General features: G+C 38.9%; 4 protein-coding genes and 1 non-coding gene across 12 annotated transcripts; 1 reads left to right on the forward strand and 4 right to left on the reverse strand.

The window, feature by feature from the left end:
* Positions 1–31855: 31855 nt before the first annotated feature.
* colec11 (collectin sub-family member 11) lies at positions 31856–34675 on the reverse strand. Of its 2 annotated transcripts, none has more exons than XM_068339223.1 (7): positions 34571–34675; positions 33961–34122; positions 33801–33872; positions 33327–33398; positions 33183–33236; positions 32965–33060; positions 31856–32775 (listed from the first exon to the last, which is right to left on the reverse strand). In XM_068339223.1, exons 2-7 carry the CDS (start codon positions 34091–34093, stop codon positions 32384–32386), a joined length of 819 nt encoding a protein of 272 aa, XP_068195324.1. In that variant the 5' UTR covers positions 34094–34122; positions 34571–34675; the 3' UTR covers positions 31856–32383. The 2 variants fall into 2 exon arrangements, with proteins under 2 accessions (XP_068195324.1, XP_068195323.1); XM_068339222.1 differs by having other exon boundaries at positions 31856–32793.
* A 1956-nt stretch (positions 34676–36631) lies between these two features.
* On the forward strand, positions 36632–67649 carry myo6b (myosin VIb). 2 transcript variants are annotated; one of them, XM_068339487.1, is made up of 33 exons: positions 36632–36766; positions 39502–39648; positions 41141–41210; positions 41370–41443; positions 41872–42001; positions 42370–42475; positions 42733–42788; positions 42879–42976; positions 43070–43234; positions 43897–43977; positions 45624–45804; positions 46245–46389; positions 48051–48208; positions 48511–48602; positions 49077–49149; positions 50288–50415; positions 51239–51334; positions 51827–51997; positions 52818–52856; positions 53005–53098; positions 53290–53420; positions 53565–53642; positions 53765–53894; positions 56582–56672; positions 57693–57843; positions 59054–59265; positions 59387–59465; positions 61818–61978; positions 62112–62165; positions 64243–64346; positions 65276–65410; positions 66120–66338; positions 66546–67649. In XM_068339487.1, exons 2-33 carry the CDS (start codon positions 39532–39534, stop codon positions 66743–66745), a joined length of 3819 nt encoding a protein of 1272 aa, XP_068195588.1. In that variant the 5' UTR covers positions 36632–36766; positions 39502–39531; the 3' UTR covers positions 66746–67649. The 2 variants fall into 2 exon arrangements, with proteins under 2 accessions (XP_068195588.1, XP_068195589.1); XM_068339488.1 differs by lacking the exon at positions 62112–62165.
* A 487-nt stretch (positions 67650–68136) lies between these two features.
* Positions 68137–89799, reverse strand: impg1b (interphotoreceptor matrix proteoglycan 1b). Of its 6 annotated transcripts, XM_068339129.1 has the most exons (19): positions 89408–89799; positions 85672–85887; positions 84588–84754; positions 84411–84439; positions 84256–84290; positions 84110–84156; positions 83888–84037; positions 83027–83085; positions 82566–82765; positions 82350–82487; positions 82077–82250; positions 80029–80660; positions 79546–79674; positions 75402–75621; positions 74758–74968; positions 70066–70251; positions 69762–69945; positions 69217–69300; positions 68137–68637 (listed from the first exon to the last, which is right to left on the reverse strand). In XM_068339129.1, exons 1-19 carry the CDS (start codon positions 89481–89483, stop codon positions 68554–68556), a joined length of 3021 nt encoding a protein of 1006 aa, XP_068195230.1. In that variant the 5' UTR covers positions 89484–89799; the 3' UTR covers positions 68137–68553. The 6 variants fall into 6 exon arrangements, with proteins under 6 accessions (XP_068195230.1, XP_068195232.1, XP_068195229.1 ...); XM_068339131.1 differs by having other exon boundaries at positions 82077–82487; positions 85672–85856; XM_068339128.1 differs by having other exon boundaries at positions 79546–79635; positions 82077–82487.
* A 2842-nt stretch (positions 89800–92641) lies between these two features.
* On the reverse strand, positions 92642–92713 carry trnaa-ugc (transfer RNA alanine (anticodon UGC)). Its single transcript has one exon. It is a non-coding gene; the product is annotated as a tRNA-Ala (tRNA).
* A 10329-nt stretch (positions 92714–103042) lies between these two features.
* Positions 103043–104242, reverse strand: htr1b (5-hydroxytryptamine (serotonin) receptor 1B). Its single transcript, XM_068338737.1, has one exon. The coding sequence runs from the start codon at positions 104240–104242 to the stop codon at positions 103109–103111; it is 1134 nt and encodes a 377-aa protein (XP_068194838.1). The 3' UTR covers positions 103043–103108.
* Between the last annotated feature and the right edge of the window lie 10624 nt (positions 104243–114866).

Genomic DNA, 114866 nt, shown 5'->3' on the forward strand with positions numbered 1-114866 from the left:
TGAACATTGAGGCCCGTTTGCGTGTCTACCATCAGCAGCTTCATTTCTGGTGCTCCACCACCGTTAAGACCTCTAAGACAGCCTTGTTTGTTTGTTTCCCTCACTGTAATCCTCACTTGAAGTTTGATGTGCGGCACGATGTTACCCGGTGGCCTTTGGGAGTTGGAGCATTGTGGCATGCAGTGGGAAATAAGCATGAGGGAGGCACAGGAGATTTACGCTCCCTGCACCTGATCATTACCATTCTAAATTTATATTGATTGTTGAAGCTTAAGAGCTAAATTTAAGTTATTCCCATGATGCGGTCTTTGCGTTGAATCTGCGGTGATGGGCTGCTGGTAATCCAGAGAAACCACAATGTGTGTACACTGTGATTGGCTGTACATATGATAGTACACATTATACAGCACCAGGGAGCATTTATGTAAACCTAACCACCCCTTGCACTGCACTTGGATTTCTCTTTACATCCATGGGGAAGAGGCGGTCCAGAGGGAGTGGGCAGCGGGTGGGTAGTTCCTTAAGAACTTCCCAGCTTTTCATATCCTTGTAATGTTGAGTGTTTGCAATGTCTCCTCCTGCAGGCAGCTTTCATTACACATATGCATATGTGCTTGCCCTTGACATTATCATCAGCAGATTTGTGTGAAGGGCCCCAAGGTAAGGCTGAAATACTGCTGAGGCTTCTGAGAGTGGCCTGCTTTAGAGAGAGCGTCTCAGGGCTAAATACGCACCCAGAAAGCTAGACAGAAGAAGGGAAAAGCTCAGTAACTGAACCTAGCAGAGCACCCCTCAGGGGACAGCAGTAATTAAACAGTGATTAAATTAAGGGGCAATGCGGGCAAAACGTAGACTGATTGACACTCTTCTGGCTCCTATCTCCTCGTCTCTCTGCGGGTTCAGTAGTGTCGTGAAGCGTTGCTCTCTACTGACCTCCAATTACTCAACCACTCTGAATTCTTCGAGGTCCAATTTTTGAAAAACTGTTTTCTTAACTGCGTTAAGAACATGGATCATTGCACATTTGTTTCAGTTGCGTGGATGGAGCATGAAAGTTAACGGGGGGGGGGGGGTAAACACTTAAATGCGTAGAGCTTGTGTGTTTCTAACTCTATCAATATTTGCTTCAGATAAACTCGCAAACTACAATTGTTCTAGCGCTGTGCCAGGAGTGCTATCAGTCTTTACTACAGATAGACCCACAAAAGTACAATTACATGCAGCTGTCAGTGATTTAGAAACTACACTCAAACTGAATCCAAAATGGGTTTCTCCCTTTTTTTTCGTACCTATAGCCTGCTTTAGAAATGTCTTATCAAATAGTCTCCTGGGGATTGAAAAAACTATAAATTACCTTTGGCGACTCCTTAAACCCAAAGCAAACAGGCAGACAGAAGAGCTGAGCAACAGCAATAAAACTAGCTTTAACAAAACAATCAGAAAAACCAAGACACTGAAATTGCCTCCCTTCACATCTAGGATTCTCCACACATTCCTGGCTTACCCTGTGTGCCACAGTGACCCAGCTCCTTGGGTCCTCGTATGGATTTTTTTAAAACCAGATCTTGTGCTTATGAAAATACTGAGGGTCCTTAAACAATCTGTTAAGTCTCCTGACAGCAAAGAAGGTCCTCTTAGTGTGTAATACAAATTCAAATCGGTGTATGGAGATGGATTGTAGGGCAGACAAAGAACAGGGCCCCACTTTAGGGGATGAGTTCAAGATGACAGGTATTGATTAAGTGCTCAATGAGCACACGTCTTTGAAAGGCCAGCCACCACATAACTCATGAAAGAATCATATAGCTCATACACAAGACGCTCAGCAAACATAAAGACATGCAGTGTGGGTGTGAGCATACTCCAGCGTGTCATATCCCAGGCCAAACAGTTGACAGTCTGCTTGGATCCGTGGTTAAAAGTCATTAAATATTACATAAACCTTTTGTTTTGCATTTTAAAATCATATTTGTGCCTTTATATTTTGTTAACACTTAAGGAAAGCAGAATCACCAGGAAGTGGACAGATGTCTATTTGTGGAAGTAGTTTTGCCTAAAAATACAGAAAAGCGTGCCAGAATCCATTATTCTTTGGTCTGACTGGCACCTCCCCTTTGCTCCTGACACTGGTATTAGATGGGAAAGAGGAAGCATGTTCTCAAAGATAACATGTGAATTTAATTTCTTGGTGTAACAGGAGAACTGGAATATTTAGCCTTCCAGAGCATAAATTGTGCAGCCGATTGTTGTCAAAGTTTGTGATGATGCCGCGCAAAGACAGCCATAATCCGTGTGCTGCGAGCCTGACCCACCTCATCATTCTTGACATTTAGCATTTCGTCGTTTCTCTTCTTCTCCCTTCTTCACGGTAAACAAATGCTTTAACCCTGATTTGTATCAGCAGAGCCAGAAGACATGAATGCCGCAAAGTCTTGAAAACTTCTGAGGGGGGGTTCAGTGAGCGTGGAAAATAAAGGGGCGACAGGAAGTAAAGAGGTAAAGACAGGTTAGAGGAAAGCAGAGAAAGAGAGGGAGGGAGCAGAGCTGAAGCGAGAGCAGTCTAGCCAGACTGCCACCTAACAGGGGGTATCTGAGACTAATCTCCAGGGATAGCTGTCAAGTCTCAGCAGATAGTGTCGTGAAGGAAAGTAAGCAATAAATGTTTCGTTAAGCAAATACAAATATGCAACCTCCTGGCTATCCTTCGTCTGCATTGGCATGTTTGCACACAAATTTACAGTCTGGATGTCTAGAAGCTTAATGTTATTCACAGAGGGACGTGTGGTTCGCCCGCTTTACATAGTTGACTTGTTAAATTTGGTAAATCTGAGATGCGCTCAAACAAACTGTAATTGTTCAATGAGCAGTGAGTCTTTCAGATTGAAAACCGAGGTATTAAGTATGCATGGTTTCTTTTTGGCCAATATGGATAGAACTATCTGCTGTTTAAAGGTGGATCATATGAATTATCAAACGATATGGAAACATCTTTGGTGAAATCACATATGTCAGAAAGGAGCACTTTATAGACCCATCACCCAAATATTTTCAATATACAATCTGAGATCTATGAATAGCATTGACAAAAGGCACATTTGACTTGATTACCTCCTGACATTTCCCTCCGTGAATGAAGGCAGCAGTAGATAAGGCAATCACAGCACTGACACAGTGTAAATATATAAATGTGCTCATTTATCCTGGCCTCCAGATAAAGACATAAGGGCACATAAACGCATGAATGGACAACGCCTCCCGGCAGCCAGCAGGTCCCTGCCTGACTGCCTGTCTGTCTGTTGGGGCTGACAGTACAGCAGCGTGCCCTTCATTATCACCGGGTAATGTTCATCACAACACCCATGGCTTTTCTCCATAAAAACCCCAAGTCTCACTCACAATAAGAAATAGGGGAGATAAGGTGCGGGAGACCATTTCTCTTGACATTCACGACAGCAAACTCATCAGTCATGCTGTCAATGCACTGGTCTGGGCTAGTCTGGGATTTATGAGAAATAATGATGGGTCGAAAATAGCCAGCAAGGGCCTCGCTTTTACCTTCAGTAGGAGAGTGTTGTGTATCGAGGCACGCTCTGCATAAAACCCAATTTCTTTTGTCAGTGACCCTTGCACTGATTTCTTATCCAATCTCACCATGTTTGGGAGGATCTGCCGAGCCTCTTTGAGTTTGCACTGACATTTCCGCTTCGCTTTACAGAAGAATATGCTGGCAATAAGTCTATTTAAAGAAGATCACATCACCGTGACGTGACAGATAGGCACTATTGCCTTTCATTCACAGATTATAGTAAGAGTCGTGGCCTCTGTGGTGTTAATTGTTGTGTAATTCATCTTGAGAAAACTAAAGGACTCTGACAAGAGAACCTTATCTCAAACCAGTTTTGTCCTGGATCATGTCTGAAAAAGAAAAAAACAATAAAACAGTAATAGAAAGTGTCAAACACTCATATTTTCTTGTCAGACTGGTGACAGGCAATGACAGATGCTCCCAGTGTAATTCTCTTTGTAAACATTCTGAGACACATTGACGCTGTGATGCACCCTTGGCTCTATGAACCTGGTGCAAATCATTGATTCAAAGTCATTTGAAAGTGGATTCTAATACATGTCTAAATCATATAACATAACTGCACAACTATAGATTGTAGTCAAAGGACTTTTAAATGCAGCCCACTGGGAGCACACTACAGGGATGTCCTGAAGCACCAATCATTAACCAATTCCAGATTATCAGGTTTATTAATTACTATTCTTAATATATCTAATGAGATTGCCAGGAGATATAGCCTAACAACCTAAAAGATGAAAATGAAATGCTTGACATACATTAAATATATTAATGAAATTCTTGATTGGCTCACTTTTTACTTGAAAGTTGGTGAACCAAAAATAAGCCACACCTGCTATAATTGCTCAAAGTGCAACATTGCTTCTAAGTGTTGTGAAATTATCGGACGGGAGAGTTTTGGGCCAATTTTGATTCAAGTGGATGAATGAGACCTCTCGAAGCTCGAGGGTACTTGGATCTGTGTGGAAATTAAGCCATGAGAATTGTAGCTGAGGGGATGATGGAATGACAGCAACATTAGCCCCTTGGCACCTCTGATGTATCACACTATGACTCTTTACAATAGATGGACAGGGAGAGCAAATTAAATCTTCCTAAGAGTAGCTGTGCATGCAAAGTCAGGTTGGTTTGAACTGCAAGAGAGCAGGACATGAAGGGTGGTGTCTTTAGTGGAATAAAATGAAGTAGCGATGAAGTGTTGTGGTAAATGGGCCTACTCCAACTTCATACAAAAAGCGCTATCCTATTTACCACTTTGAAACAAGCTACTTCACAATGCTTTCTGCCCTAATCTCGAAACACGTTCACTAAACATGCTCAGTTCTTTGCTTTTAATTTGAAATTATTCATTCAATTCATTATATTATTCATAAGAGCAGACAGCAAAGATTTACACAGTGAAAACACAGTGAAAACACTCATAGCGCCCAGAGCAGTGAGCTTCAGTCGTGGCGATCTGGATGATGTTCTCATCTGTGTTTTTTTTTTCCTGTCCAGGTTTAGTGACACCACATTGCTGTGGCACAAAGACTAACCTTAATGTAGACAAAGCCAAGTCGGCAAATCTTTGCACAAGCAACATGCATGGACGCACACACTTTTAACAGTAGGAGGTACACAGAGGGAGCAAGGCATTTTTCAATGCATTTAGATGAGACCTTTAACAAAGGTCCCTAATGCAGATATCAATGAACCAGGGGACTGGGCTATCGGAGCGAAATTGGCTGACGGAGGGATGTCACCTCTGCATGAAAAATGATGGATCCCATTTGTAAACTTCTCCATCCCACTGCCCCTCTTCTCCCCTCCCCCTCACTCTATCGCCCTCTCCACCGCTGGTTATTAAACAAGGAGGAAAGCCTGTGACTTTGCCGGAAAATAACAAGTGGTGTGGTAAAATTGGCACTTTACTGGCCATTTCATCGGACTGTCAGGGAGCCCACAGAGGATCTGTGAGATTTTAGCGATGACAGGATAGATTAACATCATGGACTTTGGTTTCCAACCAGCTATCGCTTTCCCTACTGTTCTCCATGGACATCAACAAAATGAAACCAATATCTTTAAATCCACAACATACAAGTTAAGCGGCAAGATCTTTGTTGGATTGGAACATTTACTCTCCCTGTCCACTAACTGTGGTTGTGCTTGATTTAGGAGGTAAAGGCAAATACCAAAAGAGACTGCTATGTGCACCATTGGTATCCTGAAGTGGAATATTTGTCTTCAAATATAAAACTTCTCACTTTCTGAAAATGTAAAGCTAAGGTATGAATGCAAAAAACTGAGCTAAATAATGCAACCCAAGCATTATGTATTTGCAGCACTTGCAGAAATTATGTACAGCATATAAAACAAGATAATCAACACAATGTGCACACTTTGCATTTCTAATGAAATAATAATATATTGCTAATCATCCCAGGATGAACTAGTGCATTTTAAAAAGTGTGTGTTGAGTCAAAGGTGTGGAGGTTAATACAGGCAAAGAGGCATCGCTGCTGGAAAACATAAACTTCCCTGTGGAATGTGATGGCCGGCTTAAACGCTGACTTTGTGGTTTGGAGGAGTGACTTTGGGAATGGTTGCGGTCTGCCATTGTTCAAAGCTGTGCTTTTAGGGTAAAGGGTAAATTTGCTTAAGTTAATCACATAATGAAGCCTATTAAACACGGGTGAAGTCAGGTGAAGTGGGAGCTGCCACTGAGTCCCCAACAAATGAGGCTCCGTTGACGGATGTGCCTCCAATAATCGTAGGCTAAGTATTTGTTTCAACACTTCTACAGTACATTTTAACACATGCATAGTTTACAGGTTTATTCCTATTTTTGGAGTGAATTAAATGATAATTAAAGACATTCTAGATTCAGGATAGCCATGATCAGCAAGGCATACAAAATGTGTTTGCAGGTAACAATGTATTTAATTTGCTCAACAGTAAAAATATCAGAAATTGTGAAAAAGCCCAGTGCAATTTCCAGCCTCAGATTGCTTATTTGTTCAACTAACAGTATAAATCCCAATGTATATCTTTTTAAGGGGTTATACAAGGCACAGACAGTAGCAAAGCCTTACATTTTGGCAGGAAGGTGTTTGCCTGAGCAATCCCTTCAGGTCCCTCAATCCCTTTATTTTTAAACCTATTTTAAACAAAATGTCATTCCAATAATGTTATGCTGACAGCTGATTAAACCACACTATGCCTCACATTTTCTAAATAATAATAGCATCCTTTTTTTTTTTTTTTGGTTGTTGCCAAAACTAAATATATATTTTAAACCAACGTATGATCTGACAACAAGTTGTTGTTGTTTTTTGGTCTTTATGGCTCTATGGTAGAGTGGGTGTGTAGTTATCTGAAGGCCAATGGCTCCATCCCTAGTCCTTGCCCACATATCTGCCTACACCTGCAGTCTACTGTACATGTTAAAGTGACCACAACCCAGACTGCAGTTGGTCCCCTTTGATAGAATTTTTTGATGCATGAGTGGTTTTTGTGGATCCCTTCAGCACAAATTAGACTTGCTTGAGTGTGTCTTACATAACTGCACCTCCACAAGCAAAGAAGGCCTGGGGTCAAAGATTGCAAAACACACTGAATAAGACAAATGGTGGTGAAACCATTTTTTGCTGTTACACAGGAGTCATATGAGATCAATAAGGATGGAATTTCACTCTATTCTAAACATTTCTAGACCGCAAGCAATTTCAAGGGTTAAAGAGTAATGAGCTTGCATCATATCCAGGATGTACGCCGCCTCTCACCTGTAGCAGGTTGGGATTTGCCCCAGCAGATCTGTGACCCACAAGACCAGTAAGCCACTATAGACAAGGTGATAGTGGTTGTCTTGTCTAGGAAATGGATGGATTGCTAGATGGATAGATGGATGGATGGAAGGAAATCTTAATGACTCCTTGTTTAAATATTAGGATTACTTTACTTTACCTGTTGATCTGTAATACATGAGTGTGGTGGTACAGAACCGTTGTAGTACTATTATAAATGAAAAGCTGTATCATACACGACACAGAGCATTAAGGAAGTGTGGAGAGAGCAGTATATTGAAACATGAATATATTGAGAGATATATGGACACTAATGAAAGAATATTTCATCACCACAGAGGGTTTATAAAAGGCTCACCACGATCCACTAATCTGGATGCAGAAGATTTGCCTGGAGTAAGATGGACAGGCAAAATTAAGGCAGGCACATTTTACCAGATCATATTGCAATGATTTGTTAATAAAACGCAAAGCGACAGGCTGGATGTGAGACGGCAACGAAAGCACAGTCGTGATTTAGACTTAATCCGTCATTATCCTGCCTTTGAAGTGACCTCGCTGTGCGTGTTCTCACTGTGACCGAGGAGCACTCACAGCTTCTTCATTAGCCAGGATGAAATAGAGCCGCGGCCTTCTCTGATGTCCTGTCCAGTCCATGCAGACACACACACACACACACACACACACACACACACACACACACACACACACACACACACACACACACACACACACACAAACACACACACACACACACACACACACACACACACACACACACACACACACAACACTGACATGCTCACATCACATATATCCTTATCACTGTCTATGCTGAGGCATGGGAAAACATTATGGTTTTTAATCAATTATGGCTCTCACCTTTGGGGAAGCACATTCATTACATACGGTAGGAACAGCTAAGGGACAATATTCCGATTGCGTGCTGAGATTGAAATGAAAAAAATTGTATGGTTAGAGGGTAGACAAAGACTGTAATTTCACACAGGAGAACATCCTCGGCTGGATTTACATATGTGCACACAGAGGGCTTGTACTGCATTTGATTTCACAGATATAATTTATATGTGGCCAGTGATTTATCATCCTTAGATCACTGAGTAGAAATCAGGCACTGATCTCTTAAAGAGGTCCAGACATGCTGCCAGTAAATGATAGGTGTTATAAAAGTTTATAATGGCAATGAAATGGAACAAATCAATCAAAAAGGCACAAGTTGTGGTCATGCAAAATGATGTCCAATCAGATGTCGTTATCTGGAGGTGAACGTCAGTAGGACATGCATGGAAATGCAGCAGTCTTTGTTAAAAACAGAGTGCTCATGTACTTTAATCACATAAGGCAAGTAGCATGAAGGCATTATTAAGGAAAGACGTTCAAGCGGTTAACAGACTTCAAAGCAGTATTGCAGATGTGCTGGTAATTAAGTTTTGTGCACATGTACTGAATGGCACAAAAGTAACAGTAGGGAATAAGCAGATGGGTTGAAGAAATGCAGTTGGGATTTAAAATATGCCCCAGCAGCATTAGCATAGATAAACAGAGGAAAACTGATCCTGAAATAATCACTGTCTTGTAAAGAAATAAACAAACGTCTGGAATGATATGTTAGGTGAAAAATCACAAAATGAGGTCAGTTGTGATTATTACTTGCATAGTGAAGGATCTCATTTTCATCATTGGCTTAATTCAATGAATGAAGTCAAATTTGGACTTAATCCATTCTGTGGAGAATGCAAAGTTAAATGAGGGGCTTGTTAATGGACCAGCTTTTTTATTAGGTTAATTGTCTCCAATCACTTTTTGTTTTTAGATATCTATCAGAAACATAAGGATGGATAAAGGATAAAATGTCTAATTTCTTTGCCATAATTGTTGCTTGCTGAAATAGGACTGATTATGTTGTTGATTGCAAATATTTTTTTTAAAGAAATCTAACCCCCTATAAATGAAATACAAATAGCAGCTACATTGAGCTTTCAACAGGTACCACTAATTTATTGTAGTTATTAACAAAGTAAATGTAGTTTGTAGAATATATTCAGACAAATAAAATATTTATTTTATATTTGAATGTATGAATCAAATCAAGGAAATAAATGATGCATGTATAGTAAATCAATGTACACTAGTGCTTTCCTAACCCACAGATGGGTTCTCTTAAAGAGAGAACCCATCTGTGTATTTAGCATTCAGTCTGTTGGAGCCAACTCCCATGCAATAAAAGGTGTGAATGTGTTTAGCGCCACAACATGCATGCTTGGAAGTAAAAGTCCTTTCCCAAGGCAATGGTTTGTCAATCCAGACATGGGGGGCGCCGAGTACTGAAGTGTGAGCCGGGTACACAGACCAGCAATGGGGCCATCTGCCCTGGGAATGCATGGCTGCAGTTTGGGGTGAGGAGTGGACTGTGGTGGTGTACTGATAGTGCTTAAGGAGGCAGTAGAGTTGAAATGGAAGTGCAAATTTGAACGTGTATGTGTGTGCACAATGAAAGGAGGAGGGAATAGAGCAGGGACCAGTTGCACCATCTGCAAATAGTGCAGCTAGATGAATTGCACAAGTAAAATTTGCAACTACCACTACTACTTGCACTACTGCCACTACTTCTACTACTACTACTACAACTTCTTCTTCTTCTTTTCCTTTCTGCTTTTCCCTTCAGGGGTCGCCACAGCGAATCAGTTGCCTCCATCTAACCCTTTCTTCTGCATCCTCTACTCTCACACCATCTACCTACCTAGTACAATTTCCTCCGGGATTATTAAAGTATCTATCTATCTACCTTCATGTCCTCTTTCACTATATCCATTAACCTCCTCTTTGGTCTTCGTCTAAGCCTCCTGCCAGGCATAATAATAATAATAATAATAATAATAATAATAATAGTAATAATAATAATAATAATAATAATAATAATAATAATAATAATAATAATAATAATAATAATGATAATAATAATAATAAGTTGTGTGGCACTGGCATCGCGCTCGGAGTTTGTCCTGCCTCGCGCCCTAGGACAGCTGTGACAGGCTCCAGCTCAACATGACCCGCTACGGCGGATAGAGCGGTTCAGAAGATGAATGAATGAATGAATAATAATAATAATAATAGTAATAATAATTTAATAACAAAGCTTCACAAGAGCAGAAAAACATTTAAATCAGCAATAAGATGTGCATAAGGTGTTTTTTTTTTAAATCAGACACATGAAAACATCAAGGAGAAATGCATGTTTGAATAAAATTTCTCTTTAATAGTAAATAGGAAGCTGAAATATTAGTAAATGAGCCAATTTTACCTTTTAAGAGCATTTTACTACAGAAAAAAGCACACTGGGGATATTATAATAAAGATTCCATTCAATTATTCATTGCATTTGTCCATAAGGCATTAAATATTCACAAAACACATTGCTATTCTCTTTTATTCAAGCATGACATCAGGAAGGTCAGTTGAGAGGACAGCAGTAAGTCTCGGCTCCCACTGTCATCCCTGCTTCATAACCATCTGGATATGACTCCAAACACTGCAGTCAGCAATCTGGGTCCAGTGATATCATCTAGCATTCTCCATTTATTTTTATTTTTAGACCATTTCCTCATTACTGGTCCCACTGCTCCCTCTCTCCCTCTCCCTCTTACCTTATCACACTGAGAGCTTTTAGCTGTGCTTCCAGTCATTAGTTTCCTGGTTGCTCTGATCTTTTATGGCGCTACCTTGGTCCATCTTGGTTGCAAAGAGGTACAAATACAAGTGAACCTAACCCATGCAGTAGTCTAAAATAGCTTATTAACAATACAAAGAAACTGACAAATTACATGGATCTTTGTAGACATTGTGCCCATGAGGAAAGCACTGAACTTCAGTTTGTTATAATCATAAATTCTATAAGTTTTTTTTCAGATGGAAGTTTTTATATTAGAAATTGTTTTAGATGCTGAGAGAATTTTTTTAGCTGAGCATTAGATAACAGTAAGGATAACCTTTGACATGTTGGACATAGAACAACATCTCTATATATTGGTTTATTTTTCTGAAATGTCCAAATTGTCAGGACACAAATTATCTTATAATTCCTTTCATTATGGCCAAACATGGATTTGTGAGGACATAGTGACTTTTACCACCAAATAGCAATCATTTTATCTTTCAGTCAAATGGATGATTGTGCTAAATGAAAATCTCCAGACATTCCTGAGATACAGCTTTAATAAGAATGAGATGACATACGTACAGCTGAACAGATCGATGGATAGAAACATAATGAAAGGAAATATGTAGGACAGTATATTTATTATGCGTCACCTTTAGTGAAATTAGTCATTATGACCACCTCCAGATAACTTGGTGAGGCAGCCCGGCTACACTATAGCTTCAAGCCTCCTTACAGACTCTAACAGCTGATTTACCATCACACTGAGAACAAGTGTTCAGCTGCTTACTGGAGCGTTTGAGCAGGCCGGAGTGTCTGGCGACCGAGACTACTGACGTATTATTGAAAGATGGCCGGGCTCAAACCTTCCTCCATGGGAGACTTCCAAGACAAACAACTACTGCATACACTGAGGTGATGCTCGCATCAATATAAGTCAATTATTCACATATTTGTGCTCACGAAAATCTGCTCCCCTGTGTTTTATAAGTGCGAGACCGACATGCATTTTTCAGGACGGGAATGGAGAAACCTGAGCTATTATCCCATGTTTGATCCTCCAGTTGTGGGGGACTATCTTTACGTACTGACAGCATGATATAGAACTGCGATTAAGTAGGTCAAGGGTTCTTATTGTCTGCATTAGTCATTAGCTTTTATGGTATAATACATACTGCATGCCAATTCTATATTTGAAGCAAAATGCAGAGAAGCCTGTTTTATTCATTTGTAAATTTCTTGCCGACACAAAAGTGAGGTCAAGCCTTAAACTTTTCTGCACACCAAATGCACTTGAGCCGAACACATAACCATAGAAAACTATTTTGTGTGGGCGCTGCAGTTATAGTACATGCTGGAAAGGAAGAGAGGCAATTGTACGGTAGTTATACAAGCAGCTGCGTCTAGTGGCTTTGGCAGTGCTTGAGGGAGATGTAGTTTATTATTCCTTATTTAATCTGCCTCCCTGGACTTTTTTCTTGAAGTGCTTCTCATGAAGTATAAAGTAAAGCAACTCTGGACTGTGTTTAATATGAGGTGCTTTGGCTTGCTCCAATACATACCATACCACATGCCTCACTTTCTCCATCCACCTCCCTCATGTCACAGAAATATTAAAGTTGCGCCCTGAGGTCAACGACAACAGCCCTCGTTCTACCATCACTGCGCCCTTGTGTGCTTCCTAGCCACCAGTAAGAGAGGAGGTGATTCATTCTTTTGATCCACTCCAATATCATTAAGTTATTAGTTGATTTCAGTGGATTTAATCAGCATAGTAATTCCTCTCCATGGGAAGATAAGTCTCTCTCAAGAGCAGTTACACTGTCCACTATGCCTGCTGATTAGACGCAAGACCCCAAAATAATTCATCAGAAAAGTGCAAAAAATAATTTATCAAAAGTGCTTCTCACAAAACCCGCTAAGGACCTTTGCTTCTTAATAATTAAACTCCGCAATTAGGCATCTTACCATGCACTCAGTGTGAGGCTCCATGTAATATTCATAACCATACATAATTATGCAATATATTCACTGAAATAAGAGGCCATATATTCACAGTGGGGCTGTCAGGAGCCAGGAGATTTTATTTGGTTTATAACACTGTTTCATCTTATACATGAGCAGCTGGCTTCTGGAGACGGAGGAGAATGAGGATGTCTGGTCCTGAGCAGTCTGATACTGTATTCTATGGTTGTGGCTCTGAGAGAAAAGAGAGAGAGAGGGAAGAGGAATGCAGAGAGAAGCTCTGAGTAGTGATGCTCTCACCATGGAAACCACTAATATGAAAGTATATCTGGTGGACACAACAAAGACGCACCTTAGTGGTGTCATTCCTTGACCATACTCATCTGAACGCAGAGAAAGAAAGAAGAGGCATTAAATTAAAATGAATTTAAAAAGGGGTGCTGTCTCGGAATGCATTGCATGATAAATTATACATAATGCTCAATCCAGCATGTCACAGAACTATATGGGAGAGAAAAATCATCCTGAAGCCCTTTATGGTGCCTGAAGCAAATAAGCAATAGCGGCAGTCTGCAGTGGACACGTTGTGGACAAGGTTGCCTTTCATCTTGAAATGCGGTTCAAAGCTATGGGGTATGCACAGAACAAACTGGCAATCAAAGCTAATGTGTAACTGGGCTGTGGTGCACTTCACAGAGCATGTCGTCTTGAGTGAGGAGATCACACACAGATGTCTTTCACTTCACAATAGCAGATTTTCCACACACGGTCTTTGGAACATAGTAGTTTTTTTTACTATATAAATGTAAAAAAAAGAGAAGAAAATTGACAAAAGAGTGAAACATTGCTGTCAAAACGCTCAGCGTTCCGAAGGCCTGTAAGTGTTGAATGTGAAGAAAAACATATATTATCATCCGACTTTACTGTAGTTAACAAAAGCTCTTGTTCTCCCTCAGAGGAAGCGAACCCCAAGGATATGATTCACTCTTTGTCTGAATAATATCATTGTATGTACAATATGGATTAAGATCCATAGAATGTGTGATTACTTTAGTATGTGATGCTTTGTTCAGGGATTTCAGACATTTTTAATATCCACACTAGGCGAAGTGTTCACATGTTGCTATGTTTTGTTAGAATTACAAGGAACATGCCGTATCCCCACATGATGACAAGCCATCCTATGCTTTATACCGAGCTCTGCTACTGTCTTTGGTATGTTTTATGTATGTGACAATTGTTAAACATCTCCAAGATATATTTAATTATAGTATATAGTATGCATAGTGTATTGCATTCTGAACAAATGTCATACAAGTCTAAACAGTGACTGATGCTGTTTGAAGGTTCTGTTAAAATCATAGAATAAAAAGATTTTTCTTGTGTACAAACAGAACAAAATAAACATGTTTTTCTGTCCTGTCATATCATACCGCAAAACAATGACCTTTAGGAAAATGACATAACATTACTGTCTGTACAAAACAGATGTGATTAACATAAATAAGACTTAAAGTCAAATAGGCGTAAAGGTCGTCACTCAGGACTAGTCCCAGGTCTGTACAGTGATTTACAACAAGTTAATTTGACTGTGTGAAGTAATTTATCTGTGACAGAATGAGCAGAGCGACTCTCTGCATGTCGTGCGCTCATACAGGCGACAATATGCCATGACTGCACACATCTCATATCTCCCCAATCAGTCAAGATGCTTTACAACTTCTGTCAGAGGCCATAACAGTTCTCATAAATTACAAGGCCATTGTACATGGTGCCAATAACTTTTGAAGGAGAATCTCAGTCAAACTGAACCCAGCAGTATCTCCTGCTTTAATACAGGGGAGTTAAGATGCCATTCGCAAGGTGTATGAGGGAAGCAGGAAAGATACGATGACTGTTTGCTTTACTTTAAATCAAAGCACATTCAGATTCAAAGCAGGTGGCAGGTGGGTTTGATTCTGTCAGAGATCAGTTGTATTTCCTTTCTCATCCCTCTTCCCTCCATCATGGCTCTGAAACCGTTGTTATGCTTTGCATCTGTGTCATCTGTGTGACAGTCGGCTAGGAAAAATGAGGCAATGCAGAATTCATAAACGATACAAACAATATAACATGCTAGGGACAGAGAAATGAATATTTGGAACTGCAGTCTGCAAGCAATAATATGCTATCGGTTTCTGATACCCCAATGATGTGGCCAATGATGCTGTGTTGGGAAATCTTAACCATGACAGGAGCATATAAAGTTGCATACAATCTCTTGTACATCTATGCATGTGACAAGAGATCCTCCACATTTGCACTGTTTTTTGTTAAATTATCTTTGAATGTGTATTTGTGTTCTTTTATGACAGGATGGGACCCTGCTGTTAAGACAGGATGGAGTGATTTCCCCATTGTCACCCTGACAGAACGAACCTCAGATTGAAGGGCAAACACTGAACGCCCTCTTTTCCAATTTAGTCTCCAGTAGAATCACAAGGATCAATTGAAGATGCCGGAAAATCCTTCGAATGGCCTCACCATGACAGACTCTGTTTGGCGAGCAATTACAGTTAAATTGTCTGAATCATCGGAGAGGCACATTCCCGCAAAACGAAAATGTCCAATTTACATCATTGCTGAAGGTCATTATAAAATGTGTATGGCTCTTATTTTGTTTTGTTTTTATTTCAGATGTGTTCTTCTATTGATAAATCAAATAAAAGTCAGACCATGTCATTCCGCTTCGAGTAAAAAGAAGTGGAGTCTTCTCCTTCACAATAACAAGGTACATATCCTTCAGATTCAATATTAGGAATCATGTGGGAAATATAAAGTGAATAAGCAGTGAATAATACCAGGATGACAGCATCCCACACCTTGATGAGCAGGTGCCTTTAATATGAGAGTAAGTCATGTGAGATTGGGGGAGGCATTAAAAAAAAAAAACACTCAACCAGATGGTCCCCATAAAGCATGATGTAAAGCTCCCCCAGATGTTGAGAGGTGGTTGCAGATCCAGTGACATACAATGTGAGGGAGGAACTGGTAATGCGGAGTGTATTAGTGGTCTCTTTATGGATGCATTAGGTGCTGTGGAGGGGAACGATGGGGCCGCTGCCACTGCCGCCAGTGAGCTACTACCAGGCTTTACGCTTTGATGAACCTACCCTTGAAAAAGCGGGACATCCGTGACCGTAGTGTTGAATCCTGCGCAACACCTCCCTCTCTTTAGCCTCCTGGAAAGCATAAATCAGTTTCTCATATAATCACCTAGTCATATTCAATGCATATGCACCTCTAATCGGTAAATCTGTCAGCTTTCTCCCTTTTTAGTGATATATCAGATTCGTAATACTCTCCCACACAGGCAGTAAATCTCTGACAAAGCCTATGTTTCTTAAAATTCAAAGACGAGACTGCGTGAAGCAGAGGACTCCACTTGAAAGCAGGTATAGGGAGTGAAGTAGTAGTTCAGTTCAGGACGTGTCTTAGAATGTAAGCTTCAGCACATTCCAAAAGTGTCATCTCTCTCCTTACCACTAAACAGTGGCCCAGACAAGAAACCAGACTAAATTTCCTGTTCATTGTCCCCGCTGAGGATTAGAAGAACATCTCAGTCTGATTAATGGCTGTACACTGTCTAATGAACAGTAATTGAATGGTATAATGCAGTAGGTCTTTAAAACCCCAAAGGAGTTGTCTTCCTCTGCCCAGCTCCCAGGAAATGCAAGGCTGTGACATTGTTTAGAGTTGATTATAGTTGACCTTCCATAGGGAGAAGAGGGCCTTTGATACACCTCACCTAAGCTTCAGGTAATCAGAGCTCGGAAAAACAAGTGAAAAGACAAATGAAATAGGCTTGCATTGGAAAAGGACAAGGATGGATCAATATGGTAGTCAATAATGATTCGATTTTTTATCGCAAAATTCTTATGAAGGGGAAGACGATTGATCAAACATCCCTGGTCGTATTGGCATCTCTAACAATATTAATTAAGAAAAAATGCTTAGCTGACTGGTTGATGAATCAGCCAATGTTGTTAAATCAAAACAAATGATAGTTGCAAATGCAATATTGCATCAGTGGGTACAAATCTACCCTTGTCCGTGTTTCCTGAAAGTGTATGACATCTAAAACATAGACAGAATCCCCCCCACCACCATGAAATCAATCAACTCCTTAACAGAGAGCACTCTAAAGTAAAACCCAACCTTCAGAAAGCCTAACAAAAGTCAGCCGAGTGATTATAAGAAAAGCTTTGATAAATGTCCATCAGGTTTGAGCCCACCACCCTCCACTCTCTTCCACTGAGATAGCCTGTTTTCACTCCCAGCGGACATCTCCACTTGGCAGAGATGCTGAATCTCGTTATTCTTTATTTGGCCTCGACCACACAGGTCAATACCGCAAGAATACAACTGCCTCACCGGAGTGGTGTCTGCAAATGTATTCACTATTTAAATTCAGTGCAATAAATCATTTAAAGCTTTGGCTGAAAATGTAATCACGTAATTGAATTTGGTCATCAATATCTACTATATACACACATGTGTAAGGAGTATGACGGGTATTTCATGAACACATGTGAGCACCGGAGAGAGAGAGGAAATCTTTCCCAACTCAGCTCAAAGTATGAGTCATAACCATGCAGTTATCCCTCATTATTATTCACAGCCCTCTAAATGATGAGGTTGCAGCGAACGAGACAGTCACTTTGGCTATAGAGTGAAGAGGGGGGAAATGTGCATTAATTATGATCGGACTTATAGTTTTCACCTGCAGAATCATTATCACTTGCTAGTATGACAACATTTAGAAATATATTGGAATAGACAAAGCAACAATTTGGATAACTTCAGCATAAACTGGATAGAAGAATATTGGCATCATGAACTCAAATGGAGAGTACTCAACAAAAATCCTGCCTTCTCCTTATGTCAGTCTTTGCAGGTTGACAAATCCAAAAATAGTTTATTGCCTAAAGTTGCTGAGTATGTACCAGGGATATTATTATTATTTCCCATTATCTAATGGTCTTCCCTGCAATCCATAGCCAGTCTGAATCAGCAACATTCATGTATGACTAAAAGCAATAAGTAATGAATTAAGCTATTGATGAGGTCTTTAGCCAGGGTCATAACTGGCCCCCAGAAGTCAATAATTACCCCGATAAGAATATCTTTATTACAAAAGTGCATATGGCAGCAAAATCATCACCACACGAAAACATTCCCCTATGGTGTAATTGCCACTGCTTGAAATTATAGTTTTCATTAAAACAAAATGTTCAAGGTTATTGATTGCTGAAATAAGACTCAATATCTTCTCATTTCAAAGCCGAATCAAATTGCTTAGAATAGTAATATCACTCAGCTATTATTTGCGTTAATCACAGTTGCACTGCTTACAGTTGTTGTCCTTTAAGGATTACTTGAGCAAAATATGGGTGTTTGAATGAGTAGGATTTCCAAAACCCAAAGAGCCATGCAGAAGCATCTGTACACATGTCTCGAACCAATACCAACAATGTGGAAATATGATGTCCTGTACAGACATAAAATAAAATCACATATAGTAATGAACCTCAACTATTATCACAGGCAAACACTTCAGTGTGTTTTCCAAGCTTGTTGCTGATATATCTAGTATTTGTGTCAGTTTTGAAGAGAAAGTTGCCTGGGAAATAGATTACACAACACACAGGCAGAGCCACAGAGATAGAAAAACAGGTTGTACACACAATAGATAAAAAACAGTTAATGATTGCTATAAGCACCTGTAAGAGTTTTTTTTTTTAATTTTGGGAATGCCAATTACTCTAATGACTGGGCAGACAATGTTCATGTGACCTAATCCACAAGGAACTGAAAAAATTGAATCATCAAGTAAAAATGAATTAAATATATTAACTACGCAGAGCTCATTATAACACCATTTACATCCATCCTACAGACAAAGACCTCTGCAGACACAAGCTATCTGAAACATGGAGGGAAGCCTTGCAGGGACAACAGCTCTCATTCTTGTACTCCTCCTCAACTATCTTAGCCTCAAACTACATTGAGTAAACAGATCTCCTTTGGCTTACACTGTACTGCTGCATTGATTTTGCTAAATATTTATATATTAATACAACTTCTTCTACTTCATAAGACTTATTCTGTGCAAAAAAAATCATTAAACTGTAGAAATATATGCTCTACACTTTCTGCATGAAAACTGCATGAATGATAAAATATAAACCAATAACGGTTTTGCATAAAATGAAAGCTTCAAATCACTACAATTATATAAGAAAGAGCACAGTGCCCTCACCTTTACCACACAGCAGCCAAAAGTCCCACACGTTCAGTAGATATCTTAGGGATGCACAACCCATCAGTAAAACATTATCATATTTTACAGAACAAACATCTTCTGGGTTTCTTTGTAACATCCCCCAGCTGCTCTGACACACTCTAGAGCCTGCATAGCAAGTTAGTCTATTTCTTTGTGCTTTATGTTTTGTGCAGAAATAACTAAAGTGAAACTCAAAAAAACTTGATTAAATTACTAAAAAACAAAGTTATTTAAATTAATTTAACCAATCTGGAATTGTAGCATGAGTTCTGACCAATATATTTTCCTGGGGTTACATGGATTGATCTAGGGGGTAGACTAAACAAATCGATATATTTAATTTTGACTGTCATTTTGGTGATTTGGGCCATGCTGGTACACAGGAAGGCATTTTAGTGATGGGTGTTGTCTTGAAAAAGCCATAAATGCATCCTTTAGTCATTCAATCTAAATTGATCTTCTGTTTTTGTATTCTCTTTTTCTTTTGTATTAACAGTACATTATAGAGAATGTCTTCTCTCAATTCCCCTCATGCGCACTCACTTTCTTAATATTCTGTCTATCTCTAGCCTTTTGTTGTATACCGAGAGGAAAAATGAATGAAACTTAGAAAATAGCCCCCAGTGAGCTGATGAAAGCGGCGATTAAACACACGCAAGACTTGTGTACAGTTTATTCAGTCATGTTCTGTGTGTGTAGCAGAGGTGCAAATAGTACCTTGAAAATAGATCCATTCATTTCTTTAAAACCTTTACCCTGAGTTAGTTGTAATTTAGAGAGGCCATTAATCTTAATTAATCACAGCCATTTATTGGCATGAACTCAGTCACATGCTTTGTGTGACTGGCACCACTAGCAACTCTTTTGGAGTTTAGTTGTAGCAAAGTTACACAGTAAATATTGTGGGATACTAAGGAATGTAATCATTGTTAATGCAGGCGTACATCTGTCCATATTGCCAACAGTTGTGTAGAGGTGAACTGAAAAAAACAAACCGAACTTGTGAAAATACATATATAACGTGCATAATATTGATTCAGTGGCAGAGAAATGGAGGGAGTTCTTAACTAATGTAAATAAACCAAAATATTTTTTACAAAATTGCAATAAACATATAAATAGCTTGGTAAACAGCTTGTGATGATTTTCATTTTCACCGACAACATGCTCTAAATCTGCAAGAGGAGTATATCATGTTTAACCAGAGATGGACAAAGTACTTGACCCCAGTACTTGAGTAAGAGTACAAATACTTCTGGTCAAAATTTACTCCGCTACAAGTAAGAGTAGCCCAGTCAATACATTACTTGAGTAAGAGTAAAAAAGTACTTGCTTTTAAATGTTCTTAAGTATTCAAGAGTAAATGCTTTTAAATGTACTTAAAGTAAAAGTAAGAGTAAGAGTAAATTCCTTTTTTTTTTTTATCTTTGATGAGAATGGACCTGACTGAATTACTGTCATTTTACAATTTTATATATAGTACCTTGTATCTCTCCTTTCAGAGAAAACTCTTTGAAACCACCTGCACTGATGCGCTTGCCTGTAGAACCATTATGTTATACTGTACCAAGCCTTCCCCAACATCTATAAAAATGGAAATAAAATTAATGGAATCATCAAAGAGGACAATTATGTCATTTTCACATTTTATTAAACAGTTCCCCCCTTCCATACACACACAAGACCAAATGGAGCCATACTGGCCCAACCAACTCATTTAACTGGGGACCAACTGGAACCCCTAAAGCAGCGGTCCCCAACCTTTTTTGCGCCACTGGCCGGTTTCATCTAAGACAATATTTTCACGGACCGGTCTTCATTTGCTCGATAATCGTTAATGATGCCAGGACAGCTGTAGTCTAATAATAAATCGTCCGCAGTGGTTTTATGTAAAATGTAGACATCAACAGACAATAAACAATTTTTTTTCATAAATTGATAATCAACATCTCTATTTCGTCTCTGTAAACGAAATAATTATAAGAAATAATTACATTAAAAACTCGATTCATGTGACTGCACTGATGAGGTTTATTTTGAAATTACACGACTTACAATCAGTACATTCAACGCAGGAGAAATATTGATCATTTCCAATAGAAAGGTGAACAAGTCAATCAAATAATAGTAATTACAATATGAGAATTAGTGGATGGGCACCGCTGATCTAGGGGTAACACCTGAAGTGTGTACCATACGTCCGGTCTACTCCGCAGTTTGGTTTGGTTTTCGGTCACAGCAGAAAATCGCTTCACAAAGACAGGAGGTTGGAAATGGAAGCAGGGTTTTCGATACTTTTTGGGCGATCTCAGGATAATCTGCCTTGACTTTAATCCAGAACACTGGTGCGTTTATGGGCGCTTCATTGCGTGTGTGTTGATAACCTGTCACATGAACGAGACCCATCAAGCGGGACAGATGCATGAAGTTGTCAGTGCGTCATTCCACACAGACGTCACTTTTCAAATTTACCGTCTTTCAGACTCCAAAATAAATAAAACGGAAGTAATGTAAATAAATTCTTCTTTCTGAGCGGCCCGGTACCAAATGACCCACGGACCGGTACCGGTCCGTGGCCCGGGGGTTGGGGACCACTACTGTAAAGGACACACTGGTGGACTACTGTTTGAGAACCACTGCTTTCCAACAAACTAAATCTCTGTTTTCAACAACTCAATGTTTACAGGAAGGACATATCTCAGTACCACTATATTTGCCCCCCCCCAGACTGTCTGTCTCCCCCCACCTGTCTGTCTGTCTGTCTGTCTGTCTGTCTGTCTGTCTGTCTGTCTGTCTGTCTGTCTGTCTGTCTGTCTGTCTCCCCCCCTAATCTGTGTGTCTCCCCCTGCCCCCCAGTCTATGTGTCTCTTTGACCCTGTGTCCGCCAGTCTCTGTCAGTCTGTAGTACTGTAAAATTAAGTGACAAGAGGTCTCTAGGTGTGACTTTTGTCAGTTTTTCTTCGGCAAACACAATAAGCATTTGAAAATGTACTTTTTCTTGTCTGAGTCCACGTTGTCCTTTGTCACTTCTACAAACTCAAACATATCTTTAAGATGAGGCCATGGGTTTTCTTCCTCCGCCTCATAAAACTCCAGCTCATCATGTTCATCAGATTCAACGGAGGCTTCTTCGGCAGTCGCCATTGCCACCACGGTCTTGTTTTGAGCTGATTGGGTAGGGGATGACATATTTCCGCTTTTACGTAAATCCCAGTTGAGAATGTGTACTGTGATAGGTTTCTTTCTTTGACGAACACTGCGTGTGGCCAATAGCATTTTAGGGGGGGGACAAGAAAACAACAACAGGCAAACTTAAAAGTAACGAGTATTCATGAGCCTTCTCAGAAATTAACTCGAGTAAGAGTAAAAATCTTTGCCTTGGAAATGTATTCGAGTAGGAGTAATAAGTATGAAAGAATTCTAGTATTTGAGTAAAGTAAAATTCCTCAGAATCTGTACTTAAGTACAGTACTTAAGTAAATTTACTCCGTTACTGTCCACCCCTGTGTTTAACAAGGCAGTCAGAGACTGAAACATCCCGCGACACCCTTGAATTCAACATTTTACCCTGACCTACACATCATGTGCCTCTGGCTTCCTGAAAATGTTTTTTGTGCATCACCGCTTCGCTGGCTGTAATGAAATCAGCACCTGCTTAGGTGTGTTATGTTAACTTGTGATTTTCATAATGGCATTTTAAGACTTAGATCAATTTTAAAAACTTGCCATATGAACGGGACCTACTGGATGCTAACGAGCTGCAGTCTCACATCAGGTTGTGTTGTACCTGATCAATTGGACGGCCCGCCCTCCGCTGGCAGTCGTCCTGCACCTCCACCTTCCTGCCGTCTCGCTTCTCTTGTTTTGTGCATTGAACACCCTGCCGTCTGAGGAAAGTGATTAATCACAATTACCTCTTCTGCTGACAGTCTCCCTCTCTTACTTCTGCACACTCATTCTCTTCCTAGAACCCCCCGCCCTTCACTACCCACCCGTCCACTCCCTTTGCTTTTTCTTTTCAACCTCACAAGAGCTCCATGTTGCTGTCAAGCCATTTATTTATTTAGAGTTGTCCCACAGATGAAAGGTCACAGAAAACTACAGCTGATCTGCCACAAATATGGCCAGCCAGGGTGAACTTACAGCCCAGGGTTAGGTCCTGACAGTGACATGTTGATCTTGATACATGTGGAAAGCAGCTTATACAGCAACAAAAGTAGTTTGTTTACATTCTTTATCATGTAAACAGATTACTTTTGTCTTTTGGATGTTGCATTGGGTACAAGATATAATTTGAATAATCAAACACCCCATTGAGCCTGAATAGTAGTTCAGTATTCTTAATTAATTTTATTTCATTAATAATTCACAAAGAATGGCCAATGAATTTGTGACATTGCAATGGAATAATGCATTTTTTAAATGGGTTTTGCTCAAACAGATAATTAGACTGCTTTAAAGCCACCACAGATATCCTGTTTTACATTCAAACTGTTACACTTTTGTAGAGCAGAGTAGAGTAGAGTAGAGCAGAGTTGAGCAGAGTAGAGCAGAGCAGAGTAGAGTAGAGTAGAATGGAGTAGACAATTTCCTAATCCATATAGTCAGGGAAGGGGGGAAACACAGAACTTGATTTCTCAGTCATTCTTTATAGAGTGATACGAATAATTTTTTAATAAAACTAATAGTCAAATTGTATCTGAAAGGCTGAAAAAGAGAAAGTCAAAGCTCCTCTTTTCACAACTTCAAACTTGCTTAACTCTGAGACCCTTGATGAACACTTAATCAGCCTCAGGGAGCAGAAGAGATAAGTGGATATGTTTTATCCTTTATGGTATCTGGTGTGTCAGTGTTACACCAAACTGCTTTACCAATGGCAGTTCAAGCTCCAGGATGGATTGATGCTGACCCTTGTGACCCAACTTCATACTGGAGTGCTTCACATTTTTCCATATTTCACTTTCTTTTTTTGATCATTTTGTACCTTAGCATGTCAGATAACATGGCTAGTTAAGCAAACAAAATGAGAAATTAGTATATTTGATGACACTGTGTGTGTGTGTGTGTGTGTGTGTGTGTGCGTGCGTGCGTGCGTGCATGCATGCGTGCGTGCGTGCATGTGTGTGTGTATCTGTGTTTCCTGCAAAAACAGTCAGTCAGTCATCATCAGATTACCACCGCTATATCCGCCGCAGCGGGTCACGGGGAGCCGGAGCCTATCTCGGCAGCATAGGGCGTGAGGCGGGGGACACTCCGGGCATGACACCAGTGCACCGCGGTCCTGCAAAAACAAATAGTTAAAATGCAGGAATATACTTGGCTGGCAACAAAGTGTAACTTTGATTAGTGTTTTTCATTGATGTACCAGAATAAAGTGTAACTGTACAGCCGCTACAGTAGGTGGCAGTGACACTTTCCCATCTACCCGTGTCATTAACTATAATTAATAGCTCATGTGCAGGGAGTATTTATTCCTTTACTATGGTGTAGGGGTTTTTTGCATCGAGCGCACCCGCGTTCACACACACACACACACACACGCACGCACACACACACACACACGGTTGGGGACTCAAAATGTTTCTTCTTTCTTGAGGGGGCTTAACAAAAAACAACTGAGAAGCACTGACGTAGGTCATCAAGTTAGAACTGGGTCCACTGGGACCAGGTTAGTTCACCTGAAGATAGAGAGCAGCTTTTTTCCCCTGTATCGATTAACTCATTCACTACTCGACTGAGTAGAGCCTTCCTAAGCTAAGTTCATCTGAAAGGACTGTTCTGAGTAGTGGGGAATCATTTTAATGTTTCTTTGTGGAATAGACCCATTCAGAGGTAAATTTATAAGCCACCACCAAAAACATGTAATATGGGAGAAGTGGTGACTCTAAAGCAATGATAGAGGTGTATGTAAATTATTATGTGTTATTTTATGCACAGATGGCAAAACAAACAAAGGAAGCAAAAGTCTAACTTTGCAACGATGCTTGCGCTGCTGTTCAAACCCATCAATAAAAAGTATTTTGTCACTTTTATGATCTTTTGTCAGTGTTATTTGTGATTAATAACTTATTACCATTTTTAGCCCCCTACACACAGAGTGAGTTAACGAGCCTTACAGAATACACATTAAACAAAATTGCCTGATTGAATTCATTTATGATTTAAGGACGCTCGGTTGTGTTTGAAGTCTTGTCCTGTTTAATATTCACAGAAAAGACTTGCGCTCCTTTCAAATGGCAGACAGCCACGTTCAAAGAAAGCTCCTTCACCTGCTGAACAAGCGCTCAGTGCACTAAATTCGTATCTCCATCACATGCGTACACAGCAGGAATGCACAATGCTCGCTACCAAACACATGTGCCCAAACGTGGCCCTTGCACATGCACACACACATTGCAAACATGCACACACACACACGTAAATGCAGCTACAGATGGCAACAGGTTTCTTCATATGGTCAAAGTGAAATTGGAGGTGTTGGAGAGGAAACTATATGGACAGGGGGTCTGGAGAGTGATATTCCTGTGGAACTGCTCTACTTACCCCCCATAGAGAAGAGAACTGGGTTTCTGGACACCCGCCTCTGCCTTTTGGTTCTTTCCAGCTTTACTAAGCGTTCCTTCATCAGGCCCCTGGCTGCGTACTCAAGGTCTTCTCTAAAGCCTGAATGAGTAAACTACATGAAGGGACATGAGAGGGGAACAGATTTCCTCAGATTTCTCTGTGATTCATCATTGACTTTTTTGCTGTGTTTTAAAAAGAGGAAGAAAAAACACAGCAGGGCAAAACTTGTGTCTCTTTTCTTCTTTTCAACATTTTTTTTTTAAATATTTTAGTTTGACCTCAATTTTTCATGAGCTGAAATGCTTTGTAGTTCCCCTGCGACTTCTACTGTATTGAATTCATCTGGTTCCAATACATCCCGGGTACAACCTATCAATCATAGGGAGCGTGGCAAAATAATTATTTATTGATGAAATAGGACAGCCGCGAATTCCTAACTGCATTTGTCTATTTTTTATCAAGTCACATCAAACAATGAAAATCCAAACAAGCTTAAAGGGAAAGGGAGGGAGTCGAAGGGAATAACTGATTCTTCGACGGTATAGACGGCAGAAGGTTATTGATGGAAAAAGGGAGGAAAACAGAAAAAGCGGCTTCGTTGTCATGTGGGAGAGTGAAGAAGCAACACAGGAAGAAAGAGAAAAAGAAGGAGAGAGCAGCGGGAACAGTTCAGAGTGATGTTCAGACAGCAGGGTACACATCTGAATTAATGCTTCCACAAAAGGCAATTTTCTCCTTGCAGGAACCTCATCCCCTCTGTAGGTAGGAAGGTGAGGTATGTCTCTCTTACAGAGAACGAGAGAGTCAGACATAGGCAGCAGGAGAGAGCAGACATAATGTTTCTTTTCAGCTACACTGCTCTTTACTGCATCTTCCTGGCTCTATCCCTGGGCTGGCTTGGGGGATACTGTAGTGATCTCAGGCTTCCACCAGAATACTCTTCTGGCAGTGGTGTTTGCAAGCTGACTAACATGGACTCTGGGGAATAAGGCGTTGTTTTTTCACTTGTTTGCTTTCTTTAATTCAGAGGCAAAGTCTGTTGATATTCTTTTGAATTTCTACAGCCGTCGGTGGGCCGAGGGAGAAAAATAAAACAACAAACGACGGGTGTTTGCCTGTTATATTCAACGAGGGTGAGTTGAAACAGAGTTCACACGCTACTGCTGAAGTGTCCACGTAACCACGTGAGATCAAATGCAAGAGAGCGGTGGCACTGTCGCAGCTGTGAGCCGCTAATGCTGTTTTGTAACCTCGTTGCAATGTGACGTCTTCTCGATACAGTTCGGAATCAAAACGTATCTGGGCGATCAAAAATTGAGCAGGTTGTTTTATGCCCGGTGGTGGGATGTAAATAGACCTTATTTAAATCAACAAAGTTAAATCAGGAGAGTCTCACTCAGGGAGGGGAAAGCAGAGGACAAGGGGGTGCCTCATAGCCAGGAGAGTACAGTATAAGTAGCAGCACAGCTGGAAACTCAGGCAGTGGAAAAGCTGAGGTCATCCTGCCTCTCGTTCTGTATTACACATCTATACAGTACCCTGTCCTGTGGGAGCCGACAACTTTGTGTATCAGGAGGCCCCAAAGAGAGAGAGAGAGAGAGAGAGAGAGAGAGACAGAGAGAGAGTATGAAGGGGCTCGGGGGGCCGAGCAGCAAGTAATCTTTGGCCCTCTCAAGTGACAGGAGCAGGAGTCAACAAGAGGACGCTGTGATATGATAGCCGGGGGTGAACCAATCAAAAAACAACAAACAGGGTCCCAACCGACTGAGCTGACCAGCCTCCAGCCATGCTGGCTGTGGTATCAGCACGAGCCACTCCCTGGGTTGGGTCCTCAGTGTGCAGACATGCTGGCAGCAGCGAGGGGGTATAGTTTTCCAAGGGGCATTGCTGCTTCCCGTCACCAATGAGATCATCCAGAAGCAGCAGGGAATCATTGCTGATGTCAGAGCGAGAAGCTATTTAAAGGTTTACACTGCCTTCCTGGGCTGTTTCGTACTCCTTACCATTGCTGCAGTATGGAACTACTTAATTAACATTGCTATTTTCTTTGCATTCCCTTCCCCTGTACTGATTTCCTCTTTATGCCACATCTAACTGAAAAGTTTCAACCTTGTGTTTGCGAACATCTAACTCAGCATGTAGCTGGCTTCCGACGGGAACATGGTGTGCCGGAGAGCCTCGACATTACACTCTGCAGAGCCGTCAGCTTAAACTTCACTGGTTGCTCCACACCAGATGTCCAACTCAGCAGCACAGGAAACGCTCCAGTGCTAGTACTGGAAGGACAGGATCTACACCATTTCACATGCAGCAATGTTGCAAGAGCAAGGTTAGATTTTACACGACCTGAACAGGCGCGTTTAAAGGATATTTTTACAGGCATTTCAATCCAGACTGCTGTTATTTTGTGAGGTCAAACTGTAATTAATGACAGACATGACCCTATAAATGTATATGTAATCAGTAAGCTAAACAGCTGACAGATCAAGCCAGAGTGGGCAGTTTTTATCACAAGCATCTTTCCCCTCCTTATTAACTGGTCTGATTTTTCATGTTTACAAATTCATGAGGATCAGACGTTGAGGCAAAGAGAGTAAAATGCAGCAGCGTTATGTCCACTGAATGTCTAATACTACCATGAGCTGCTGGATGTAAAATACACTCATAACTCTGTCTCTGTCTCCACCCCATGGCGCTGTGTGAAATAACAGGATCTTTAGTACTAGTAATGTTTTCTAGTCTGAAGAACGAACCTCCAGTCAAGCAAAGTAAGCAAAGTTGTTTCATGCTTGTGTAATTTTTAATGGAATGAGGAAATGTTACAGATGAACCACAGCATTTAAGCTTATTCCAGAATATTACAAATAAATATTCATCTTATTTCTGCATAAACGGGTTGTCAGCTACGCAGCTACAAATAAGGCATAAGACATTTTTCTCCATCTGCAAAAAATTGGTATCCACCACAGTATTGTCATCTTTCATGGTTAGAAAAATCAGATGTCAGACGCATCTCTCAAAGGGGGCCCCCCATCTCTACCTCGACCTGCTGACTGTGCATGTTGTCATCTTCACTGTGTGATTTGGTGTTCATCTCGGGCCCTCAGCAGCGCAACCCCTCATATGGATTCAAAGCGCCTCACTGTCTACTTAATCACAATACAAATTGTCTGGGTTCTGGTTTGAATATGAGATTTCTTGTTTAGTTCTGTTTTATTTTCATCGGCGTCCCTCTGGTGCATATGATCTGTCTATGAGGCTCGCTGCACTTGATCAAGTGGGCCAGCCCGTCTCTGTGGGGATTACCCATCAAAGTGGAAAGCAAAGGTAACTTGATGCCTCCCGCAGACAGTGATTGATGATCGTGCCGTTTCATAACGAACTGCACCCCCACAGCAAGTCTCACACATGGGAAACGTTAATTGAAATGCTGTGTTTGCAAAGATACGTTTCTCAACTGTGATGCGACTGAGGTGTTAGAGCAATAAACTAGAGGGGAATTTGTTGCAAGAAATTGAGCAACCAGATGGCAAACAGCACCAAGCGCTCACCTCACAGTTTGAATGTCTTGTGTTTGTAATGGTCAGCAGGGTGTCTGGGTTCCAGTGATAAGGGTAAAAATGAAATTAATGCACATATTTTGTCTTTCCTCGTCATTTCAAAATAAACCTCTACTATTTATGTAGTAGCTGTAAATCATAACAATCATAAGTCCCACACCTTCCCAACATCTTGTTGTTCTTCATGAAATCACTGCAGGAAATGATAGTGCATACTTTGGAAATTCAGTATTGTGACTTGCTGTGTTAATGATTTGGTCTTAAAATTATTGCACTGTACAAAATTTTAGCTTGAAAAGAATATGTTCCACATCACCGGGCCATTTTTTGGTAATCCATAAAAAAACTCAGTTATACCTTTGCTTGATCTCAGCAGTACAGTATGTTTGTACAGTATACAACTAATCTACCACAATAACGGATCATTTTATACTCCTGTCAAACATTCAGGATACATATTCAAGCTGCAGTAGAGAGCTCTCCATGGTTACATATACTACAAAATAAATCAATAAAAAATAAATATTAGATTCTTTCATATTTAAAGAAAATATCATGTCTTTAATAGCAGTTGTTTTAGTTCATTTCAGAAAACAACTGTACTTTACCACAGTTACCCTTTAGTCATGTGCAATCTTCTACTATATAAAAGCAAATGACATTGATGTAGTTCCTGAAAAATACATATTAATTCAAATGATGAGCTTATGCTTTATGAATATAACACAGCCTTTTCAACATTTGAATTTATGACATCTTCTGGAGTACATTTGTGACATTAACACTCAAAACATGACCAAGAAATATATGAATGTATTTGTTCATTATCTGTGCCACAGAGGTTTTCTTCTTAGCCTGTTTAATTGACTGTTTACAGATTTCCTCAAAGAGGTTATCAGTGGAATTTGACATCTTTTAGAGAGTTCCAAGGGACAGGCTAAGAATTCTTATCCATTGTGGTACAGGGGCAATTTCCAGATGCTTGCCTGAAAGCTAAAAGACAAGGCTTACAATGTTGTGATCTAGCAATCCAAAATGTTTATGGAACTCATTACAGATGTTCATCAAGTCAAATTTGGCATAATTTTAAGTTATTGAACTGGATCCTGGAGAAAATACACCATTAGAGAAGTTTTCACTTACATTACTAACATCTAAGAATGAAACCGATATGATTCTGAATGCTAAGTTTTTCATGATGGAAGAAAAAAAGTAAATGAAACAATTGCTTTGAGGAACTGTGACATAATGGGTGAACTTCATGCCTCCAAGCTAAATGTCAACCATTTATTATGATTACAAGCTAAAACACCATCCCTATAGGAGGAAAGTTATATTTCCATGGTGAGTGTAGCTCTGCCTATAACGTTAGATTAAGGATGTGTTTTATTTTGTTCTGATTGCAGCCATATCTCTCATTTACAGGCCATTCTTTCACCACAGATTATCTGCCTGTCCACTGTTAGACAGATCTGTCCAAATTGTTTACCAGTAAAGTAGTCGTAGATCACACAATGCAGTGGTACCTAATTGGTTTACGCCAGACAAGTCCTGGTCAATTAAATGCATAATTCATCTCAGCATTAATTATTCATTTCTTAAGGGACTGGTGCTGTGCTTTATTAGAAGACCTGCATCATGCATATTCAAGGAACCCAATCGGATATCATCTCAGCTTGAACGCCCATCCTAAAATATAATAGCAGCCAGGGGTGTAAAGCAACTTCCATTAATCACACAAGTAAGCCACAAAGGACTTACAAAGATTGAAATGTCACATTAGCCTAAAGTGTGTAATGTCTTGTTTTTGATATTCAGGAAACACTATCCTGTCATACTGTTAGCAAGTCTAATTTATTTCTTAGCATTTTAGAATCTCTTGTGTGTTGACAATACATTACTTTTAGATAATAGTCATGTCATTGAAAAATTGTCAGTTTTAATCCTTATCATCAGGTTTCATTCACTGCATGCCTGATATATTTCAACATCTTCCTCATAGTACATAATGTAATTGACATAAATATCCACTAAAATGCAAAGAAATCCAAGGTGTCAATGAAGTCTTACTACTAATAATGCTCCTCTGGTAAATTGTCAACATAATGTATGAAACTGTGAGTTGTCTTTGTTGTGTTATGTCAAATCTGCACCCTGGTGGTTAATGCCCCCCTTCTGGAGTTAGGTTTGGTTCAGCCGGATTAAATCACTTAAATTTAACTTTGAGATATTACTGATGCAATGAATGGATTTTGCCTGTCATGAAATACTTTTTGGAATAATAAATCTAACTAACTGAGGTCCAAACTCAACAATCTCAGTATTTTTCTATTCCTTTGGAGCCAGAGGCATACTATACATGAATGAAAAAAAAAAAAGTTTCAGGGTTCCAGTGCTATTTACTCAACCGTGGCCACTTTATTTTTAACAGTTTACTTTCTTTTACAAAAATGCTTAAATCAAAATAGCCCCTTGTTTGTACATTTCAACAGTCTTTATTCATCAACAGCACACATAACTTACTACACGAATATTAATATAAAAAGGATATTGTGTTTGGATTAAAATCACTCAACATGCACATACATCCTTCATGTTTATTTCACATGCTATTGTCTTCTAAACATGATTATTTGTAATACTGCTAAGTGGATTATTGCAACGTGAAATTTCTATGCATTGCCTGGCTTGTTGATTTCAAAGCTAAAGAGAATGATATTGCAGTAAAAAATCTTGCTCAAGCATAAAAAAAGAAGGTAGAAAGTACAGTATACTAGTTTGTAGAGTTTGCATGTCATTTTGTCATCCTTTTTAAAAAAAGAAAAAATATAGCAAAAAGAAAAAAACGTGAAACATCATATCTAGAGTTGGTTCCACTGTTTTTACTCATTCTTAAAATAGTCCTTTTAGCATAGACTGAGTTTAAATATTGTCCTTGTCAAATTCACAAACAAAACACATGGTGGGGTTGCATGACACATCTGTCCACTCGCCGGATGCCGTCATCTCAGCACAGTCCTCATCATCATAGGCATTGTTGGGCTCTCCTTTTCTCCACTTGCTGAATGTGGTCATGGGAGAGAGATCCACGTAGGTGAAAACCCCCTCCACTTGAAGGTCATGAATGCCAACGTAGACTCTGTTCAGGCCTGCTTCAGTTATGTATCCTGCGATGGCATTATTGGCTCCCTCATCCTTGGGCATGGCCAGGTGCCCTCCCCTCGACTGACAGTAGAACTCTGCATCGGAGTAACGCTTCTCCTCCTTCACCAACAGATAGATTTTACTATCTGTTTCTTTAATGCCAGCAACAGCTGCAGGGGAGGGCAGTGCTGAAAAATGAGCACTAGTATTTCTATAAATTTCACTTTGACTTGCCCAGCATTTGAAATTCTATGAGGATAACAAGCTGTCATGGATGCAAGAAGTGATGATTATGAAACAAGACTGTCAAATGTATTGTAAACACTTAATTAGAGTAAATTCAGCGTACTAGATCATACCATTTTTAATGAATTTTAGCTCAGAGGACAGCTGGTTCACAAGGATGTCCATTTCTCCAATCGTCTTTCTCATTGATGAGCAATCAGTTGGCAGGCCTGATAAGATAAATGTTTGTGATTATGCAACTATCTTAATTTTTCCTTTTGCCTGATAATTTTTTTGCCTGATATTGCAGTAATCTGTTGGACTCAATGAATAAAAGGAAATTATATCTCACCCGGATCTCCATTAGGGCCCCTTGGACCTGGATCCCCCATGTCTCCTTTTGCCCCTAAGATATGAAGGCAAATATTCTTGTAACACAAAATATTAAATCTTTAACAACAACGTGTGAAGTATTTGTCTACATTTTTTAGATTACCTTTAAATCCACTTGGGCCTACTTTTCCATAACGTCCCATTATGCCTTTGTGGCCTCTAAGCCCAGGTTGACCTGAAAAGTAAAATATTTTGTTATTATGTAAATCTGTATGATCAGCTGTTGCAGAAAATGGATATAATAAAAGATCTTAACAGTTTATGAAACAGTACTATTTTTGAAATGCAGTTTGTTGAAATTTTTTTTAAAAAGTATGTGAGCACCCTTCACTCCTCATTACGGTCTTCAGTAAACACCAGATTCTGAGAGTCATTTCTCATCTCTGCTCTCACCCTAATGTAAACACTTAGCCATCTCTGCCTGGCTTGGCAGTGACGTAAACAGCCCATTATCAGCCCCAGCAATGTGAACCTTACCCCACAAATTTTTTTTTAATCTAGTTTTCGTTTCAGTGTCATTTTTCCTTCAGAAAACATGAATATTGTTGTCTTTGCTGTAAGTATAAAACACTGTTACCAATCTCTCCGGGAGGGCCGACTCTTCCCGGTCTCCCGGGTGCTCCTTTTTGTCCTTTGTCTCCTAATTCTCCTTGCAAAAGATGAAGAAAATATGGAGATTCTATTTTTTGTTTTCAAAGCATGTTTTGTGTTTAAGAGAAACACGTAGAACTGCTTGCCTTTCAGACCAGGGACCAGGATCTGAACAGTGCAGGATTCTTCCGCCAAGTGCTCACCAAATGATGTTTGTAGCATTAGTAAAGTCACGACTGACATTAGAATCATGGACAAAAATTGCTTCTCTTCTACCATATTTTACATGTAGTATTCAATGAGGTACACTGGAGGAAGAGGACAGAGCAAATTTAAACACAAATCATTTCACAACTAATTGATCAAAGCACATTATTTCTGAAGTGAAACCATGACATCAAACGCCAAGGATTCTTTCAGTAACAACAGTTGTGTTATTAATTCCACAAATTCTATCATTCATTAATTTCAGTTTACAGATTTTGTATTATTTCTAAAAGAAAGAGGACGTTCTTTTCTTTTCGGTGTGTATGCAACTTTTTTTTTACAGATATGCACCAAGTAATTACTTTCAAAATAAGAATAATTTTACTGCAAAATTGCAAAAACCCAGATCATGTTCAAAACATATACATATAATTTGAAGAAGTTATTTTTAGCAAATCTTTGCTTAATTCAATGCTCTTATATGAACAGTGGAAAAATATATTCAGAAACATATTTGTCTAAACATGTTTTAATATCCAGATGGCCTACCTTCAGAGGTGTTTCTCGACAGAAGGAGAGAAGTATCTCCAGTTTGCAAAGACTTGCAGGAGCTTTTGAACGCTGGTGTTCCTACAGAAACATTTCATGTTCCTCCACAGAATGTGTGTGATAGCACTTTCGTAAACAGTTCACAGATAAAGTCCAAAGCAGCTGGGGCCCAACAGATAATTGGCTGGGAAAGCAGTGGAGTGATTGACAGCAGAGGGGCCTGATGAATTCACTGAGTCTCTTCAAGCTTCATTACAGCTTTAGAAAAACAATGAAATCTACAGGAGCTTTAAAATGATTTTAGAAAATCATTTTGCAGACATAACATTATATCATCTATTTATCCAGCCGTGACTTCACTAGTTATGTTGTGTAGATATTAGGTCTTGTTATATATTACATTGTGAGTATAATACGATTACAAATATCTTTACACTCAATTTTTTTGTTGTTGTTTTACTATCATTGAATGTGGATTGTTATTACACTTCTGCTTGTCCACAACGTTAGGCAATAATTATACAATGGCACACCCTTGAATATAGTACACATCAAACTGTATCTGGTTGGAATGAATATTCTAGATGTGGTGATTCAAAATGTTTACATTTGTAGGATTCATGGAAAGTCATTCAGCTGCCGTAACAAATAAAATCCTGCTGGCTTGTGGCTACGATCAAATGTTGTTAAACTTAATATATCTTCAGAAGATACTGAGATGAAAGCTATCTATGATGAAATATTGTTTCTTTGGATAACTGTGAAAATTATAATGATACTAGTGCAATTCCAAATTTGAAGGACAAATTTTTAATACTTGGTATTATACTAATACTTAATACTATTATGAGGGTCAAACTACTGGGTCTACTAAAATGATAAGGAAACTGACCTCCAGTGGCTGCTGCGTATCATGAAGGTGTAACGTACTCCAATTACTGTTAGAGTCGATGCATGAAACATGGATGTTTCCTAATTCTTTGTCAAATCAAATTTAACATGTTACATGATGTACATTTCTTATATGTCATTTCTACCGCTTTAATTTCCCTGGAGTAGTGTTGGTTACTTGTCACGATCAACTCTCCAGTGGATCCCTTCTTTCACTGCGCTTCTCTACCTTCCTGTGGGCAAGTTAATTGGTTTGGGACTTGATTTGACTGTACAAATCTGCATGAACTTTGTATGGCCACGTGAGGGCGCTATTGTCTATCTAAATAAATACTATCATACTGAACAGTAGTACCAAATAAAAAGCAAATATGAATGAACATTGACTGAACCTGTTTTTGTGGATACGCGAGTGAAAATGAAATGATGATGATGATGATGATGATATGATGATGATGATGATGATGATGATGATGATGATGATGATGATGATGATGATGATGATGATGATGATGATGAAAATACTTAACAGGTTGAAGTCATAGTATTTGCTTGAATTTGTGTTGAAACTTCGTTACGTTGGACTGCAGTAACCAGAATTTAAAAAACATTACAACTTGATTTGATCAGTTACTGCTCGTTATTAAAAGTTCCCTAGAGTTTGGGATCACTCTAACTATGACTATTTGAAGAAGAAGTTATGTTAATGTTTATATGATGTCGTCTGGAGTCCGTAATCAGATATGGGTCAAAACTGGAGTGTCAGATAGCCTAATTAGATTTACAAAACCAATGGTAGTTTTCAATGGTGGATCGGGTGTCTCCTTCAAACACCCCAACCCCCCAAAAAAGTTTTGGGTTACCTACCTCTTAAATATTCATGAGTCTCAGCCAACACTTGTTGTATTGTTTTTTACCGCAGCCAGTACATTGTTTGTGTCTCCTCAGTCTATCCCTTAATCACGTTTTTATGATAGGTTCTGTGAGAAGATAAATTAAATATTTCCCACAATCGGTGCAATGAAGAAAATATATTTACAATGAACGAAGTGTGTGCGGTAACATTTGCGTCTTTACGAGCAGCACCTGAATGCACCTTCGCATGTGTCCACTCAGAGTGACGTCACCCATGCTCACCGGAGCGCGAGCTCAGACCGTCATTCAGACACACCGCGACTCCGTCCGTCTCCTGCCCCAAGAAGAGAGATAGAAGAACCGCTATCATAACGACATAACCGCATGAGGGATTTATAACCAATTGCTTTTTCCCTGAACGTAAATTGAACCGCCTGAAGGATAGAAGTTGTGAGTTATATCTAACTTTTATTCTGCTTGCAGGTTTAGAAACAGCTTTACTTTGTATAGCTTTCCCATTTATTTTTTATGAATGACTGAGTGCGTTTGTCGTAGTCTGGTATCGTCGCTAACTATCTGCTATCGTTGCCAATGTGTGTGTGTGTGTGTGTGTGTGTGTGTGTGTGTGTGTTTTAATTCATAACAATTCTTGCCTATATACCTGTACCCTGCCTGTAGTTTCTGGTACAGCTTGTGTTACGTATGACGCAAAAGTCACGGTGAAACACAGTTTAACATTTTACCCAGTCTCACCTGCGATACGTCATGACGTCATAAATAATAACGGTTTGACCTAGAAATTACAGTACAGTATCGTCTTCTCGTGAACGCGTCAGACATGTTTAAAACAGTATTTTATTATCATGTGTGCTGGTCCACTACTTCTGGGGAATTATCAGTCTTCAACCAAATAAGCTTAAACCAAAAATCTTGTCTTGTCAGGCCATGTTCCTTTAGGATACTGTGACCTGTCAGAATCTCTCTCCATCTCGGCGGTCTCTTGTGGGCAGTCAATGTGTTCTCCAGGTCCCTTTTAGCCTGGTGGAGAACAGGAAACAAGAGGCAGGAAATAAAGCCTCTGTGTCCATCCTGCCAGTGTCCCTCTGATGTAATCCTGTTTCCGTCTCCCGGTTGTCTGTGTTTCATGTGAAATGTGATAATCTTTAGATTTGCATTATTTTGGAAGTGATCACTGACTTTTATTTGTTAAATTTAGCTCTCACTTAAAATGCCTCACCTCCCTCCCTGGATTAGGGTCAAACACTAATAGGATTTGTAGCTACAAAGTTACTCATGAGGGACTAGTTTGGATTTTTGTAGGGAGGAATCACTGATGCAGATTGTCTCTTTAATTATACATTCGAAAGTTTAGAGGTTTGTATTGAAAGCTTCAAGGGAATCTCAATTCTCCTGATGTAGTGAGCAGTTCTGTATAATATGAAAACAATAATGTAGAATATTTTGAATATAGTGAATATGCTGAGTTCCAAGCTTTATTTGTGGAGTAATTTTAAAATATTCCCTGTTTGGTAATGTTTTGACGTTATGTTGAGGTAGAGAACTGTGATGGCACTTGGTGATAATCAGTTTTCTAACAAAGTTAGTCTTCAGGTCCACCAACCACCTTGATATGGCACATGAAGGTTGAATATAACAAAACATCACATTTTCTCTCCTCTGTGCTTTCTGTTACTCCTATCTACATTTGAATGTGGTTTGAGTGCAATTGCAGTTTTGGTGAGACTGTGTATAATCCAAAGACTTGTCATCTGCTAGTGAAGAAAGCAGCAAATAATTTCTTTAAATAAAATCAAACTAGCAAGTTTTTCAGCTTGAATAGCGACTGCAATTTTTTCTGTGTGGGTTATTTTTGTCCTTGACCACAGGTATACACTCCAAATGAAGTCATCCTCCTTCTTCGCTGTTGGCAACATAAAGCCATTTACTGTTGTCAAATAACAGATCGGCAATATAATAATAAAATGGGACGGCATGTCAGCTTACATGCCCTGATAACATTCACAAATAAATGGGCCACGTTGGGCAAGAAGCCGAACACATCTGTGTGCTGCTGATAAAGTGCTATTCAGAAAGTACAGTAATGGGTTTGCATTCCAATAGCTTTGTTTTTATATCTTTTTAAATGGTTTTCTGAGCCAAGTATTATCAGTTCTGTAGATGGACGAACGGATGGATGGATGGATGGATGGATGGATGGATGGACGAATGGATGGATGAGTGGGTGGATGGATGGATGGACAAACAGAGACAGACAGATAGGTAGAATCCACTGATATATGCAAACAATAATCAAATACACCAAAGAGCTAGGTTCAACATTTCCGACTATCTTGAAGGCACAGCCACATTGCACAGCGTTGCCTGATGGAACATTGAGCCAAACAGACCAGAGATTCCCCAATCTGACATGTTTAGGTTAACCATTTCCAGTTCCATGTCCAGTTGCTTGGGGAGTGACATCCTCATGAGACTAGAAATCCCTGCAATTATGCCTCAGTGGAGAATAGAAGATCAACAGAAGGATTAAAGAGTTAATGGAAAGAATAGCAGCCTTTGTTATAAGTGTAACAGTCAACCTGTTCTCATCTTTGTTTGAAGTTTAAATATGTGTCAAATGATTCCTTCACTTCCGGTGTAAGTCTCCCCATATACAGTACTCTGACATTCTCCCACAGAATTGGCTTTAAATTGCCAGTATGTGTGAGTGTGAGTGTCTTGTGTGTGTGCGTTTGTGTGTATTGGCCCCGTAATGAACTGACGACTTGTACAGGGTGTCCCCCACCTCCCATCGCCTCCAGTGTAACCCTGCACAAGTAATGATAGAAAATGGATGGATGGAGTGACAACTATGACCATATAAAAACATCCTGCTGTACAATTCACAATCAAGGACTCAACAAAATAACAGTAGAATAAAAAAACTATACATGATATAAATATATATTTTTGTAGTAGTTAAATCACCAGTGCTGGCAATAAGTTGTCTTTGTTAGCTGAGATGTAAAGGTGGTGTATTTGGACTAGCATGGAAGGAAATTTAGTTTGTTCTCTTTAGGGAAAATGCAAACCGGTGTTCTGTATTTTGCATTTCTCTTTCAGGCTACGTGTGCTTTCCATTATTCATGTTGTCTCTATTCCCCTCTCTGTGTCTCCTCTTGTCCCAGTTGTGCGTCCGTTCTGACAAGAGGTAAGCCATGGAGGATGGGAAGCCAGTGTGGGCGCCCCACCCAACTGACGGTTTCCAGTTGGGTGCGATCGTTGACATAGGGGCTGACACACTCACCATAGAACCTCTGAACCAGAAGGGCAAGGTGGGTCATCAACAAGCACACACCTCATTCACAGCTCTCTATTTACAGTCAACTAGGATGTGGGTGAAGGACTGGTGCTTTTATTGATTGCTCTGTATTTTGATGAACATTCATTAGGCGGATCACAGTGTTGATTACACTGTAGTATACGTATACTATAAATAAATGCTTAACCGCATAAGCGTTGGTACAAGGTGAAATAGTCAAGAGTGTTTTCCATATCATTTACCTGCAATTTCAGTGAGAAAAACATCACAACTATGTAAAATGTGACAAACATGAGAGACCACACACACAGAGGCATGAATAAATAAAGAGGGCAGCAGCAGGTGAGCTGATAGTGTTGCCTGGAGGGAGAGCTGCTCATTACGAGGTAACAGCCACCTGTTGCACCTGAGCCGTCACGTGTCGCCAGTAGGCACGCCTCCGCTGTTTACAAGACCCATTCTGTGCTCTCTCCACTGCTAACATAGAAAACTTTCCCACTTCTCATAGTTTGTCGTGTTCAAAAAGAAAAATGCTAGTGTTGGTTGTAACATTACAAGTCCTTGTGTTGCCTTTGCAGATAAAAACATGTCTTACAATTTGCTAGAGAGTTTTGCTGTGAAATATCCCTGAACCTCTCTTCATCTTGTTCAGCATTCGCTGCATCCCATTGAGGCAGAATGAAAGGCCCATTGAGTGCCTGTTTTACTGCGCTGTAGAGCTCATTAGCGCCTCAGCTCCTGCGCCTGGCCACCTCTTCTTCTTTTTAATTTTCATTTCTCACATTATAATTGCTGATAGGCATGTCCAGATTGAGCAATGGCGGTGTAGCGGGCACACAAAGCAAAATCTGTTTGTGCTCACAATGTGTTTGTGGTAATAAAGCATGCATCATTGCACAGACTCACAAACATACAAGCTGATTGAACATGAAAAGGCAGCAAAACTATTTGTTATATTGATATATACTAGGGAGAATAATGTGATCCAGAACGTTGTGGGGCTTTAATAAGGCTGTCTGCTCTGATTAATCTTACTGGTTCCTACTAGTACGGCACAGAGCTCCACCTTTGTCTTATTCCAATACTCACATGTATCCCATGTACTCATGTAGTCACTCAGGTGTTCAGATCCAGTTGCTCTACCAACAAATTATTCATTACCCAGCTATGTCTCTCCTTGTTTCTCTCACAGGCAGCTTGTTCCATTGAGTATATTTCCATTAAGTCAGACTCTTAAACAATAGTGTAAGAATGTCAGTAACAAATGTAGCCCAAGAACAAGCTACACCACACATTATTATAATCTTTAAGCACGATGAATGATTCATGTTTATGCTGCTAGATTAACATTTTATGATGTCTCATATGTCTCCATCTTTGGGATGCTGATAAAAATTTATTTTGTTTCACAAACATTTTAAATAATGAAAAATGCTGCAGGTGAAGTTTGTAAGGATAAGTAATGTTGTTGTAATAGTGTTCGTAAAAAGATGCTTGTGTTACAGACATTTCTTGCTCCGATAAGCCAAGTCTTCCCAGCAGAAGATGATGTCAGCAAATATGTAGATGACAACTGTAAGTCAGCACACATTTAGCTGTTTAGATTTTTATTTACTGGTATATAAAATGTTTTTTGGTGTGTGTTTGTTTTTCTTTGTTTTTGGTTTTGGTTTTTTTTAAGCTGTGTTATACAGAAAAGTACCTCATGTTACATGTCTTGTTTTTTCTACTCAGGTTCCCTTATGTACTTGAATGAAGCTACTCTTCTCAACAATGTCAGAGTGCGGTACAATAAAGACCTCATCTATGTATGTTTTCTTCTTCTTTCACTATTATGACACAAATAAGTTTTATATGTGTGTGTAACTTAGCTTAAAGTTAACAATATCCAGGTGCATTGTAAGCATTAATAGTAACGTGATAGAAAATAGAAGAAGAGACGGACACCACCTCTTTTTTCCTGCGGGGATAGCACCAGGTGGTAAAGAGGCAAGGGAAGTTAGAAAAAGGTCACAAGGTCATTGCCAAACCCAGTCCTGATCCTGGTCACTCACCGGATGAGGGACAGCTGTGAGATGGGGAAAGTAAGATAGGGCTTGAGATGTGGCACATCTCTGTTGTCTGTCATTATTTAATAAATTATTCTAGAAATTATTTATAAATTATTTTCATTTTTTATTTATTGTTACTCAATATGCCATGATAATAATCATACCTGTATTTATATCTCTTTTAGACGTATGTGGCCAATATATTGATCGCTGTGAATCCTTACTATGATATCCCCAAGTTGTATGGGGCTGACTCCATCAAGTCATACCAGGGAAAATCATTGGGAACTCTTCCCCCTCATGTCTACGCTATAGGTGAGAGCTGACACTTTCCCATCCATGTTCAGTTGGGGCGTAATGCACATACCTGCAAGCTGAAGTACAGTAATAGCCTTTAATTGTCTCAAAAACTGAAGGTGCACCTTATAATCCAGTGCGCCTTATAGTGCGGAAAATACTAAATCTTAAGAAAGTGACTGGTTGTTGTAACAAATCTAAGCGATGTGATTGTACAGTGACAGTATAATGGAAACATGTAGATCTGTGTCTTCTTGTGTTGTATCAGCGTGAGGCTTTCCAATTCAATTTTAATTTATTCATGTAAAAGATAAAATTTTGGTTTAAGAATACCAGCATAAGAAAAGAATTATAGATTTTTACTTGTCTGTTTGTTTTTGTTGTAGCTGACAAAGCCTACAGGGATATGAAGGTCCTCAGGATGAGTCAGTCCATCATAGTTTCTGGTGAATCTGGTGCTGGAAAAACTGAAAACACCAAGTTTGTTCTGAGGTATGAGCTGATGTGAAGCGTGCTACTGTATATCCCAACTTAATCTTCCCTTTGGTCACCTCATCTCAGATCATGTGTTCACAGGATACAAAACAAAGCAGAATTCTGATTTAATTGCACTGCAGATGTGCTGCAAAAGTGTTGCAGATGCTACTCTAGTGAAGTTCAAATTTTAAACTGGGTTTATTTTCATGTCTATGTCTTTTCTATTTTCCTTTATCTGTTGTACATACTGTATATGAATGTGATTCTTGCAGATACCTCACAACAACATATGGAAGCGGTCAAGATATTGATGAGAGAATTGTAGAAGGTAAAAAAAAATCCTCAGCCAGTCAAAACACTCTATGCCCCTTTGGGGACAGTGGGATTGTAATCTGTTTTTCCCATTTGCAAATCTCAGCTAATCCCCTTCTTGAGGCCTTTGGAAATGCAAAGACTGTCCGGAATAATAACAGCAGCCGCTTTGGGAAGTTTGTGGAAATCCACTTTAATGAGAAGGTAATAGGTTTCGATGATTGCACTCTACAGTCAACTGGTCTTTTGTAATTGTAATACGTGATTTAAGAACTGATTTTTCTCTCATGTTCTCAGGATGCAGTTGTGGGTGGGTTTGTCTCACATTACTTACTAGAGAAATCAAGGATTTGCATGCAAAGTAAAGATGAGAGGAATTACCACATCTTCTACAGGCTGTGTGCCGGAGCGTCCGACGACTTAAAAGAAAAACTGCACCTGGATTCTCCAGACAGCTTTAGGGTCAGTGGTTTCAGATGCCAGGGCATCAATTTTTACTCGTCCAAAGTGAATCGGAGGATATTTGTAAAGGAAACTAACTTAAATGTTTATTTAAAGCCCTTAATTAAATGGATGTTATGATTTCCTGTTCAGCATTTTGAACATACTGAACAATTGGCATTTCTATGGAAGCCCAGTAGACGTCACAATTTATTTTGTGACTTCAAGAAATGCCCAAAATTAAATAAAAATTCCCTTTGCAACAACATATTTTACAGTGACATTATTTTCCTTTATATACAATAATAACATCAACAGGGCCAAACCTGGAGAGCAAAACAGTGTTTACCAGGACCTTAATTTTCTTCTCCGTGCACTGCAAAACAATATTTAATGGAACAACGAGTAGCTCAAGCTGTTCCTTCAGGTGTTTATCATAGCACTATTATATCATTTCCCTGAGGCGACAACAACATCAACAGAGGCAATTACTTCCCTACCAGTCAGCTGTGGAGCTAAATTAGAAGACAGCAAAGTAAATCTTTTTAGATGATGGAAATCAATAGAAATATCCCCATAGGGATTGCTCCCCCTACTGAAATGAATTCATACTGTGTTTGAGTTTAATTTATCCTAGTTCTAATTCTACGTTTCAGAGGTGATTTTTTTTCTCTGTCTTGTAGTACCTGAACCGAGGGTGCACCAGATATTTTGCCAATAAGGATTCTGATAAGCAAATCATGCAGAACCGCAAGAGTCTGGAGGTAATGTCACAGTGTTTTCTGTATTCTTTGTAATCAATGAACTTTTGGATACTTGGCCAACATTTACCTATTGTAATCATATTTCAAGCTGAAGAGAGAAGGAAAAGAATATATGGTAATGTAGCACAGTTTTCTTCTTTCCATTGCAGTAAATTATTTAGGCAGAATTTCTTTCTTCTTTTCACAAAAGCAAGTGAGTGAGACACGGGTCTGAAAGTAAATGCCAGACCGTATCCTAGGGGAACCAGTTGGAGATGTGGAGAAGCATTATGTATGCCATAAAACAGAAGCAGTGTCTTGTTGATCCTTGCTACAAAGCCTGCAAGGAAATGTATAATTATTACCACACAACAAATGAATGAATATGTGTGACATGCCTCTCTCTCAGGGACTAATTATGCATATTCATTTAACTTTTTCCTTAATTCTCTTTTATTGTTATATCAGTTTCAGGAAAATCAGGTGAGCTAGTGGTAAACAACGGAGTTGTTTGAGTTCCTTTTATGGTTTTGCTCATTAATGAGAGAGTTGCAATGAAACTTTATTTCTTTCCCCTGAGGATGGTTATAACCTCTATTCCTTGATTCTTACACAGGAGTTCGTCATATATGCTGCACAGAACTTTTTTCAGCCTTTGTATATTCCACTTCAAACGCTGGATGCCAAGTGAAGATTAGAAATGTTTTACATTTTTTGTTTGTTCTATTTCCATTTTCAACTTTGTCAAATGTCTCCTTTTATTACAGTACTTTTAATATTACATTACTATAGGCTCAACCAGCAATAACTTGATGAAATGCCTAGTTGTGGGTGCATTGTGAGTTATCAGTATTCAGCTAATTTGTTGTACATCTGTCTGTCCCTCCATGTTGTTATATAGGACAATAAGGTGATACATCTTTTCTTATCAGTTTCTTTTGCTTCCTGCTCTTAATTCAGTGTTTTTCCTAAAGTAAACATACTCATGTTTTGCATGTTGCTGTTTGTAGTGCAAACAGGAAGTAAAGACTGCAAGCTTCCTCTTCCTCTGCATGTCTGCCGGGTTTGGCCATGGCTGTTTGCTGCTTTGACAGGAAATATAATGAGTGCTTGTGTATTCAGCTTTTTTCTTAAAACAAAGATGAAGAGTTTGTATTTGTGTTCATTTTCATGTGTGCGGCTTGAAGGGTCTGACAAGAACAGGGACATCAGTTCTATTTAGTAATTGTACAGTGCTTGTTGTCACTCTATGATTGACCATCTCTTCTGGTGAATTTCTCATCCAGTGACCTTTCAGTCTGCATGCCAGTATTTCTGCTTATGTCAGATGTGTAATATTGGTTAATATTACAATGTCTGTTGTTTTATTAATAGTGTAGTGGGAAAACTGCATCTGTAGTTCATAGAATGGGGTGTTCTTGGTTCTTGTGCTGGGTGGAAAGTCCTTGTCACAGTAAGCATATGGCTTTAATGTCTTAGCATAGCCTATTGGATCTCCTGCAAATAAATTTAAGAATTGGTATACTAAAAATTTAACAACATATATTTTATCAAGAATAAAAATGCCATTTAAAATTTTGTAAACTTTAATATGAGGTGAACATTGAACATGAACTTGTCATTTTTCCTCTGACCCCAGGTTTTTCTGACTCATTTGTACTTTGTAGCACGTAAAGCTTGGTGCCCTGAAGGATCCTCTTCTTGACGACCAGAGTGACTTTAACAGGATGTGTGTGGCCATGAAGAAGATCGGTCTCAACGACACTGAGAAGCTGGACCTGTTCAGGGTGGTTTCTGGTGTTCTGCATCTGGGCAACATTGACTTCGAAGAAACCGGGAGCTCCTCAGGTGTGATGAATATCATTACTGATATGAAATGAAATGAAATCAACTTTATTGATTGCTATAGGGAAAATTATTATTCTACCCTAGTATTAGTTGTCTAGTTGTTAACCACCTGTAAAAAATCTTCTATGAACTGAATATCAGGCTGATATTAATGACATATTTCAACAAATACTGGCACAAAGAATTCCATAGGTGTGTTTTACTGTTAGAACAGTCTTAACATATTGAAGTATGGATCTGTTTTCCTTGGATATCAACAACATTTGGTCTTAAACAATTACATTAATCCATCTTTGTCTGTTCTTTGGCCTCATATTTTCCTCTCTCTGTCTCTTAGAAGGATACAGTGTCTCTGGGTTTAATAAATTCACTGATACAGAGGGAAAGAAATTATTTTTTTTCACATCCCAGTTTCTTTGGCTTGTGTCTTCTCATTTCAGGGGGTTGTGTCCTGAAGAATCAGTCGGGCCAGACCCTGCAGTACTGCGCTTATCTGCTTGGTCTGGACCAGGATGATTTGCGTGTCAGCCTCACAACCAGGGTCATGCTCACTACAGCAGGGGGCGCTAAAGGAACAGTTATCAAGTAAGACCGAGAAGCATGTAGCTTCTGACTCATTTCGACTTGTGGAGAAATAGTTTTGTTGAGAACAATTTATTCTGTTTGAAGTCATTCTGTTGTCACTGTTGCTGTTTACTGACAAATGAACCATGCAGGAAACTCATGGTCGATTTTAAATTCCCAACACATAATTTAATTCACAGTTGGTGGAGAAAATTGATGTTTTTCTTGTTACTATCCTGCTAAGATTTTTAATTTGCTCAAAATGATCACATAATATCCTGAGCCTTATTCAGTCTTTTTTTTATTACAAGGTATTCTCGGAAAGTTTTATGATAAATCTGACTGATGCTTTGAAAAATGGTCACTTTAATAGGATTAGAGGAGGGTTTCATATGGCTTTTGTTTTTGATTGTGTAAATTGTACTTCAATTTTATTGCATGCCCTTCAGTATTTCATTATTTGCCTTGGTCTTGTGTACTTTGGGAGTGATGTGGTGTTTGAATGATGGGGCCAGGTTTAACAGATAAATATTTCAGAAGGGCCAGATGTCGGTCTGGCCTGGAAGTGTTTTTCTCCACATAAATAATGTAGCCTGTATCTGAAGAGGCAGGCGAGCATGGCTTCAGTACTGTAAAGGCCTGGTGTCTGGGGAGCAGGTGCAGCAGAGGGGCTTGCCTTTGTCATCAAGCCCCAGACTGTCCCCCGCCCTTTGGAAATTGAGGGTAACAGGATGGGTGGTGGATATGATGGTGTCAGGAACAACTGAGAATTCAACTAGTGTAAGGACTTATTATTACCCGAGTAATGTATCAGTAATGTTGCTGCTTGAAATGAGGGCCTTTTTGTCAAGAGGAATGGTGAAGAGGTTTCAACTTTTTTATATTTTATTTTAAAATTCACCTACATCCCAACTTCAACCTCTGGGTTATTATTGTACTTTTCCACAACAAAATAATGTCAAAATAATTCAAATAACTTGTGTTACAGTATAATTAGAGTCCTTAGATGAGTTGAAGTTCATATTGAATGTTAACTAGAACCAAGGCAGTCACAGACTCCAACATCCCGCGACAACCCTGAATTCAAAATTTTACCCTGACCTACCTGCATAGGTCAAAGATCAAAGCTAATACTCTGACCTACTTTCATAGATCAGAGCAGTAGCTTTGATCTATGGTCTTACTCACACTGGCCTTCTCCCTCGTCTTTCTATCTTATCCGGTTCCTCAGTGTACAAAAGTTGAAATTTGACCTTGACCTAGTTTTCTCAAGGTGAAGATCATCATCTTATTTTCATCCTCTTTGCTGCACGAGTAACGTCCTTTTTGTTTCATCTTCCTATCTACAATGGTTGCAAAGATATTTGGTGGACTAACGGATGGACGGACGAACACACAATTAAACAATTACAATACATCAACGCTTTGAAGCGGGATGTAAATACCTCATCTTTGACCCAGAAACCCTGATGTTGAAGTGGTGATTGGCTACAGAAATCAGTAGAGAAACGGCACGATGCAGCAAAAAGTGTCCCATCAAGAGCAGCTAAAGTTTTGCACCCACATGAAAATTGGGTTGATTAGGAAAAAAATAATAAAAGAGAGCGGTTTAATAAGGGACAAGTCTGTCCCAGTTTCAGACTGTCTCTCACTGCTCCACTTTGTGTGTGTTTCCCCCCCAGGGTGCCTCTAAAGGTGGAACAAGCAAACAATGCCCGTGATGCTCTGGCCAAGGTTGTGTACAGCCGTCTCTTTGATCATGTGGTCAAACGAGTAAACCAGTGTTTCCCCTTTGAGACATCGTCGAACTTCATTGGAGTGCTGGACATTGCTGGGTTTGGTAATAAAATGTCTTAAATGTTCGAATAAATATGGAAGACATGTAGATTTGTTTTACAGATTTTCTGCATTTTGTTAATTTTGGTTAAATGGCATGTTTCAATAGTTGTGTTTGCATCTTCTAAAGAGATACTTATGTTGAAACCTGCTTATTAATTTAAATAACCTAGCGTTTGTACGGATTTCGTTACCAGACCTCATGCTTGACAATTAATTTCCATCCAACCATAATTTGCCAAGGCTTTGCGAAAATTTTCAATTTGGAACAATGTTTTTTCTGCTTCTTCTGTCATTCCTCCTCAGAGTATTTTGAACATAACAGCTTTGAGCAGTTCTGCATTAACTACTGCAATGAGAAGCTGCAGCAGTTTTTCAATGAGCGCATACTGAAAGAGGTAGGCCAGTGATGTGTGGGTCGGGCGGGGGTTGTACGGTTTACTTTTTTGTCCTGGGAAACAGGCCATGTTGTGCCACTAACATGCCAAAATTAATGACTATGATGAGCCAGGAGGAAGTTGTGCGGTTTTTTTGGTGCGCTAAGCTCCTGTCTTTCTCATCTGTTTTTATTACTTATATTTTCCCTTCGTCTCTGATGCCCTCTTTCATTACAATGCTAATTTCTCATGGGACACAAAGAGACTTGTTTCTCTCCTGTGATCTCTTAGTGTTATTCTCTTCCAAGGTCTCCAATTAAGATGCTATCATTCTGTTTTAGACCTCTTTCTCATTATCTGAACCATGTGTTCATGTTTTTTTGTAAAAATTCTTTTGAGATCTAGAAAGACACTTGGAAGAAATAATTTAGGACCGTCGAATTTTCATAATGCTGTATTATCTTTGATTTTTGCTATTTGACCATATTCTTACAGGAGCAAGAGCTTTATCAAAAGGAAGGTCTGGGAGTGAATGAGGTGCATTATGTTGACAACCAAGACTGCATAGGTAAGTGTTTGCCAGCTTCCTTTCTGACACGCTGAAGGACCTTCTCCTTCTGACTTTAGGTGCTTTCACATGCCAGGAATCAAATCCATGCTCGTGTAAGACTATACTGACATCTACAGACATCTGTATTCCAGCTAATCTTCAAATGTGAAATGACCATCTAGTGAAACTCTGGGACATCATAAGATTGCATTTTTCCTTTTGAGAAAATGAAATGCAAGAAGAAAACTATTTACTGTCTGATTGTTGAACTGTCAAACCGCAAAAGTAATGTAACATGGAGATTATTCGCCCTTGCCTTTTGCTCTAAGATTTATATGAAAGCAGTGAAAAAGCACCTGTCAGGGCAACAGAAATACAGACTTGTTATTATCCAAGAAGCTGGCATGTCTATGTGTCTGAAGGGAGAAAACGTAATTAGTATTTGTGGGTTTTATGGCCTCATTTGGTTCAGTGAGAAGCTGGAGTAATAATGCCCCCTCGTTTTTGTTTTCTTGTCCTCAAATGAATTCTCAACTGAAAAAGATGAAGCTGTCAGTGTATCAAGGTGAAACGCTTTGATTTGTATTTCAAAGGCTGTGATTATTCAGGTGCAAGGTTAACTGACAACCATGAATAACACTTATGACTTGCAAATGACCATTTGGGTTGGTCATTAATTTGATCATCATCAATCTCAGCGATTTATGCACACATGCTTGTTCATGCAAATTTTGTCTGAGGTCCTTGACTATTAGATTATACTCCAAACACAAAATGGCATGAATAATTCATATATATGCCCAAATGAGCGTCCTGAAAAAACTGTTATGTGCTTTGAATATTCACTTCCAGAAACATTAAATAGTGGGAACAAAATTAAGAAATTGAATGGATATTAGACAAACCAAAAGCCTCTAGGCTGATGTTAAATAGATGGTGATGTTTACTTTTGTAAAATCACATCATAATTATATTGATTTGACGTCTCCCTTTCTAATTACCGTACATTAGTAAGATTCATGTATTTTGTTGTTGCATCAAAGGTCATTTGTTGAAAAAACGTTTGAATTTAGAATGTTATACATATCAGCATCAAGTATTTCAAACTGCGTTGAGGTAGACATATTACTAAAACATAGATAATTGTTATTTCCAGACCTAGTAGAGGCAAAGCTGGTAGGAGTGCTGGACATACTAGATGAAGAGAACCGTCTTCCTCAACCCAGTGACCAGCACTTTACATTGGCTGTCCACAGCAAACATAAGGACCACTTCAGACTGACGGTCAGACCTCTGTAGCTGTTCTCTCTTTCCCTCTCCTTTTTTCTTTCTTTCTTTGTGTTTTCTTTCTCCCCCTGCCTTTGCGGCTTCTCCAGTATTCTGCTGTTATCCCCCTTGCCTGTGCACTGAGCTCCTTTGTGAGGCCAGGCAGAGAAAAAGCTGTGCAGTAGTTTTTTCATTGTGGTAATTTGTACTTTGCCTCATTTTAACAGCAGTATTGTGAATGACGCACAATCCTAGTACCTCCCTCTGTCTCTTGTCGCTACCACTATTGTTCGCCTGTCAGCCTTTACTGTGAAATCCTTTTAGAACTGTAGCCTTGACACCATTTCAAGCTTAAGATTAGATGGGGCTGCACATTCTGCTGCAGGAATAGTTATTAGTCATATAGATTATTTTATCCTCTAGTCATAATGTGAGGAATTTCTGTCTGCATGTATTCCAGTGTGTACCTGATTCACCTTGAGAAGTGTTCATCTGATCGATTTCAAACAGAATGGTTTTAAATATGCTGTAAATTTAGTATAATTTATTATGGCCATCCTCCCTGAAGAAGTCTTAAAAAAGGGGACGTATCTAAGTTTCCATCTGGAAAATTATGCTATGAATGGGACTCCATGGTCCTTTTATAGCAGGACTGCTTCTAATTTCTTGCTGTCTTTCATTTCATTGATCTGAATGTTTCATTCTTTGAACCAGCACTCTTTAGTCAATAGTGGTGTGGAAAGATTCTGCTGTAGAGTTGGTGTTGGTTGGAGTTAAATCAATATGTATGTGTAGTAACACTGTCATTAAACTTGATTTGTTTTCTGCCTCTCCCACACAGGTTCCCAGGAAGTCCAAGCTAGCCATTCACAGGAACCTCCGGGATGATGAGGGATTTATCATCAGGCACTTCGCAGGAGCCGTCTGCTATGAAACAGTAATGCTTAACATAGATCTTATGATATGTGGCTGTGGGTGCTGGGTGGTGTTTTAATATTTTTCACACCAGTGATTACAATATATTCTAAATAGTCATCAGTTTTATAAACAGTCAAGATAGAAGGTAAATGTGAAAAAAATCTTATGTTAAACAGATGTTACGCTAGCTATTGATTTTTTTCTTTGTTGATTTATCTTTTAACAACTCATTTGCTTTAACTTGAAAATAAAACTGCTTGCTTTGACTTGCAAACATCCACCATGCTTAATATCATTAATAAACATGATTGTACCATAGCCAAATTGTCTTCTTAATCAAATAATCACTCCGGCACCAAGGTTTCATTTGTCCTCGTTCAAGCTGTCACAACAATGCATCACTTTTGTCGAGGTTGCTTTGGTGATAATGAGGCACAGATTCAGGCTATCTCCATGTGTTTTTGTATGTTTCACATCTGTATAGAAGTGTTTCACTTCTGCGTTTCCACAGACTCGATTCGTGGAGAAGAATAATGATGCCCTCCACATGTCATTGGAGAGCTTAGTGTGTGAATCAAAAGACAAATTTGTTCGAGAGCTGTTTGAGAACTCCACCACCACCAAGGACTCCAAACTGAAAGCGGGCAAACTCAGCTTCATCAGCGTCGGCAACAAGTTCAAGGTCAGAAAGTCTGTTGTAGTTGGTGGATTAGGGTTACACAGTCCCTCAACATGAAGTACTTAATTAAACTTTCACCGTTTATGATAATACTTCTAAAGTTGACATCTTTATGTTATTGTAGCTTCTCTGAGTTGTACTGTACGGTACTATTAACTAAAGATATCAGAACAGATCAGTGTCACAGTCTTTCTATCTTTCCAGATTTTTCTAACTTTAATCTTGATCTGTTCTGTAATTTTTTTGCCTTTCTACTCTTCCCCCAGTCCTTCTTCCTTCTCCTTGTTCAGGGATCCACTTTCTTAGATTGCCTCCAGTCTCCCATCTTTTTCCTCTTCTTGGTGGATAAAGCGGGATAAAGTCAGCGTGAGGTATAATAGAGAGGTGTTAGAAAACAGAGCAGGTGAAAAAAAACAAGAAAAAGAAAAAAATTGAAGCATAGTGAAGTGAAGCCAGAATCGTATCCAGCCACAAGTCTTGTTTCAACAAGACTTGTTGTTTTTTTGACATGCAGGTTCTTCATCACAAATATAACTTCTATGCTTTTATCTTTAATGATCCACTCAGAGTCAAAGATGTTTGTCTTCCAAGAAGGCATCACTAAATAGAATGTTATATGGAGAGTAAATGCAATATGTTAAATGCTGAATTGTACCCCGCCTGTGTCCTTGGATGATTGTTTGTTCGGTTGCTCCCTTGCTCACTTGCAAAAATGATGTACAGGTATATCACTTTGTGTTTTGAAAGATTTGTCGGGGCTGTTTTCATCAAAAACAAAAAAATCCAAATAATTACACTTTTCCTCTTGTCCTCACACACACAGACTCAGCTGAATCTGCTGCTGGAAAAGCTTCGTAGTACTGTGAGTACTGTTAATGTCAATGTGCTGGTTCTATTGTCTCGTGTTTTCAATACAACTCAGTGTGGAGTAAATCATCCTTTACTTTGTATAACGTTGTAACACCACTAGTGCACTACATGTTTGTCTTCATTACTGTTTGTGTGCTTAGGGCTCGAGCTTCATCCGTTGTGTAAAACCCAACTTAAAGATGGTCAGCCACCAGTTTGAAGGAGCTCTGATTCTCTCACAGCTGCAGTGCTCAGGTAAGACAAAAGCAGGTTAATAGGTTGACCCAAGTTGAGGTCACACCCACTCTGATACACTCTAAAAACATCAACATGTTAACATTGAGCTCATAATGTTCTGTTCATAGTCAACTGAGCCAATTTTACAGTGTATTCTAATTCCACGGGCAATTCTGTTTCTTTTTAATTAACGTTTGGTTCTTTGTTAGGTATGGTGTCAGTGTTGGACCTAATGCAGGGGGGCTTCCCCTCTAGAGCCCCCTTCCATGAGCTTTACAAAATGTATAAACAGTACATGCCTGACAAGCTCACCCGCTTGAATCCACGACTCTTCTGCAAGGTGGGATCATAAAAATTGAAGTTTCCTCATTCACTGCAGAGCTCATTACATTTTTTAAAAGGCCTGTAGAAACACTGGGAAATTATTAACTCTAATATAATATAATATAATATAATATAATATAATATAATATACTGTCTCCAGGCCTTGTTCAAAGCACTGGGACTAAACGACAATGACTTCAAGTTTGGATTGACCAGAGTTTTCTTCCGTCCTGGAAAGGTACAGAAAAGTCAAATGAAGATTCTTTGAAGTTGCTGATTATTATGCTAAGCTCAAGGTAATCTGTCAACTGTATAAATCATACCTCACTCTCTCCTCTTGTGTATGTGCGCTTGCATCAGTTTGCTGAATTTGATCAGATCATGAAGTCAGATCCAGACCACCTTGCAGAGCTGTTGAAGAAGGTCAACACTTGGTTGCTGTGCAGCCTTTGGAAGAAGGTCCAATGGTGCAGCCTGTCTGTCATCAAACGTAGGTTGAATCCTCTGAGCTACTGGCATCCTGTCATCTAATTCTTCAGCACAACAACGGCAAAGATTCAGACATCACTTATTGAATGAATGAATGAAATTTATTTTGGTTATTCATATTTTGACACAATACATATTTACATAAAAACATAAAAACAATACATATTTCAATTGTATTGATAATAACCAAAAAAGGACTGGGCTGAAGCAAATTGATTATATAAGCCGATCCTGATTAGCACATCTTAATTACAACAACAACAACATTCTTTTGTTTTATAACAACATTGAATTTAATTATTGACCACTATCCAATGACTTCACCTCTGCAAATTTACAAACATTTATATCCATCAATAAACTCATATTTAATTTTTTTCTTGAATTTTACACAGAATTTTTATCAACTTAAATTCATCTTCTAAAATTTAGAATCAGAGTTTCCAGTTTCACTCCTAGTACATACATCTTTGCCCGACATTTGTTGTTGCTTTAATAGACTCAAATCGTAATAGACCTCGGAGGTTATATGTGCTTTTTCTTAGTTTATAAAAGGATTGAATGATTAAAGGAACGTCATTATTTACAATTCGAAATACAATTTTTAACATATTTAACTTTAAAATATCAACAAATTTCAATAGATTTGATTTTATGAAAAGTTCATTAGTACGATCATGAAACCCTACTTTATTAATTAGTCGTATTGCCCTTTTTTGCAATTTAATCAGAGGATCTACATATGTTTTACATGTGTTTCCCAAGATTTCACAGCAGTAGGAAAGATATGGAAGCACAGGTGATGAATACAATATGTGCAGACTTTTATTATTCAATATGTATTTAGTTTTATTTTATACAATATAACAAGTGTCTTTGATCATTATTCCTGATATACTGTATATGTTGCTTCCAGCAAATCTGATGATCTATGATCACTCCCAGAAACCTTGTTTCATAAACCCTTTCAATTTCAATCCCATTCCAAATCAATTTGACCTCTGCGCTTGACTTGTTGTATGCAAAAATCATGAATTTGGTCTTTTTCACATTTAAAGATAACTTATTTAAATAAAACCTTCTTTTTTTTAAAAAAATTTTATCAGCTCTGACCCCACCTGGGAAATTAACTGAGCAATATCCGGTCCTGAGCAAATACATATTAGTATCATCTGCAAAAATTACCAGTTTTAAAATTTCTGAAACTTTGCATATGTCATTTAGATACAAAATGAATAATTTAGGCCCCAAGACAGAGCCTTGGGGTATTCCACTGGTGATTTTTTTTTCTGTTGTGATGCTATTCCATTGATTTCCACATATTGATGTCTGTTTCTTAAATAACTTTTCAACCAACAATTTACAACTCCTCTGATCCCATAGCAGTCGCATTTCTGTAAAAGTAAATCATGGTCAATTGTATTGAACGCTTTAATCAATAAAAATTCCAATTCTTCCAATTTTCCAATTGAATTGAACTGGAATGATTTTGTCAGTCAAGTGTATTTATAGGTTTGAGATCTTTTACCACAATGTCCTGAGTCATGATTGATTATGAATTTTTGATGAATGAATTACAGCTCAACATCACCGTGACGCTTTATGCTGTTTAACCTGAATCATTATTTTAATAGACATATGACACTATGAACAAGCTCCTCTCGGGGCTTGTGACTAGACAGAAGTCTCCAGTTCCTCAGTCCGTCTGCACAGAAGAAAAAGGCAACTTATATGAGACATGACTAAAAATAAAGCCATTAAACAATTACCATCAAATCAGCTATTGATTTTCATTAATCAAGCCTTTTCCTTTTCCAACGTCTGATGATGGTAGAAGACATTTTTTCTTTTCTTCTGTTTATTTTATTTCCAGGTCTGACCTCTATAAGGAAATCATTTTTCACATGTTTTCATTTGTTATTATTATTACTGAAAGCAGCAGCCCCAGCTGTTATGAACTAGTGCTTTCAAATTAGTTCCTTGAACTTTTACTTTCCGTTCTTAGTCATTGATTTCCACCACCAAAACCTGGTTTCTGCTTTTTTGTGAAAAAGCATCAAATAAAATTACATTACTGTAAAGTAATAACATAAAACTTCCAAGGTCTGACCACAAGGTTCTTTCATTAGTGTGAGGAACTTTAAATCCCCGGTCCTGGCTATATATTTACTTAAAAAATTCACTTTATTATTACAGTTTACCAGTAATTTGTGTTCCCAATCGTTCCCAATCACAATTCTCAATCAGTAGAATCAAGTACATACTGTACATACATCTTCAGTACCAGTTTCCCCTTGTGTCGTGAGTCAAGGGGTTGCTGGAGCCTATCCCAGCAGACTTGAGGCTTGAGGCAGAGTACACTCCGGTGGACGGCAGTGCACCATAGTAGCATCAATTATAGCATTTTTAATGGTTATATCATTTAACTCTAACACTGTTACAGTTTTGTCATGCTGTCATTTTATTTATCTTTCAAAACAGTTTTATTTTGGAATCTAAAGGAGACATTGTTAAACAATTTCCTTAGTTCAGGTCTGTGCTAAAATAAAGTTGTTCAGATGTCTATTTGTCTCCTTTCAACACTTTATTAGCGAGGAATAACAGACATTTTAATGGTCAACACCTCAGCCACCACTTTTAGTGTTATTATACATTTATGTTTGAATCCTGTCCTTATTTCTCCCGCAGTCCGGAACAAGATGAGTTACAGAGCTTTGGCATGCATTAAGATTCAGAAGACAGTGCGTATGTGGTTGTGTAAGAAGAAACATAAGCCACGGTGAGTCTCTGGCTCCTGTAACTAACACACGTGCCCACACACACACACAAGCTTTCAATTGCATACATTACAACTGCCGTCTTTCTGTATGTCAGCACCCCATGCGTTCTTATTTTTTTTCCCCTGTTATGTCTTTGTGTGCCATTGATAAAACATTGTTGTTACTCAATACTGTTTGATAGCTTTTTCTCATTGTGCTCTCATGAGTTCAAATCAATCTAGAAAGCCATCTTTGGAGAAATGATGTTGAACTGTGCTGCTTATAGAAAAACTGAATGCCCTGCTGGACTGGGTACCATTTGGAAAAGTGACTTCTTTGAAAGCCCTCATCCAGTTGATGGGTTTTAAAATATTGTAGTATTTCAGAGTCAGACTTTTTATTGACAATTCTTGTATAGTAAAGATGCATGATTGAATATTTTACACCAAGAGACATGTGCATTGAAAAAAAAAGGATTTTTAGTGAATGAATTAGATTAATGTTTCATTTTCTGGAACAAAGAATACCACAAATTCTTGAAATAAATATTCAAGACAAATTTTTCTGAAGTTGATGTGAAATGGAAATGTAATTTCTGACTGAAGTATGTGGTGTGACGGAAGGGAGAGTTTTAATCACAGATTGCACAGTGCTGCAAGGGACGGCTGACCTCCACCCACTCCTACTAAATCATCTTGCATAATGGTCAGAAGGTTGAAGTTGTGTTAATAAATTTCAACGCAGCCACGCAAAGACACTTCTGATCTCTGATCTTATTCTACTAACAACTGTGACCCAGAAGCTGACAGTTAAGTGTGAATTTGTATGGATGACTAAAATAACTTCCCAAATCACATCTGATTTAAATAGTTTCAACGACCCGGACCAGGACTTTGATCAGGACATGACTTAAAACATTTACTAAATGGACAGGATTATAACTTTAAAAAATTATTTTTAATTCACTATGTCTGAAAGTGATCACTTAATTTCACCAAATTCCCCCTAAGTTTTAAAATTGCATTTTCTTTCTCTTATAGCATTGACGGTATGATAAAGGTTCGAAACCTGAAGAAACACATGGAGCGGTTCAATGAGGTCGTGAACGGGCTGAAGGAGCGCAAACAGGAGATGGCCAAACAAGTTCAGGATTTGGCCGCCTCCATTGATGCTCTGTTAGCAAAGATAAAGGTCTGTGGCAGAGTGGGCAGGTCTGACTCTCTTTATTTGTTTAATTAAAACGTGGTAAAGCTGCTTATGTTAACACTTTTTCTGTTTTACATTGATACAGTGACACAATGTGAGCAGTAGGGTGTGCAATAAACATTAGATATTCTTCTTTATTCTTACAGCAAGCAGCTTTAAACATGACTGCCTAGTTTATGTGCTTCTCTGCATCTCATCCTTGTAGATCTAGTTCTTTCCGTCTGTTTACTGTGCCCTGTTACTTCTGTCAGAATCAATATTTGCAATCAATTCAGGATAAAGAGAGGATACAGGTGATGAAAACATGGTCTTGTTTTCAATAGTATAATTTGGAAGATGCTCTTTTGCAAAATTCTCTTTAACAGATTTTTCTGCATAATACGTATCTGTACAATTGGACCCTGCAGGTTAATGATGCCAACAAAAACACATCTACATGCTATGCAGACATTTGGGCAACATATTCTTCTATTATTCTTCTTCTCTGGTATTACCTGTATGCAGCTAGCATGTATATTCATGAGGCTCACAGACCCCTGAGTGACACCGAAGCACCTGTGACTCTTCACCCTTTCTCTACCCCACTCAACCTCTCCACATTTCTTATTTTCCTCTGTTAAACTATTAACAGCCTCATTGTCAACACTTGCAGCATTCTGAATCATTTGAAATTGCTCTTGGCGAGGCATCTCTAAGTGAATAATGCATGAGATGTATTGGCTGTCATTCAGACTTCAGGGATGAGACCTTGTCATCTTTCCTCCCTGTGCCACCGTTAGAGTCTGCCACTAATGAATCTTCACATTATGGTGACCTCTTCTCAGACCGCCGATTGTCTGACAAGCAGAGTGGGGAATAGACAACTGTGGCTACAGTGTACGAGTGACAGGCACAATGTCAGTCAGTGTCTTCCCTTGTTACCACATGGGAAGGCTGTGCTAGCAACTCTGCAGCGTGGGCAGAGTGATGGTGTAAATTGTTCTCTCACCTCGTAGAACTTTGGTAATGAGCTAACTATGATTAAAACATCAGTCCAGAGATAATCTCATCTGTTTTTATATTAATAAACATGCTGTGGTAAAGGTGTTCATGGGCTTAAGGCTAATAATATACGAAACAGTTTAAAAATATATTGTTTCCTTTCATTGACCATGATCAGGATCTGCTGTTCTCATTTATTCTCTTGGCTCCTTAGAACACAGAGGTTATGACTCGAAAAGAGATTGACACAGAGTACCAAGGGCTGGTGAAACGCTCAGAGCAGCTGCTCTCCTCAATGCAAAAGAAGAAGCAGGAGGAAGAAGAGACTGAGAGGCTGAAAAAAATCGAAGAAGAGATGGAAAAAGAGAGGAAGAGAAGGGAGAAGGAAGACCAGCGACGCAAACAGGAGGAGGAGGAAAGAAGATTGTAAGTGGAGCGGTCGGTGGTGGCTATCAGTAGAAATGTTTTAACACAAAGTAGAAGGTTTTAAACTATAAGATATCTGTCAGCCTCTAAAGAAACTTTGTCTTTACTGTAAACATTTTAGGAAAGCAGAGATGGAGCTGAAGAGGAAGGAAGAGGAGGAGGGTAGAAAAAAAAGGGAGGATGAAGAGAAAGTGATACAGGTTTGAACGATTCTGAAATATTTTATTTTATTTATTTTTAATATATAAACATTTTCTCTATCTGTGATGACCTTTTTGGTACCATAGCCTTTTCCTGGCTTCTTTTTTAACTCTAAGAGGTGAAAAGCCCTTTGTCCCTGCAGCCAGTGACTGCCCATACCTTCCTTACTCTTCTGTATCACACTTAAACCTGGTGGTGTCCTAGATTTAATCTGAATCCAAACTGAGTCAGACTTTCACTGGGTCAGTTTCTATAAAGTGACGTGCCTTATTATTTCTGGAAAATTTGTCTCTAGCTGTTCCCAGCTCTCACACAAAAGCGGCATCTACGGTGAAACTACGTTTTACACAAAAAGCAGCACTCAAGAGTAGCACCTGCAAGCATTTGTTTGTATAACATCGCTATCAATTAAAATAACCTGTGAGTTAATAGATGAATGAGTCAGCTGAAATTTTTGAATAATTCTTATAATGAGATTGTTGAGAATGTTCCAAAAATTTGCTCTTTTTTTTTCTCTGAAATTATTTTGGTTTTGATCTATTTGTCAAATAAAGATAAGCTATTTCTGATAAAACCACCTTAACATAAATGTTAATGTGTTATCTCACTGTTATCCACCGAATCTAAAAGATAATTTTGCAAAGATTCATAACACAACAGTAACCTGCCTCCACCCCCTGATGCTGCAGCAGGATCTTTAAAGCCCTTGTCTCAGGCCAGCAGCACCTCCTGAGCAATCAATGAGGAGAACACAGGAGCAGAGAGGGGAAAGGGACAAACAGGGAACACAAACAGCCTTAACAAAGCAAATCACAGAAAACTATCGGTATGGTTGTAATGTTTCCTCCCGGTGTCAGACACGCCTGCTCCACCCTCAGAGGGAAACATTTGTTAGCTCTTTAATCTCCCAGCAACAGCCGGATCATGACATTGATCAGATTATCAGAGGATTGCCCACATGATCTTGATCGATGAGTTTGTCCTTACTGAACTACTTTATCCTCCTTTGTCCTGTGTTTTATTATCATCTCCATGTTTTCACCTTTATTCATCCCTGCTGGTTGCACTAACTCAAATTTAACCCGTCACATTTATTGCTTCATTGCTATTTCTCTCCTTTGTGTTTCCTTATGAATGCACACACCTGCTCCACTGCTTTTCACTTTCCATTCATCCGTGTATCACACCTTCTGCACATCTAAAGCCCTTTTAAAGCCCAAACCCAGTTGGACATTTGCATGCTGTCATTTTTTTCTTTCGAGTGTTGACACCGTTGACACCAGGCTGTCACAAGCCGCATGTCTCTAGAGGCTCCTTGCAAAGTTTGTTTATTTGCAGCTTTAAAGTTGAAAGGTGTGAAGGTTCCAAAGGTGTCTGCTGTGACTTCGATTTATTATGTTCTTTGGTATTTTCTGCTATGTCAAAGGTTATCCTAGGACTGTGCACTACTCCCTTCAAGCTAAGTATCATGATGTCTTTCAAGCTAACCTTTTTTCACCAGCCTACATTCACCTCTGCTGTGTTTATCTATTTAAAGGGGAACATCCTCCTTTTGAAGAGTTCTAACGTGTTATACTTATAACTCACAGAAGTGTGAAGAATATTTGTGAAGACCAACAACTTCTGCAAACTCAGGACCTATTTTATCTCTTTGTGATCATGATACTCTTGTAAAATATGAGTGCAGGAGTCAATCTGTCACATAGCATTTCTAAAAATATAGATTTGATGTAATTTGTGTCGAAAAATTGTTAAATTACAAAGAATACCTGTAAAGATTCAGAGTTTAACATTTACTATTTCTTTCAGTACTGCTAAATCAGCGTAAACAAGGTATAGCGAATATAAAACATGAATACCTACTATCAATATAAATTGACTCATCATTCATATTGAGACACATCCTGTCCACAAATCACAGCTGCTGATTGGAGCGTTTTACAGTATGAATAATATATTCAGATCTGCAGAGACATTAATATTTAAAGCAAGGGCTTTATTGGTGGCTTTTAAGAGATAATTAAGTGTGTTTTGACTTTTTATAGTTAATTATTTTGGTTTATTTTCTACTCTATAAAGTGCAAGAAAGTTGCTGTTAAGCATTGTTAAAGCCTTAAAATACCTGTAATGTTTTATTTGCTCTATATCCTGCTATATTTAGATACAGAACCAGTATTTTTTTATCAGCAGCCGTGCAACCTGGATAAATAGGTCTAATCAGGCTTGGGGACCCAGAAGAAGTCATTATGAAAGATCTTACAGATGGGGCAGCATTAATGTTCAGATGTGCTCTGTGTTTATATGGGTTTTCTAAAGTCACATTGAAGTGGAAGCATTGTGCTTGCTTACAGGCGGAGCTGGAGATTCAGCTGGCTCTGGAGCGGGAGGAGCAGGTGCAGCGCACCACCATACTAGAGCAGGAGAGAAGAGACCGGGAGTTAGCCATGAGAATTGCTCAGAGCGAGGCAGAGCTCATCACTGAGGAGGGGCAGATGGACGCAAGCCTGCGCAGGTAGTGCAAATGTGATGCCTTAATCATAGTTGTGTGCAGTAAGCAAGCAGTGTTAACAATAACAGCCTGGATGAACCAAACATTTTGACCTCACCATGCATTTGTAACTACATGTTGCTGTGTTTTCTACCAGCGATGAGTCATTTTCAGGTCTTCTTCCTATCTCTTCATCCTCAGCCAGAGCCATGTAAGATATCGCCTCGGTACAGTGTTTGTTGCTGTCCATGTCCAAGTCTACCTAACCACAGAAAAAAATCACTCCCTCTCCCACACTGCCTGTCCTAATCTCTGTTATAGTTCCAAATGTCTCAGCTGCTTAAAATAGGAGCAGTATTACACCAGTAATGCAAAGCTAACATAAAATAATTACATTTTAATAATTCAACAAATTTAGGTGAGTGTGTGCTTATGTTTGTCTGTAATTTTTTGTGGCATAAATCATAATATCTGTCATTTTGAAAAAAACTATGATTATTGGTTTCCCAAAAATGACACATCAAATCACGAGTAAAAGATGGATCAGAATATTTTATCACAAATCATAACATTTTTATTTATTTATTTTTTGGCTCTGCGTCTGTAGAAGCTTGCCCATGTCTTTGGCAGCACTGTTGCACCACTCAAGCCCCTGATGCAGATGTTGACTTTTTATACATCTGTTTTAGGCTGTCATGCTCTTTGGATTGTTGTTTAAAATTGTTTCTTAACTGTCTAACAATTGTAAAGAAGTGTGGGCGAGCATCTGAACTCAGTAATATAGGTGGCATTTAATTTCCTGCTGTTTAGATTCCTCACCGTTACTTAGATTTCTTCCTTGTTCAAATAACACATTTTCCAATCACGCTGATGTGATGTCCATTGAACAATATCAACACAACTTAAGAAATAAAATAAATGAAAGAATACGAGCTCAGACATTAACTAGATTCATGTCAGATGTCAGAGAGGATTAAATGTTGACGGGAAAGACAATGATGAGAGCTTCTTGGACTGAGGCACCGATGGAAGGGAGCAGCATTCAGGATGTTGATGTGGATGTTAACACAGTTATCCCCACCATCATTAATTATTTAATTTACATACTTGCTTCTACAATAGTAAATCCGGAGATACTTGGCTTTAAGAACAAGAACACATTGAGAAGAAGGTTGCAGCTACAGGATTCAGTGATGCCATTGTAAGGACAAGTCAATCAGTCACTCAAAAAAACGCATGCGTACCGGTGCATACCAGTACATCACTATCTGCATCATTACATTTCAATCATTATCAGTGTGCCCTCCATTCAAGTCATCATAGCTGGTAGGGCATCGCATTCATAGTGCCTGTCTTCTACCACCTCTGAGTCAACTGACACCTGGAAACCCAAGGAACACAGTGCAGAGGTCACGTGTGTTACATATACACGCCACAGAGCTTAAGCCAGTGAAGCGAGTAGCAGTAGAATCATCCACGCTGGCTGCCACAGCCCTTTCCGCCACCATACACTTCCACACCGACTGCAAGAAGCAAACCACCTGTCCTTAGCATGTCCAGATTCATCACAACACTTGTTTCTTAATGCCGAATCAGTTTCATATTTCCAGGGAGGATGAATTATAATTGGTAATCTGGATTATCATTTGTGGATCAGTAATCCTCTACTATGAGACATTAGCAGCTATGCCAACTGTAAAGAGCGGAGTTAAATCCTTCCCCTTATTAAATTAGCTGGCTCGGCTCAGCGGGGAAGCTGAAAGCATTGCTGGAATGAGCTCAGGCTTCCTGCTGCTGTCATTTAAGCAGTTGCTTTTAGGCTGCTTCATATCTTATTTTTTCTAAACCGTCTTCTACTCCTTATATATGAAAAAACCTGGAAGAAAGCAGCAAAAATTGCCAGCAGCCATAAACTGAATCTGGCAATTTCAAACGTGATGTGGACAGAGTGTGCCTTTCAGCTACCCTGCTGACCAGCCACAGATTACAGTTCAATCAGTTAAAATGAAAAGGTGAAGAGTCTGTCATAATGTCTCACAGGGAGGGATATATGTGCTGCAGAAATATCAATTTCCCATTAATAGGACTGTATTTGGGCTGTCGTTAAAGCTTTACTTGCCACTAAGCCTGGAAATAATAGGATGCTGTCTAATTACACTTAAAATGTTGCTTTACTCTCATTTTGTCGTCGTATTCAACTACGTACGATTAAAAGTATTGCTTCTGTTGCATCTATTATTGTAAAAAAGGAATCTCCATAATCTCACCCATGTTCCTGTTCCCAACAGGGGTCCTCAAGTACAGGCAACCAAAGCTGCTGCTGGTGAGAAAAAGTATGACCTGAGCAAGTGGAAGTACGCTGAGCTGCGAGATGTCATCAACACTTCCTGTGGTGAGAAATGACAAATAAGTTCATCATGACCATGATCAAAAGGTCACCTGAACTGAGTGTGATCCAGCCTTGAAAAATACATCAAGTTGGTGGAGTCTTAGTGAAAGACTTTATGAGTCTTTTGAATCTTTTTTTCCCATCGTTTAGTTTTTCGGCAGCATCTCACTTTTTTTTCCCCTGCATATTTCTCTCTGTAATTATTTTAGTAGCCAAAGTGAGGGCTGAAAGCTAACACTACTGCAGAGCAGTGTGTACAGGATTTGTTGCCTGAAAATTCAAAAGATTGATCTGGGAAGGTTTCCACAGCTGCTGCGACTCATCAGCATGCATGCTGGTGGTGGAAAGAGGAAATTATTACTATTAATTCTTCCCTGTCGTTCTCATCCAAACAGCTCCTCAGTCATGAAAAGCATATGTATTTCTGCTGGTATAATGGTCGATGCCTTTATAATTACCACAGTACACAGTGATTAGCCCTAGGAACGTTGGAAACCCCCCACCCCCATGGGATTCCAAGGACATCTGGTTAATTTGTGGAACCCATTTGCTTTGGCTGTGCTGGTGACAGTACCAAAAAGCTGTGAATGTTTCCTTTGTGTTTCATCATTGGAATGAGAGCCCAGTGTGAGCCCAGAAGATCTTCATTAAATATATTGGACAACAGACCTCCAAAATATTTAACTCCATTCCTAGAATGGTTTCAACTACTTTGCCTTTATTTGAACCGACTCAACTCAACACTTAAGAACAGATTTTAGAATCAAATTTTTTGAAAGCACTCATTTAAAATCACTTTTTTTTTCTTCTGTCTTGAACAGCCTCAACTCGTGTTTATGCTTGAACTCAATCTCAATCTTTTTTGTTTTGTATTTTCTATGTCCCTAATGTCTTTTATCTAAATACTTCCTGGTGTAATTTTGTGTGGACAGACATTGAGTTGTTGGCGGCCTGCAGAGAGGAGTTCCACCGTCGTTTGAAAGTCTATCATGCATGGAAATCCAAGAACAAGAGACGTAATGATGACGGAAGTGACCAGAGGGCTCCTAAATCTGTCACCGATTATGGTTAGTGGAGGTTATCGCTTTTGTTTCTTCGTTGAAACGTCATCTACAGATATCTGTAGATAAACAAATTTCATTTTAAATGTCACACAGCCTTGGACTTCTGCTATAATTGATAGGAATGAATTACTTTTAAACTAATAGCCTATAGATGAGTTGATGAAACGCAGAGGGATAAGTCGCAACGTTTATTTTTTAACGTTGCGACTTAATGAATAGCCGGCCCGCCTCCCTGTTACGTGTAGCATTTTCTAGAATGATAGCTCACTGCTTTGTTCAGTCCAGCATCAAGTAAAGCATGTATGGTCAGTCTGACAAACATGCAAATGTTATTGAACAGCTGAAATGTTTACAGGTGTTCTATTTCCTTATTTTCTTTAAAAATAAATATGAAATGTGATAAGGAATGACATATTTACTTTTTATACTTCTCCCTTTAATATGATCATTCCTGAAATGTTTTGTTTGCTGTGTATATGGATTCTGTTCTTGGCCTCTTATGGTGCAGCGGCGGTTTTATAAAGGCCATTTCATTACCCACTGAAAGCTGCTTGGGCGGCTTTACCTTGTGATATTTAAGATATTTCCTCTGTGAACATGTATCATTTGAAAGCCTAGGACTAAATGTGCAGGAACACAAGCATTATAAAATTACAATTGTGTAAATCCATCTGATTAATTTGGATTTTCTTTTAAAATTACCCCTCTACAGCGGAACAGAACCCAGCTCCTCCAATGATGGCCCAGCATCAGGAAGTGGCCATGAACCGCCAGCAACGTTATTTCCGTATTCCCTTCATCCGGCCTGCCGACCAGTACAAAGACCCTCAGAATAAGAAGAAGGGCTGGTGGTACGCTCACTTTGATGGACCCTGGATTGCCAGACAGATGGAGCTCCACCCAGACAAACAACCGATTGTGCTGGTGGCGGGTAAGTCGGTGCTTTTTGTTTTTGAAGAACATGTTTACATAATACACTTCATGCATTTTCTACATTTAAGATTAGTTTGGTTTTTTTATCAGTATTAATGTCATAGGTCCTCCAGTGATACCTCTCATCCTTCAGACTACTTGTGTAGTCTTTAGACAGAAAGTCTAAAGCTATTAATTTCTTTATTCTTTTATGTTCACCACTCAGGCAAAGATGACATGGAGATGTGTGAGCTGAGTCTGGAGGAGACCGGTCTGACCAGGAAGCGAGGCGCTGAGATCCTGCCAAGGCAATTTGAGGAAATCTGGGAACGCTGTGATGGAATTCAGTACCTCAAGAAAGCCATCGAGAACAAGCAGGCCCGCCCGACCCACGCCACTGCCATGCTTCAGAATCTCCTCAAGTGAAACCAGAGCACAGAGATAAGCGCTTAACCTCGAGTTTGGTCTTGGACCGCGATGCTGACAGCCTCACAAACATACACATTGAAGGGCAGTGGAGTGTGTGTGTGTGTTTGGTCAGTGGGATAACATATAGCCACAATCTCACTGTAGGCACCCATATATTGTTTATATTCATTTTTTATAGGTTTACCTTGCTGTGTAATACTTTGGTGTAGCTATTGTGTTCAATCTGTGCTTGAATTGAAAACCCCACCGTAATGCCTTGAATTGCAAAATAACTGCACAAACACCAAGGTCTTAATAGATACATAGCCTCTCAAACATGAAGGAACAAACAATCTAGATAGGCTTTTTTTGTGGTTTTAATTGAAATATCTTAACCTTTAAGTCATGCCTTACGATCTTCCGTATGTTTGAGCTCTGATATTTTTTTAGTTTTTCACATAAACACTGCTTAAAATATATTTAATCAGAAAAAGAATCATCTTAAATATAATAATAGTAAATTAATAATAGATTATTTATGTGCATATTAAAAATATACTTTGCTGTATTTCATAATAAACTAATTTCATTAGTCCTACAATTTAAATCTCAATAATAACTGTACTGCTTACTGTTGAAATCTGTTTAGAAATCTTTTTTATTTTCATTTGTTACGCAAGAAGGGAATGGGGGATGTAGAAGTCTGTTTTCATGTTTGCAGTTTTAATTTGTGAGTGTGTGTTGTGTGTGTGTTTGTTCATGTATTTTATTAAGCCGATTACTTGACTGTGTTGGTAAATCAGGAGCTTGGTCGTCATCTGTTGACCAATGTGATACCTGAACAGTGGATCAGGCTTGAGATCCAGCCACGGATTAACGCTTCTGTCAGATGTTGCTCTTGAATCCGGTTTGACATGGAAAATAAATGTGATTCTTCGTGTTCTTCAATCTTTTTTTTAAACAACTAATTTATATACAAAACAATTACTTCAACAACTTAGATATCTGGGCTCTGTAGGTGGTCAGTGCTCTGTAAACAGATCTGACATCCTAACAGGAAGAGCAGCTAATAAGATTAGACAGTAGATTAATTAAACAACAATGTCTAATGTACTGCTGATGTCATCACGGAGCTGATGGAGGCCTGGATTAATCTGTGTGGATATGTTAGGATTTTCTTACTTCTATAGAAATGAATGCCAGCAAACAACTTGTTTTGTACTCAAAAGCCTTTTCGGGGCAGTTTCTTGTTATGACGTATTATCCCACAAAGACGTTTGACTTCACCCTGTAACTCATCAACATGTCACACAAAATAACAACAAATCACCAAATTCATGTAAAATATTTTTTTTTATTATTTACTTTTGAATGAAAAATGTATCTTAAAAAAAAGTTGAACTGCCAACATTGCTGAGAAGAGAAATAACCTTTCTATAAACAATATTTCAGGAACACGGTTTTTACATTCAACGTCCTTTTCGGCTCAACAATAGTAAAGAATAGCATTTAAATACACCCCATTTCTCTGTCTACATTTTAGACTGACGGGTATCAGTTTGTAAATAAGCACCTCATTGTGAGGAAAAAACAACCTTTGCCAAGGGTATCCAGGAAATGTTCCTACCTTTCAATTATAAAATAAATAATTAGGTTTAATGTCAAAACAATCTAAGTCCACTTTAATAGTTCATAGTTCTCTGTCTAATAAGACACAATCACTATGAACAATGAATCACAACATTTTAAACACATCTTTGACAGGACTACCGTACCAAGAATGTCGTACTCTGTCAAACAGCAACTTGAGTCTTTTAGTTCTTTTGTCAGACAACTGTTACTTCCACACATTCATTATCCGTTGTCCTCAGAACACAGCGTGTCCTGTACTCGTTCGGCCATCGCCACGTCTAAAGAGCAATAAAGAAGAAACTGATTTCAGATGGAAATACACAATAAATGACAGAAGACTCTTTTATTATATATTTAAGAGGCTTGTTTTATATAAATCAATAAAAAATGTACATAAACTTACAAAGGCTAACTGAGACTTTCAAAATTATAGCTTAAAATTGAGATAAATTGCATTTTAAGTCATGTTAAAGTTCTGACATGAGTGCACAGAAATTACCTGGTGATTTAAATAGTGGAAAAAACTCACCAGATTTTTGTTCCTTTTAATTGTGTGTCTTGATATCAACCAAATCATCATCCCCATACCCTCTAAGTCACATGTGTTAAACTCAAGGCCTGCGGGCCAAATGTGGCCCTCCACATTATTGTATGTGGCCCACGAGAGAAGAGGTCAGAATGTCTAAAAATAAATGTAAACATTTTTTCTGTGCAACTTTCATTTTGTAATTTAGGTTACATCGAGTTACATTTAGTTACATATATTAGTTACATCTGCCCCTCTGAGGACAGCCATTATGCTGATGTGGCCCTGATGTGGCGAAAATGAGTTTGACACCCCTGCTCTAAGTCCTCACCTCATTGTGTGGTATGCAGTGATGGAAGTCCACCATTTCCGACACTAGTTTTTCTGATCTGGTTGTGTAGAGTTGTCTGGGGATCTGTGGAGACAGAGCGTCGACAGGCTCAGTGTTTACAAAGCCTCATTAATATACAATAGAGCCAGAGGCAGTATGCTAGAGCACTAAGCAGCTCCCAACACCCAGATCTGAAGGAAAGAAACAACTACTGCAGCAGATTAAATATACAGCACAATGCTGTAAGTGTTGTTGGATTTGTGTGGATAGAAAGGTCTGAACTATGTTCAGTTCAGTGGATTAAGGTACTAAAGGTCGACTTTGGCCTTTGGTGGATATTTTGTTAGCATTAAAGTCAAGATGCGCATTAGTTCTCCAATGATAGGCATACAGGTTTAGAATTAAAACGTTAAAGTTATTGGTGATGAAAGCACAAAAGAAAAACACGTATAGTCAGAGTTTGTTAGAGTTAGAGTTAGATTTTGCTGTGGTTCCTGGTTTGAGGTTAGTGGTTTAGTCTTAATGGTTTAGTCAGTACCGTGTACCTCAATACTCAGATGTATATTTTCAACTGAGGCAAAATGTTCTTGTTCAGACTGTTGGGACTGAGAAGAGGCAGAACTCGAAGAATATGGCAATGTGGACACTTGAGTTAAAGCGCCATCATCACTCTCAAATACTGGGTTCACCCTCAAAGTATTCTCAAATGCATAAGGAGCAAGGGTGTGCCTACAATATGAAGGAGAGGAGGATGGGGGGAAAAGACAAGATATCACAAATCACTGAAGCAAAACAAGCCATGTCTGTTTAAAGAAAAAGAAACAATAATATAATAAGATTTGTACTCACACTAAAGTCACAGCCTTTCTGGTTTTCATACATTTCTTGTTAATGAAAATTAAAATGCCAACAATGACACAAACGAGGCAGAGACTTCCCACCAGGCAGGTGGCGATCATAGTGGGATCTAACGGAACAGACACCAGCTCGTTGCAGCGCTCTCCATGGTAGTGCCAGTATTTGCCTACAGGGCACCTGAAACACAAGAATAAACAAATATGATATGAACAAATATATGTCAACAAGTTTCTATCAAATGAAAATAATTCAACTTTAATTCAACCTAGAAAAAAACTTGTATTTAATTTTTTAAAAATTGATAATGTCGGACTAATATGACAAAGATAGGTTTGATTCATAATGTTATATGTTGTGAACAACATTAATGATGCTCCAGTATTATTGGACACCATGTAGGCTTTTCTAAACAAGACTAAAAAGTGACATCCCACGTAGCAGCAAAGACACAGCGTCCTCTGTCTCACACAGCAAAGCTTCATGGTTGGACTATTTTAACACGACGTGATGGAATATTTTGGGACACACATCACCCTGGAAATCACCCACACATCTGACACCTCAAGAATAGAAGATGGTGATAAGTAAAACAACATCATGAGGTTTGTTGGCTAGGATAGTGTGTGTATGTTTGTATGATTATATCTAGAAGAAGAACAAGATTAATCCCATTGGGGAAATTATTTTATAAACTTATTAAACTATTTTACACATATATATGTATATGCAAACACACAAACACACACACACACACACACACATAAGGGGCCTGTAACAGCATGCAAATAGTGAGAGGTAAGCAGGCAGCCAACTTGTGTTGTGCCTCGATGAGTAACTTGTAAGGGGACGATGCCTTGTTCAAGGGCACCTCAGCAGGACTCAGTCCAAACTTATCAGTCCAAACTGCTCTTGAACTGTGCGTTAAGAATTAATCTTACTCCAAACAGGAACACAATTCTTAGTGTGCCATTCTACTGTCTGACTGATGTGAAGTATTTGAAATTAATTCATTAATAAATTCAATTCAATTAGAATTAATTGACATAAGAGAAAACCTGCTTAAAAAAACATTTTCTACTTACAACTTCATCATTAATATGTCTTTATATTTGATTAAGTAAATTGAAATTGTGCTTTACCATCTGGTTAAATAAGAGCGTTTCAAACTAGGTAATTTAGAAACTTTGTCAAAGAAAGAAATGCTCCATTTGTAACCCGTGTCGAAGCACTGTGGTTTCCAACAGCAAACAAAGCATGCCAACCAACTCAACTATAAAGCACTCTTAAATTCTCAATGCTTTCTTCAGAAAAGTCAAAGGTAATCTAAGCATCCAAACCCTGAAAACTTGCAACTCCCTGAATGCACCACCAACGACAGCTTTCCCTTGATTGCAACTGTCTTCTTCTTCTTTTCCTTTCGGCTTTTCCCTTCAGGGATCGCCACAGCGAATCAACTGCCTCCATCTAGCCCTGTCCTCTGCATCCTCTTCTCCCACACCAACTACCTTCATGTCCTCCCTCATTACATCCATAAACCTCCTCTTTGGTCTTCCTCTAGGCCTCCTGTCTGGCAGTTCAAAACTCAGCATCCTTCTACCAATATATTCACTATCTCTCCTCTGGACATGTCCAAACCATCTCAGTCTGGCCTCTCTGACTTTATCTCCAAAACCTCTAACATGTGCTGTCCCTCTGATGTAATCATTCCTGATCCTATCCATCCTCGTTACTCCCAAAGAGAACCTCAGCATCTTCATCTCTGCTACCTCCAGCTCTGTCTCCTGTCTTTTCCTCAGTGACACTGTCTCTAGGCCAAACAACATCGCTGGTCTCACCACAGTTTTGTACACCTTTCCTTTCATTTTAGCTGAAACTCTTCTATCACACATCACACCTGACACTTTTCTCCACCCGTTCCATCCTGCCTGTACACGCTTCTTCACCTCTTTTCCACACTCTCCATTTCTCTGGACTGTTGACCCTAAGTACTTAAAATCCTCCACATTCTTGATCTCTTCTCCCTGTAACCTCACTTTTCCACTTGGGTCCCTCTCATTCACACACATGTACTCTGTCTTACTGCGGCTAACTTTCATTCATCTCCTTTCCAGAACAAACCTCCACCTCTCTAGCATCTCCTCCACCTGTTCCCTGCTCTCACTGCAGATCACAATGTCATCTGCAAACATCATAGTCCATGGAGATTCCTGTCTAACCTCGTCTGTCAGCCTGTCCATCACCATAGCGAACAAGAAGGGGCTCAGAGCTGATCCCTGGTGTAGTCCCACCTCCACCATGAACTCCTCTGTCACACCTACAGCACACCTCACCACTGTCTTACAGTCCTCATACATGTCCTTCACTGCTCTAACATACTTCTCTGCCACCCCAGACTTCTTCATACAATACCACAGTTCCTCTCTGGGCACCCTGTGATAAGCTTTCTCCAGATCTACAAAAACACAATGCAGCTCCCTCTGGCCTTCTCTGTACTTCTCTATCAACATCCTCAAAGCAAATACTGCATCTGTAGTACTCTTTTTTGGCATGACACCATACTGCTGCTCACAGAAGTTCACTTCTGCCCTTAGTCTAGCTTCCACTACTCTTTCCCATAACTTCATTGTATGGCTCATCAGCTTTATTCCTCTGTAGTTGCCACAACTCTGCACACCTCCCTTGTTCTTAAAAATGGGCACCAGCACACTTCTCCTCCATTCCTCAGGCATCTTCTCACTATCTAAGATCCTGTTGAACAACCCAGTCAGAAACTCTACCGCCACCTCTCCTAGACACTTCCAAACCTCGACAGGTATATCATCAGGACCGACTGCCTTTCCACTCTTCATCCTCTTCAATGCCCTCCTCACTTCATCCTGACTAATCTTTGCTACATCCTGGTCCACAACAGTCACCTCTTCTAGTCTTTGTTCTCTCTCATTTTCCACATTCATCAACTCTTCAAAGTACTCTTTCCATCTTCCCATCACACTACTGGCACCTGTCCCTATCCTTAATCACCCTAACCTGCTGCACGTCCTTCCCAGCTCTGTCTCTCTGTCTTGCCAACCTGTATCGATCAGTCTCTCCCTCCTTACTGTCCAACCTAGCATACAAGTCATCATAAGCTTCTTGTTTGGCCTTTGCTACCTCTACCTTCACCTTACGCTGCATCTCCCTCTACTCCTGTCTACTCTCCTCAGTCCTCTCAGTGTCCCACTTCCTCTTAGCTAACCTCTTTCTCTGTATACACTCCTGTACCTCCTCATTCCACCACCAAGTCTCCTTATCTACTTTCCTTCCAGATGACACACCAAGTACTCTCCTACCTGTCTCCCTGATCACATTAGCTGTAGTTTTCCAGTCATCTGGAAGCACCTCCTGACCACCTAGTGCCTGTCTTAACTCCTTCTTAAAAGTCATGCAACACTCTTCCTTTTTTAGCTTGCTATGCTGTTTGGCTGCACTCTCGCCTACCACTACTTTGCAGTCACTGATCTCCTTCAGGTTACACCATATACACAAAATGTAGTCTACCTGTGTGCTCCTACCTCCACTCTTATAGGTCACCCTATGTTCCTGCCTCTTCTGGAAGAAAGTATTCACTATAGCCATTTCAATCCTTTTTGCAAAGTCAACTACCATCTATCCTTCTGAGTTCCTCTCCTGGATACCAAACCTGCCCATCACTTCCTTATCACCTCTGTTTCCTTTACCAACATGTCCATTGAAGTCTGCACCAATGACAACTCTCTCACTTCTAGGCATGCTCTGCATCACTTCATCAAAGTCCAACCAGAATTTCTCCTTCTCCTCCAGCTCACATCCTACCTGTGGAGCATACCCACTAACAACGTTGAACATCACACCTTCTATTTCTAGCTTCAGACTCATCACTCTATCTGACACTCTTTTTACCTCCAGGACATTCCTAACAAACTCCTCCTTCAAGATAACTCCTACTCCATTTCTCTTCCCATCTGCACCATGATATAACAACTTGAACCCTGCTCCTAAACTTCTAGCCTTGCTACCTTTCCACCTGGTCTCCTGGACACACAGTATGTCTACTTTCCTTCTCTGCATCATGTCAACCAACTCTCTAACTTTTCCTGTCATAGTTCCAACATTCAACGTCCCTACTGTTAGTCCTATACTCTTGGCGCTCCTCTTCTCTCTCTTCGTGCGAACGCACTTTCCTCCTCTCCTTCTTCGACCAACAGTAATCCAATTTTCACCGGCGCCCTGTAGGTCAACAGCGCCGATGGCCGTCGTTGTTAACCCAGACTTCGACTGATCCAGTATGGAAGTCATAGGTTTGATTCGCGTCTTTGATTTGGCAAAAGTTTTACGCCGGATGCCCTTCCTGACGCAACCCTCTTTATTTATCCAGGCTTGGGACCGGCACAATAAGACACTGGCTTGTGTCCTCTTGCGGCTACATTCCTTGATTGCAACTGTATTATAACAAAATAAAAATAGAAATGCATGTTGAAAACAGTGATTTCCATCCCTAAATGAAGTCTTTGGAAATTATTGAGAAAAGAATGTAATCTAATGGCTGCTAAAAAAAAAAAAAGGTCTGTGTTTGCAAAAGATAATGAATACCCTTTCTCCATATGTGAAAACCTTTAAGTGCGCTGAAGTCATGGTGTTTTCTTTCCTCCGTCAGCTTTTGTGTACCTGCAGGTGGCTCCATGTCCTGGGATTATTTCACACAGGCCTCCATTCAGGCAGTAATTTGGCTGCACAACACAGGTGCTCTGACACAGCAGGCCATCCACAGTGCTGTAGCCCGGATCACACAGACATTCAGCCTCGCTGGTCCAACTGTTCACCACGCAGCGTGAAAATTCATTGCATGCCAGGAATTTACAGGGGTCTGCTTGGTCAGCTGAAACCAACAGAGGGGGAGAGGAGCATCAGATGAGGAAGAGTGCACACCGCAGAGGTGACGGCTTATTAACGTTAATGCAGCGTCGGTCCGTGTACAGATACGGCAGCAGTTAAAGGACACTCGGAGCAATGTGATTGAAGGTGTATGCTTTCCACGAAAGATGCTTAATGAGGTTCCACGTGAACGTGAACTCTGCCAAGCAGAAAGGAGCATCAGATTTATATGGCAGACTGTAAATGACTACACACTGATGACGTGCGTCGTGGAAATGCTGCCATTGTTGCATGAATGGGCATGAATACAGCATGAATTTTGCATCCATCAATAAGTCTGCATCTTGTAATCAGGATGCAATGTTACCTTAAATGTTTTGTTTTTGGGTTTTCTTTTCTTTTTACACAATTATTTTGGCAAACAAAGCATGTTTCACCTGGTTCTATCTCCAAGGAGCGACTGTCAATCTCAATATCAAGCCGATTAGATGCTGCACTGCAGAAGTCTTCAAGCACGCAGTGAACCGCCTCAGTGACATTGTAAGGTACCGGTCTGTCCAGCTTCATCCTGCTGTTTACCACAACGCTGCCATTCCTGAAGTTAAGAATTTCCAACTGCTTGAATCCGGTCAGATTGGATTGGAGATATGGCAGAAGCTGTGAGGAAGGACAGGGAGAGCCAATAAATATTTATTTCATCACCATTTTCTTTCACTTCTTCAGAAAAAGAAATCATCTAAAATAATGTTAGTGACAACAGAGGGAGGAAAAGCAATTTATCTGCTGCTCCTTCAGAGCAGTACTCAAAGCGAGACTGCTTTTGAAATAGAATCCTTCTTGATTCTAGGAGGACAAAGTTTTTCACTTGGGTGTTTGGGTTAATGAAATTACATCCGTGTCAAGTGCCAGAAAAGATCTGTGTCCTCTCGAGAGGAAGACCACGGTGACGGGGTTTGACTTCCACAACAACAACGCTGAGGTTGTCATAGCATGGCTGAGTCTGAATTATTCAGGTCACATTTTACAGTGTGAATGCTATGAATAGTTTGCAATTAAATTTTGATGCAAGCATGAAATGCTGTCATTACTGATGGTGTAATCACATCCAGAAAATAATTAGAGTTTGGTTTATAAGGATTCATATGAAAAGGTGTTAATTCAAGTCAGAGATCAATTTATTTTTTATTGTTTGGAGAGTCCATTTATGTTTAGTACCTAACATTAACACATGCATGCTATCTCCACCGTATCCAACTCACTGCAGAAGATTACAAGGCAAAAAGTAAGCACAGTAAGTACAAACAGTAGTGGCTTATTATTGTTGTTGGTGCTGGTGGTGTGGACATTGTTAAACGTATATGTACATACTTAAAATACAAATATTAATAAACAAGGAAGCTAAATTTTGTAGGTCTATTTCTTATCACAACGTTATGTAAATGTAAACACTAAGAAGAAAACTTGGGTTTCATAAAATTTTGTGTGTTAAAAATCTTCACAACCAATCGTTTTTTCTGTAGTTGCTATCGGTTTAGGCCGAACAATAAGCATCACCAGCATCTGATTTTAAAAAAAAATTCAAATCTCTGACCCCAAACTTAAATCTTCTTCTTTTTATTCAACAATATCCTCACAGATTGAGGAACTATTTCTGCCATGAGCTTGGACAGATGATGGCAGTGTCGGAGCAAGTCGACCAACTCAAGCAATGAACCTGCATCAGCGTCCATTGATCCGAACCGCACCTCGTCCAGCCACCTCACGTTCACAACAGACGGAGGAAACGTCAACCCGAACACAGTGCGAGAGGAAGAGATTACGATGCTTCAGCTGGCCTGGCTGCCGAGCTGGAGATAAGAGGCCTTAAGAAGCTCTGCTCTGATCCGTTTACTCCACTTATCACTGGCAGACACTTCACTGAGGGCTGGTTCCAAATAGCTAATAGTCTCTGAGAAAAAAGACCGCAACAAGAGTGTCCGAGATTCCCAATAAATGGACAACAGCCTGAAGTACAGCCGGACACAGGTTTTCTGTTTGTTGTCCATTTGTCTCAATGCAGAATATCAGCCTTCACATGTCAGCTGTAGATTAGATACCAAATTGTGTCTCTGGTGACTTTTATCCAAGGTCAAAACTCCCTGAGCTCTTTCACCACAAACTTCACTGTAACCCGTCCCACGGACTACAGAACAATCAAGATACGCTTGATCAAGAAACACAGACATGAACACAACCATCATCTTCTCTGAAGTTACACATGTATCTACTGGTTATTGTTTGGAGAGACCTCATTCAACAACCCTGATGTGGAAATGAAAATATGCTGCCATGAAAACAATAAATTATTAAAATCAAGCCAACCTCCATGTCCAGTTTTATTGGTTGCTTTACAAACCAGTAGGTACAAGAGTAATGGAGGCAAACAGAGGGAATGGCAAGCCACTGGAGGCTAATGGTTCATACATATATGAGCTCATATATGGAAGTATAGTAGAACAAATGGGGTCCAGTACCATCATTACATTATGTCCATTTAAATGGGCTGCAGACCGCGTATGATTTCATATTTTCTCATTTCTATCTTTCAATGGTTTGGCAACCAGTTTGGACCAGTCTGATAAATTTACCCTTTTCTGCGCCAAAATAGCCCATTTAAAGGAAGATATGTTGACTATTCCTAACGGAATAGAGACAATGACAGCAAACGGTAAATACTCACCAGTTCAAATGTTTGACCACATTAGTTTTGCCAGGAAGCTCAATAAATTGATTAATGAAGAGAACTGCAGAAACCACGGTTTGGGCAACCATTAAAAATTGGAGATGGAGAGTTATATATATTTACATCATTATTCGGGTTGTAATGTGTATATATGTACTGTATGTAAAATATCCATTACTTCATCTTGTACCGTCTGATTCAAAAAATAATGGAAAACAACGAATGTGAACAATGAAATGGGTTGCAAACACAAAGTCCAGTTTGCATCGGCACACCTCCACGTTTTGATGCTGAGGTCATTGCGTAACCCAAAGAGCAAGGCACCAAACCTAAAAATATGTTCCCGGCAGCCTTCACCGAAGCCTTGACACTGAACGGGGATGTCAAGTGATGCCCCTGGCATTATTCGCTAATAGAAAGGGGTTTACAGGGACGCCGTCTTCACCTGTTTGTCAGCAAGTAATGCAAATTAAAAAATCTAATTCCAAGACAAAGATGCAGCCATTTGCCATTACAAATCATAAATACCTGTGCTGAATTTACCCTTGAACACTCCAAGGCAAATTGACTTTGACTCATCTGTCATCTCTTTTATTTCACTGTCCTGCGGCATGCAGTAGAAAATTAAAAAATTCTATCTTCGCTACCAGATGCAGCAATGCCACTGGATGTCCACACACAGATGATTGATGTTACACTAAGCAGATTGGGCCCGTTAATAGCACAATGTGTGGTGCTGGAACAAGCCAGAATTACTTAAAGCTTCTTAACACAAGACACAAACCTCTGAGTCCCACAGTGACTAAGGCAGACCCAGGTCTCATGATTCAGACGCCCACGGCTAGTTTGAGCTCCACCAACACAAAAGCTGCATGACCTTTCCATTAGATTTACTGAGGCTATTGTCACGTTGTGCGCCACATTAATTCATTTATTTAATGATTCAATCGTTTTTAACTTTAAGGCTTCAAACATGCACAAACATTCCGGTAAAAAAAACAAAAACAAATGTGCAAGAAATGTACAAAAATGTTGGGGTTTTTTGTTGGTGAGAAATTATCAAATCCAACCACACACCACTGTACATGATTCCAGCAGTAGATAATAAATAATCAGTGCATGTTATGTCATGATAAAAAAGCACCTTCAATAAGTAGCATCCGCACACATCATCAAAGTGGAGAACTCCTCCATGCAAAACTTTTTTTTTATTATTTAAAATTTTCCAGTCACACAGGGCCATATTTATAGGTTTAATCATAATTTAGCATAGAGACTACCCAGCATTCAAGGGTAGTTTCCAGCCTTTATGCTAAGTTAAACTAAACAGTCATTGGTTGATCTTGTTTCTAGCTATTTTAATGAATAATGTCTCACTTTCTCTTTTCTTTCAGCAAATCTAACCTTATTTATGTAAGAAATCATATCCCAAAAATGTTAATCCATCAATTTTACTTTTTGTCTTTTTTGGTTTTTAAAACCATTTTACTTGCGAAGTAAGTTTTACAACTAAGAACAAATTACCTCCAGTCATAAATATTCCAGTTAAATACTAATATAAATATAGAATATAGTCCTTTAAAATTGCCAAAGTCTTTGCACAAATCAAGCTGGTAAGGCAGTTCACACATTATTTAGAACCAGACCCATAAATAAAACCAACAGACACGATTATTTGCAGCAGAAAGCTTGAAACATCTAGTATAAGAACAAAAGCCAAGCTGCACACTGAAGCAGAAAATGTTAGGTGCTCTCTGATTGTTAGATACTGCATTTCAGAAAGGTTAGTTAAAAATAGGAAGATCATGCTCTCTCTGAGGCATCGGAAATGAAGTTCCAATATGGAAAAAAAAAAATACCGGTATGGAGGCTAAAGTTGTCTGTCTCCTAGGCCCAGATTTACTGGAAGCTCCAGGGTTTGGCGAGTTTCTGGACCCAGAGCGCTGTGTCTGAGTGAAACAGAATAATCTTAACGCTGCCAACAAAACCTATGAAATTAAAGCGTCACAATAGTGCAGATACATCAATAATATAAAGCTACTTTGTAACTCCATCTCTATAATGTATTTATATACTGTATTAAAAAAAAATACACATTTATTAATTTTTCACAAGATTGAAAAAGGAATTGAAGAGGATAAGGCTTCCTGAAAAGTGCATCCTCGTTGCAGAGCATCAAGGTTCAGAGTAAACAAAGTAAATATCACCTGCAGACTTATTTTAGCAACATTATTGCACGCAGTCTGACAGTATTCACATGTCAGCTTGGCCTACAAAAAAAGTAAGTATGAAAACGTGGAATGTAAAAACATGATATCCAGAACAAAAGCTTGTGCACCTACCAGTTCCAGAAAGGTGTTCTCCAACGATTTATACTCTGGGGAGCTCTTATTGAACAGGTCATCAGAAAACAAAATGTTAGTGACCCTCAAGCTAAAGAAAACCACCAACTCTTTGTTCTTATCCACGACACTCATTAGTGGGGTGCTGGCTTGTCTCATGGCTGGTGCAGCCGTGGATTCGTCAGGACGTTCATCAGACTCTGAAGGAAATCCACTGCCACTCTCTTCTTCCAGGGGCTCAGTCACTTCCGCCGCCGTATTGTTCCAACTTGTATCTTCTTGAACGTTTGATCTCTCGGTGAGTGGATCTGTTGAGGCCGGGGTTTCTCCACTGTGCCCTCCAGTTGCTTCTTCTTGGTACTCAGGGGCTTCACCACTCTCTGCGGGGGATGGCAAGGGTTCCATATCAGCTTCTGGTTCAATCCCCTGGACGGCATTGTCATGAGGTGATGTTGTGGACATTTGAACTGCTGGTTCTGTGACATATAACTCAGTAGCTGGGAGGTCTGTGGACTCTGGTAGGTCTTCATAAATCTCAGCAGGCACATCAGTAATGTCTGGTTTGGACTCTGGAGTTGCCGAAGAAAAGTCCTTATTTTGGTCTTCAGGGACATCATCAGCAGATTTCAGTTCTTAGAAATAAAATATTTAAGAAAGGAGTTTAATGATCAAAGAAATGTAAAGGTACAACTTAATGGCATCACAAATATAAAATAACTTGTTTGGCGCTTTGACTTCTGTTTACTAAAGTGACTTCATCTGGAGCCATTTTATGTATATGGCATTACTCAATTTTTTTTAAAGATTTTAAAAAAGCAGGACAATGTATTTTTGAGAACCATTTAAATGAATAAAATGGATTAATGTACATCAGCCTCATTAGTCTTAGCAGAGTAATCAGCCTCTGCCGTCACCTCTGTGTCTGGACTCCATGGAGAGAAATATCTTTTAGCTGCTCAGGGCAGATGCCTTTGAGTTAACAACGTCCCTAAAGACTTTAACCATTAAAGACATTCTGACAGACTAATTATCACTTATCTTCTGCTGCAGCAAACAGCTGACTTTAACTCATTTACACATCGTTTCCAATTGAACTATTGACAACACTTATCCAGTGTTTTCGAAACAAGAACAGAGATGCTGCCCTCATCATTTTTGAGTGAAATATGGGGCCAGAATCACAGATTTGCCAAACACAACATAAAGTCTGAATGGAGAAAATAAACAGATTCTTGCAAGATCAGATTTTGTCTTATCAGTACCTCTGAATGTCTATGAATATAAATTTGGTGGTCTGCGTGTCTTCAGTTTCAATGTGATTCATTGCCTTTTTAGATGTGTGAACACAGACAACCACAGGGTCAATGGTGCTGTCATTCTTAGTTCACATAGAGACGTGTTCACAAATGTGTCTGGATACAAGAAAAAATAGCTGCTAATTATGGAGATGACCCACATTTAGAATAAGAGGATGCAAATAGTGGGAGGTAGAGCGGCGGGCCCAAAGAGTCACTTGTAGGGGGATGGTGCCTTGCTCAAGGGCACCTCAGCAGTGTTCAGGAGGTGAACTGACACTTCCCACTGCCAGTTCACACTCCAAATATTTTTGGTCCACATGGCCCTTGAGCTGACTGAACTACTGCCATCCCATTTACTCTCAGGGATGGGTTTACACTTAAATGTGTTTTCACCACCCAGTAAGTGTGGATCAACATTAAATGAGACATTATAAGGTAACGGACATTAACCACGGTTTATGTTCTGTCAGTCGATTAAATCAATTGTCTTTCTAATCTTCCATTTTTCTGTTACTATCGAGTCTTTTCTAGTTTCTTGTTTCCAAACAATTACCCTCAGATCCAACTGTGATCCCCTCTAGTCCACTAATTTTAGGGTTTTATAGATCGGCGATATATCCTTATCGGCTTTTCTTGTGTTTTGTCTCCTGCTCATCCTCTCACTGCCTTCCCTCCATCAGCAGAATCAAGAATTAGAACCTAAGGTTCTTCCTCTTTTCCTACAGAAGCACTAACTGGAAGTGACCTTACCCTCTGTCACCTGTTCCTCAGGTTCACTTTCAGCTCCATCATCAGGCTCGGCTGGCGTTGTTCCCTCAACCTCTCTCTCAGTTTCCTCTTCTTCCTCCATGCTGGATTCCAGATTTGTGTCTGGTGTGATGTAATTGGATTCCCCAGCAGTAGATTCCTCCTCTTCCCCTGCCACTAAAGGAGTGATGGCAGATGTGGCTTCTGAGAGAACATTTAGGATGAAAGGAATGAATGTTTCTGTTCCCGGTTTGATTGAAGAATATTCCAAAATACTTTCTGTCACTGCCACTGTGGGGAGGAAACTTTGTGTGGTAGTCTTGTCCTCCCTTGGCACCTGCGTGGCATTGTCCTCGGGTACGTTGTTCTCTTCAGAGTGGAGACTGAGCTCCGCAACTGGATAAACTGTTGTTACTGAAAGGTAAATGATCAACAAATTATAGAGCATCCACTACTTTTTAATTCCATCACATGTGATCATATTAACCTTACCAGCCTCAAAGCTAAGCGTCTTTATGTCAAGCGGTAGTGATGGTTCCTGTTTTAAGGCCTTTACGATAATGTGCTTCAGTTTTGGAGCGTTGACATCCTGGTTTGTTTCCATGTCGGGGGCCTCAAGGCCCTCAGGGTCGTCGTTGAGCTCCGTTTCTCCATTGAAGACCACGGCGTAGTGGACAGACACATCTTCTAAGCTGAAGCAGTACGATATATCATGACAGAATTCTCGTTCTCATCTCACTGATAACAAATCTTTTATACCGGTTCAGTCATGTGCCAAAGGGGGGAGGCTGTGTGAATTTTCTCTTTAGATTTCATTGAAAAGCTACCTCAAGTAAAAGTGATCAGAAATGTTTGTACTCTCATCTCATGAACTGTGTTGTTTATCAAAATCAATCATTATTACCAACTATAATCATAGTGTCCCAAGTTTAATTGAGTTTGATTCAACTTACCGAAAACCCAAAACACGGATCTCTTTGAATCCTGGAACTTTTTTAAATACATCAAGCAGCTAAACAAAAACAAAAGAAGGAAATAGATGTTTATCTCTAGTTAAATATAGTAAATACATCCATATCTATTTAAAGACTAAGGATGAAGGTTCCATCATGTGTTTAGCAATTTCAATATCATTCTGATAATTAAGGCTTACAAAACAAACTGATTAAAACATTTAATCATGATGTTTTTGCTATTTTACAAAAACAATAACAGAGTACCAAAACAATACAATACATTTGCATTCCATGTGTTAGTTACTGTTCACTAGAACAACAGTAAATAGCAATTGATTAGCTAATCAATCAATTAACAAGTATTCATTTCTTCTTCAATTAAAAAAAAATGAGAATTTAACACCCAGAAATGACTCTTGAAGACCTGTGGTTAAAATGTGAGTCAATACCTTCTTAGTCCCAGATAATCTATATGATTAGATCTTACTATTTCAAGCTTGTGGTCATTTGGCAGTCTTACGTAAAGTCCCTTGGTTGCAACCTTAAAGCTGTTAAATCAATCAAGGTGACATTTACACAGGTTTATATAGGTTTATACATGTTACATAGGTTTATATAGGTTTACACATGTTACATAGGTTTATATAGGTTTACACATGTTACATAGGTTTATATAGGTTTACACATGTTACATAGGTTTATATAGGTTTACACATGCTAGAGACACTGGAGATCACACTGATTTTACTGTCACACATCTGTCAAATATACAACACTAAGAATAAAGAATATTCTTTTTGAATGGAAGAATAATGCACACCATGGCATAGAAGAATAGTTCTGTTTGTGCCTGCTAACCTTGTCCTTGAGCTCCAGTTTTATGTCATCATACTGAGGATTCTCTGGGTCACTGAACAGCTTGCTGTACATTGGGTCCACAACAGTGACCCTGAATTCAACGATGTATTCCTCATAGATCTCTTTTATCATGTTGGGGTCTTCTTCATTCTGGCAAAGAAAACAGAAATATTAGCGTCAAAAACAGTCAAATCATATTGTAGATCTTGTGTGTTTTATTACCGCAGCAGCTTGGGTTGGTAGAAGAACAAGTTTGGGTGTCCAGGTGCCTGCAGGCAAAATTAATTTATTAATTAATTTATTATCAGAGATCATTTCTAACGGTTGGTAGTGATTCACTGGCAATCAGCCACTGCTGTCCAACTCACATAGTCTTCCTGGCTCTGGGGTTGCAGCTATATATCTGGAAATAAACAAATTATTCAAAATGCTTATTTAAATGTTTAAGACTCCGAATGAAAATCAATTTTCATTTTTGCATAATCTCCCATATATATTTCTTGCTTCATTTTATTGCGCATACCCTTCAATTTCAGCTTGTTCAGCTGCTCTCTGGAAAAAAGAAACAGAAGAACTGTCTATATAATATTTATATGAAAATAACAACAAAAGAAAGACAAACGTTAAAGTTACATGGTCCTAAATGGGTTGATAAAAGTAATTTGTTCACATTAGTTATTAATGTTACGAAATGACTCACTCTGGCAGCGACTTCCAGATGCTCCTGCGAGCTGCTGAAGTTCTGAGCCAGGTCGTCCATGCAGAGGTTTTGGGTTTGGCAGGCGTAGACCCAGGCTCTGTATTCTTCTGAGTTGGGGACTCGGTCCAAGAAGATCCTAAAAGCCTCCCATATTGCCTCCTGACAAACTGAAAAGACATGGCATAATGCTACATGTGCTTTCTTTTCCTTCAGAAAATATTAGAGGGAATCATATCAGTGAGGAGTGAGTGAGGAGCATCTCGTCTTCTCAACATACAAAGGTTTCATAGACAACGCATTCAATGTGTTTACAAACAGGATGGAAATTACACAATTGAGCGATAAAATATCAGAGAATAAAAAAGATTGATGCTTTTGATCTTTACATGATTTGCTCTGATTATTCCTCCATCTACAACATTGCCTCACTGCTCTGCCCACAAAAGCTTTTCCACACTGCTTACCATATGAGTACACAGCACACAAATGTCCACAACTCCACAATAAATCACAAAATATATTAAGCATGTTATGATTTAGAAAACCGGAATTGTACGAACACTTGTCTTGGTAAATGTCAAACTTCATTTTTACATCACTGAGTGTTGGTGACATTTTTGTTACTATTATGACGAAAATCAGCACAAAAGCCCCTGGAAAAGAAAAAAAAAAAGATGATTTATCTGCTTCAGTGGGGGAAACAAACCCTGCATTGTCCAGTATCTTGCCTGTGGGAAATGAATTCATTGACAAATTCATTTCTGGGGTGATGCAATTATTTCTAATTCACAAAACTAATCTGCCTCCTTTTAGAATCATATGCAACAGCTGCTGTCATAGAACAATTATAACAATAACTAAGGAGATGCCCTTTCAATCCAATCTACAATTCATATCTTTAGGACAAAAGATATTTGCATCCCCAAAATCAGCAGTGTGCCTGGCATAATGTTAACTTCAAGCTCAAAGCAATTAATCTGCAGAAGCAGAGCACACAAGTATTTACTCAGCTTCCATTATAGGCATCGTAATTTCACATAAGTTTTATGAATATTAAAATATAAAAGTGGAGATTTCCTCCTACCTCTGAGTTTGTAATAAATCCGATGGCTGCCGATGATTTCTTTTATTGTCTCCTGGGGACACACTTTGACCCCTGTGTTGAAGACTGTTGACCTCTTCGTCCTGCGTCCATCCTGTGTTTCTCTCACATTCATGTTGTGTCTGATCGGCCTGGAGGCTTCTAGAAAGTGTCGGTACTTCACATCCCTGAGTCCAAAAAAACCGTTGTCATGAAGGTCTGCAAAAGCAGTCAGTGAGGGTAGAAGTTTAGGTAGGAATACAACAATGTGGGCTATTTTATTTATCAGGACACTTCAACAAATAGAAAACACGTGTGCACTTCATGGTAAGTAGCTGCTTTTTTGTTGAGTGTGACATTTTTCTCCGATGATGATCCTTTCAATTAACAACAAACAGCAGAAAGTCAAAACCCTTTGTCAGCTGACAGTTGCAATTATTCACAGCTTCACAACTGATGTATAAAGGATAAAAAACACAAATGCAACTGAAGAGTGTCCAGTCTGACTGGTACTTAATCCAACAATTTGGCTAATGCTATTTGTCCCTCCCTCTTCATGTATGTCCCGCTACCTATAGGGTAAATAGCAGCTGGCTCTATCGTGATCAGTACATTCTAAAAAGAAGATCCCTAAGAACCAATTCTGGCACAGTTTAGTGGATAGAAATCCTCTGGATTCATTTATAGGTGTACTGTGTAATTTGAGCCTTCAAATTCTCTGTAGTGTGAAAATATTGGAAAAAAGCCTGAAGCTTTAAGGTTCTGAATTGTGACTAGAAATACATGCTTCTCAAAGCTGAGAAAATGCACAGATGTTTAGAGCTAGCAAATGACTGATGTTCTCTCCTCTCTAAGGAATGGTTGCTGGATAGCCCTCGGGCAACTTGACCCGTGTTGCAAGCGCAAACTTACTCAACAGCGCAAGAATGAGGTCAAACTGAGGAGCATCCGGGTGTGAATGTGCAAAGATGCATTCATGTGAATTACAGATGAAAAGGTATTATAAAGAGGTTAAAATGAGGTACAGTACATATAATGATGGCTAATAAGAGGTAATAGAAAGTCCCGCCACACAAAAGTGTTAAAGCAATAACACAGAAACCAACAGGGCTTATGGACATATACATCAGAGAGATGCTGCAAATGTTATGAAGAAATCTAACCTAATTCTCTGATCACCTTGGTAAAGAAAACAAGCTGTTACCATATTGAACCTGTGCAGGAGGGTATTCCACATCATTACACAAACCAGTGTGCCAGTCAACACCCTGTAACACAGTCAACCCATTGAAAAATCTATTTTAGAAGAAAAGCACTGTGTAATGCCAAGTGGCAAACCTCAGAGAACTTAAGACAATAAGCCAGGATTTATGAGCCCCAAAATACAGACTCCTGGTCATCAGATCCACATGACAAAACTGCTTCCTGTGGATTAAGGAGCTCAGTGAAGGTTACTAAGGAATAAAATGAAAAAGTGAGTGAACTATACACTGTTATACATACTCAATAATAAATGTTACACTGGCATCAAACATGCTGCATTTTGTGTTGATAAAGACGAAAGAGTACAATCTTCTGCACAGCATGGTAGACTAACACGAGACCACAAGCAAAAAGCTTTAGCACAGGAAGAGACTGGAGAATGTCAAGTGAACACGTGCTCAAAGCTAAAAGTGTACATTTGTATTTGGGTGAGTGGACATCATTAGCTCTGCAACATTAACCAACATATGCAGAAAAGACCAGAAAACTGTATTCTGGATGTGTAATTGCATGAAATGTGAGTAAAATAGTAGCAGTGAATTGTAATTCTGTTAATTCTTATCGTGTTGTCTGTGTAGGTTCTCAGTTATGCAGGTCATCGTTATCCAAAGCTGTTCAAATCAATCCACTGGACTTTAAGAAAGTTTCTTGAAAACGTTTCACCTCTCATCCAAGAGGCTTCGTAAGTTGGATGAAAGGCGAAACATTTTCAAGAAACTTTCTTAAAGTCCAGTGGATTGATTTAAACAGCTTTAGTTAATTCTTATCACACAGCCGGTACACTGATTACAATAATAAGACACTAATAATACACGGATAATTAATTGTTTACTTAAAATGGGGTTTGATCTTAGGAGCTCAATTTATTTTTTTGTTTATTTAGTTATTTGTTTAAGAAGAATTTACAATCATTGTGTAAGAATATGTCTGAATGGTGTCACAGGATTCCACCTTTTTGATCAGCCGCTCTGTGAAATTTCTTCTCTTCTCAGTGTCCTCTATTAACTGTAAATGGTGTTATCGAAAAGTGGAAGCATTTAGGAACAGCATCTCAGCCACAAAGTGGAAGACCACATAAAGTCACAATCACTTGATTGACCTGCCATCGACCCCCTCAAACACCTTTGGTATGAACTGGAATAGAGACTGCAAGCCAGGCCTCCTCACCCAACATCAGTGTCTGACCTCACAAATGCTCTTCTGGATGAATGATCAAAAACTCCCACAGAAACGTTCCAAAATCTTGTTGAAACCCTTCCCAGATGGATAAAAGCTGTAATAGCTGCCATTCATACATTTATACCTTGGAATTTAGAATAGAATGGAATGTCATAACACTTCCTGTTGGTGTAGGGTCCAGTGTCCTAATACTTTTGTCAATAAAATGTAGTTTGTAGCGGTTTTTGCGCTGTGTTTGTGTCCTAGATGATATTCTAACTTCACTGCAGAATATGCATGACTGTGACAGTAGTAATCATTCAGTAAAAAAGATCAATGTTTTTTTAAACTTTGTAAATGACCTTATTACATAAACAAATAACTTTTACAATGAACAATATTGTTCTCTTCAAATCCAAATTTGGCTGAACATCAAGAACATGGAAAGAATTTGTGGGCATTGAGATTGTAGAGTGTAGAAATATGAGCAAATTGATCCCAGTGTAGTGCCTGTCAGGCAAAACCTCTTACCCAACCAACCTGTCAGCCCCAGACATTTCAGGAGGTCAGAATAGGGAATGAAGGCAAGATCACATTTACCTTAATAGCTAAACCACCCAGACATTTGCATGGACTTTGGGTGTAAAAATGGAGCCTAACTTGCACATGCAGGAAAACAAGGGCCTGAGACAGCGGAGGGAGCATTTGAGTGGGCATTAATGCCCATTCCAGCCGCAAAAGGCCTCAAAGCAAAATTACAAGCCAGAAAAGATTAGCGTCCTGCGACACTGGGAACAGAATGGCTTTTGTTTCCTGGATAATGAGCTCACTCGGGCACATCACACCGAACAAGACAACCAGTACAGACGTAAATGTTATTACTGGTGAAATGATGCTATCTCTCCATGTGATCATCAGTCCCTGCCTGTTTAATTTAAAATGAATATTCATTATGTTTAATGTCGCTCGTTTGCTGCTTCACATTTTAAGGGTGAGCTAACATTTAATAATAAAGAGCAGATTCCCAGACACAGACTTGTTAGTAAAAGAAACAAACTGTTGCTTTCAAAATGTATTGTCACCTTCCTAAATCTTGTGTTCTGCAGTGGACCACAACATATAGCAGTAGAAACATCTTTTAAATTTCAGTTCCTTTATCTATCTGTATCTATCTGCAGTTTCATTAATAAAGCTAGGTATAGAGGATAAAGAGTGTCCATCATTGACACAAACACCACGTCTTCCTCCTAGTTATGTCATGAACCAACAGAAAAATCAGAAATATGTTAAAACATCAGCCTGTCAGCAGGATCCTTACCTTTGATTTGACTTTCTTGGAGGGTAAACAGACACAAAGTGAAGAATAGTCCTGATCTCAAAAGCATGATGTGCATTATGTGGTTTTCAATCCTGAAGTTGTCATTTGTAAAGATGTGCGGTGAACAACAATATAATCTAAAATCACTTTGTTGTTATTTGCGAGTTAGATCCCAACAGTCTCCTCCCCTGCTCAAATGTCACGTTCAGGTTGTTTGGAGTCCAGTCCACTTTTATCTGCACTCCAAGTCAGTTCTTCAGCAAGTTAGTTCCTGAGTACTGTTGGACCCCTGTGCAGAACGGAGGTGCCGTCATGGGTAGAAGAGCAGAGCAAGTGAGGGAGGGAGAAGAAGTAGAGCTGTGAGAGGTTAGAATTGTTGGCTGTGGACTTTGCTGCTGCACTGTGTGACTACAGTGATGAGGTTAAAAGAGCAGGCTCTGTTTTGAATCTAATCTCTTTACCTCCTTCTTGCTGCTCGTAATCCCCACTGCGCCACGTGGCTGACCAGCCTCATCCTGTTAGCCACCTTCTGGACCCTAATCTGTCATCTCAACAAACCAGGAGATCTACTTTCTAGCCTAGATCATGTGCCAACGTTCCACAGTTGCCCCAAATTTGATCACTGAGCCCTTTTGTGTATGTGCTTTTTCATTATTCAACAGTCAAGCTATTCCACTTCTCTGGCTGAGATTAGAGTCCTTCTTCCTGGATATCCAAAGCAAACCTGGCCCTTTGTTGAGGGTGTCAAGTGAGGTCACACTTGTATTTTTGTTCTGCACTGTGCCCGGCTGCAGGGTCGAACCATATATCTCATTCCTGTTCTAGTTCTTACAAAAATGCTAAAACAATTAATTATCATCAAATATTACCATCATCTCCATCTTGCAGAACTGTATATTCAGATGAAATTATTTTTTTCACTTTTGTCCATCAAGCAACTTCCTTTTTCATTCCTTCATCTTTCTGCTGACCTTCATGGGGATCACAATCATGAAATGCAATTTATCCTCGTATTTGATGATTATATTTGCCGTGATTACTCAGTAAGATATTTTGCTAACCTCCGTGGTTTGGAGGTCATCATCAGGGTGATTACTGCCTTCTGCAGTGTGCAGAAAAAATTATCAGCGCTCAGTGTTTATCAGTGCAATGCTGTACTTCAACATGGTTAATCAAACCAATCTAACCTGCATTCATGAACCAAAATACCTGTCATTCTCTTGTATTGTGTTTATGAACAGTAAAGAATTTAATTTAGATCTGCTCTAGGCACATTGAGACCCACATTATTTTTTATTATTTCTTCTTTTTTTTATAAATAACTTTAACATCCCTCGGTGAACTAAAGTGAAAATATACATTTAACTGTACATGCATGGACATGCTGACGAGTCCAGTCCTGGTTATTTTGCATACATTGTGCAGGCAAACCTGACTGTTCCAGTATGTGACCTTGACCTATATCCGTCAAGACTAGGATCAGGGGCACAGGTTGCGTTTCACGGTGAACCATGAGTCAAAGATTTTAAGTTCAGGTTGAAGATTAAGATTTCATCTTTATTATAAGTATAAAATGAGCACTTATGCAATACTATTGCTGAATTTTATTATGCATAACGCATAAAAGCAGCCCAATCTTGTAGGCCTTGTAGATTAATAATGCATTTTTTGTGTCCTTGTATATTATTATTTTTACCAAGATAAACAAGTCCTTGTCAGTCCCAACCAGGATTTTATTCAGACGAGCTTGACCTTCTCCAACTAGCTTATAACTTGAATCAGTGTCCAATTACAGGAGTCAGTTTAGATTATGCAACAGAGGAAAAGAGGTACTTGCCATGTGTCAGAAGAAGTTATTTCATTAGCGGCAGAGTTTGGGTGTCTCTGGCTCAGTGGGTCTGGCACAGCAAAGTCTCTTCTGCAGTTGCAGCCACCAATATAGAGTCATTTTTCAGACAAAATGTGTAGATTGGAAGGTCAGAAACCAAAATTTTAAGATACCAAAACCATTGAATCACATGGTTCCAGTAGAGCATGAAAAGACAGAGCCCAAGATAACCAGTCTTCTAATGAGTTTTTGATTAACAGAAAACAACCTTGTGAATTGAATTATTTCATAATGAGCAAATGTCAAGAATATAATCAGACACAGATCAGGTAGATAAAATAGAAATGTCCAGTCTTCACTCATATTACCTGAGCAAAATAGGGAATGATATGGCCAGAGAGACAATGCAAGATCAAGGACTCAAAACTTGTCCAGATTCGTCAGTGGAAGAGGCAGCAAAAGTCATCAATTATGAAGAGATTCAGAACAAAAAAACACTGAAAATGAGCAAACTCTGAAGATTGTGTGAGGATACTGGTTTTGACCTTTGTCTGTATTGTTCTGGAGCAGGAAGGCAGAATGTAACACAACTTACGCCGACCCAGTGTGCGCTGGGATGGGACAGTGTGGCCTCAGATCTGCTCAGCTTGTATCCATTGAAGATTGTGGGGTCACATCACATCATCTAAAGATGTCCAGATGAGCAGAGCCTCCCCCATGTCCTGGGGATGACTAAATGGATCTTGAAGAATGCTCTTGCAATATTGTCTGAGTACCAGTTGACTTATCATTCCAATTTAGTTTAGTAAACTCTACAAATACCAAAAGACCATACTATATTACCCTCAGGGGAACAAGTATGTGAGATGATTGACAGTGTTCAGTTCCCGTAGGGGGATTGAGGAGAAACTGTCCTGGCCAGCTTCCATCATCATCATCATCAAAACAATAATAATTTCATCTACAGCATATGACCCCTCACTACGTGGTGTTTTTGGAAAAATGCCAGACTGCCTGGGGTCTGGGCAACCATCCTAAGCCTTACGGGAGAGTCCTATTCTCTGGGTGAAACAACAATTTAAAAAAATTAAATAATTTTGGGAGGGTATGTTTTTTTCTTCACAAAGTTGTCTATTTATTATTTGATTCTGTTATGTTTTGATTATTATTTTTGTTTTTAAATTTATTTAGTGGAAGAGTTCAAAAATTATTAACCAGAGCAGGTGTGTTCTTTAAATGTATGCAAGGTGGACACTTCAAAAAAATCCAGTCTGAATTTCAACTCTAAAATTGAGACAGGGTTCAATTAAAATTTTTGAAGTTGCACCTGCTACAAATGGTGAAAAATGTTCTGACTTGAATGAATGAAGAATATTTTAATAATCCCAAAATTATTCAAACAAACCTGGAGATGCCGGGGATTGAACCCGGGGCCTCATACATGCAAAGCATGCGCTCTACCACTGAGCTACATCCCCTTCTATAGAAATGATATGTATAGGACGAGTCAACAAATGTGAGTCCAAATGATTCTTCTCTAAAGTGTGTGTTCTGCTTCAGGCAAAAAAGATGTTCCCCCTGCACCTCATCCAGCATAGCAATTCATGCCACCCCTTCAGAGTGAGTCTGGGCCGGCTGCACCCCCTCAGCGCCGGTGCTTTTGGGGTCAGACGGTGATGTGATGCCTGACACTTGTACAAAGAAGTCAGAGTCATTATCTGTGCAATACTGTTGAAGTTCTCCATGAATGCTTGTGGTTTTCTTTTTTCCTTCAAGTTCCTATTTTGTCTGCCAGACACCCACTCACCAGAAAATGTGAAAGAACAAAAAAAAAGTCTTATTCTCACATGCTGAGTTCTTTATATACTATATGCGTATTTTCAGTCCTATATGTTGTCTACAGCAGTTATATTTGTTTCTGAACCTTAAACCTTCGTCCTCAGTTTTACCTCCTACCTGTTCTCTTGGATATTTGTGAAATATAACCTCAAAAGACTTCCACACAACTTATTTAAAAGAAAATCCTTGATTCATTTCCAGTGTCAGCTTCTAGAGACCTTAGGATATTGGAGTACCTCAGGGGTGCATCCTATTTTTAGTCATGTTTGTCTAAATTCTCCTCTGTGGAAAATCCCCTCTGGGCTGATTAACAGTGTGATCTTCAAGCCTGCAGCAGGGAAAGTGACATTGCCAGCGTTAAATTGTGCCAAAACCAATGACCTGGTACTTGAGATCATATGTGAAAAGATCCCTATGCTTCACTAATCTGTGAAGATCTTTGTAAGTGTAATTAAAAAGTCTTAAGATGCCACAGAAGTTGTGACACCCATGAACTCGTGAACTCCCATGCAGACAACTGTCAACTGCTGTGAGGAAGTGTGAATTCTATACGTCACTTCATTAATCAAGTGGACAGTATGTGCAGTGACAACTGTGATGAGAACACTCTTTTTTTCCCCTGCAATCAAGGGCTCAAAAAGAGCCACCACTTTTCTGTGTCCCCCAGGACAATTAGGGTGAATCAGAGGAGGTGGATTGCAGGGGCCCAGCAGGTTTCATGTATTAAGCGATTCACAGTTTACTACACCAATCAAGAAAAGTTTTATTTGTTTTTTAAGTAAGCACATCTGGAATCTTGCCTTGTATTTGATAGATTCTTGCATAAAGAAGGGAAAACAGATAAGAAATATCAAAATAATTAAAAAGGGCAGTATTTGTGAACTCAATCAGGACCTTATTTCTTTGGGGTGTTGTAAACTCCTCAGATTTTTAAAAAAAAACAAAAAAAACAAAAACCCAGCTGAGTTAGTGCTGTAAATCACTGTTTGAGAACTGCTCACACTGCTGCTTTAACAATTTTTATAGAATTGCTGACATGATGAGCATTTTAATGAATTACAAAGTGTGCATCTTTGAAGTTAATAGCTTAAACCATCCACACATTAATGGAAACCAAATGTTCTCTGGGGCATGTAAAACACAACGCGATTTCATTAGAAAAATAATCAACTGTAACATAAGGATAATTATTCTGTAGTCAACTCACTATAACATGCTCTTTATTAATGATTGCCTAGCTCACTTAATTGTGACATTCTAAATCACACTATAAATGATAAGACTTACACACAGCAGATGAAAATTATTGTGGAGGTATCACATAATAAATTACGAACCGACTATATTCTGTCTTATAAAAAAACTATGGACCTCAAACTGCCAGAGTTAATAAACCAGTCCCACATTAGTTGAGATATGCACAGAATACCCACATTAGTTGAGATATGCACAGAATAGAATAGAATAGAATAGAATAGAATAGAATAGAATAGAATAGAATAGAATAGAATAGAATAGAATAGAATAGAATAGAATACAATAGAATAGAATAGAATAGAATAGAATAGAATAGAATAGAATAGAATAGATTTGGGAAACACCTGAAAATTTATGATTATATCATAAATACTCAAGAACAATGGTATTAAGTAATACTTTTGCTTCCCTGAAGAGACAATTTTGAGCTGTGAGCGTATCAAAGGTTTCATGTTACAGATTATGAGATTATGCCAGCTTTATGATCATTTTTTAAAAATGTATTTAAGGTGTTACGCATAAAGAAAGCTTTTATAAATTCATGATATTGTGAGGGATTATATCCAAAGCTCTCTATAGATGACAGTCTGAACAATAATTGCTCTTGTACAGTGAAATGAGATGTGTTTATCTTGTTTACCATGGGCAGACTTGATTTTATGTACTGGAGTAGCACAGAAGGAATAAACAATAATTGAGAGTGAGTGGGAAGGAAGCATGGGGAGGCAGATAACATAAAGAAACACTGGAAGGAAAGGAAGAAAAAATGGGAATTGGTAAGATGAAAAAATGGTTTAAAAAAAAAAAAAAAATTGGTGAGGCAGAAAAGAACGACATGTGATGATAGAGCAAAAGATGAGTAGCTGACAGACGTAGAGGGAGGAGATTATGGAAAATTTTAGGGATGAAGCTCGAGAGACAGTGTTGTATGGCAGGGGAACAAAGAAGTAAAGAACGAAAAGGAGGCCAGGTCAATTCATGGCCTATCAGGGATACAATTATGTCTTGACATATTAATTCACACCTGCTTGCAGCCCACTGCAGTATGACAGAGGCGGCATAGAAAGCATAATTAAATCCACATCACTATATAAACCTGTCAAAACTGTATTAACCACAGACCAACAACCAACACTCTTGTCTACAGCAACCATGAAAAGTCATGAACAAAAAAGGAGAACTCTTTCTTGAGCACATGTCTGTCCATTCTCCTCGCAAGTAAAAAATATAAACTGTTGTCTTCTCCTTTTTGTGAGTGTTTTTTAAATGTTCTAGGTTGTTTGAACCTGTATTTAAAAACCCTTCTCGAAGCATTTTAACTCCAAATGAGACAACGATAAGGGTTTTCTTCATTCATTATGAAAGAAAACATGAAATAGAAAAGGATGCCCTGAATGTTAATCTCTCACTGAACAGAATATTGACATTATTTTATTAGTTCTGTCTGTTTTAGCTGTCACTGGTAGATCTATGTAACAACCCGAACCTGATAGTGATGCTGACGTTACCTCTTTCATGTAAAATTACTTACTTTTGTGTCACTCAAAACGCAAAAACAAGCTGTACATTAGCAACCAGGAAGGCTGCTTAAGATTCCAGAGTAACTTTTGAAACCCGCATCCCATCAGGACACTACTGCAAATTAGCTGAAATGGGTTTTGTGTGCAGGGCTAGTCTTTCTCTGATCAAAGATGATCTTTCATGTATGCATGTGATGCATATGACGGTTAATAAAAGCATTTTTATCCAAAAAAAAAAAACAGCAACAATCATTTATAAATGCAAATTTACAAATATGAATTTATATATTTAGTTGTACGTATATTAAATCAACTCAATCACACACATGTATATCAGTCTTGTTTATAAACTATTATCTATTAAATTATCAAAATGATAATTCGTTAAAAAAAGATTTAAAGAATTTCTATTTCAGAAAACATTGAAGTAATTCAGCATCTGTCAAGATGAGCTGGAATAGCGTCTTGCTACCTGGGTGTTTGTCTGTTTGCCACCTGGTCCTATTAGGGAAGTTGAGACAGAAATCAAAAGGTGTTTTGTTTTTGTTTTTTTTAAATGGTGTTGATCTGTATGACATGAGAAGGAAGCCTAAAGGGAAGTTCGGGCGATGGAAGGGGATACGTGGGGAGAACGTTGCTCATTAGTGACGAGCCACTTTGGAATTTGAAGACGAGGTCAGGCAAATTTCATGCTAATAGCTTCTGTGACATTTTATGTTGTTATTGCTTGTGAAAATTGGAAATTACAAACATGCTGGTCAAGTTTCCAACTCAATCCACCTTCTCATGCTTAATGTTAAAAGGTTAATAGACAATATGTAAATTATCCCCAAGATGATGCAAACCTCATTTATATTCCTCAGGTCTGCAGATGAAACAGAACTCTATCAATGTGAGATGTTGTTATTCACTAATACGTTGCTTGTTTCAAAAAAGATATGTGTAGAGCCTTTCGCCTTTATTTGATTGAAAAAGACAGAAAAGGTGGCGCCAGGAGATGACATGCATCAAGGGGTCCAGAATAAAATCAAACATGGACTCAACCTTAAGATATGGGATGTACAAAATCAGCTACCACACCTTATAATCCTGCCATTATTACGAGAATTTCATCTGTGACAAAATTGAACTTGGTGCAGCCTAATGGTTTTAACATAACAAAAAGGTTTCTGGCTGAAAATATGTCTTATAGCCAGGACCAAACCATCGAATCACTACATGCATAGTTGTAAGAGATATACAGAGAAAGGACAATGAGCTGACCTCTGCTGTTAAACGGTCATACTCACTGCTCTCTGGTTTTTAATAAAGTTAAGTGTTGTGTTAAGTTTGTGACCTCTGAGCAGAGGCATTATAAGTTCAGCAGGTCAGCCAAGAATAAGACACCCAATTCCCAGACAATAGTTTATTTTTTCCTCAGTAATAGAAAAATTCAGTAGCACAAGCAGCAGCAGGATATTCACTGAAGGCTAAACTCGCTTATGATGCATTGATTAAATTCAAATCTAATTCTCAATTTTTCTTTTGTTGCTTTAAGCCTTAAAGCCTTAGGGACATATGCATGCTTTAAAGCTGTAATGAATTTATATTGTATGTTCCTTCAAGGCAGATTCCAGTATGTTCTATACTTGTATGCATCATTCATACTGAGATGCGTGTTGAACAAGAGCGATAGAAATAAGCAGCGTCTCCAGCTTTGTAGTCGTCATAAACTGGTTGTCATTTCTATGATTATTTTTACTGATCAAAAAAATCTCTGTGCTAAGGTCAGTTAGATGACATGAATGTTTAGTTATTAATGTAATTCAATGGTCTTATTATTATATAAATAATATTCCCACTGCCCTAAATGAACAATTTTGATGGAACCATTTTTTTACAACTTTGCTCAAGAGGTTTAATGCAAAAATATTTAAACATGTGTCCTATATAAAAGCTTGTCCTTAATACATCCAGGTTGAGTCACACCAATTAGGTAGAACCCTGGGCCAGTAATTAGAGTTTCATAGCATTATTAGTATTTTGGAACTTGAAATATTTCCACTTTGACTTATCTTCAGAGTTTCTACTCTGCCAGACAAGAAGAGACTGAGAACATGTTGTAACCACCATGCTATTCCACAGGGAGACAGTTAATAGGTGCTCTCCCTCAAACAAGACACAATCTGATGGTCATGGTGAAAAACAGAAGGGCAGACGTACTGACAGACAGAATGAAATTCCTTCAAAATCTGTTATAAATTTCATTGGAAAAGCAAAGTCTTCTGATGTATACATTTATTACATCCATAGAAGCAAATAATATTGTATACACATATGGCACTATTGGTCTAGTAATCTTCATGACCAAAGAAAAGATAATCCCTGCTATCAAATAATTTATAATATTTAAGGCTACATTTAAGACAGCATTTTTGCATTTTCAAAAAAATAAAAGATTTTATCTCAAATGTAGAGTACCTGATCAGTTTTCATGAGGTAGAACTGACTCTAGTCAATGTTTACTGCCCACAGGTTCACTCACTTATCTGAATATTGAACGCAATATGCAGGTGAGATCTTACTTACTAATATTACCAATGATGCACAGACTGAATAGATCAGTTCAATGTATGAATCCCAAAACAGCAAACTAATTTGCAGCAATATGCACACTGCTGTACCTCCTTTGTATAGCTGTTTAATTTGATGACGTATTGGTTGTCAGTCCACAGTGAAAGTTAAATATGATAGATCCACCCAGCTTTTCAAGTGACAGTCTCCCACTACGACACTCGAGCCCTGGTATGATTTAGAATTATTTTATTCATTTATTATTTTCTAGCTAAATGCAGAAAAATATATTGCATCTTCCAAATTTGTCTGCAGAATGATCTGATTTTGTGCAACAGTATGACAGAGAAGCGTAATATGAGATGTATAGGTGAGCTTGAGGGGGGGCTAACACAAAGTGATGAGATGAAGCTTGAATAACCTGCTTTGCTGAAAATCACAGAAAACTGCTTGTGGCAAAGAATCTTCTGTGAAGCATGGAACGAACATGCATAAATGATGTCTGTGATTTGACACACAAATAATAATACATGCAGTGTGAAGCCCTCATCCACACATGAGATGCGGTGTGTTTAGCATTTCTGAGCACAAAATCCCTATGAGTCACTTCAGTCCAGAAACAACACAGATTAATCCCCAGTAATTCATTAAATATAACACAGATTTATGGTTGTCTCGCTAGGTAATAGATTAGTTTTATATGTGATGGATTTTCCCAATTTATAGGCTGAACTGTCTGCAATTCACATGTCTGCAATATAAGTGATTCACATAATTACAGTTTATTCTTAGTTTTAATATTGTTATTTGTTGTGTAACCGTGGCAAATTTTACTTATGAATTAATCTCAGTTCACCAGATCAGTGGTGTTACTTGAATTCATTATTATTCAATGTGTCTTACATGTTAGGGGATGTGATCGTCCAACAAGAACAGTGGCTAACCTCAGAGTTTTGTTCAAGTGGAAAATAAATAATAGATTCACTGAAATAACCCAAAGTTACCCACAGGTTTCATGAACAAGAGTAGATGACGTATAACTTATGGAAATGATGAGAAAGCCCACTATCTCAGTGTATATCAAATATACTGCATAAATGATACTGGTGTATTTGAATAAAATCATAAAATCCACATCCCTTAAATGACTATTCCGGTGGTCAGAATGAGGATCATTGAAAATAATAGTCAGAACCCACCTCTAATTGTCATTCACCGCCTTACCTTCATGGTGGGTTTTCTTTTTTTCTTCGTAGAGGACTCACTGACTCGTTTGCATTCCTGTCCAGGTCAATTGTTTTCACCTTGATAAAGTAATTTATTAATAGCAGATTGGCCCTTGTGCCTTCCTTCTGCAGGCGGCGAATGCTACGATCTTTCTTCGACCAGAAAGGATGAAACAATAAACCTGTTGAACCAAATCACGCTCAGTGAAAGAATATTTTATAGGTTCATTATCCATGTGTTCAGCCTCACTAGCTGTTACATCAGCAACGTCCTTTACTCCACAGCGGAACTGAGACAAACTTGCAGCGCACTCAGCTAATAGGAGAATAAGCCATTTTGTAATTATAGTATTTGTTTGCACGATGCAATCATCCCGTGTCAACAAAATGATAATGTGTACACTCCTGGAGCTTGAGGCGGTGTAACCTACAGTACTTCAGCCACACCATTTTTCTTTAGATGCATATATACTGTTTGCTAACAACTAACAGTCCCCGTGCATGAAATATTTGATCAGTTCTGCTCTACATCACCCTCTGCTTGCGCCTACAATGACTTTGCGATGGCTGCAGCATTGCTGTGTGCTATCCCATAAATGTAATGACACAGAATAAAATATTCAAGGCCCTGAAGATTTGAAGGAGAAATAATTGTACATTTTCTTGTCTTTTATAGGTCAGGAAGATTGGCGTAATGTTTTATAAACACTAACAAATCTATAAATGGAGGTTGGGGCTGAAGACTAGATGTGTAACAATAAAATAACCCTGGAGGTGAAGTGTAGAAAGAAGTGAGCTTACCTGACAGGTGTAGTCCTGTCCTTGACTCTCCTGTGATTGATTGATTGATTGATTGATTGATTGATTGATTGATTGATTGATTGATTGATTGATTGATTGATTGATTGATTGATCGATCGATTGATTGATTGATGCAATGAATTTACTCCCCACTGTAACTTTGACTTGTGTGTGTGATACACCAATTACCCTTTATCCATTTATACAACATACTTTTGGTGTCACTTTAATTCTTTGGGGGCCAACTCTTCTTGGTTTTTCAGCGTACTGTGCAAAGTATAAAGAAATAAAACATTTAAAGAGGTTATAATATATTGTTATTTTATTGGAAGCATCCTGTGAGGACATTTCTTGTTCAATAGCCTTAAAAATGTTTTTTTTTTTTAAAAGTGAGTCATATATGACATGCATGAACTAACATTTGATTGGAAAAAAACATTGCATTCCTATGAAAGTCAATTATAGCTTCAGTTCATTCACTCGTCTTGCTCTGTTCATTCATCTGTATGTTTTAAGGATTTCGTTATGTATCTTTCTTATCTTTCTTCATTCACGATCTGCTATTTTATTATTATTTATTATGCAAACACTTCTCATGAGTTTTTGAAGACTTTTTCAACCATCTCTATGCTTCAGTCCTTCGTTAGTTAACTTATGTTTAAATGTTTAATTAGAATCCAAGAAATCCCAAAGCTGAAAATAAGAACATGTATTATCTAAAGTTCATAATCCAAATGTTTAAAATTCACATGCTGCCATTTTTTATTCCCCCATCCAAATTTACCCAAACAACTACCAAAAATCATTGAAATGCCGTGCGTTAAATCACTGCCCGCTTAGATGCACTCATATTTCATGCACGATGAGCAATATAAATTCACGCATGAGAAGCCAAAGAGTGCATGTTTGCATGTACATTGATTGTGTGAGTGCTCCTTTCTTTGTAAGTGAAGTACCCCTGAAGAGCAGTGTACAGTGTTTGCCTTATTGAATTGTGCAAACTACACAGTATGTCCTCCTTCACCTGCAGGTTGGGCTGCAGAGAGACAGAAAAAGCAGGAAAATGGCAGAGTTCACATTTTAGTGACTCTCATCCAAATCAGAATCAATCTCATCCAGTGTTGAAAATTGGAAACATCAGGAGGAACGGCCATGAAATGCTGCATATTCATCTCAGTTGATGGTTTAATGCTCTGCCACATGGCTTCAAGAGTTGTTAGGTTTGTTTTGACATCATCATGATATACGTATGACATTAATTTAATCCCTAGAACTAGTTTAACTTAAAAGCAGTGATAAAACAACTTGTGTTGGTATCGCACCTCTTTTCTTCACAGAAACAATAATGCATGAAAAAACTGATTGATTTTTCAAGAGGTTTTGACCACATCCCAACTTTAAAACGCCATTAAAACACTCACTAAAGGAGCAGTCTTTCCATTCATACTTTAGCCTTTATTGCACAGCATCTCTGAATGGCAGCACTCCTAAAACCACATTATTTCACATAATGCAGTCAAGTCGTCAGCATAATTTTTGTGGATCTGCAGGCCTGACTCCATTTAAAATGGTCTCTTAAGCCATACCATGGCAAAAGGTTTCACACATGAATGCAACATACTGCAGATATAGATTTAATGTAGCAGCAAACAGAACCACACACACAATAAAACAAGGTGGTGTTTGTTCTGCAAAATTGAACTTATGATTAGCTTTCAGCTCTGCTAAGTAAATATCAGCTTCAGTTTCTTTGTTTGACAGTGATATTAATCTTTTTTTTCCTTTTCAGTGTGCTTTTCTAAATATAAAAGATAACCATACAGGGTAGCAGCAGCATGAGTCCATGTCCATGTCCATCACAAACATATATATATATATATATATATATATATATATATATATATATATATATATATATATATATATATATATATATATACACACACACACATATATATATACATATATATACACACATATATATATACATATACATACATACATACATGTGTGTATGTATATATATATATATATATATATATATATATATATATATATATATATATATATATATATATATATATACACATACACACACACACACACCACTGTTATCACTTCAATTTACAGACGTATTGTCATTCTCTGATTGAAAAATAAAACCACTATGCTTAACCTGTGGCTAAAGGACACTGGGAAGCCACGTTTTCATGTTGACTTCATCATGTCATACATTGGTGATCCTACTTAACTGGATTAATTGCTATGATTTGAAGAATGCCCGTGTGCTTTTTTTATACATATTCTTCTCTCCATACAAAACACAAACTGGCCAGTTGCATAAAGTTGACCTTCTCCACTGTCTTGATGTTAGCTTGCTATTCAGCATCTCTTTTTTTTAGCAGACAAGCAGAGAAGTCAATACAGTTACTTTGCAGTGATATGAATTCTTATTCCATGGATAAAACTGGAAACATTCTTAGAGGTTTTCTTTATTGGTTTTTAACAATTGGAATCTCTTGTCTGAATCCAAAGACTAAAGACACAGTTTTGTTTTATTTGCATGCACAACTATTTGTGATACTCTTTACTGTTTTATATTTTCGCACATTTTAACTTCAATACCCCAAAAATAAATATATAAATAAATCTCACTGGACGCAGGAAGAACATTAATTCACGATCTGCAGCATCTGAAACGCACCAGTTTATGGAATGCCTTCTTGAAGTCCTCGTTGGACATTGTATATATGATTGGGTTGATGAGGGAGTTCAGATATCCCAGCCAGGTGAAAAAGTCAAATAACTCAGGGTTTAAGCATGTTTCACATGTGGCTACCACCAGTGTGTAAATAAAAAATGGCAACCAGCAAACGATGTAAGCCCCAAGAATTATACCCAGAGTCTTTGTCGCTTTTCTTTCTCTGGCTGCTGAAATGCGTTTTTTCTCTAAAAGCGCGTCCGACACCGTTACTTTGACCTGGTTCTCGCTTGTTGAAGACCCGGTGTCGCTGGACGGGGTGTCATGCCTCCCGTACTGCAGAGAGGTTGTCGACGCCACGGATCCAGGGGAGTTGGTGACCAGATGTGCAGAGGTCAGTCTCTTCCCTACCTTCTTGGGTGACTGCTTCAGGATTCTTTTCCGCGCTTCGACGTAAATCCGTCCGTAGAGGACAATAAGAAGCAAAGTGGGGATGTAGAAAGCCCCAAAAGTTGAATATATGGTGTAAAAAATGTGATCCGTGTTGACGCTGCAGCTGGTCAGCTCCTCTGCCTTCACCTGCCTCCAGAAGAGAGGCGGCAGGGAGATGGAGATGGCTATGACCCAGGCTATGGCCACCATCCCGGCCGCGCGTCCCGGCGTGCGCTTTTTGGAGTACTCCACTGCGTCAGTTATGGCCCAATACCTATCCAAAGCGATTACGCACAGATGGAGGATGGATGCGGTGCAACACGTTATGTCCGAGGAGAGCCAGATGTCGCACACGATTTGCCCCAGCGTCCAGGTGTGGATGACCGTGTAGAGGACGCAGATGGGCATCACCAACAGAGACACCAGCAGGTCGGTGACGGCCAGAGAGGCGATCAGAAAGTTCGCCGGAGTTTGCAGTTTTTTGTATTGTGAAATAGTTGCGATGACAAAAGCGTTGGATAGAGTGGTGGCGAGCGTGATAACGGAGAGAATCAGCGCCAGACTGATTTGATAAGCGAGACTCTCCTCGTTTACATCCACATTTGGTGAATCTGTAGTAAAACTGTCGTTTGTGACGTTCATCGAGTGCGTAAACCCGATTTGACCTGAGCGCTCCATAACTTTTACTGACTTTTTTTCTCTGTCACCCTGTGAAATTTCTGATCATTAAGATGCCCCGATCGTAATGAACGTCGCCACATCCTTGCCATCTGGTCAGTTACATGTTACAATCAGTCTGAAAGAAAAACACGCTTTCTTTCATTCCTCGTTTGTTTCATTTTTTTTCTGTTGATGGGCAGATGTCAAACGGTGGAAGCAAATATCCATCCCCAGCTGATGAAACGTTTTTCGTTTTGCACCCATAAAGAAAAACTTAACTGTCTGATACAAAATACAAGACTGAAAAATGTTTCTGTGAATTCTAAGCGGTGCGTTCTGTAGTCCAACATCTTTTTTTTTTTTTTTTAAAACGGAATAGTTTATCCGCATGTAGGGCAGAAGTTCTCCAGGGCTGCGTCCCCCCAGGCCCCCTGTGGTTGAATGCCAGAGCCAGCCCGAAGTCTCAGTTTTATACTGACTCTGACATCAAACAAGCGCCACTGATCACAGCCTTATTTTTTTCTGTCTCGGTGAAGAGTAGGTTACTGCTGGGTCGTAGTGCCCAGTGTTTCTCATTTGTCACAGAATACGCACCTGAAAGAGGAAATTCGAAGTGGGGGAAATGATGTCTGATGTCCTATGCTGTAAATTCAGTCATTTGTATCATTGCAATTCATAAAGCATAAGGGTAAGTCGTAGTGTTATAAATGTACTTTATGAAAATTCTTCTTTTCTGATAATATTCCTAATCTTATTTTATGAATGATTTAATCCATTCATAGGCAATACCAATTCACCGTTTACAGTGTTTGCATTTTTTTTTTAATTTTATTAAAATATATTTTGAATCGAATTTCTGCATCATAATATCTAAACACTCACAAAGCATTTTGTGAATTTTTGTCAATTCTGTACTGCATAAAATTTATTGAATGCTTCAGTTAGTATTTGCATTTTTCTCAAAAAGAAAATACTAACTGATGAATATTTCAATCCAATACTGTCACACCAATATTTAATTTTTACCATTTATCTGAGAAATGTTGTGTCCACCCATATCAGGAGTACTACTGTGGCATGAAAATATATAAAGTCACAGACTGAAACAATGATAGAATCATAGTGGAAATTATGGTGAAACTACTTGGTGTCAAATTAAACACCTAAAAGAACCTAACCTAGAGCCTGAAGAGAAGAGCAGAAACATCATTCTTTATGTTTGAAACCACTCGCTGGTGGTTATAATCAGAATAAAAGCACTTAATACATTTTTCCAGTAATATGATATACTTGCAAACAGCTTATGATATGTATCAATGGAGGAATCTCTTCCTATAATGAAGCATTTTATATTATTACTTTAATCACTTATGACGTGTTCATACAGCAGGCCTCACTTTTGGATCCTCAGAACTACAGTTGTTGACAAAAACACTGATTCAGTTATACTTTTATACACTTATATATGCATACGAGTACATTGTTGTGCTCAAAAAACATTTATTACGTATTTGTAATAAAGGGACTAGTATGGAGTGAATTCATAGTCAACTTTATTGTCAAATGATTGTATCTTCATGCTGAACTCCTTCACAGCCCCCCTAAGAGACAAACAAACAAACATTTAGGAAATGATTGTGGTCTGCATATCCCGCAACATTTTTCCCGACAAATCAAATAGTCCTGTATTGTGCACTGAAGATGTCTGAATGACTGGCCAAAAGGCAACTGAGGATAAACATCAAAGGTTGTTCTTATTTATGACTGATGCATGCAGCCTTCAGTAATGAGTTATAAATACATTACACACAATGCATAAACCCTCAACTAGACCCTTATCAGACAGTGGTTCACAAACATTGACTGCTGCCATTTGGCACTTATGAGAAATGAAAACAGCTGACATTCATATTGACATTTCATGACGCCATTATGTGAGGATGTGGATCACTCCATCAGTTCTCAAGTTCACTCACAAAGCTGCAACGAGCCAATAACCTATTCAAAATCCTGATGACATTAGTGGAATGAGTTTTTAGTCTGGTCAGGAAAATATATGAATTGTGCAATTTGGCACTTCAGCTGACCAGTCCGAATGTGCATCTTTTGAAAGTGCTCTGATGCGAGTACTTAGGCTGAACATATTTTTATATTGTGGGATTTTTAAGCATCTGTAAAGCCAACAGCTACTCAGACAGACAGAACCATGGACAGCTCCTACCCTCATCTGTCAGCTAGTCAGTCATCTTCAGATTACCGCCGCTGTATCTGCCACAGCGGGTCATGGGGAGCCGGAGCCTATCTCGGCGGCATAGGGCGTGAGGCGGTGGACACTCCGGGAACGACACCAGTGCACCGCGGAGCCACACACAAAGACATACAACCATGCACACACACACTCATTCCTACGGGCAATTTGGAACAGCCAATCAACCTGAAGCGCATGGTTTTGGAGGTGAGAGGAAGCCTGAAAACCCAGAGAGAACCCACACAGACACGGGGAGAGCATGCGAACTTCGAACAGAGCAGGATTTGGATGACATAATCCTTGCAAAGCAATGTCCTTCTAATGCAAGTAACTTGTAAATTATCTTTATTTTAATAATGATGATGATAGATTAAAAAAAAAAGATGTAAATAATTAGCATAACTGACAATTGAGGTGCTCATTTATTTTTGGCAAGCTGATTAAAAACGCAGCAAGGGTGTTCGTGTCAAAACCTCAACTATCATTTAAAATGTAATGTAGCATGGAGGAATCTCACAAAGGAGAGAACTTATGATGCACTGATTCATCCAGACTCAATGAACTTCCAAAGGATCTTCATATAGCAGGACACAGTACAGTTACTTGGTAAGTGCCTGAATCAGAAAGACATTTGCAAGGTGAAAAAGACGTTCACTCTAAGCAATGGATGGCTGACTACATATTCCTTTATCCCCAGCACTGAGTCCACCATACATGAATTAATTTATGTGCTGTTAATGTTTATCCTCTATTGGGTTGTGGAATATGACTGACTACTCTGATTTTAGCCTGAAAACAGTATATTCCGGACAATATGTCAGTTCATCACAGGCCACTAAAGAGCAAGCAAACATTCTAATTTAGATTCACATCTATGGTCAAATTAGAGTCAACAATTCAGGTATATTGCATAGTTTTCATGGTCAAAGGGACCTAGAAAGAACCCATAAAGACGCAGGGAGAACATACAAGCCCCACTCCCAGAAGTCTGAGGTTCTCGGGGTGTTCCTGCTATGAAGCAGCAGCTCTAGCCACTGTGACACAATGATAAACTCTCATACACAAATACAGCATTTTTGGAAATTATGTTAGGAGTGTTTTATCTCAGATGTCTAGTAGTGGTAATATTTCTAGATTGATTCTAATTTTGTCTGTTGTAAACATTGTTGTAAAACTGGTCACTTCTCAGTGAAATCAACATACCAGTACATTTCTGTGTCACTCCCAAATTCCCCTGCAGGCAGCCACAAAACAGTAATTCGTCTGTATCTGAGCTGAGCAGAGTCTCTTCAGGCAGGCATCGGTGAAACAAACCCTCCTGTCAGTTCACGATTGCACCCCTTGACTGACCATGACTGTCTGGCTCTGTTGGCGTGTGAGCACCGACCACAAATCATTGACCATTACTGCTCCTAGCAAACACACACGACACACACAACATGCCGTGATGGAATCCGTTGTGTCTTGATTGGTGATGCTGTGGCCTATGGTTGTACAGTCTTTGAGAGGTGCGGGAAACTTTTAAGCTAAACAAAACTGAAAGTAGGTGGCTGAATTTGAGGAAAACACAACACTGTGTTACCCTGATGTGTTCCTTTGTTTTATTTCGTAGTTGTAATTTTCTGTGTCAGTGTGCGTGACCCAGTTCAGTGGCGGCGGCAGCAGCAGCAGGGCAATTTCTCTGACTTCGTTCTGTAATCTCCCCTCAACACGGAGCAGCACAGCACTGTAGCTGCCTACATCCAATCTCACACTGGCCCTGAAAGTACTATTTTTAACCTGGTAATAAGGTATCCAGCAAGCCTTAAAATCGATATGATATACCACACACCAGCACAAGACTATGTGGACAGTTTGAGAACTTTTACTTTACAAAACGAGAAATGTTACAAGAATCTTACAAAACAATGCAACAAAAGAGAAAGCTTTTTTTTTGTCTCAATAAAATCTTGTATTATCTTCATTTAGATATTTCAATGAAATTATGTTATGCATTTTGATTAATTTTTTGTCATCTGATTTGTCCAGGATGGGATAGGCTCAAGTGTGGATCAGTAACCTTGATTCGGGGTCGTGGCAGAAAATGAATGAATAAATGGATCCAGGCGGTGATCATCAAACTTTAACATATCGTTCCTTGGATCCAACTTCTATTATCAAAATCCTTATTTTAAACTTGTGATCCCGGTAACAGATAGCAAACGAAGGAAAAACCATAACCTCCACGCCAAATATATGATATCATGCATGACGCATGCAACATAAATATAACATTTCAAAAAGGAAAGGAGACATGGTAGCATGAGAAAGCACCCTGTTTTCCACATCAATATCATTCATGCTTCAATGATTCAGTGGCACTTGACTGAATAACTGCAGTGACCAGCTTTCTATTGCAAAGTAAATAGATAAGTACTGTACTTATACTGTATTCATCAATGACCTATAAAGTCAGTAAACATCTCATCTCAAACATCTTTTGGCTCCTCCAACTCTTCTGACCATTGTACAGAAACTTCTTTTTATGTCTGTCTTTTAATGGTGTGGCTTCAGAGAGTATTATGAAATTGAATGCAGAAAAACAAAAATTCACAAAATGATGCAGACATGACTCACTCGGATAAGGAAGATTGTGGTAATGATCATCTTCCCCTTTTAAGTTGGTTATTGAACCTTTTAAAGTGACAACAGCAAATCATTGAAGTGACTTTCCTAAATATAGACATAAATGACTCTTAAACACTGACACACTTCATCAAGAACATATTTTTTGTGGTGACATTTCAGTTATTGTGGCCATCTGTTTCTATCCTTGGTAAGTGACAGCTGTAGAAACCAAATAGGGCAACCCTAAAATCAGGGCAGATCCCATGTTGTTAGGAAATAAAACCCTCCCTCTTCACCTACCCAACACTCCTTATCCAAGTGTTTATAACATGACACACTGGAGAAATGAACCAGCTGAGCAGCTAGGTCACCAATGGAGTCGGGATCCTAAAAGTATCTGATGTGTACAGCTGTGCAGCTGCAGGACATCTGTATTTCAACAGTCAGGGCACACTAACTTTGTACAAAGCCAGTTTCAAAGCTGAAGGCTGTTTTTCTCCTCAGTGACATCATGCCAAATTTCCCGCCATAGGTCCGTTCCATTAAGCTTCAGCAAAGTCAGTAAAATTTTAAGAAATACTTGTTGCTTCACTACAAATACTTGAAAAGTTTTTGATGAAGATTGAAGTGCCATGCATTTAAAATTAGCTCTTCAACAAAACACAGGATTCATAAGGGAACACTCTATGTTAGACTGTCTGTGCACGTCTTCAGGAAGACTGAGGCCCGTGTGAAGCTGTGTAAATCTTTGCTGGGTCGTGATGGAGCTGTGTCAGGTCTAATAAATTCCTTCCTGTGACGTCACTGGATATGTCTGAAGAGTTTTTTTAAAATGAAGGCGTTCCAAAGACATCTGCTGACCAGCCCTTTGTGGCACACTCCTCATTCGTGCTCGAAACGACCAGGTCAAGGCTAAATTAGCTGCAAACATGACACACTTTAAATTTCAATCATATTTTAGTGATCAAATTGCATCATGGTGTACCACTTTTTTTTTTTTTTTTTTGTGGCTTATGTTGTAAGAAAGCAATGCTAAATTGGCGATATACTCTTTATTGTACTTTTATAGATTAGTGCTTGCTACTGCAGAGACCTGGTCCCCCTGCAGAATGCCCCAGCCTGGATGACAGCATATGCTGCCTTCTACTCTGCCAGTTAGATCTCGAAGGCCCCCAGCTAAAAATGTGTCAGGAACAATTAGGACTTCTATTTACAAGCGGGGTCTTTTGGGGTTCTAGCTTTCCAAATGTGATGATCATGTTAAGGAGCTGGAGCCACTACATCGAGGACTGTGCCACTTTTTGGAGGATCGTTGCTCCATTTTTGGGAGAATTTGCAGTGAATATTATTTGGAATTTGAGTAACGGACGGATGGCTTTCAGAGCATTTCAGCACAAGAAAGGAGAGTGGAGGAAGTGACTACTAAATACTGAGTATCGGGCCGAATTCTATTCACTAGGAAAGAAAAACATGGGACAGGAAATGAGCTAAGTGGTGAAGATGAGTGCTAAATGATAGCAGGCCCTGTATTACTGTGGACAGACTCCTTTTGGCTTGAGTGGAAGTGGCCAGCTCCATTTAGAGATTGAATGGTCAAATGGGACACTGACTGTAGGCATTGATGGGTCTTACCAGCACTTTTGAGAGCTGGAGTCTGTCCACACATTGATGAGAAAAAAAGCAGGCGAAGAATTGATTTATCAAGCCCCAGTTCATGATGCTGCTGTGATATCATTTTGTCAGTCATTGAGCTTTGTTGCAGCTCATTGTCTCTCAGGATATTCACAGAATGACACTACAGTAGCACTTCAACAATTAAAGGAAGATTGCAGTAGAGATTGCAAGCACTGTAATTGAGATGCCGCTCTGAGATATGAAAAAATGAAGAGAACTTATATAAGTGCGTGAAATTGGATTTATTCATTGTTTCCTTGAAGTGTAATCTGTCTTTTGTCTCTCGCTAATATGCAGTAAGTCTGAGGTTTGCATGCTGAGAGAGAGAAGGTGGGGACAGCAAGAGGAGATCTCCAGTGGACAGACAACAGCTCACATCAGTGCTGATGTGGGTGACGGATGGTCTGTTAAAAAGAGGTTCTAGAGGAGGCAGGGGATAAACAATGATCTCTGATATTCATTTGACTGTTAAAATGAAAATCAAGAGATCGTGTAATCCTGGTGAAATATTTCATATACATATGACATGTAAAACAGAGTTGCACAGCTGCTGTTTTATTTCCCAAAAGGTATGTGCAAGAGAGTGAAAGAACAAAGTTCTAGGAATTTTTCTTTTTATTTAATTTTCAGATGTAATTTCTGTTGAATCTTATTAAAAGGTTAAGAACTACCAAAAAGGTTTTCCAGAATAGACTTATGAGAAGGACATGGTAGTGACAGCAATGGTAGTAACAGAAATGTTTGATGTCCATCTTCTAAAATAAATCTTTCTGAAGATTTTTCAATCCTTTTTGTCCTCAGTTGGATTTTTTTTCTACATTAACTGTCACAAAATTTCTGATCGTTCATCAAATAACAAAACGCTCAAAATAAAAATGGACACAAGAAGATTAATTGGAATACGACATTTTGAGAACATTGCTTTCAGCACAGATCAGACCTAAAACTTTTATAATGCTTAAAAAAACAAGCTAAAAAGCATCCAGACCTGCATTTACAGTTAATAATCTTTTACCTCCTTCAGAAATATGTGCTAACACACTTTTACGTGATAATCTAACTTTTCAAAACTATTTTTAACACCTTGTTTTTCATACTGTGGTTTTAATACTGTACATTGTACTAGACAAGCACACGCCCTCCTCGTATCCTAGGAACGACTCTTACGCACAGGCACCATGCGTGTCTCGACAGTGCGCTCTGCTCACCTCCCTTTACCTTTCTCTGCGTGTGACATTTGAGGTGACACTTGGAGGTGACATTTGAGGTGGCATTGCTTCACACCAATGACAACCATGCGCAGATCGAGGAGACCGGCAAGCACTCGATAAAGTGTGCGACTTGTTATTTCGCTGAGATCACTAGGAGATTCAGTAAAGTGTCTAAGATCCAAAAGAAAGAAAGGAACTTGTTGCTACTAGATAGTGGAGACCAGTTTCAGGGAACTGTCTGGTTAAACTACTACAAAGATGTGAACTTCATGAACAAACTTGGCTATGATGCTATGGTTACTCGTCCTTTACAATCTAATCCTTTATTGATAACATCTCAAATCACAAGAGATCATCTGATAATTCACACTGCCTTATATTCAAGTCTTTGGGAAGCCTTTCATTGGGAAGTCTTTAATTTGACCTATGTGCCATTTGATCATAATCTAATATGTCAGCCTTCATTCCCAAGTTTAAATGAGTCCTACTATAAGACTATGACCATGTAAATTAGCCCTTTTTATGTTTGCATATTAGTTAGGCCAACACCTTAATTTTGCCGATGACGTGGAGGCTCTGCAGATGCAGGTTGATAAACTGGAAACCTTAGGCTATAATAAGATCACCGCCCTGGGCCACTCCGGCTTTGATGTGGATAAAGACATTTCCAAGCTTGTGAGACGGGTAGATGTTGTTACTGGAGGACACACCAATTCATCTCTCTATACTGGTATTTTATCATGTTTTATTACATTTAGGTTGAGGGTCACTAAAAATAAACTATAAAAGGTCTTGCTTTTCTTTTCGTTTAATTTATTATTAAAAGCGGCTCAAATACTTTCAGTTTTGATTATTTACTGAAAAAAAGTGAGAAACAGCACACTTCTAACCTAAAAATGTTTTCTGCAGGCAGCGCCACATCCACAGAAGTACCAGCAGGTCCATACCCTTATATAATGTCATCTGACTTGATATCATATCATATCAGTGGTCCAGGCTTATCCTTTGGAAAATATCTTTGATACTGTAAAATCGCGTTTAATGATGCTGGGAATTTGCTAAAAGCTGTTGGGAACCCAATCTTGATGGACAGCATAAAGATCCTCAAGGTAGATTGTGATCAAGAGTCATACAATGCTCATACATTTGATTTTACAGCTGTTATACTGATTCCAACTACTAACAGGTGGTTTAACAAAAGTCAGTTCTATGATCTTTAATGACTGATGCTGTTAAGTGATTTTGTTGGGACTGCATACATACTGTACATACAAGTGAAGCATTGACTTTACCACTGAGCTACATCCCCGGCTATACACTCTACAAGAATCCATATTTATGGAATGTCACAAAATTTCCTAGGTGTGTTGTAACTAATGGTCACAGGGGGTGACATTTACTCCATCAAAGAAAACTTTTCCTCGTTACTTGTCTGACATTTCTATGCATCAAAGTTGAATATGACCTCTCTAAGCCAGTGAACCAGAGAGTCGCATCTGCGTCCATGCTCTGCACTGAGTGCTGTGTGTCCGGATATGAACCTGGAGCTGGACATAGACTTGGTGAAGATGTAGACAGTGGTCATGCCTTCATACATGGTGGACAGTGGTGATGGCTGAGGAGGAGGTTCTGAAGCACGACACAGGTGGGCAGCAGAGACTCTTTATTGATCATAATAAAAGATGTGATCACTTTAAATGTTTTAGTTTTACTGTGACAGTATGTATAAATAATTATTTTTTGGGATGTGGAGAGTTTTTTGCATCCCAAAGAATACCACCATCAGTGAAATACTCTTCTTCTGGAAAACTATTAAACTAATAATGATATAACTGTTGAAGTGATAAGGAAACAGTTGCCATGGAAAACATTTTCACTGTGAAATTGGTGCCTAAAGAAAAATATCTACAAGCATAAGGAAAGAGACAGCAAGAGTAAAACAATCTGTCAGAGTGCAATAATTCCTTATAGATGACAAATGATTCAAACCATCCTTCCAGGTCTCAAAAGTCCTTCATCCTTTGCTCTCCATTAAACTGAACTCCAAGAGCTGAACCTAAATGAATTTTCTTTCACTAAATCATTGTTTGTCTCTCCTTGAGTGATCCTAGTGACTAACTAGTCGTGAATATCAATCTAAAAAGAATTAATCCCACTTTTTGTATCTATGAAACATCACAGAAACACATGCAGTCATGAAAAGACAAAATTCCATGAAAGGCAGGATGAATGGTTGTCAACTATTCACCTTTGATCATGACTTTTGTTAAAAACCTAACCACCAAACCCAGGGATTCCCTCAAAAGGTTCCCTATAAACTTAGTATCTGGCCTCAGGGTTCTGTTCAAGTATATGGAGAAAAAATTACTGGATTCACTGGTTAAATTACGTTACAAAACAAAACACAGGTCTGTCAGATATCAGAAGTGAAAGAAATTCAATTATTCTTTTTATGATGTCTCTTCAACATTTAACAGATTCTTCCTTCATTCAAATCTGTTTGGTAGTTAATGTAAGAAAGATGGAAATATTGAATCCTATGTTACACGAAAACAGAAAAATTCTTGGCTTCCTTGAACTTCCATGAATTTAAGGTAAGCAACTGTTCCAGTATTTGCATAATAAACAGTAGGAAGTTATCCAAGTGCTCTCAACTGGAAATACCAGATGCATAGTTTACAACTCTACAGGCATTGCTAATGCTCAGAGGAAACATTAAATACAGGTGTTTGGAACATATGCACATGGAATACTGTACACCTGTAATTTGGAAAGTATTATCCAATACCAGCCAAGCTCTGACCAAGTTATCATTTTCTTCTTGCAGGTAATATGGACATTTTCATTTTCTATAAATATGTCTCCAATATAAAGCATGTGTATCCCACAGCGGACGGCCAAA

This window comes from Antennarius striatus, chromosome 17 (genome assembly GCF_040054535.1).
Source record: "Antennarius striatus isolate MH-2024 chromosome 17, ASM4005453v1, whole genome shotgun sequence".
NCBI classification, from domain to species: Eukaryota; Metazoa; Chordata; class Actinopteri; order Lophiiformes; family Antennariidae; genus Antennarius; species Antennarius striatus.

Bases quoted from the DNA above. Each gene is read 5' to 3' on its own strand.
- colec11 (XM_068339222.1), bottom strand. From the start codon at position 34,093: ATGGTAGAAGAGAAGCAATTTTTGTCCATGATTCTAATGTCAGTCGTG. The intron at 33,399-33,800 runs GTAACAGTGTTT...TTTACTTTTCAG, and splicing joins CGGCCCTCCCGGAGAGATTG to GTCAACCTGGGCTTAGAGGC. The intron at 32,794-32,964 runs GTATGATCTAGT...CTCATTTTTCAG, and splicing joins GCTAAAATTCATTAAAAATG to CACTGCCCTCCCCTGCAGCT.
- myo6b (XM_068339487.1), top strand. From the start codon at position 39,532: ATGGAGGATGGGAAGCCAGTGTGGGCGCCCCACCCAACTGACGGTTTC. The intron at 48,209-48,510 runs GTAATAAAATGT...ATTCCTCCTCAG, and splicing joins GCTGGACATTGCTGGGTTTG to AGTATTTTGAACATAACAGC. The intron at 66,339-66,545 runs GTAAGTCGGTGC...TTCACCACTCAG, and splicing joins ACCGATTGTGCTGGTGGCGG to GCAAAGATGACATGGAGATG.
- impg1b (XM_068339127.1), bottom strand. From the start codon at position 89,483: ATGCACATCATGCTTTTGAGATCAGGACTATTCTTCACTTTGTGTCTG. The intron at 84,157-84,255 runs GTGAGTTGGACA...TTTTGCCTGCAG, and splicing joins CCCAGAGCCAGGAAGACTAT to GCACCTGGACACCCAAACTT. The intron at 83,086-83,887 runs GTTAGCAGGCAC...GTTTTTGTTTAG, and splicing joins AACTGGAGCTCAAGGACAAG to CTGCTTGATGTATTTAAAAA.
- htr1b (XM_068338737.1), bottom strand. From the start codon at position 104,242: ATGGAGCGCTCAGGTCAAATCGGGTTTACGCACTCGATGAACGTCACA.